Source organism: Alligator mississippiensis, chromosome 3 (assembly GCF_030867095.1).
Source record: "Alligator mississippiensis isolate rAllMis1 chromosome 3, rAllMis1, whole genome shotgun sequence".
NCBI lineage: Eukaryota > Metazoa > Chordata > Crocodylia > Alligatoridae > Alligator > Alligator mississippiensis.
In genome coordinates, this window is record NC_081826.1 from 181,485,922 (window position 1) to 181,607,817 (window position 121,896).

Genomic DNA, 121,896 nt, shown 5'->3' on the forward strand with positions numbered 1-121,896 from the left:
AGCAGGGAGGGGGGCTCTGTTCGGTGCTGGAGGGCAACTCTTCCCCCTCCTCCGCCTCCCCCCTCCCCAGGGTTGGGGAGGGGGCTCTGTGCAGTGCTGAAGGGGGACTTTTCCCCCTCCTCCCTCTCCCCTCTGTGGCAAGGAGGGGAGCTCTGTGCCAGGCTGCCCAGCCCCAGATGGGGACTGTTCCCACCCCTCCACCCACCCGCAAGGTGGGGAGGGGTGGTCTGTTCAATGCTGGAGGGGGACTCTTTCCCCTCCTCCTGACCCCATCGCCACAGGGCAGGGAGAGGGACTTTGTGCAGCACTGCCTCAGCTGCTGAGGGTGGCCCTGCCCCCATGGCCTGTGCTGTGGGGGTAGGGCCATCCCAGGCAGCTGCAGTTGTGTGATGGAGAGGCTAACCCCTGTCTGTGAGTGCAGCCTGGCCTGGCATCCACAGGCGGTTGCTGGCCGGGCAAGCTCAGATGCGCTGGCAGGCCCGAAAGCCCAGCAGCCACCTACCACAGAGGCTCGCTGCAGAACCATAAGCCCCCGTGGTGCCTCTGAGCCAGCCTGGATAGCCCACTGCCCGGCCAGCTGCCACCCGCCCATGCACACCGAGCCAGGCTGCACTCACTGACAGGGCTCAGCCTCCCCCCCTCCCCGGTCACTGAGCTGCAGGTGAACTGCAGCCGTTGGGGATGGCCCCGGCACCATGGCCCAGCTCTGCCGTGAGACTGCCTCAGCCATGGTTGAGCGGGGCCACCCCGGGCTGCAGGGGCAGGCCCACCCCCAGCAGCTGCAGCTCAGTGACAACTTCTCCCTGCGCCCAGGCTGGGCTGAGCCGGGCAGCGCTGCACAGATACCCCGCCCCCATCCTGCAAGGAGGGAAAGAGGGGCAAGAGTCCTAATAGGGAGCTGTAAATGAAACTAGAAAGGCAAGAGAGGGCCACAGCCTAGTTGTCTGCATTTACAACCCAAACCCCTATAAACATACCTTGCAATTGTTCAAGTCGTTTGCTTGCTTCATTTAACTTTTCTTCTGCAGAGTATCTTTCAAGACCAGCATCCTTTCTAGCAATAGCTAGTTCATACTCTAGACCTTGTCGAACAGCTTCTCCTTTCTCAACTTCACATCGTAACTTGGCAATCTGGCTTTCATAATTAGACAGCTAAGAGAAAAAGTTTTTGGTTTTTTGTTTTGTTTTTTAGAAACTATCAATGACACTATTTAAATAAAAGAAAACTTAGGTATTAAACATTTCAATTAAGTATGCTAACAGAGAGAAAGTTTACTTTTATCCCCAGGAAAGTCAGAGGTAAAAAAAAGCTGTCAATGCACATTTTGCTTCAGGGCAGAGGTGTCAAAGTTAGGGCTCACAGGCCAGATAAAGCCCATGGGCATGGGCATCCAGCCTGCTGTCTTGTCCCCAAGCTGCAGTGAAGGAGCAGGGGAAGGAGTCATCTATTTGCGGGGTTCATAACCTCTCATCAGGCTAAGGCTGCTGCAGGGAGGTAGTGATGCAGTACTTATTGCAGCTGCTGCCAAATTTACAGTTCCCCATTTCTTGTGTCCACTCAGCAGTGGGGGGATGAGCAACTGTAGCAAGGGCCATGCCAACATCAGACCCCATAGCAGCTCAAGCTTGAGGAGCGAATGCAAATCCACATTAATCCCTGGCTGCTGGCCATACTGACAGCTCCCCCCACAGCAGTATCTACTGACATGATGGTAGAGTTTCTCATCATGGCTGCCAGAGGCCCAGCAAGAGCTATACTCCTAGCAGCCCTGACAGTACCATGGTCAGAATCTACTGCTACCAGAGCAGGTGTGGCCCACAGACACCTGCAAAGCAGGAAATATGGCCTATGGACCAATTTTACTCTGCCACCCCTGCTCCAAGACAAGATAATGAAGTACAATGAATCTTAGTCTAGCCACTGCAATCAACCAATCAGTTTATTTCATGGTTTTTTTTAAATTAACTGACCTAAGTTCGCTGCAAATCAAACATAAAATAATATATTTTAAATTATTTGTTCATTTTTCAAAAATCATAGTGATTTCAGGAAAAGCTAATTTTCTAATATTGATCTCTCCCTCTCTCCTTTTAACAAAAGGCTGCTAATTACATTATAAATTGTGCCCATGTGACAATTTGCAGTTATATTTATTTAGATTTAACCCTTCAGGTTGAACATACATAAAAAACTAATTTCCAGCAACAGCATTAAACAGTCACATGGAGATCATTTAAATTTTGACAACAAATAAATACTAGAAAACTCAAGGTAACTTTTACCCTTAAACAACATGCAGCATTCTTTACCCTAAACCCCAGCAGACAAATGCTTTATCAGTGGGCCCAGAAAAATCATCAAATTCCGGCTCTCTCAGAAAGAAGAAGGCAACTACTGTCTTCTGTAAGCAAACGGGGTGTTTTTAGAATCTCATCTGTGACTGCAACAGTGTGACAACATGTCACAGGAAAGGAAAGGGAACACTCTTTCTGGTAGGCAAGTTAGGGCCTGCCTACTACCACGTAAGGCAGCATTTCTCAACCCGTGAGTAGCAAGCATGTATGAAAGGGTCATGAACAAACTTTAAAAATAGATTCCCCTTTAAAGGAGAAAAATGTGGGAAACCATGGCTTTTCCTTTGCAGGCTGGCAGAGTTCCAGCATGCAAAGGCTTACTTGCCCCCCACCCCACACACATCAGATGGGGGCTGGGGGGCAGCAGGTCAGGAGTGAGTTGTACCGGAAGGGCCAGGGGTCTGTTTTCTACTTAAACTGTTTACTAGGTCAGGACTGGCCATCAGTATTTACAAATGGATCCCAGTACCAAAAAGGTTGAGAACCACTGACCTAGGGATTTACAGGTTTCACCCATATCTTGCATTCACACTTGGGAATCCCCTCTTTTAGGCTATAAGTTAGTTGCTCATTGTTACACATACTCAAACTGACCTCAAGACCTTTCTTTCTAGACATCAATCTAAACCCAAAAATTAAGGACTGGAACATATCTAGATTTAGAATCATGATATAAAAGAGATCATTTAAATTGACTGCATCACACTTCTAGCAGAAAACTGTTTACTTATTCATATTGTAAATTGGCCTCTAAGATCACTATAACTCATGGGTGGCAAAGATACTGTTCTTCAGACCAGATCCAGCCTGTGAAGCCCTACCATTCAGCCCCGAGTGCTGCCTGTGGTATGTTCTAGATTGCCCTGTGTGTCATGAGGTGCCTGCTCCAGCTCCTCCGGGCCTACAACACAAGTGGTGCCTGTTCCAGGCTGTGCCCACCCCATGCCAGACCCACCGCACATCCCTAAGTGGCCAGAGCAGGTGCCACATGCAGCGCAGCCCCAGAGCAGCGGTAGAGGTTGCCACATGCAGCGCAATCCCGGACCATCTGCTCTGGGTCACATGCCACAGAAGACATCAACTCTGGGATACACATTGGATCTGACATGGTCTTGGGGGCTAGCATGACCCTTACATGTAGTGCGAAAAGCCCTGAAGCAGCCGGTCTGAGACCATACTGCACATGGCACCCACTCCAGCTGCTCTAGACCTAGGACATAGACTGGCCCCACATGCCAGATCCAGGATATGGGCCCTCCATCCATGGGCTGGATTGGGTCAACCCACAGAACCTAATGAGTTTGACACCCCTGCTGCGTGAGAGAGAGAGAGAGAGAGAGAGAACACCTTTGTACACATTATCCAAATGCTGAAGGAGAACATGATACACATATCGTGTAGGGCCAGTCTCCTTGGTTTCCCTACACTCACACAGAGGAAACCGTTCATCTTTTGCACTCAACTGGGGGGGGTGGGAAATGACAAACCCCCCCTAAAAAAAAACACACACACAAAGCCAGGAAAATGTGGTTGTCAAATGAGCTAATGGGCTTACAGGAAGACACTGTACTTGAAACTAACTAATTTTGGGGAAACAACTAGTTTTCAAGTTAGTGCTGCTTTAAGACCACAGTCTGACTTTATCTTTAAAAAACAAAACAACAAAAACAAAACACAAAACTAACTTACTAAACCAGTTTGAAATACACTTTTAGGTGTATGTCTACTCTGCAATGTAGTGTAGAAACACCCAGGACAGTTTGGGTGCCACAATACTAACACACAGCTCCATACAGACTATTCTTGATATGAAGCTTTGTGGTCATGGCTAGGCTGCTTGCAGTACCTAGCTAGTTCACATACCTCTACACAACATTGCAATATCAGCAACAAAAGACACCTAAGAGAGCATTTTAAAAACAGTGCCCAGCCAAGCTATATTGGAAATATATTTCAGCTTAGCGGAATACTGTACGTACTTCCAGAGTAGTTTTGAAATATTGTGCAAAGGATGGTGCAAAGGCCTTGAAATTCTTATACCATGTTTTGCAAAACCCTTCAAATCTTTTAGATTTTTAATCAAAAACTTTGTTTAGAGAACAGATGGCAAATTCATTTTTTAATTGGAAATGTTTGCAAGCGTTACCTACTACACCTTTTACCACTTCAGCTACAGTGATGCAAGCCTAGGGCTAGAAATGAACTGCTCACAAGGACCCCGCTCAGCTGGATCTTAAAAGAGGGAAAAATGTGAAGAATGTTTGATCATTTTTGCAAGGTCTCAAAGATCCTTTGCATGCCTCATTTTCCCCTCATTCCTGTATGCTGTGGGTAACTGCACTTAGCTGTTTGGAATGGGCCATCAGGAATACAATGGGAACATTAAGCCATGGAAGAAACATCCTGGTGAAGACAATACAAACTAACAACTGAAGATAAGCTTCTAAACAGCTCTCACTAAGGGACAAGAATCAAAACAAACCCTCTGGAGAAAAACTGCACCACGACACATTTTCTAGTTAAAACTGATTCAAAGCAAAACCAACATGCAAAGCCCAGAGCCCTTAAAGTAAGAAATGATTAATTAGGAAAACAGACTTAATTTGTGGCTTCTTATCATTTCTACCATTTGGCAATTTTGCATGTTGAATTATTATTGGAGGCAGTAATCCACATACCCCTCTCTCCCATTCTAGAAATTTACACTTCATTGGATGCCACCTGAAATCTCTGACCAGCCTGACTGTTAGCATCTAAAATTTAAACAGAACTAGTTTCACTCGTTTCTTCCGCTTGAAAAAAAAAAAAATGACTTTGCAGGAAAGTCCTTTTTTACACCAAACAACTTAAAGGTAAACAGATTATTCCAACATTTCTCTGAGCCTAATCTGCATATAAAATGAACTGTTCCAAACAGAAGATTTTACCACACCACCTTCAACTCTCCCATGACACATGAACTTTAATTTCTACCCAGGAGAACTTTTATAATTTTTTCTCCTATGCCTGAAGGATTTGTGCTCGAAAGCTTTCAATTAACGACTTCTTTTTTGTGCAAAAATCTAGTCAGCCTAATAAAAGATATCACCTCCACCATGAGTCCTGATGACTTTTGCAGGATCCATTTTCATGCAAGACAGCTCAGTTTTACGGTGAAGATTTTGCCAGATCTCACAGCTGTTTCTAATTTGACCAGATTTCAGGATCTGTCCCAATCTTTATCTAAATCAATAGCATCCTATCATTTCTACTACATTCATGTAGCTTGCTCTACCAGTGACATCTGTAAGACTACAGCCTATCCACACCAGCCATCCTGTTCCAAATAAACAAGCCCTTCAACTCTTTCCATTTCCAGTACAATTAGATACATTTCACAACTCATGCTACCCGAAATACCAAAGAATATGAACCCCACAACGGGGATTAAGAGAAGAAAATAGTGATCCCCCACAAGGTAAAAACGATTCTTCACTTAGACCTCAAAACTACAAAAAAGATCCACATAGCTAAACCAATGCACATGTACAGAAGTTATCCAATATCAAAGAATCTCTGCATAAGCAACGGATCCAGCCACACAGCACACTGCAGAATCATGGCCCTTACAAGTACTATGTAAATTTCTCTAGATGTTTATTTTCAATCAGTGTCAGTCACCTCAACCCTTCTTCCTTGCATTTCATGATATTTAATTAAAGAGATTTAAAAATTTCTTAAGGAGAGGTGGGGACTAGGAAAATAAAAACTTACATCTTGATTATGTTTGGTCGTTATGTCCAGTTTTTCTTTTTTGGCTTGGTAGAGTTTCCTCCTTAGATCTTCCACAGTGTCCAAATCCAATTCACTGGTATTCTGTAATAATCTCAATTCACTCTGGACGTATTGCAAGCTTAATTGCAAGGAAAAAAAAAGAAAACTTTTTCATTAAACAAGAAGATTTCCTTACTGTTCGATTATTGTATTATTTTAATTGTTAAAAAAACTGAAATAACTCTGCAAGGAAAAATTCATTAAACAAAGTAAGACGACAAGTGAAAAATGGCTTTCACCACAAATAAATTTATTAAAAAGTAGTTAAATGAAATTGCAAATCCTAGCCTACGCAATTTTGCAAGCATTTAAAGAAATCTATTGTGGTAGTGATTAGCATTACTACAGCTTCCAAAGAAAGGATGAGAACTATAAAGAAGTATAATAACTTTATTGTTTTGTTTCCAAAGCTGAGTAACAGGAAACAACACATGAAAAGCCCCTAAACATCTAACAGTTATGAAAAAAGAATAATAACTTGAATTTTTCAAAATATATCAAGTTTAATTATTTTAAGATGTTAATAAGAAATTGTTAAAACTACATCTAATTATCTTAATGGCATCACATGTACATTATGATATAATATATATGGTCTTTCTATGAAAGTAGGAACAATGGACATTGTAATCTGAAATCAGGTCAATTATTTTTAATCACATATCAGTGCACCACTACACCAACTTACTTAATAATATGGTGATAACAAGCATTAGTAGGACTCTACTTGGACCAGGAGCAACAGAACCATAATAGCTATATTACCACTTTCAGGGTTACTATGGAAGCCACTCTCACAGGAGTCAGAGGAGGAGGAGGTAAAAAATAACTCAAAGGGCAAAAGAAAAGCAACAAGAAATATGTAACATAAGATTAATAAGTTTACATTAAATGACCACTAGTTTAAAAAGAGATATTATAATAGCTATGACTTGTAAAGTAAGCCGGGGAAGACAGTAAATTAAGTATAAATATGGAATGTACAAATGGGTAGAAATAGTCTGAGCTCCCATAAGAAACTGGCCAAATGCTTGTTGGTTGTGGGCAGCACAAATGTTTTGGGCTTTGGAGTTATGTTTTTAAAAGAGATGAGCAAATTAGAAGCAGAGACAACCCACATTTGGATAACAAAGGAATAGCTAAAGCCAACAAGCTTTACAAAGGTGAACACTCACAAAATTACACAAAGGACTATTTATCAGAACAAAGATTTATAGTAATAAAAGATTTTGTAAACAGCAAGAACAGAAACTATTAAATTAATTTACTGTTAGGTCTAAAGTGCAAAATGCAAGAACTTAATTCATCATTTCATCAGAATTCAAAGATGACCATACAGTCTTGTTCAAAACTTCTAGGATTAAGTACTGGGATAATCACATTTTAAATAAGTGTATTTTTTTACCATGACTATCTACAAAATGTCACCCTTAGACAACTACTAAAATTCTTTACTGAAAACAACAGGGTGAAATAGCTATTGAACATATTGCTCTGTAACATGGATATATACGATACTAGTAACTCAGAAAGGAAAAAACGAAATCAATAAGCCAATACTAGTCAGTCCTGCAATCCTACTAGTTAGAATACTATAGGCATCGCTTAGGCTTTTTTCCTTCCCCTTGAAAAATAATTATACCATACAACTGTAACTGTTACAACCATTTAATATTCTTCTTTCACTTGTTAAATAGCTTTGGGATTTTTCTAGGCTTTCATAGTCTAAAGGGACTGTACCCTGCATGTACTTAACGAACTATCACATTTCATAGGAAAACAAAAAACAAAAAGAGTCCAACCCTAGGGATGTTGACAGATGTGGGGGAAAAAACCACCCCCCTCCCCCCCAATAAACAGTGCTTTACCAGATGAGTGTGTAGCTTGTAGCCGTGTTGGTCTAAGAACATAGACAGACGAGATTCACCCAAAGAACCTTGTTTACCAGATGAGGAATCACATCAGTCTGACCCAGTGTGATTCCTCACCATCAGCTCCCCAGCATTCGTATAGCCCATGCACTTCAGCAGGGCTTTTTAAATAAAAGCAGTTATTAGATAAAAGTGCTAGAACACCCTGCTGAAGTGCATGGGCTATACAAACACTGGGCAAGCTGGGTCAAACTGATGCAGTTTCTCTTCTAGACACGAGCTGCGCTCAGTGGGGGCTCGCCAAGCTGAAAGTAAAGCACTGTTTTTATCCCCCCCCAACATCTGTAAGCAGGCAAGATTCTTCTAGCTGCTGCCAAAACAATTAGAGGCACTGCAGATCAAGATGTAGAAGGAAGTCACTGTTTAAAAATCAATCTATTTAGAATAACAATAAAGGTATCTAACTTTTCAACTGTTTCAATACATCGAATACTCAGCGAGACAAAAAATACTGGTGTACATGATAAAAGCAATATTCTTGAACAGAAAATGACTTTACCTAAATTGAGTTAAAAAACAATAAAAGTTTAGGTAATTATGAAGTCTACTTGCTCAACAAGCCTATCAAGTACTGGGTATGCCAACTGCTTGGATAACAAACAGACATGTTAAAGTTTATTTCTGAAACCAAGCCACTAATTTGCCAACTCTAGCACCCAAGCCTTCAGTTGAAGTCACAGCAGCTGGGGGGGAAGCAAGTCTGCTGAAAAGTGGGTCTAAAGTCTGTCAGAGTACAGAAGTCAGAGGCTGTCAACTGGGGGTACGTGTAACCCCAGGGGTACTTGAGAAGGCCCTAGCGGGTCTGCACAGGCAGGCAGGGACAGAGGAACAAAACAAAAACTAATGGAGGAAAGAAACTGAAATAGTGGATTTTAAAATAAGGGATTGAAGCTCACCGTTTGATCTCAGGAACACTGTGATTGATTGGAGAGGAGGAACTCATGACTACCACTTTCCAGCCTTCTAATCTATGTTCTCGGGATAATGAATAGTCTTTGATAGTAAAATTATTTTACAGGAATCAAGAAATTTCAAAGAAGATTCTTCCCCACATCATATCAGTACATTAAAACCTATACAAAATATATAAAGGAAATATTCAGTTTATTTCTCACCACAATAGCCAGTTATTAAATGAAAGGGTCAATTACATTAAAACTTACTATAGTTCTACATCTGATGTGATCAAATTTAAGGACAACACCCTCTAGCAAGCATTTGTAAAACTTCTCTAAACCTAAAGCCCAGAGCCAAAATTTTTATAAAGACAACTCTGGGTTCTAAATTTGCCAACAAAAGTTATATAGGAAGAGAGTGTAAAACACAAAACACCCCGTTTCTGGAAGGGGCGGGCCGTCTGCCATTTCTCTGATGCAGCAATCAATTTTAGTTTTTTGAAAGAAGCCACACACAATACATCTAAATGGTCCTCAGGGTAGAACAGTTTCAAGTGGATCCACAATCAGCCTTCACTGTGCAGCACAGCAAATCTCCTGCTAGGAAATGCAATAATACTTCTACTGGTGGCAGTGTATAAGAAAACATTAAACATTGTCTTAGGTGACAGAAAAACGGCAAAATTGGAAGTTTAACTTCAGACACACCAGGCACAGAAATCCACTTTTATCCTCTAATACAGGATTGTTCAACTGCATGCAGCTTGCAAGGGGTTAACTTGTGAACCACAGGCTGAAGACTCCCCCCCACCCGGCCACTCCCTGGTACCACTGGGGAGCTGATCAGATCTCTGGGCTCCCCTCCCCTCCCCTCCTCCATCTTCCACTTCCTGCCTCCCTTGCTGGGGCCTGAGCAGAGCTGCTGTAGCACAGGCCACATTAGGATGATGAAATGAGACGGTAAATCCACATACCGTATTTACAGGATTAAGGGACCACACCACCAGTATGAAAAGGCTTATTTCAAGTGGAGGAATAACCTAATTAATGTGTCCCTATGGCAGATGGGCAAACCAGTGTGCAGGAAGATTATCAGCCAATGGTTACACTCAGCTGGAGCTTACCTTTGCTTTAAACACTGCTTTATGGATTTCATAACTAGGGACCTACTTACAGCGTGATCTGAGGCAGTTTCTGCCAAAAACTGACTGGAAATAAAATGCTGACTCCCCAGTGAGAGCAAGCAGCTCTCACAGCTGCTGCCACACAGAAAGGGAGCCAACATGGCACCTCCCCCTTCTTCCCTTCACTCCTGATTAAGCATTACACAGCCCCGCCCTTCTCAGCCAATCAGCAGTGTGGCAAAGCCTCACCATGAAAATGGTGGTGGACAGTGCAATTGGCTCCAGCATTGCCAGGTGTATGATAATTATCGTATTTATACTATAGATGATACTAAAAGTCCTCAAAATCTATTATTTTTTTTTGTGTCATTTAACCCAGTTCGCACTTGCATTGGATTGGAATTTGACAGGGACTCAAGTAAGGGTGAATAATATTTGCCATTTATCTTTAACTGGAGACTTACAATGAGCAATATAATGTAACTGCATAATGATCACATAACCAAATCTCAATGTGCAATAATACTAAGAGCTTTATTTTACATGCTATATATGGTCTTAAATCAACAGAAAGTCAAAGCGGTTTTGTACCTGCCTTGCTTGTAAATTCCAGGCACATACCAAATACAGCAAGTTGCAAAATAAAGTATAGAAGATTTATAATATGCAGACCTACACCACAAAACGAAGATAAAAGAATAATCATAGTAATAAATTCAGTTTAACCAGTCGGAGAAAGTGTTAAACAAAACTTCATAGTGAGCAGTGTCAAGTGGAGTGGCACAGCATGTGATGATAACAGTATAAGGCAACATGATGTTACTTAAAAAAAAAAAAAGACTACATTTGCATACTTTTTTCCCCCCAATGTATGATAGTTTTTCAGAAAATACGATAATTTGAGCTTCCAATATGATAATTTCATATTTGACCTGGCAACATTATCAGCTTGCCCACTGATTTCCAAGATGCAGCCCAGCAGCTTGAAGAGCAGTGTCTGGCTGGTAAGTCTGTTGTGGTGGAAGAGGAGGGGGGAGGGAAGGCGCATGGGGGATGGGAGGCAGATCAAGGCCCCTGTGGTGAAGGAGGGAGTAGGGCTGGGGCAGGCACTGTCCAGCTGGGGCAGGGCAGGGTGCAGAACAGAGCTGCAGCTTGTCTGGAGGGTGCAGAGCGGGTGGGCAGCTCCTGCCGCTGTGCACAGCCCAGGAGAGCATGGTGGGGGGTGCCCCCAGATCTGTGTACAGGGAAGGGCAGGGAGTGGCGAGCTGCTGCTGCAGGCTGAGACCGGGGCTCTAAGATTCATAGATTGTAAGGCCGGAAGGGACCTTGGAAGATCATCGGGTCCAGCGCCCCACACCAAGCAGGAAAGATAATTAGGAGTCAGGTCTCACCAGTGCTGTGGTCTCAGTAGTGCTGAGTAGAGCAGAAGACTTACCTCCTTGGTTTTGCTGGAGATGCATCAATTGATGCATGCCAGAGTATTATTTGCCCTACTGGCTACAGCATCGCACTGCTGGTTTATATTCATACTGTGGTCTATTATTACCCCCAGGTTCCTTTCATTCATGGCGCTAGTCAGTTTAGTGCCACCAAGCCTGTAGGTGTGTTGGGGGGTGCTCGTCCCGAGATGGAGCACTTTACATTTCTCGACACTGAACTTAATCAGATTCTGATCTATGCACCTTACTAGCCTGTGTAGGTCCACCTGTATCTGTAGCATATCTTCAAGCATGACCATGCTTCCCCGTAACTCGGTGTTGTCCGCGAACTTGGCCAGTGAGTTCTTTACCCCCACATCCAAATCGTTAATAAAGATGTTGAAAAGTACTAGACAAAGCACCAACCCTGTGGGACACCGCTGCCCGCTTCTTGCCAGGATAACACAGATCCGTTCAGTACAACTCTCTGGGTTCTATCCTCAGCCAGTTTCTCACTCACCTGACTGTCTCGGAGTTAGGCCCCACAATCCTCCAATTTTCTCACAAGGATATCGTGGGATACTAGATCAAAGGTCTTTTCAAAGTCTAGATATACAGTGTCAACCTGCTCTCTCGTGTTCAGGTGGGAAATTACCTGGTCATAGAAGATGAGGTTGGTAAGGCAAGACCCACCCTGAGCGCAGCCCAGTGCAACTCCAGCCCCAGCCCACAGTGGCAACCGGCCCTCCCCAGCTCTGCACACAGATCCAGGGGCACCCCCATTCCCTCCCAGGGTTCATGCAGCAACAGGAGCCACACACCCCGCTTCCCCACAAGCCACGGATCCATCCTGTGCCCTGCCCCAGCTAGGCACCCCGCTGGCAGGACACAATCGCCAACTTGGCATTGGGCATGTGAGCAAAGACCAAGGAAAGACAATGAGCAGGACAGAAGCTCATGCACTTGGCTTGGCACCCATCGCTGGGAGTCCCATGACTATGTCCAGCTCTCCCTCTGTGCTCACATCCTGAATGCATGCAGGCTACATGTCAGCACAATGTCCCTAGGCTAATGGGGGGGTAGGGTGGTGTTGTCAAACCACTGAGCAGGGCTAGGAACACTAGCAGAGAGTGGCTTGAGCAGACTCTCAGCTACCTGGGATGACAATCTGTGGCAGAAGAATTTTCATATGGCAAGAGGAAACTTCATGAAGATCTGCACTAACCTGCCCACCCATCTCTAAAAGCAAGCCACTAGAATAAGGACACCTTTTACTCATAGATTCATAGATGTTAGGGTCAGAAGGGACCTCAATAGATCATCGAGTCCGACCCCCTGCATAAGCAGGAAAGAGTGCTGGGTTTAGATGACCCCAGCTAGATGCCTATCTAACCTCCTCTTGAAGACCCGCAGGGTAGGGGAGAGCACCACCTCCCTTAGGAGCCCATTCCAGACTTTAGCCACTCTAACTGTGAAGAAGTTCTTCCTAATGTCTAGTCTAAATCTGCTCTCTGCTAGCTTGTGGCCATTATTTCTTGTAATCCCCAGGAGCACCTTGGTGAGTAAAGCCTCATCAATTTCCTTCTGTGCCCCCATGATGAACTTATAGGCAGCCACAAGGTCGTCTCTCAACCTTCTCTTGTGGAGGCTGAAGAGGTCCAGGTGCTCTAGTCTCTCCTCATAGGGCTTTTCCTGCAAGCCCCTAACCATACGAGTGGCCTTTCTCTGGACCCTCTCCAGGTTATCCACATCCCTCTTGAAGTGCGGAGGCCAAAATTGCACGCAATATTCCAACTGTGGTCTGACCAGCGCCCAACAGAGGGGAAGTATCACCTCCTTGGATCTGTTCGTCATGCATCTGTTGATGCACGATAAAGTGCCATTAGCTTTTCTGATGACTTTGTCACGCTGACGACTCATGTTCATCTTGGAGTCCACTAGGATTCCAAGATCCCTTCCCGCTTCCGTTCCACCAAGCAGGTCATTTCCTAAGCAGTAGGTATGCTGGACATTTTTCCTCCCTAGGTGCAGCACTTTGCATTTCTCCTTGTTGAATTGCATGCTGTTGTTTTCCGCCCATATGTCCAACCTGTCCAGGTCTGCTTGTAGTTGTTCCCTGCCCTCCGGCGTGTCCACTTCTCCCCACAGTTTTGTGTCATCCGCAAGCTTGGGCAGAGTACATTTCACTCCCTCGTCCAAGTCGCTGATGAATACATTGAAGAGTATCAGTCCAAGGACCGAGCCCTGCTGGACCCCACTGCCCACACCCTTCCATGTCAATACCGACCCATCCACTATGACTCTCTGGGTGCGACCCTCTAGCCAATTCGCCACCCACCGGACCGTGTAGTCATCCAAGTCACAGCCTCTTAACTTGTTCACCAGTATGGGGTGGGATACCACATCAAAGGCCCTCCTGAAGTCTAAGTAAACGACGTCAACCCCTACTCCTGCATCCAGGTGTTTTGTAACCTAGTCATAAAAAGAGACTAGATTAGTCAGGCATGATCTACCTGCTACGAATCCATGCTGGTTTCCCCTCAGCATAATTTGTCCTGCTGGGCTCTTGCAAATGTGAGCCTTGATAATTTTTTCAAAGACTTTGCCAAGGATGGAGGTGAGACTGACTGACCTATAGTTGCCTGGGTCCTCCTTCCTCCCCTTCTTGAAAATGGGGACCACACTGGCCCTTTTCCAGTCCTCCGGGACCTGGCCCGTGTGCCACGAGTGTTCAAATATTCCCGCCAGTGGCTGTGCAATGACATCAGCCAGTTCCTTCAGTGCCCTCGGATGGAGCTCATTTGGGCCTGCTGACTTAAACACATCCAGTTCCTCCAAGTGACTCTGCACCATCTCAGGGTCTACGCTTGGTAGTCTGGCGCCCTGCTGCTGCCTCTACAATCCCAGTGAGAGACTTGTCTTGCCCCTCACTTACTGTTGAGGAGTACATCACCACCACAATATGGAAGCTTTCTAAAGCACAGCCTCTGGTCTGTGGCAAATTAGTTTAGTGTTGACAAGTCCATGGTGGGAGAGGTAGCATGGCTAGCAATCCAATAGGTGACAGCATGATGGATCACAGGCCTTGCCAACCCACAAAGGCATGGGGTTAGCCAGCCTGAGGCTCCCCAACTGCATCAGGACTGTCAATTGTACATGCTGCTATCATTTACCCTGATTAGGTACCCTGAGTAGGTTCTGATGCTGGCAATCTTCAGGAGTTGATTTGGACCACCACAGCCATTTCACACATGTAAATACCAACTGGATATACCTGGATGTCAGAGACTGCCACAGCCCCACTTTATGGTCTTTGCCTGCATCCTGCACATCTGTAAAGTCAAGGAAGAGTCCCTGCCAGACCAATTTCTGATTCAAATGGAACAGTCTGCTACAGACCCCCACACCAAGGGGAAGAATCAGATTCGGAGCGCCTGAGGCAGTTCTCAGAGACCACAAAAACTAAGGAGGTGGTAGTCATGGGGGACCTAAACTACCCAGACATCTGCTGGGAGACACAGACAGCAAAGTCCCACCGTTCACTCATGTTCCTATCCTGCATACAGGACCTCCACCTGATGCAGGAGGTACATGGTCCCACTAGGGGGAATGCCTTACTGGACCTGGTATTGGCAATGGGGGAGGATATGGTAGGGGACCTACAGATTGGTAGCCACCTGGGGGACAGTGATCACCAAAAAATAGAATTCATCATAAGACGTCGAGTGGGTAAGGTAACTAGTAGGGTGAAAGTGCTAGACTTTAAGAAAGCTGATTTCAATGAGCTCAGGCGATTAGTCAAGGACGCACTGCAGAGTAGGAGTTTTGAAGAGATGGGAGCCCAGGAAGGGTGGCTGTACCTTAAGGAAATGATCCTTCAGGAACAGAGGGAGACGATCCCGATGCGAGGAAAAAGAGGGAAAGGGGCCAGGAGGCTTCCTTGGCTGACCAGAGAAATCCAGGGCAGCCTGCGGACTAAAAGGGAAGCATATAAAAAGTGGAAACGGGGATAGATTACCAAAGAGGAGTATACCTCCTCTGCTCACACATGTAGGGAGGCAGTTAGACGGGCCAAAGCTACCATGGAGCTGAGGATGGCATCTCAAGTAAAGGATAACAAAAAATTGTTTATTAGATATATAGGGAGCAAAAGGAAGGCCCAGGGTGGAATAGGACCCCTACTAAATGGGCAGAAGCAATTGGTGACGGACAGGGGGGACAAGGCTGAACTCCTCAATGAGTTCTTTGCCTCTGTGTTCCTAAGTGAGGGGCAGGACAAGGCTCTCACTGGGATTGTAGAGAGGCAGCAGCAGGACACCAGACTACCAAGCGTAGACCCTGAGATGGTGCAGGGTCACTTGGAGGAACTGGATGCCTTTAAGTCGGCAGGCCCAGATGAGCTCCATCTGAGGGTACTGAAGGCACTGGCTGACGTCATTGCGCAACCACTGGCAGTAATATTTGAGCAGTCGTGGTGCACGGGCCAGGTCCCAGAGGACTGGAAAAGGGCCAATGTGGTCCCCATTTTCAAGAAGGGGAGGAAGGAGGACCCAGGCAACTATAGGCCAGTCAGTCTCACCTCCATCCTTGGCAAAGTCTTCGAAAAAATTATCAAGGCTCACATTTGCAAGAGCCCAGCAGGACAAATTATGCTGAGGGGAAACCAGCACGGGGTCATAGCAGGTAGATCATGCCTGACTAATCGAGTCTCTTTTTATGACCGGGTTACAAAACGCCTGGTGCAGGAGTAGGGGTGGATGTCGTATATTTAGACTTCAGGAAGGCCTTTGATATGGTATCCCCACACCATACTGGTAAACAAGTTAAGAGGCCGTGACTTGGATGACTACACGGTCCGATGGGTGGTGAACTGGCTAGAGGGTCGCACCCAGAGAGTCCTAGTGGATGGGTCAGTATCGACCTGGAAGGGTGTGGGCAGTGGGGTCCCGCAGGGCTCAGTCCTTGGACTGATACTCTTCAATGTCTTCATCAGCGACTTGGACGAGGGAGTGAAGTGTACTCTGTCCAAGTTTGCACAAAACTGTGGGGAGAAGTGGACACGCCGGAGGGCAGGGAACAACTACAAGCAGAGCTCGATAGGTTGGACATATGGGCAGAAAACAACAGAATGCAATTCAACAAGGAGAAAGTCAAAGTGCTGCACCTAGGGAGGAAAAATGTCCAGCATACTTACTGCCTAGGAAATGACCTGTTTGGTGGAACGGAAGCGGAAAGGGAACTTGGAGTCCTAGTGGACTCCAAGATGAACATGAGTCGGCAGCATGATGAAGCCATCAGAAAAGCTAATGGCACTTTATCGTGCATCAGCAGATGCATGACGAACAGATCCAAGGAGGTGATACTTCCCCTCTATTGGGCGCTGGTCAGACCGCAGTTGAAATACTGCGTGCAATTTTGGCCGCCACACTTCAAGAGGGATGTGGATAACCTGGAGAGGGTCCAGAGAGGGGCCACTCGTATGATTAGGGGCTTGTAGGCCAAGCCCTATGAGGAGAGACTAGAGTACCTGGACCTTTTCAGCCTCCGCAAAAGAAGGTTGAGAGGCGACCTTGTGGCTGCCTATAAGTTCATCATGGGGGCACAGAAGGGAATTGGTGAGGTTTTATTCACCAAGGCACCCCTGGGGGTTACAAGAAATAATGGCCACAAGCTAGCAGAGAGCAGATTTAGACTAGACATTAGGAAGAACTTCTTCACAGTTAGAGTGGCCAAGGTCTGAAATGGGCTCCCAAGGGAGGTGGTGCTCTCCCCTACCTTGGGGGAGTCTTCAAGAGGAAGTTAGATAAGCATCTAGCCGGGGTCATCTGAACCCAGCACTCTTTCCTGCCTATGCAGGGGGTCGGACTGGATGATCTATTGAGGTCCCTTCCGACCCTAGCATCTATGAGACCCTCACACCCACAGGTTCCACACCCACAGACAGTCACAGGCAAGCTAATTGCCAGCAACACTCATGCAAGATGTGCTGACAAGCCATTTTGCTAGACTTCGGGACAAGGGTCAGCATGGTAGCTTATGGAAAGGTCTCTTATAGTACACAACTAAACTTTATCAACCGAACGCGTGCTCTTATGTGGTCATTTCCAGCGTTCGTGGGAGGGCAGTGGAAACTGACAGAGAGTCTCCAAAGCACAGACCCAACAACTTCCCAAAGGTCTTAGTGGCCACTACTACTAGCCCATGAACGTGAGCCTGGTGCAGGTCAAACACAGATGCAGAACACACATATGGCACGTTCCCAGCTGGCAGTCATGCCTATCATTGTGCAAAGCAATACTCAGCTACCAACCACCACTGCTGGACATCTGTTCTAGCCACAATGTCCACATGGACACTGCTGGAGGGGGGTTGCTTCTACCTCAGCTAGAGAGCAGCTGTATGGGAGCTTGAAGTTGTGTGGCAACATGTATCCCCAGAGGTTTGACATGAATCCAGCTGGACCATTACATTGCAAGTGACATGAAGAGTGCCAACAATACTCCTGGGTCTGCAAGGTCAGTCAGACACAAAGCAATCCATGGACTTCCTCATTACTGCCTCTGCTGTCCACTCAGTGATTGCAAGCCATGTGGTAGAGCACCAGGACTGCTTGATCCCATACCTGACCATTGCTATGCAGTGACAGCAGTATAGCTGCTTTTCCTCCCACCATTTCCTGGCCTCTTCAGACCAGGACCAGCTGGCCTCCAGAGAGCTCAGCAAGTCCATCTTTATGCACATGCAGCTTTCCCTCTGTGTAGCAGCTCTCTAGGCCCCCCATCTCTGGCCACATCCATGAACTGTTATATGCCACCAAAGTGCTGTCACTGCTATTGGCAGGGATCTGGCCTGAAAGGAAAGAATAGGAAACAGGAGTTTGTCATCCTGCTCACTGATACCCTGATAGCAAGAAGAGCTGTCCAAACAAAGCTGCAAGATCCAGCTAGCAGACAGGCCTCATTAGGCCCACTGACTCTCAACATGGTAAAATTCTCTCTTTCCCTCTGCTCCCCTGACACTCAGGAAAGTGATGAGACCCTCTGGCAGCCACAGGCCTGTATTGAAAGGGTATAGCAAGAGCCCCTGGGCACTCTAAGCGATTTCAGAGTGGACTTACACAACCAGAGGATTGCATTGACCAAGTGGCTGCAATGAAGATGTAAAAGCCACTTGCTTTCTTCTCTCCTCACTCTTATGCTTGCAGTGGCAAGCATTGCTTATTGCTTTACAATAAAGTACCTTTATCTCTTCCTAAAGAGGCACTTGAATGAAAGAGAAGCTCATTGCATCAACTTTCTCATGAGTGGTAGAGGCAGGGTAAAGGAGGGTCACAGGGTGGTGGGTTGTGCCAGCAGGATTCACTTGAAGCACTCATTAGCCCCAAGGGGCAGGGTAGGCCACTGGGTTTCTGTGGTAGTAGTGACAGAGCAATTGGAAGTGATCTAGCTATAAGGCAGAAGGGCTGGAGCGGGTGTTGGGCAAGCCATCATATTCCTCAGAGCCTAGTACCTTATGTCAAGGTCTGGGCCCAAAGCCAGGCAGAATTGGGGTGTACAGGAGGCTCTGAAGCTGTAGGTCGGCTATTGCTAAGGTTGAGGGAGGGGACTGCATGAAGTATGAAGTGAGCCAATAAAGTGGACCCCAAAACTTCTGTCTAATGAACAAACCCACAGTACAATGACCACTATGGATGGGCATCCACAAAGCAATGGGTGGGCCTGAATTGGCCCATTTGACTGAAGGGATGCCACCCTCAACACACAATGCAGTCACATGGGGACAAGGGGGAAGGGACCCACTGAAGCAATCAAGAGAGGCCATAGGGTTCCACAGGGAGCGTTTCACTTCCTCACCAACCCCCTAGTGTTCCTGGGCCCTTCACTGCTCCCAGCAGACTTGCCATTCACAGACACATGTCAGATCCTGTGGCGGGTTGGGTCTTCTCAGCCCCTGGTATACCAATGGGCAGCTCATGAGGTTACAGGCCGGTTGTGAGCCTGATGGCTCTGAAGAACTGGCATAAGGCAATAGGGCTGTCCAGGATGCTGCAAATAGGGGACAGCTGAAGCACTTTGGCCACTTGCTATCCAAGTCCAGGTGCATTCCTGAGTCTTCACCACTATCCAGGACGGCCTGGGAGTTCTCAACCTAGCTGATCTCCTGGGTGGTCACTGAAGTAATCTGCGAAGACTGTGTGCCTTTGATCACAGCGGCATCAGTGTCTTCATCACCATACTGGGCAATGCAGGCTGCATCAACATGTTGGAACATCACCACAGCACAAAGACACAGGATAGTTTCTCATAGGTGGCACACATGACCCTGCATGCATCCGAACCATGGTTAGCATGCCATGCCCTCCCAAACTACTACCGAAGTATTTGTCACTTGGGGCAGCATTGGGCCAAAGCATGGCCAGGTCTGCAAGCTGCCATTTCCACAGTGATCCATTCAAAGACTACCTGGTTTCAGTGGCCAGAATGGAGCGCTCACTGTTTCTCCACCTCTCCCCAAATGGTGATGAGATCCACTGTTTCTGGTTGGTGCTTCAGGTATCCCACACTGCAGTATTCCTGCTCCCCTTCCCCATCCCCCAAGCTACCCAAGGTTTCAAGCAGCTGCCCTGTGACTTGGGCCAAACTGTACAACCTGGGGTCGTAGGTCACATATGACCTTGATTACCTACTTATTGCCCAGTATAAAAGCAAGCTAGCCACTCCATGCTACGCTCCCAAGCATGATTGAGACTGGCAGCATTAGCAGCAGTTTTGATACCCTTTAAGACTCAGTGCAGTATGGGAGGCCAGCCAACCCACCTGCTCCCTGTGTAGCTTTCAAGCATGCCAATACCTGGAGTTGGGAGGAGATGATGGACCAGCTTCCCATCTGGGACAAAGAGGAAAGTCAGAGTGCTCAGGACAAAGACCAGAACTAGACTGTCTTTGAAGGCATCTCCACCAAAATGACAGCCTGGGGACAGAAGTGGGACTGGTAGTAGTGCCACGCAGAAGACAAAGGTACTGAAGCTCCATTACAAGAGGGCCAGAGATACCAACCTCTCTCCTACTGGAAGAAGCTCTCAGATTCTCAGGGGCGATGACTCCATCCACCTCCACTGTAGTCAACACTGCCAAACAAGCTCAACCCACAGAGTAGGACTCCACTCCTAGACCTGAGTGACAGAGGCCCACCCTCAGCCTGCCCCCATGATGTCCAGGAGCTGGCACAGGAAGATAAGGACTTTTCAGAGGACTTCCCGCTTTCCTCATCAGCAAAGAGAACAGAAATTAACCATTCTCTGCCACAGGGGAACAAGGAGCATGAGATGGACATTAAGCAATCTGAGCCATTTATGGACCCCATATGCAAGATGTCATGCCAGACTTTAGCCCCACCATCTCCTCACTCACCAAGTTGCAGCCTTGGAGTAACCTGACTTTTCCTGCACTGCCTGGATTGCTGCCTCAGGGACTGGAGGTAACCACACAGTTACGTAGCTAACTATTGGTGGGGAGCACCAGTTTGTATTTAGGGTCAGTGTAAAATGATTTATTAACTTTAGGAACAGCCTGCCTTGAGCTTTTTGCACATTATTAGGGCTGCTTAACCTGCTTCTCAGAAGTTTTATGCCTCCAATTTCAGCCTTAAAACTGACAAGCCCTAGTCAGTTGAAGGATGAGTTAGATACCCTGCAATTGCAGACTTGAAATGAAATTTCACCAAATATGCAGCCAAACACAATAAAATTACTTTAGAAAATAAACAGTGGGGCCAACAGTTCCTCAAGCACTTAATCAGTGTACGCACTGAAACAATACACAAATAGCTAGAGTTAGTTACCATGTAAGTAACAGGGAACAAGTTGGGACAGGCCTCGTGTTGTGCAAGTAGAGCAATTATGCACTTAGATGAATTTGGCTTCAATTCCCTTTAAAAGCCTCTCTAATCGACAGCGCCAACATAACAAGCGATGTGACATGCATTATTTATAATTTCCAAGTTGTGCCCACCCATACACACACACACACACACACACACACGTTTAAAACCAAGACATACATAAGAAGGGCAAATCACTACTCATCACAAAGACTCCTCCCTCCAGAGGAAAACCCTGTACCTTTGTTTCCAGCCCCTCTGAAAGAAATATGTCTGAAGTTAGAAGTGATAAAACAGGATGTTTCTACAATTACTAAACATATAGACACAGGAGAAAACCGGTTAAAAATCCATTTGGTTTTTAGGGCTGCTGGTTATAGACTCTTGATAGGCCTGAAGAAGGGTGTTTGCACCCAAAAGCCTGCAAACAATTTTTCCAACTATTTAGTTGGTCTAATAAATAATACTGCATCTGCTCAAAGACCCTTGTGTGCATTAGACTTTTAATGACTTCATGAAGTGGCAAGGGAGACAAAGTAACTGCTACATTTGTTTTTTGAGCCCTCTGTTATTTTTAAGGCATCAGGTGCTACTTGGGGACCACCTGCCAAACGCACTGCACTGCCAGGGAAGATACCTCCCTGCAAGGAGCTGCAGGAAACACCTAGGACCCGTGCCTGCACTTGCCCCGTACAACTATCATCCCACACTAAGGAGCTCCCCCTACGCCACCTCTCACCTCACCGGGGCCTCCCGGCCCCTGCTGAGGGGGCTGTGGGAGGGCATCAGAGCAGATCACCCGGAGCCTGGTGAAAGGCCGGCACTAGGACCGGGCGGCGGCCGGTGGGTCTTGGCGAGCCAAGCCGCTCCTCCGCAGCCAACCGGAGAGGTTGGCAACTGCCGTTTCCGGTAACAAGCGCGCAACAGGGCTCCGGCCCCGCCCCCAGCCCCGCGGCGGGGCTTCCGATTGGACAGAGGGAGCATTGTGACGTGTGACGATCCAAAGGGGCCGAGACCCTTCCGAACAGCCAGAGTGCGCCCTGGGTGAGTGGAAAGGTGCCTGCGCGGTGAGTGCCCGCGAAGAATGCGGCGGACTATTGGGCGCACGCGCGCTTGGGAGGCGTGGCAAAAGGAAAGGGTTCATTTCTCCTTCCGCCGCACGCCGCGCTGTTCTCACCGGGCGGCGTCACGTCCCTAGTGCTGGGGAACAGCCAAGGTAGTTATGGATCCAGTGCACTGGCCTCGGGCACCAAATGCTGGAGGAAAGTATGATTCTTCAAGTTAGAGCGGTAAATGCAGCGTGGGGCCACCAAAGGCAGGCTACGCTGTTCCCTGTCTTCCAGAGCTGCTAGTTTAGGCAGAAGTAGGGCAGGGGCTGGATTTGATGTTTCAGGACTTCAGCACGGTGCCACAAGGAGAGGTATTAGTTGAACTTTGGAATTGGGTGAAATAGGTCAAGGAGCCAGAAGAGTTCTGGATTATTTTTTTTCATCACTGCCTCCCGGGGATGGCAGCAAGTCACTTGTGCACCTGCTGCCATGTGCTAACGGTTTTGCAGACTCCCTGGGTAGCACTGAATGCTGATACCCATAGTTACCATGGGGGGGCACAGAAAGTTCCCTCAAAAGTTGCCAAGGCAGACATTCAGAGTCACCGCTGTGAAGTAGAAATGGCTATGATCTCTATGGACAGGGGAAGCCAGGATTTCCCCATCCTACTCAATAGTTTTTTGTGAAAGGACTGGGCACAAAAAGGAGGAATATGTAGGGTTACCGTGTTTCCTGTCCCAAAACAGAGGACACCTGGGGGACACACACACACACCTCACTACCAATCTGCAGCCCTCCAATCCCTGCTGCTACCCTTCACTCCTGACCTGCAGACCTCTAGCCCTACCAGTGCCCCTCACTCCTGCCTCTCAGTCCTTTGTCCCCCAGAGCTATGCTGGTGCCCCTCAGTCCCAATACACAGTGCCCCATTCCTGCTGCTGCCCTCTCACTCCTAGCCCTGCTGGTGCCCTGCTCTCCCAACCCACAGTCCCCTATCCCCTGATCCTTGCTGGTGTTTCTCACTCCTGACCTGCAACACCCTGGTGCTGCCAGTGCACTGCACTCAGCCCACAGCCCCTTGCCCCCTCCAATGCCCCGCACTCCCAACTCACAGCCCCTTGCTCCCCCCAGCCCTGCTGGAGGGGGCCTCCAGCTGCCCCATCCAACAAGGCTGGAGTGCAGCATCTCCAACTCATGTAGGTGGCAGTAGACTCAGTCCAGTCCTGGCGCGGCTGGAGGGAAGAGGAGAGGAGGCCTGTGGCACTCCTCACCCCAAGGTGGGGCTCCTAGGCTGCACCAGGCAGCCTGCCCTACCCCTGACCCTGCGGCAACATCTGGCCACCCCTCCCCCTGCCCCATGAGCATGGGCACTGGCCCCAGTGCTGCCTGGCCATGGAGCTCCCCACTGCCCTCAAATAGATTCATAGATGTTAGGGTCGGAAGGGACCTCAATAGATCATCGAGTCCGACCCCCTGCATAAGCAGGAAAGAGTGCTGGCCCTAGATGACCCCAGCTAAATACTCATCTAACCTCCTCTTGAAGACCCCCAGGGTAGGGGAGAGCACCACCTCCCTTGGGAGCCCGTTCCAGACCTTGACCACTCGAACTGTGAAGAAGTTCTTCATAATGTCCAATCTAAATCTGCTCTCTGCTAGCTTGTGGCCATTGTTTCTTGTAACCCCCGGGGGCGCCTTGGTGAATAAATACTCACCAATTCCCTTCTGTGCCCCCGTGATGAACTTAAAGGGTTACCATGTGTACAGGTTTTCCTGGACATGTCTTCTTTTTGAGCCCTCTGATCTCCATCCGAGTGGGTTTTTTAAATCTGACCAAATGCCAAATGTCATAGTTTCATAGTACTTGGGGTCAGGAGGGACCTGAACAGATCATCTGGCCTGACCCCCTGCCACAGGCAGGAATGAATGCTGGGTTCACAAGACCCCAGACAGGTGATCGTCCAACCTCCTCTTGAATTTGCCCAAGGTGGGGGTGAGGACCACTTCCCTGGGAAGTTGGTTCCAATTTTTGGCCACCCTAACTGTAAAATATTGCCTTCTGATCTCTAACCTAAACCTATTCTCCATCAGCTTATTACCATTGTTCCTTGTCACCCCAGGTGGTGCTGGGGAGAAAAGGGCTCTACCTATTTGCTGTTGATCTCCCCTGATGAGTTAGGCAGCCACCAGGTCCCCTGTCAGCCTCCTCTTGCTGAGGCTGAACAGGTTCAGGTCCCTCAGTCTCTCTTCATAGGGCCTGTCCTGCTGCCCTCTCACCAAGTGGGTGGCCCTCCTCTGAACCCTCTCCAGGCTGGCCACATCCCTTTTGAAGTGTGGTGCCCAGTACTGGACGCAGTTGCCTGACCAAAGTCGCATAGAGGGGGAGTATCACCTCTCTGGACCGGCTTGAGATGCATCTTTGGATGCATGACAAGGTGTGGCTGGCCTTGCTGGCTGCGGTCTGGCATTGGCGGCTCATGTTCATCTTGGAGTCAGTAATGACTCCAAGATCCCGTTCCGCCTCTGTGCTTTCAAGAAGGGAACTCCCCAGCCTGTATGTATGCTGTGGATTCCTTCTCCCAAGGTGCAGCACCCTGCATTTATCTACGTTGAACCCCATCCTATTCTCATCTGCCCACTTTAGTAGTCTGTCTAAATCTAGTTGCAGCCTCTCTCTCCCTTCAAGTGTGTCCACCTCACCCCACATCTTAGTGTCATCAGCAAACTTGGACAGCGTGCTTTCCACCCCTTCATCCAAGTCACTGATGAAGATGTTAAAAAGGGTGGGTCCGAGGACCGAGCTTTGGGGTACCCCACTGCTCACATCTTGCCAGGTTGAGTACAACCCATCCACCACTACTCTCTGGGTGTGCCCCATCAGCCAATTTTTTACCCATCCAACTGTGTAGGCATCAATGCCACAGTCGCTTAATTTATTGATGAGGATGGGGTGAGAGATAGTGTCAGAGGCCTTGTTAAAGTCTAGAAAGACTATGTCCACAGCGACACCATCATCCAAGGATTTAGTTACTTGGTCATAAAAGGCAATCAGGTTGGTCAGGCAGGACCTGCCTTTGGTGAACCCATCCTGATTGCCCCTGAGCATGATCTCCCCTGCAGGCCCCCCACAGATATGCTCCTTGATGATTCTCTCCAAGATCTTCCCGAGCACCAAGGTGAGGCTTACAGGCCTATAGTTACTTGGGTCCTCCTTCCTCCCTTTCTTGAAAATTGGGACCACATTAGCTAGTTTCCAATCCCCCGGCACCTGGTCAGATGACCACGAATGCTTATACAGCTGGGCCAAGGGCTTTGCGATGACCCCTGCCACCTCCCTCAACACCCTTGGGTGGAGGGCATCTGGACCTGCAGATTTAAAAATGTCTAGCCCTTCCAGAAGATCCCTAACTACATCTGCACTGACTGAAGGCCTGACAGAGCTATCCCCAAGATTGTCCCTACTTCTGGTCCAGGAATTTATTTTGCTTCTTTGGTGGGAGCAGAGGGGTGGGGTTGTTGGAGGCATCAGGGAGCACAGACATACCTGCCTGCAGCTGCGGAGACACGTGCAGACCCATGTGGTGTTCCCTGCTGCCTCTGATCACCCTCCCCCTGCTCCCACCAGCAGAGCAAAGCAAAATCCCGGACATTTGGTCGAGGGGGGGAGGAGGAGCGGGGGGGGCTTTAAGGGCAGTGTGGGGAACTCCATGGCTGGGCCGGCAGCACAGGGGCCGGTACCAGTGCTGGCAGGGGCAGGGCAGCCAGGAGACGCTGCATGGAGGGAGAGGAAGGCTATGGCCAGGCTGCTGGTAGGGTGCGGCAGGCCCATGTCAGGGCGGGGGCTGCCACAAGCCTCCCCTACTCTTCCCTCCAGCCCACGCTGGGGCCAGGCATGCTCCGCCACTTCCTGCCTGAATTAGAGCCACTGTGCTCTGGCCTGGTCAGAATGGGGACAGCTGGGGCCCCCTCCAGCAGGGCAGGAGGGGCAGGGAGTTGCGGGCCTGGAGTGAAGGGCACTGGCAGGGCTGGGCCGGCGGGCGGCTGTGGCTTGGAAATATAGCACACTGGTAGGGGGTGGTACTGTGGGTTGGGTTGGGAGTGTGGGTCACTGGCAGTGCCAGGGGGCTGTGGGTTGGGAGTGAGGAGCACCAGCAGGGACAAGGGCAGGGCTGTGGGTTGGGAGTGAGGGCCACCATCATGGCCTAGGGGGGCAGAATACTGCCGTTTGGGAATGAGGTGCACTGGCAGGGCTGGGGTCAATGGTTCGGGAGCGAGGGGCAGCAGCAGGGCTGGCGGGAGCTGTGGCTTGGCACTGAGGGGCAACAGAATGGGCAAGGGCAGGGCACTGGACTGTCACTGCCCTCCCCCCCCCCCAATCATATTCCCCTCATACCCCATTCCCCACATGACAGGTGTCTCTTTTTTGGACCTGGCAATATGGTAACCCTACTTCAAAGCTGTACCTTGTTCCCCCGCTGGATGGGCAGGCACCTCCACCCCACCCTGCCACAGCCACTGCACCTGGACAGCTTCTCCCAGTGCTGGCAGGCACCCACCCCACTTCACACACCCATCCCCTCCACACACCCCTGATGCACACACACCCCACTACCTGACAGTCCCCAAGCCCTGGCCCTCCAACCCCCGCCCCCGTAGACTTACCTACATCCAGCTGTCTGGGCTGCTCCTACCACCCTACCAAGCTATATACCGACCACGTGCATGTGTACATGCAGACGTACATGGTGTCCCCTGTCTCCAGTCACCCTTCTACTCCCACCAGTGAGCAAAGCAAAATCCCAGACATTTGTTCGGATTTAAAAAAAAACACCCAGACAGAGATTTCAGGACCCAAAAAGATGTGTCCAGGATAATGCAGACATATAGTAACCCTAGCAATGTGTTGAGAGGTACTGGCAATATGGAAGGAAAATAAAATGTCATACAGGAAATACTGGATCACCTTGAGGACTAGAAGAACAGAAACAAGGTGAAATGTAAGAGTAAATAGTACACAGTCCTGTACTTGTAGAGCAGTAAAATTTTCTGCTGTAAACAGTTTGAAACAACGAAAGGGAGAGGAGAAAGGTGTATTAATTCGCAGATGATTATGAGCCACCACCATCAATGTGATGCGGCCATAAAGAGGCAGTTGCTACCCGTACATGTCGGGCATATTATTTCCAGTAGAGATAGGGAATTAGTAATGCCACCATAAAAGGCACGGGGTGTGGGGGAACATCTGCAATACTACATACAATTCTGTTCATCCATGTTCAAAGTAGGTCCTAGCTAGGATTGCTAGGATGATCAAGAGGATGGAGAGCCTATCTTATGAGAAAAAACTAAAAGAGATTAGCTGGCTAGGAGACCAGGAGGTGACAGAAATTTTATTTTGCTTTCTATAGAAGAAGACGACTGGAGAAGGAAAAGAACTATTTAAGCAGAAGAAGAAATGGGTATAAACTAATAATGAATTAAAGTATTGGAAGACTTCTAATCACCAAAGGAGTGAGAGTGTGGAACAACTTTCTAAGTGGAATAATGAGGACAAGAAACCTAACTGGTTCAAGAGGGAGGTGAAAAACTGTATCAAAAAATCTTTATCTCTGTGGAGAAGGGCAAGGTCAATTTTATCTTTCCAATAGTCATGGGAATGCTGAGATCTAGCACAGCAAATACAGAAAGAGAACTACTAGCATAGTGCCGGGCCAAAACCAAAGAACTGCTGCAGAATTATAAAAATGCTGCAGATGAAAGCAAGGTCTCTTGTTTTTTATAAGTTGATCAGCTTGATAAAAGGGAATTTTAGGCCAACATAGCCTACTTGACCATGTACATTTCAAGTGTGCATTGCTTTCTCTGGATTGTCTTTGTACACACTGCATATGTGTGTACCATAAAGAGTTGGTGCAAATATCTCCCCAGTGTATATTGGATAGTTTAGCTGCATTACATGATAAGGCAGACGTGATTTCAGAAACCCCAAAGGCTATCAGGACCACAGCCAGGAGGAGATTTCTCTGCCACAGCTGGAGAGAATAGATATGAGTGGTCTACATTGCACAGTGCCAAGTTAACTTCAACATAGCTAGTTTGGATATACTGGTGCTATGATAGCCATGGCAGTGCAGAGTTCAGCAAGGGATAACCCAAGGACCCTACTTCTCAAATGGGTTTTACACTTCATGTTAAACTCTGTCGTGCCACAACTATAATAGCATTGATGTTGCTAGTTTAAAGCTGTCTTATGACAATGACTTGACACATCCCTAGTCAGAGAACCAAGGTGACCATGTTGCAGAGGGGACCTCATTCAAAAGTATTTTAAAGTGCCTGTTAAGGTAGATTTGAAAAACAGTTCTGGTGTTACTGGCTGCATGCAGCCATGTCTAGTTATTATTGTTATGAAAGAGGGCAGACTTTTCTGTCCCTGCACCCTTGGCCCTTGCCTTTCTGCCTGCTGGAATACACTCATAGTGGTTTCAAGCCAGAAAAAATTGTCAAAAGCAGCTTTCCTTCTACCCAACCCCCACAAAAACTATGCCCATAAACAAAAATGTGCTCCCCAGTAATGCCCTCTGCTATCCCTCTCCCTGTTCATCTGGTGTCATATATGATGGCAGCTAGCAGCAGAAAAGCACATTTAAAAAGACAAACAGATCACACCTGAGGCAATTTTATTGTAACAGGAGAAAAAGCAAGAACTATATCAACAGTAAATGCATTTAAGTCTACAGCTTGTTCATTTTTATGAGCTTTTTTAGACTGTACAATCTTCATCCTTAAATTAAATAAACTAGCTCCTGAGGTTACAGAAGTATATTTACATTTTTTTGCTGGATAAACTAAGGCATTCATGATCACAAGGATTTTAAAAGGCAGTTAGCTTTTTTCAAGCTCTTCCACACAGGCAGTTAAACTAATTTTAGGATGTGCATCATACCTGCAAATTTCTATTTATCTTATAGCATATTTCATGCTGAAATACAATTATGAAAGAGAATTGAAGGTAAATGTAGATGTAGCCATTTTCTTTGGCACAAACGTTACAAGAACTGTGTCCTTGGGGTTGCCAGTTGTGTTTCTCTTACATATCAATTACTTTGGGGCACCATGAAATGCTAAGCAGTAACGTCTCATATATTCCCAATTATTCCCTTGCCTTTCTGACCCCTCTTGGGGATACCTCTCAGGTTCAATGTAAAGGTTGTAGCTGCAATTGTCTGGGAAATATGTGAGGCAAGGTGTTTTGTGGCAATACCTTTCACTGGATGAACTGTATAGTTGGAAGAAACATTAGACTAGCTTTGGGATACAAAGTGCCCTCCAGAAAAGAAACAAGTGCAGCCTAAGCTAAATACCAGAACAGACAATTTTAATGCAGTTTCATGTTCCCCAAGGCATGGAGGACAGCTACAATACCATATCCACATAGGAACATATTGTTCTTGCTCAGTGTGCACAAATGAGTTCTGTCTAGTCTTTGCGTATAGCTGCATAACTAGCTGCTGTTATGTTTGTACTGTTTTATATGTCAGGTTATTTTATTATTTGCAATTGCACTAATAGATAAATTCCATGATGGCATAGCTTTCCCTAACAACACAAGCACCGTGTTTGTATAAATGATCAGGATCACAGTCCTCCATGTTTCCTGGCAGCAGTTTGAAAATTTGTTTGAAACTAAAACAGTTTGAAAATGCCACTGGCTGTGCAATACCAGATATATTATGAGATACTATGAAAGGAATCATGGAATTTTACCTCAAGTCTCAGAATTCCCATATGTTCTGGTTTGTTTCCCACAACTCACCATAAAAAAACAGCCTTTAAAAGGACTGTTTACTGGCACTATGTTTGAACATTGTGCCCAGAGATACCTGCCTCAAATATTATGCACATAATTTGAAAAACTAATAGTGCTGTGTGGTTCACAGAGGAGGTAGCTTAAGCTGTTTTAGGCAAAACAGGGCTGACATGCTCATGGTTTAGTACACCTATAGATAAGCGGGGAAGGGGGAGGGAAAGCTAGTTGTGTATTAACCCCTCCTCCCCCCCCACCTTTCCCATACATACAAGGCCATAGACCAAAATTGCTGCATGAGTTTAAGTCAGAATAGAAATCTTTTTGGAGAGAAAAGCAAATGAAAATGTGTTTCTAAAATATGTTGAACTGCAACATGAGCTTCCTTTTATTTTTATGGTGTGCATAGAAACAAATTACATAATTGCCTTATGGGGTTTATATTGTTGCTTTTGTTTGCTGTGTGAGACTGTTAAGTCTGGCTACTTTTGAACAACGTTTTGATGTGTCTGGATCTGTTTGGTTTTATTTTTACATAAAGAACACATAAATATGATTCTCTAGACATAATATTTGGATTCAGATTGAACTGCTTACCGATTTTAATTCATAACAAAGTTGTGATGCTGAGCTCAATTACAAATAAAAATAATCTCTTTAATCCTTTAAGATACTGTGAAATCTTTGGGGTTTTCATTTCCTTTATATAATACATTGTTTTAATGCACTCTATTTCATTTGTATATCACTTTTTCATTACACTCTCTCTTGGATTTTAATGGTATCTTCTTCAAAAGCCATTTTGACAGGAACTGAAATGTATCTATTTAATTACAGATTTCAGTAGACTACTTCAAAGATGTAGAAGGTCACAGTGTTCTCTGGAGAGTCCAGAAACATTCTTTAAAAAAGTTAATGTTTTGAACTTGATACGGAAGACAAATGTAGTTACACAATTAAACGAAAGATTGTGTAGCCAAGGAAATCCATATACGCATTGATCCTTCATGTAGCATGGGACAGGACAGTTCTCTATATGTGAAAGAAAATTCTAATAACTGGGAGTATTTTTAAAGTACCCAACACTCTCTTTTAAAAGAAACCTATAAAGCCAGTTTGTACAGTGTAGAATGAAATCTTGATTCACATTTTAATGGAAATGGTCCAAAGTGAAGGAGTATTTGTCATGGATTTTGAACTTAATAAATGTAGTAAAACAACATTGTAGATGATGGTGAAAGCATCTCCTGTTGTTCCTCTTAAAAAATCCTTTTAGCAGTTGCTTATATATCTTTGCCAAATGTTAACTAGCCTGCAATTTTCAATACCGGGTATCTTGGCTTTGGCTGATTTGTTTGGTTATGTTGTGGTTTTAATTTTCAGCCGTATAGTTTAGCCATTGTTGAAAATGAGTTGAATGGAAAACATAATGCTTTCCTCATGTTAAAAAAAAGTTTGTGACCCTTTGTTAGGATAAACCTTTGTCCCTCCCATATTTTGGAGTGGGGCCTTGATTTCGATAAGGAAGTGACTTTTGTGTCACGGATGTGCCTTTTGCGGTCTCCACAAAAATTTGGCCAAAATTGAGAGTTATAAAAGACTGCCTTTTGTACATATTCAGTAGACAATTGCTAGAATTTAACAGCTAAAACTGCTTAGACTCCTACTAAACTGAGCACGCCGCATCTTGCTGCTGAGCAGGACTTTCCTTGCATTTCTAGCGGCCTAGGTTGAGTTTGGAAACTGTGAGCTTCTGCATCTCAAAGCCTGCATTGTAGGCTCGGGCAGTATGGAGGAAGCTCCCCAACTTGACTGTGGAGTGGACAAGAGTGGGACTGGTCGGGCTGTGTTGGGGAGTAGATTTGGAGAAGCAACAGTGGTGTAGGGAATTGCAAACTACTGAGTTTAGCAATGGCTGGGAGGGCCATGTGGAAGGTGGTGCTGGGGAGAAAACTAAAGCCAGCTGAGGAAAGGATCTGGGGCTGACAGCCAGTTAAGTGATAGAGAGCAGGTTGTGAGGGGGGACAAGAGGCAGATTTGAGGACAGTTGGGCAAGGCTAGACCTGCACTGGGTGAGCACAAGAGTGGGGGGGAAGAAACTGAGGCCGAAATAAAAGCCTGGAGAGGGAGAGCAGGAGCCAGGGGGAGTAGAAGGCATCAGTGGCTGGGCCTTTGAGGGGAGAGGGGTGAGAGAGAGATGGAAAGGGGGAACATCTTACAGAGACAGGGAGACCAGGAAGAACAGCAAAGTAGGATGGGCTCGCTGCAGACAAAGAACAGTGCTGGAGGGAAGTCACAGGACCGGGCTGTGGCAGGACTGCCCATGAGCCAGACATGAACTGGTGCACAGCCCTTGTGCCCAGACATGCCCTTTGTGCAAAGCCCCTGGTGCAGGCCAGCCCTTCTGCCCCAGCACTGGCCACCAGAGCAGCAGCACCCCCCTGGTACCATGCTTCGGTGCAGGGAAATGGTGCAGCCCAGACTGAACCATGTCTTCCTCTCAGGGATTGTGTGCTGGTCAAGGAGCAGGTTCTTTGGGTAGATGTAATATCCTTTATTAGACCAACCCAATTGGAAAAATTGTTCCTTGCAAGCTTCTAGGCACAAACGCCCTTCTTCAGGCAGAGGGGCAGTCTGATGGTGCCTCTACTTTGGGAGGGTAGTCTCAGCTCATGGCCTCCGCGTCTACCCTGGGGGGCAGGGAGGGAAGGAGGGAGTCTCGGCTACTCTAGCGCCCTCTGCAGCGGCATCTCCGGCGACAGCGCCGTGACCCCAGTTGCCAGCAAGAGCCGTGAGACTTTTTTTCACGTGGGGCCGCTGGCTCCCCAGAGGGGGCGGCGGGCTCCGTCGGCCACGGGAGTACGAGGACGCGTGTGAGGGCGCAGCCCCCGCTGCAGCTCCCGCCGCCAGTACTAGGCCAACTGCAGCAACCGCGCGCCGCGCAGCCTCAGCCCAGCCCAGCCCCGCCCCCGCAACAGCAGCTGCAAGAGCCGCGGGAGGAGGAGGAGGAGCGAACCACCTGGCTGGGGGAAGGGGCGGGAGTGCTAGTCGCGCGGGGCTTCCCCTAGGCGCCCCGGGGAGGGTGGTCTGCCTCACTTGCCTCCGCCAAGTTCGCGCGCGCGTGCGCGCGCAGACGGGGAGGGAGAGGGCGACGCATTCCGCCGAGCCGCAAGGCCGTTTTCTGCCCCCTGTGTTCTCGCGGCACTTGGTACGGGCCGGGCTGGCGGGAGGGCTGCAGCTCAGCGGCGGCGGGCTGAGGCGGGCGGTGGGGCTGGGACAGGTAACGGGCGCGGGCGGGCGAGCGGGTCTCCCGCCTCCTGAGCGGCGGTGGCGCGAACGCGGGGGGAGGGGGCGCGTGGCGGGAGTCCTCTCGGGTGGGCAAAACGGCGGTTACGAGTGCGGGGGGCGGGGCCGTTGCCAGGGGAACGGGGCTGCGCGCGGGGCGCCTCCTTTCCCCTGCTAACGCGTGCTCTGCGGCCTTCCCCCCCCCCCCCCCCCCCCCCCCCCCCCCCCGACACAGCGGCATCTCCGGCGGCGGCGCCGTGACCCCCGTTGGCGGCAACAGCCATGAGCCGAGACTTCAAGCCCGGAGACCTGATCTTCGCCAAGATGAAGGGCTACCCGCACTGGCCCGCGCGGGTAAGGCGCCCCCGGCCCCGGGAAGCGACCGTGGGGGGCGGGGACCGGCCCTGCTGCACCCGAGCTCCCCTGCGAGCGCGCCCGGATGGGGGGATCCTCCCTCCTGCCCCAGCCCGCTGCTCTGGGGGCGCTCACAAGCTTCTTCCAGCTACCTGGGTCCTGTTCAGCTGCTACTGGGTTACTACAAGGGCATTTTTTTTTCCTTCACACTGCGTTTCTGGAGCAACGTGTGTTATGTGTGGGTGAGAGAAGATCAGCTATTTCTTTTCCTTATATAACTGTTATCCTTAGTTACTAGAATAAGCAATGGAGAGCTCCTGCAATGAGGCTGATTGGGCCTGTTTTGGCTTCCCCACCCCCTCCTCCCTTTCTCCTTCTGACCTGGTCAGCAGGTGTGGGCTTTCCAAACATTGCTGTATCCGGTTGTGGTAGTTGGCAACCCGGGGCCAAGGGGTCTTGATCAGACCCTTGCTTGAGTAGGCGTGGGACCAGATGTTGACCCATAGAAGTAGCTTTAAAGCAGCAGTGCCCTCAGCATCCTTTTTTGCATCCATCCATTTGGGAACCAAAGCAGATTGTGGATCAGATATCCTGCTCCCCTGCCCCCAACAGCAGTTTTCAGTTTATCTCTTGTCTTGTTTTCCTAGTGGATTTTATTTTTGTGCCACTGGTGTCTTAAAGCCTTTTCCACCCACTTTTTTCAGGAAGAGAGTGGTCAGTTGCTAGCCTGGTACCCTAGCTCTCGGCAGCTACTCTAGTTGGTTTGGTAGTGGTGAGGGTGCAGAGGCAAGGCTGGTGGTCTATACCCTTTGTACCACGGGGTTAGGAATGGTAGAAGCCTGGGGTTTCCTTTCTGTTTTTGTGTTGTGTTTTTTGTTTTTTTTTTCTTCCTTTTTTAATACCCTCTTTCCTTAGATATGTAAGGCATTGTGCCAGTCATTGGTTCAGCACGGGATAGGAAGTGTTGCTATGGATTGTGGTAAGAAGGAGGTATTTGCATCGGATCAAATACTGCTTACGCTCATCCTCCCCCTCCCCCCCGGTTTTTTTGTTTGTTTGTTTGTTTGTTGTTTTTTTTAAGAAAGCATTAGTCTTGGAGCCTGTAGGTGCCCTTTTTGCTTTAAGGGCTGCTAAGAGCAATTTGAACGTCATCCTTGATACCTGGGTTTTGTTATGTTACTGTGCTACAGTTGACAGAACAGTTCTGCTGTCAAAAGTTCTTTCTTTACTATTTTGTTCCTCATTTGATATTTCTTAAATGTTCTGCAACACGTTCTGCATAATTACTAAATGTTTTGATTCTTGTTATCTGTCCCTAGGTAGATGAAATTCCTGATGGAGCAGTAAAACCTCCTACAAATAAGATGCCCATTTTCTTTTTTGGCACCCATGAGACGTAAGTCCTGTAGATTAAAAGCAAAAAGGAAATGAAAACAATCTGATGGTCGTTTGCCTGCCTGCATTTGTAGCATTCACAAGTTATACCATTCAGCAGTAGACAACTAAACTACAACTAAACTATCAACAGTTAACAAGTTAGGCACCTAAAGATGCATGCTAGTTATTTATATTACTTTGGTCGTGAAATACAGAGGTGGACACTGGTCTATAATCATTCCATGAAACTTTATGAATTTTTATTCAACTTTGTTAAATTAGAGTGGGTACGATTGTCCTATGTACTGTGTTTCCTTGTATATTATCTGCACCTTTCTCCCTAAACCACCTGGTGGAAATTGGAATGTGCACTATATGCAAAAAATACAAATCCCCATGGGTCTGGAAATTTGGTGATGGGGGAGTAGTGGCAGCTTTAATTGCTGCAGCTCTGGGCCTAGCAGACAGGGTCCACACATGGAGCTTGGCTCCCTTCCTGCTGTTACTCGGTCACTACAAGGCAATTTTGTTCTTTAGCTTCATGCTGCCTTTTTAGAACAACATACAAGTTATATATAGATATATATAAATGTGGGAGAAGATATAGTATTTCCTTTCCTCCTTATGTATATAACTTTTATCCTTAGATATCATTATTCTTTATTTTGTCCTTAAGGAAAAAGATATTTGCAATAAAGCTTGAAATTACAGTATATACAATTTTTGTGTATTACTGAGCATTATTCTTTTAAAAAGAGACAAAGTAGTCAATTATGTCTCTTCTGTAAGTTCTTGATCCCTTTAGTTTCATGACTGTTGCTCTGTGAAATATCCAGGTAAAATGTTAGCAACACAAGCGTTTTGAAATACTTTAGAAGAACTGGAATTATGATGTTGTTTTAAAAGCACACGCTATTTCTAATCTCCTATCTTGAAAACTGTTAACTGGTAATTACACAGCAACTTAAACGTTCTATATATTTGTGAGTAGTCTCATTTCTTGGGCCTTAGTTTTCATTTGTTTCTTGACTACAAAAGAGTAGTTTTTTGTCACAAAAAACTCAGAAAGAGCACAACAGGGAAACATGTTTTTAGCACAGTGGATTCCTATTCAAAATCTCTGGGTTTATTTTGTGAATCATGCTTGCACACCTAGCACGTTAATGTTGTGTGGCACCCTTGAAATGATCTCAAAGTACCCCAAGGTGCCTTAGTGAAGAATCGCTAACCTACAATAACAGAGTTAGCATTTTCCAAGGAGTGCCTCAAGTTTAAAAATGTTGAAAACTACTGGTGTAGGATGTGTAGATAGCCAGTTGAAAGCTAGTTTTGGTATATAAGACTTGAAAACAATTGTTGAATATTTTTATTCTTTTGTAAGGGGTACTTCTTATTGCTGTTAAATTTCTTCAGAGGAAGAAAAGCACAAATTTGAAAACCTTTTCAAAATATTATGAGGCTTATACATGTGTAAAAATAAATAAATAAGAATATTATAAGGTAAAGAAAACATGCATTAGCAATCTACACTGACTTGGTCTCTCTTTTGTACTTAAATAACTTGGGCCTGACAAGTTGTATACATGTTTAGTTCAGGTAAGTGTCATTGTTGTCACTTTTCGCCTATATAGATCTTTTTACTGGCTCAGAGCCTTTTTGTTCTGTTTTGCTGTGCTCTTGTATATTTTTAAAATTTGATTCAAACCTCTTTGGAGCAAGAACTATTTCTTTCTGTGTGCGCGCGCTAGGTACTGTGCAGTAGAACCACAGTCCTTGTTGGGATAGCTGTGCATTTATAATACCATCATTCTATTTCTTTCCTGTCTTGTGAAATATCATTCATTTGTTCATTTGCTCTTTTGTGGTTTTTTTGTTCCTCTTTTTTAAAGGATACAGCTCTCCATTTAAGTTAATAGCTTTGGGCCTGAAGAAATATCTATGCGCTTACCTAAACTTAATGTAAACCAGCATTTCCCAACCAGTGTGCCATGGCACGTCCAGGTGTGCTGCAGCATTTTGGGCTGGAGCCATGCCCCCTGCCTGCTGCTGCTGCAGGCGCAGACAGACGTGGAGTTTGGCTCCAGCCCAAAATACCGTCCAGCTGGCCGTGTCTTGTCCCTCCCCCACCCCCTGTGTCCAGTGTGCCACGGTGCTTTTTTATTTAGGTAAGTGTGCTGTGGGGCGAGAAAGGTTGGAAAATGGTGATGTAAACTTTGCTCGTTAAATATATAGTACTGCAGTAGAAGCGGCCGCAATACTGACCTGTTCCTGTCATTTTCAAGGCTTCTAATAATTAGTTTTGGAACTGCTCTTAGAAGTTTTGAAAATGACAGGAACAAGTCAGTTTGGGGACTGTTTATATTACAATACTTGACAGTACTGTGTACTTAATGAGCCTGCATAGTATTTCACTTAGGAAGGAGCAATTGATTGTACAAATATGAATTAGGGTATTGCTGGCAATGCTTCAAATCTGCAGAAAAAGACAAGCTGACTATGAGTCAACAGTGTACCATTGCTTCCAAAAAGCCAGTGGCAAACAGGGATGTATTACCAGGAATCTCATATGCAAGTCATGGGAAATGAGTGTTTCATACAATTCAGCTGTGGTGAAGCCTCAGCTGGAGTGCTGTCTGGCTTAGGATTCTAAGCTTCAAAAAAGACGTGAACAAATTTGAAGAGAGTCTAGCAGAGAGCAACACAAGTTATTTGACTCCTAAGAAATTCAATGCACAGGAAAGCTTTGGAAGAACTGAGATGGGTAGCCTGGAGAAGAGAACTGAGGGAGGGATGGGCTATTGAGTTTTAAATATCAAAAAGATGATGTCGGACTTCTCTGTCCACAGGAGACAGGACAAAAAGCAATGGTCTTAGACGGGAAATTTAAGTTGGATATTTGGAAGAACTTTCTAATTCTGAGAGCGGTGAAGGATTGGCTTTAGATTACTGAAAGATATTGTGGGATAGCCATCATTGGAAGTTTTGGGGTTTTTTTAAGTACAGGATAGGCCAGTGGTTATCAATCTCTTTATAGTCATGGCAGCCCTCCATAACCTTTCTGAATTTAGTGGCACCCCATTTCAAAAACATTTATACCAGCAACCTATTGAGTCCATTCTTCTTGTTAGACGGTCCTAATGGATGGGGTGACTGTATAAACACATAATATAAAATGTTTGTAATTAATACTACTGTACCTTGGTTCACACTGATATTTTGATGAATCAAAATGGTCTTAAATCACCTTTTCTTGCTTGCCAAATTGCTGTTGCCCCACTGCCTCCTTAGTATCCAGCAGTGCAGTATCTATTCTTAGGGACTTACCTAAATTGTGGCAGAAGTTTGTGGCATAGCGATTCCTTTAATCTCAGTTGTTTGCTGCACACCCCTTCCTGCTGCTGAGTGGCCAAGAAAGCCACTGCTGTGGGGGTTTTTTGCCACGCTGGGAGCGTGGGGGGTATGCAGTGAAAAGAACGAGATTTAAAATGCAGCTATACTACAAACTTCCACCATGATTTAGGTAAGTCCCTATCAGTTCTTCATGTAGACTTTCAGTCTGTGATTCAAGTACTTTTTTGTTGCATCAGATACCACTGAGATGGAGTGACACTAACTCTTTGGTTGTATGCTTTAAACTGAGCAAGAATGAAAGTTATGTGATGTTGTCTAGTTCTGTTTATTGGGTGTCTAGATAGAGTAGTTTTATATTCCCCCCTGCCTTTTTATTGTTCTGGTCACCAGTTTTCCTTTTAAGCTAATCCAGTTTATGTACTAAGTTTAGGTTATTCTCTTTCAAGGTAACTGATATTATTTTGTTTTCTTCTTTTTTTTTTTTTAAATCTGATAAACCTCATGCAGGCAGGACTGCCCCTTCCTGCCATAGCAGTTTGCCTCTCTGGCTCCATATGCCCCTGGAAATAGTGGTCCTCAACTGCCCGAGACCCCTAAGTTTCCCAAACACGTGGTTGGGACAGTTTGTGGAGAAGCTTCTGACTTGAGCAGGTGGTTGATTAGATGATCTCTTGAGGTTCCTCCCAGCCCTATCATCCCAATGATTCTGTTAGTGCTTACTTGCACTGTTAGTGCTGCAATATAAGTTTCTTTAAACTGTTAAAAGCCTCAAGAATGACAGCAATTAATAGTTTCAGGGCTGATAATAGAACAGTGGTTTTCACCATTTCAGGGACAGGGCACCCCTCTACCACTCTTTGAATGTGGTAACATTTCTAGATGAGAACTGTTGCCAGTCCTGCTTCAGCCTAACTCAGTGCTTCTCAACTGGGTTCTGCTGCCTCCTTGTGCATCTGCTTCACAGCTAGTCTGAAGGAGCTGTGGCACACGCACACACTCCTGCTGCAGTCAGACTATGATAAACCTAAAACCTGCTGCTGCAGCCTGTCCAGTGCCCTGTATGTTCCTCCCAAAAGCAGAAATGCATGGGTATAACTGTCCTGTGCGCCTCTTTCTGGGAGGAGCTTTAGATGGGCCTGTCCAGGCTGCAGCAGCCCAATTCCTGCCTGCTTCAGGCTAATCACAGCCCAAATGCAAGGAGAAGTGGGTGGGGGGCAGTTTTGCCTGGATGTTGCCGTGGCAGCAGCACCTGCATCACAGCACCCTGGTTTGAAACCGCTTTAAAAATTATGGGATGTAGCTGGTTTTAGTGCAGCACTCTTATTTTCAAGGCCTTTAATGATGGCCCTAAAACTGACTGACTGATTCTAAAAACGACACTTTAACAGGTACTTCTCCTTCATCACTTTCTATACATTTAACCAGAGTACATGTATACAAAGTAAACGATGACAGTAGGTGATAGTACTTAAGTATCTGAATTACTTACCAATTATTAGCAATAGGTGACAAATGGGGATTGGCAGTAAGTACCTTCCTGAATAGAAACTTTGTTTATTTTCAATATGACTAGGGGCCTAAGTGCCAAATCACTTGAAAGTTAGACTTAAGCTAAAAGATACTTCAATATTTCTGAAAACTTGCTCTTAGACACTGTCACAAAAAATAAATATGGCTGAAGTCTAGTTGGTTGCATGGTAAATTCCATGTTACAATAATAGCATCTTTGGAGGTTTCTTTAAACAATCTCTTAGAATTTTTTTTCTCTAGAACTTTAAATCTCTCTCTCATTGTGCAGTGTAATTTAGTGCATTGTAGTTTTGCAATTTACCAAAAAGTAGCAAGAGTCTGCTTGCTAAATTTCATACATTTGTAGATTTCTTTGCATGCTACAGTGAAATTTAAAGTATAATTGCCTGCTTTGCAAAGAACAGGACATGCCTCTTGCATTACAGCAGGTTTTTAAATAGTTTTGTCTTCTATTGATGCCTTTCCATCTAAAAACCAATGAGGCATGAAATGGTACCTGTTAATTAGTAATGTATTGCTATCTGTTATTCATATTTTAACCAAATGTTAGTCACATCTGCTTGTAGAGATTTGCCATTATCTTTCTGCTGGTTCACTACAGTAAGTGAATTATGTATTTAAAGTAATTAATAAATCAGGGTGTCAAACATCTGGCCTGCAGTTTCACCCAGCCTGCAGGACTGCTAAAATAGCTAAGAATTTGGGGGTAGGGACATGGGTGGGACCTTGCCATCAAGAGACCCACTGGCCACACGTGGTGGGAGACGAGCAATGGCTGTGGTCACTGACAGACATCTAAATTCAAGGCAGGGTGGGATCTGATGCCTTCTGCTGTGTTACATGTGCATGCAGGAGGCAACACTGTGGGATTAGGGATCAGTTCCTGGCGCTACCATATTGCTGGTACAGGGGGAGCCCTGAATCATGATCCCAGGCTTCCTCCACCAGCAAGTAGCAAACTCGGTTTCCATGTGCTCCCATGTCTAGGAATACCAGCTGATTGACACTTTACCAACAGACTCATTCCCTCTTAAGAAATGTAACCCTCAAGAATATGAATGCAAGAGAAGTCTTGATTTGTTTTAATATTTTGCAGTGTAAAGCACAACATTGAAATGGACTTTTTTTACTTTGTTCTCCCAAGTCTAACTTAGAAAAAGTAGTATTGCTTATTATTTGACTCTGACCCTATAGAAAAAGGTCCTGAATGGACTGCTGTAGTTCTTCAACTCAAACTAATGTCTGTAACTTACCTAGCATCTCAAATCCCATTTTTAAGATTTAAGGACTCTTAGTTGTCTCATTTCTTGATTTCTTACACCTTTTATTACTTTAGATACCTTGGTAGTGATTTTTTTTCCCTTTATACTATATCTGCACATGTTTTGGGCAATATTAAAGATTGTGATACTGGAGTAGAAAAATATTTCTCTTAACATTTTTTTCACCTCTTCTAGGGCATTTTTGGGACCAAAGGACATATTTCCTTATTCTGAAAACAAAGATAAATATGGCAAACCAAATAAAAGAAAAGGCTTTAATGAAGGGTTATGGGAAATTGACAACAACCCCAAAGTGAAATTCTCTCATCAGCAGGTAACTGATTTTTATATGTATAGCTTACTAATGTCTACAAGATATTCTGGTCTGATTTGGTCAAGTAGTATGCATTGTCTGGCCATTGTGAAATGTAATGCAATAGCTCAGACGATGGGATAAATGTTATGGCTGTGTTCAATTACAGGTCAGACTGTGATAGTGGTTAGTATAGGTTAGAATTGGTTGGTATAAAAGTAGGAGAGTTAAGGGTGCTACTGATGCCTTGGTTGCTGCACTGGGGAAGACAAGGTAGGGCAGGGTGACACCTCTAGAGACTAACTGGTTCAAAGAAGCATGTGCTTTCATGTGCTTCACCGGATGAGTCATTCCTGGTATCTGACAAAGAAAACTGCCTACAAAAGCTTCATGCCTCCTTGAACCAGTTAATCTCTGAAGTGCCTCCTTGCCTTGTCTTTGGTCTGACCTCAGAATAACATGGCTAACCACCTATGTGCAGCGGCAAGGAATTTGTTAAAACATACTCATATCTTAGGAAGAATACTGTGTGCTCTATGTTACAGATGAAGACAGCCTCCTGATATCATGGCATAAACACAGTACCTATACAGACCATGCAAACCGAACTTAATGTACCTTGATGAAGAGGGACTGCTCCTTCCTTGCTAGGATAAATCCTGCTCAAACTCCCCTGTTTGTTTGCTCTACCAGTTGCAAACCCACAAACCTAGGATACCATTTCCCTTGTGCTGTCTTCATGCTTTAGTAGTTGGGAGCAGTGTTGTATTCTAGTCTTTTATCCCTGCATCTAACCTATGAAAGCTGTTATACACAGCCATTGATCAAGTCCCTCATGTTTGCCAATGATTCTCTTCTCTTGATCTCCTTTGCAAACTGAGGGGAAAGATTCATAGATTGTTAGGGGCTGGAAGGGACCTTGCAGATCATCAGGTCCAGCCCCCCCGCTCTAGGCAGGAAGACAACTGGGGTCAAGTGACCCCAGCGAGGTGACTGTCCAGTCTCCTCTTGAAAAACTTGAAAAGATGTATCCATTCAAAGATTGAAAGCTCATATATTTAATCGAAACCCAGGAAAATTGGCCACTTGTTCTGTATGTGGATTCCAATCTGGTTAGGGCAGATACCATTTCATGTCTACTGTACCTAGTAAAATGAAACTCTTCACAAGTGATTGGAAGAAGTGCTAGTTTGTTTCGATAAGCTCCACATGTGGGAGCGGGCTCTGCCCTACAAGACATGCCTAGAGAAGATGGAGGACAGCCAGTGTCTGCACAGGCCTTTGCCATCTGAATCATATGGCGTTGATGCATGCTATTCTACCTACCTCCCACAAAGAAAGAAATTAAACCCTCTCCCCCGCTCTTATAAATTCAGTCAAATGAAAGTTCATTTTGAACTGCTGTTTCTGTGAGCTTGAAGGTTCATTCTTACAGAGAAGATAACTTTCCTGGTAGTGGTGACTTCAGCTATTAAAGCAGATAGACTTAAGCCCCTAATATCCTGTCTCCGCCTGCAAGCCAGTTTTTACAGAATCAAGTAATGCTGTTAAATTGGGCAATTATTCTTTACACGGTGGTGTTGATTTTCCACATTAAATATCTTCATACCCTCTTGACCATCTTGATGATTTCTTCCTCTGCTCTCTGCTGAAAGATCTGTGTATAGGAGGCTAAGCCCTTGGAAAATTTAACTTGTAACAGTTTCCTGAAGAATGCTGAAGAGGATCAGGTCTAAATAACTAGCTGACTGCATTTCATATGGACAAAACCTGAAAAATATACCATAAACTCACTTGATCTAAAGCAAAGCTTTTCTGCCAGCTAGCCCTATTGATCTTTTTTCAGGATTCATTATTGCTCAGATTCAGCCCACAGGAAGAGATCTATACAATCCTGTGCAAATAGGGGCAGAGTCTTTTTCCCAAAAATGTAGTCTAACAACACAAGACAGCACGTGGATACAGACTGGGAGCACATAAGGAATAAAAGACAATTCTTATTATCCTGATAGGCAGTAGTCTTGATAGAGCAGCTGCTCACTTTTTGTCAAAGTATTCTTTTTGTAGGCATATTTATGGTGAGCGTTTTAGGAATGGATCTCAAATACAAGCACTTGCTAGCTTTATGGGGGTATTCAAGCACATTAGTGCTTGTTTGAATGTTGATAACATTGAATGAGGGACGTAAGTGGGGATAGGATGAAAGTTGTTGGTGAAAGGCTATGAAAATTAAGATTTAAGTAGTTTTATGTGGAGAATGGGGAGTCATTAGGGAGATAATATGGTCTGAGTGACAATCTAGGAAATGATTTTTAGCAGTGGTTTGATGTGGGCAAGAACTGCATCTGTCAAAGCTAGGCAGGATCTTTATCTGTGTTTAGAAAGGAAAGGCTGTATCTTAAGGATGATAAAAAGGAAGAGGCAAGACTGAGATGCAGGCAGCCTGTGAAGATCTAGACAGCAGTTAAGATGACTACCAGGTCATTGGCTTGCAATAGGGAAGATAATAGTAACTAAGAAAGCTGTGGGGGGCAGGGCAGAGCAAAGCTTGAGGAGAATTTTTTTTGGTCATGTTGAGCTTCAGAGGCAGTGGGACATCCTGGTGGAGCTGTCAGGCAGATTTTAGGTGGGAGGAGATAGGTTAGGAGTGACAAGGGTGATTTGCAAACTGTTTGCATAGAGCTGATAGTCTATGTTTTTCGCAGAATTCTCTTGCACTCTTTTTTTTCCCTAGATTTGATATTCAGGGGGCAGCATGTATACTGTGCAGGTGTCTTGCAGCTGCTAGTAGTGGGAACTTCAGCTCTGCTCTAAAATCACTCTCCGGGGAGAAGGAATCATAAATTTGGGGAGTTGTACCAATTTTGTTCAGAGGACGTGAGACGAGTGAGATTCATCTGTAAAGTTAGCCTAAGAAAAATGGAGTTAAAGGCAAAGACTGTTCCTTCTTCCTGTTATCTAAATCCATGCTTCTAGTGCTAGCCTTTGACCTTTATGGGAAATATCAAAGATGTTTCTTTTTGTCCCTACACATTTCCTGAAAGTGACAACTTGTTTGTTTGCTGAGCACTGACAGCTAATTTTAGTTGATTGCTTTTTAGTTGTTTTATAACAGTGCAGATTTATAAAGTTTATTATTCCAGTCAGGTTTGAAAACTTCTGGTAATTTTTTTTGTCTTAGTCCCATCCAGCTGTTAACAGTGGTGTTAAAGAAACAGTTCAAGAAAGCTCTCAAGAGCCTATGGAGAATAATGAAGAAAAAGGGTCGAAAAGGAGAAAGACTGCAGTTCCTAAAGTAGGCAACTAAATTAAGCTGCTTGTATTCTCTCTAGGAAATCTTTTGAGTTGTGAATTTGGCAGTTGTACATGCTTACTTTAAATGAGCAGTGCCTTGTTGTAACTTTCTTTTTCAGGCATGAACATTGACCTTGTCTCTTAGGCTGCTGTATCTAAATTTAAAACCCAACTCCTTACAAATATGTTTATTCTTTCAAATAAAAATGTATTTGTAAAGACCTACATTCAGGCTTGGTGCTGCTTCTTCAAGGGTCATTTAATATTGTAAACAAATAGGTGTCCCCTCCCTTCCCCCCTTAATTTGTGCTTTTCTTTACAGGAGAATACATTTGCAACAAATGTTAGGCCTTGTCTAGACTAGAAAAAAGATTTAACTAGATCTTTTTTAATCTATTTAAACCAGCATAGTCTCTTAGTTTAGATACAGGTAAATGGATTTGATGCTTGTTTATATTGATTTAGCCTTGTGTCAGAATTACCATCAACATCCTGTACGCTATTGTTTTCACATAGGGTTTCACTTTTTTTGCTGTGCAGGTGCAAGGTTATAAACAATGGTAAAATATTAAATCTTAAAAATGAGTTAATTTAAAGAGGACACAATAGATTTTGGAAACTATTTCTTTCTGAAATTTCTAATCTATTGATATTACAAATAATGCCTTTTAAAGGGTAGGAGGATTTTTTTTTCCCCGTTTTCATCACCCTGTGCATTTAACATCACTGTGCAGTTGGTTTCACTATCCCCTTTGTAGTCAAGTTCTGTGTGTTGTGTTCAACTTTTTTGACATTACAGCATGAGAGTTCTATATATTTTGAATTATGTGTGCTTTTTTTTAATAAATGCCATTATAAAACAGCAAAATATACACAGGAATAGTTGGTGTGATAACTGAATTATCTTTTTCTCACTTCTGGAAAATGACTAGATTCCAAGTTGATGATATTCCATTAACTTAAAAATCACCTGTTCATTAAATTATTTAAACTAAGGCTGGGAAGCAGCCTGATACAGGTATCTAGAGGCTGTTCTGTTTCTGCCTTTTCCACATTTATAGATTGAGTAATATAAATTGGGATGTTAAGCTGCATTCTCTTCCTTTTACAGATACCCGCTAAACAGGATAATTTACCCTTGGAAGGTGAAACAGAAGAAAAAGAAACTGGTGCTACCAAGGAAGATGATGTCCCTTCAGAAAAACCTAGTAATGAAGTATGTGGTATATCTTTCTCTTTCTTTTCAAAGAAACTTCGTTTAAACTTAAATGTTTTTTGTAGTATTAAGGTGTACATATTAGAAAGTGCAACAGATGTCTAACAGAGGTTTTGTACCTGTCTTCAGACACACATTCAGCTCTCTGAGAGTTAAATCTCATTAACATTAAACGAGTGAGACTTTGGTGCTTAATCCATAATTATCTAGTCTATTTTGGCAGGCAAAATGTATATTCTTCACTTACACCATATTGAAAAATTAATATACTTTTGCAAATCATACTAGTTGGGAATTACTTAGGAGGCTTCAGAGATGGTGTCACTGAATGGGCTTTGGAAACCTTGCCCTTGATACGCATTTTAACTACAGCAGTCTACATGCAACAGATGGTATTCATCTCACAAGCAGAGGAAAGAAGCTCATCGCTACGAGAGTTGCCGACTTGTTGAGGAGGGCTTTAAACTAGGCATGTTGGGGAGAAGGTTCCACTGTTATGCATGAATCCTCTAGCCACAATAACTCATGGGAAGGCGCTCAAGCAATGAACGTCCAGATAAGTACTAACATCTTGAGACACAGGCGGTATAACAGAAAACCTGAGATGACCAGAAGTAACTCGGGTGCTTTTATGGGAATGCCAGAAGTATGGGAACCAAACGGGAGGAACTGGTGCTCCTTCTTGCTTACGAGGATTTCTGTCTGATTGGGTTGACAGAGACCTGATGGGATGATGCACACGATTGGCTAGTCAATATTGAGGGCTACAGGCTATACAGGAAGGATCGGGTTGGGAAGAAGGGAGGCAGTGTGGCTGTCTATGTGAAAGAGCGGTATTCCTCCCTGTAGGTAATTCCTGACAACAGGGAAGGTCCTTTGAGACCCTCTGGGGCAGCATACAAGGGGGACCAGGAGAGGGAGACCTGATGGTGGGTGTCTATTACAGGCTTCCCTCCAAGGAGGAGGAGTGTGATCAGGCATTCTCTGGAGAGCTGACTGAGGGAGCTCACACTAGAGACATGATTGTCATGGGTGACTTCAATGGCTCAGACATCTGTTGGGAGGACCACTCGGCCACCTCCAGCAGGTCAGCCAATTTTTAGCAACAATAGACAACCTGTTTCTGATGCGGGTTGTGGAAGGGCCTACTAAAGGTAAAGCCACCCTGGATTTGGTGCTGGCCAAGGGGGAGGACATCATAAGTGACCTGAAAGTTGGTGGTGGTCTGGGCAACAGCAATCACAACCTGATATGGTTCACCATCCACCGTAAGATTGGGAAACCAGTCAGCAAAACAGAAGTTCTAGATTTCAGGAAGGCAGATTTTGGCAGGCTCAAGAGGCTAGTAGAAGAGGACCTCTGTGTACAGCAACTGGAGGATTTGGGAGTCCAAGAATGGTGGTGCTTCCTTAAAGAGGCAATTCTCACAGCTCAAAAACAGGCCATCCTCACACGGACGACAAGCGGGAAAAGAACCAAGTGACCCGCTTGGCTCAACAAGGGTGTTAGGGAACTATTGAAAAAGAAAGAAGTAGCATATAAGCAGTGGAAGAATGGATAAGCTGCCAGAGAGGACTGTATCTGTATTGCATGGGCCTGCAGATACGAGACAAGGAAAGCTAAGGCAGGCATAGAAATCAAGCTGGCAACTGATGTAAAAGACAACAAAGTTGTTTTACAAATACATAGGAAGCAAGAAAAAATCAAGATCCACTGTGGGACCCCTACTGAATTGGGGGGCAGGCAGCCTACAGTCAATGCCCGGGAAAAGGTAGAACTCCTAACTAAATACTTCATGTCAGTATTTGTGAAACCAAACAGGAGCTGTTAGCCTGACCAGAAGCCCAAGAAACGTGGGGAAGACAACAGATTACATAAAATCAGCCTGAACAGGTGAGGGATCTCCTACAACACCTGGACACTTTCAAGTCTACCCAAGAGTCCTGAAAGAACTGGCTGAGCTTATAGCAGCACCACTGGCCAAGCTGTTTGAAGAATCGTGGAACTTGGGAGTGGTCCTGGACAACTGGAAGAGGGCTAATGTGGTGTCTGTCTTTTAAGAAAGGGAAGAGGGATGGACCCAGCAGACTACAGGCTGGTCAGCCTGACTTCAGTCCTGGCTAAAATCTTTGAAAAATTTGTTAAGGAGGCCATCAATCATAAGCTGGCAACTGAAGGGGTGTTGTGAAGCAACCAGCATGGCTTTGTCAAAGGTTAGTCAGGCATGATCTACCCAATGTCCTTTTATGACCAAGTAACTGGCCATCCAGATGGGGGACACAAGGTTGACATCATTTACTTAGATTTCAGTAAAGCCTTTGACTGTTTCCCATGAGATTCTCTCAGTCAAACTGGAGGGTACTGGGCTGGACCAGACTACAGTGAGGTGGGTGGACTCCCAGAAAGTTGTAATTGATGGGATGACCCCATCCTGGAAGGCCTGTCTCCAGTGGTATCCGGTGCTTGGACCCATGCTGTTTAATATACTTGGATGAGGGGGTGAAAAGCTCAATGATCTGATGATACCAAGCTGTGGGGAAATGCAGGCACACCAGAGGATGGGGCAAAGATTCAGGACTACCTCAACAGACTGGATTCATGGGCAGAACAAAATCAGATGAGGTTTAACAACAAGAAGTAGAAAAGTCCTTCACCTGGGTAGGAAGAACCCTCACCATAAATACAGGATGGGTGGTAGTCCACTGGCTGGAACAGCATCTGAGCAAGATCTGGGGGTCACAATCAACCAGAAGATGAATACGAGACAACAGTGTGATGAGGTTGCCGAAAGGGTAAATAGAACTCTGGCATGCATCATCCAATGTGTGGCCAACAGATCCAGGGAGGTGCTCTTCCCTCTCTATTCGGCATTGGTGAGGGAGGCCTCAACTGGAGTCCAGTTCTGGGCACCGCACTTCTACAAGTATGTTAAGGGTGAGCACCTAGAACTTGGAGCTGTGGAAGAATGGGATCCCACCCCTGTCCCATTAGTCGGCTGATTGGCAGGAGCGGAGCATTTCCACATGGTTGGAATAGCTCTGTTTTTGGCACTCCTCTGCACTGACCCAGAGGGAGAAGAGGACTCAGGTGCTGGGGAAAGGTTCTGGGAGCCTTGCAGCAGGGGAAGACCAGTGACCCAGTCTCAGGAAGGCACAGGAGCCTTTCCCTTGGCTCCCTTCCTTAAGATAGGGAAAGATATTCAAACATTCAGTCTCCTGGGAGAAACTTTCCCAAGAGTGTTTTAACTCTGGCTGTTTTAGGGTTTTTCTACCTTACTGGATATTTTTGCTCTGGGAGAAAAAGCTTGAATGGCTGCATACTTTTTTGTTTTTTATCAGGTAAATGGTGATTCTCCTGGTGGAAACTGAATGTCTGTTTTGGTCTCTATCTGTTCTTTGATGGAAGCAGTTGCTGATTACAAACCTTTTTGATACAGGTTTTAGGGAGAAATGTTAATCATGACATAGTGATACTTGGAAGCTTGAAATACCTTTTAGGTATGCAGCGTAATCTTTTCCTGAAATATATACCAAAGGCTATGTTATAATGTCATCCCCCCCCGCCCCCGCCCTCAACTCCTCCCACCAACTTCAGAATGAATTAAATTGGCTCTTCCTGGATGGAATGAAAAGCCATCCAGGAAGAGCACACACCAACTGCTGAAACGTCCTTAGCCTGACAAAGGGTTTTTGAACCCGAAAGCTTGCTTAATAATTTTTTCCAACTATTTAAGTTGGTCTAATAAAAGATATCAGATTCACCCAAAGAACTTTGTCTGCCTCAAATTGGTTCTTACACTTTTGCTAACATCACAAATTTTATATTTTTAGGATATTGTGAAGGGAAATGATGTACCTATTCCTAAAGCTGCTAGAAGAGGGAGAAAAAGAAAGGTAATAGTATGCATAATTTATCTTCCTCGTATTGTAGGTGTGTGGGGTTTTTTTATTGATCTTTGACTTTTATTGCTTTACTGGAATCAAGTAAATCTTAATTTGCATAGCAATGTATATGCAAGTCAATTTGCTGTTTGGAAAACAATACAAGTATTGGTGAATTCCATAATCTAGAAATGTTGCTTTCACTGAAAGTTTACTTTAAAATCTTACGCCCAAATTTAAGTGATTGTGATTAGATTGAGGAAGTGTTTTCAGGATGATTAGTATGCAGGAAATGTAGAGCAGAGGAGGTAAATGATGGCTGACTTGTTTCTTTTATCTGTGCTTTGTTTTCTTGTATTGGTGAGCACCTGTAAGTAGACCGGGTGAGTTGAGTATTTGCTAATTTGCTAAGGATTGCAAATGGGAGTCCAAAATACAAGATTCTCAGTTTTTGTTTGTAAATGTTGACATGTCTCTCCCTTTCCTCTGAAGCTTTTTTCCTTCCATTCTGTTATTTTATTGATCTGCAAGCAGCTGCTGTTTCTTCAACCCGTTTCCTAAATCAGTCAGTCTTGCTTTTAACATTCTGTTGAAAATGTTCTTTTAAATATTTATTTTGGATTTATCGTTATTCTTTGGAAAAGGCATGTTTGTCATTTTGTTTCGGGAAGTACAAGGATGAAAGTGGTTATCTTCAGTATTATACATTAGTTAATTGAAATAAATATTATAAAAAATTGTCATTGTTAAAATTTGAAAGAGATGACAACTGACAAGGGAAACCAAATAAATGGATATAAGCAATCATAATTATTTATGAGACTTGCAAGGAGATGCTCCCAAATTATGTCACCAGAGGTTCTTTTTTTATGAGCTGTAGAGTGACATCGGCTAAATAACACGCAATTAAACTGTAAAATTAAAATGGTGAAAAGTTATTAAGTAACTTATAACATCAACTAAATTGAAAATGATGTAAATGTATATAATGATAAAAGCATAACACCTTAAATTTGTAAGCAAATACTAAGAACATTCAACGTTCAGGTAAAGTAGTCATAAAATCTGGAAAGACTAACAGCTCTTTAAAAAAAAAAAGCTATTCTAAAGCTAAACATAACACTGAAGCTTGATAACAGTACAGAAAAAAGTCTCTTCAATGCATATGAACACAGTTTTAAATACTCATTTTAATTTGTGTGGTACACAAACTTATTCTGTTTGGCAAGATATGAAAATCCTATACTACAGCTCGGTATCAAGAATTAAATAAAGCAGGGTTGACAACCTATAGCCAGCAGGCACAATCTGGCCTGTGGAGCCATTGGATCCAGCCATGAAGCTGGGGCCTCATAGCAGGGAGCTTTACCCATGCTGTACCACAGCCAAGCAAGATCTGGGTCTTAACACCAGCCCACTTTTGACCTCAGCTGAACCATTCTTCCTTCCTTCTGAAAACATGGCTGATCATTGAAATAATGTTGGGTTTTTTTGTTTTGTTTTTTTCCTCTCCAAAGCAACTAGCAGCACAGGTCTGGGGGGAGAATAGCTCAGAAACGGAAAGTATGTCCTGCACACAGAGGCATACAGTAGAACTGCAGGATACTTGCAGACAGGTAAATGTTAGACAGCTGTTAGGATGGTAGTGACTGAATTATAAGGGTTATTTCAGCATCTTTAAGTACCTGTGCACTTTTGTTGGCAAGGGTGGTGCATGTTATCCAGTTATAAGCAAACCAAGGGCATAAAGGAGTATAACTGTCCCAACTCCTACTCACGGTCCCTGGCTGAACTTTGGAAGTATCCACATTGTTTGACACTGTAATTTCCAAGTGTTAGTTTCTATAAATAGTTAAGTCTGGTGTAAAGAGACAATGACACTTTATTCGCTGACGGAACTTGTTTCTCTTGAAGCCCTGAGGTGTTTCTCTGACAGTTTTGTGACAATAAAGGAATCCTGTCTTCAAACACTATCCTTCTTGTGGGGCTGTTACGCCTGTAAGCAGTAGGCATGCTGAATGCCTTGTGAGAGAAAAAAGTGAATGAAAGTGACACGTTTAGAAAATTTTCATGAATAGCGCTCGTATCTTGAGAGGCACAACTTAAGGAATATTTCAGAAAAAGGTTAGCAGGAACTTTTTTCCAACTACTCAGTTGGTCTAATAAAAGATACCGCACCTACCCAAAGAACTTTGCCTACCTCAGAAAAATCTATCAAACTACACTCAGCTGAAAGATCAGATTTAACCTTGCTTAGAAATACTCGTTGCTTAGAAATACTCGTTTATTCCTTTTACCCCAATAAAGGGGACAAAGGCTCAAGTATCACCAAAAGGATCACTTTTTCCCTTCAAGTAGGACTTCTCCAAAAGTACTCAAGCCTTCTGTATTTTTGGTACCTAAAGTTGTTCGGACTTCAGGCCACAAAAAAAAAATCCTCAGAACGCATAAAGATGAACCCCTTGGAATAAAAGTATGAGCTATATTCAGCATTCCCTACTACTTGGCTGGGCTGTGAGCTTTTTGAAATACTGTCAAGACCAGTCGATTATGGTAATGACAATTCTGATGAAGTTGGAACCAACAACCCTAAAGCCTCACGTCACGGGTGTGCAACCTATAGCTTGTATAGAGCCACTGAATGTGACCTACTGAGCTGGGGGACTCATGGCAGGGGCTTTGCCCACACCATAGCTGGCTGGCAGAAACTTTTCTTTTGCTGTGCCTCAGCCAGGCAGCAGGGAGAGGCAGCAGCAGCTGGCTCTTAGTATTGGCCCACAACCAGAAAATGTTGCCAACTGCTGTCCTATGTAATAGCCAAGGATTTTCTGTATCATGTAGTACTAGACGCTTTAAGTTTTACATGACCTGGTACACACCTTCCTATCCTCAGTACTAACTAAATCATAAACTTTGGTGCCAGTTTGGTGCCAATAGTAGTAGTCTTTGGTACCAGCCTCTTCACACTTAACAGTACCGAGCCTCCAATGAACATTAATGTCAGCCTAGTATTGGCTTTGGTGTAAAGGCTTCTGATCATTTAGGCCCAGCTTCCCCATGATCTTGAGCTATCGCACCTGAACCTGATCCCTGGTGAATGTGACTGCCCCAGTTCTCTGCAACCAGACTGAGTGCTGAGAATGCCACTCAACCCTTTTAAGCACATCTGATGCCTCACGCTTGCAAGCATTCCTTGACATAGCCTCAGTCTGTTCCAGCAAGCCTCACATTTGCTGCTCTCTCTCATTCTTCTGGCTCCTGACTCAGTTTTGGCTCTTCCTGATCCTGACTTCAGATCTCTGAAACTTGGCACTAGCTTCTTGACGCCTGGTTTCTGATGTTGGCTTTCTTCTCAGGTTCTCTCTCTCAGGTTCTCCCTTTTAGTTTTTCTGGAACTTGGCCCCTGTATTCTCAGCCCCTCCAACCCAAACCTTGACCTGATGCTCCAGTAATCTGTGCCACCCCCACTTTGCTGACCCCATGGCTAGTCCTAGTGGCATACCTCAGGCCATGCCTCCTATGTCCTGGCTTGAAGCCCACATCCAGGTTTATTCACTTCTGTGACTCATATCAGGTACCTAGATTGTCTTAGACTACACATGCACTTCTTCAGAGTCTAGAAGTAAAGTTTCAGTTGGATTGTGTTCTGACCTTTTTGCTGTCCAGGTATTTCGGGACATCAACTCTGATGATTTAATGGATCATAGATTTAATCAGGGGCTTTTTGTTTAGGTTCTTGGGTTTTTTGTTCCCACAGTGCCTTGGCCCCAGCTGCATTACTGATTCTTACTATGGCAGAGCCACATGACAGGCAGCCCTCACACAGCCACTATGGGGTAGGGGCAGCAACCATCTTGCCTACAGCCCTTTGAGTGGGCAGTGTTGTCGTGCTCACCCCCCCCCCCCCCCCCCGTGCCAGGCTGCCACAGCATGCTGAAGAGTCCTGGCTCCCTCTGAGGAACGAGTGTTTTCTTTTCTGTAAGTTCCCGTTCTCCTCCTCCCTCCCCCCCCCCCAGTGGATTTTATGGACATTGCCTGGATTTTGCGGAATCTGCAAATTTGGTAGGTCTTCAACGATAGCAATACAAAATGATGTTATTACAAATCCTAAGAAAAAGGAAATAAGTACTTTAAATTGACCAATTTGTAAAATTTAAACATCTTTATGTACTGAACTGTAGACAAAAAGAATATCTGTCTACTTGATTCTAACACAATCACTACAATCTGTCTCTAGCTCTAACTTTTACGCCTCATAGAATGAAAAGAGAGACACTTAAGTCTTGTTACCTAATTCAAAACCTTAAAGAATTTACAACAAGTCCTTACTGATTTCCTTTTTACTGGGTGTCTTTTTAAATGATGATTATGGTACCTGGCTATATTAAGAGTTCGGCTCCCCTGGAAACTAGTAAATATTTTCACACACAGAATATCTCAACAATTGCCATTTTGTTTCTTTAGCATCTTCTTAACAGGTTTATTTATTTATTTATTTAATTAAGATAACTTCCCATAAGTGTGACTTCAACAAACCTAGCAGAAATAATCACTTCTCTCTCTGACAGAGAAGCTTAGCTTATAGTAGTTTTAATATCTCCATAAAGTTCTACAACATATATGAATTTCATGTTATTACATTTCATAGTGTGCTAATTCACTGACATACTTTATGATTTTTTTGATGATGATGATTCTTTAGATTCTGATGTTTAGAATCTGTAAAGGTTCTAAAAGGTTTTTTTTTAAATAAGGTGAAAACAGAAGTTGAAACATGACTCAGTCTTAGTTTCAGGATTTCAGCTGAAGTTTCAAAGTTAAGGGAAGGCCGATGGCCTGTCTTCCTTTCATACAAGGCATTTATTGTCGCAAAAAAAAAGAAATACAGGTTCCAGATTAGTATAATCCTGAGAGCTAATTACAAGAAAGACACTAAATTAAAACCTTTGTAGCATCATTGGGTTCAATATTAACCTCCCCACCAGCTTTTTCTTACCAATATAACACCACCACTATTTTCATAATCAACTCTTTCTCCACCCCCCATCCTCCTTGTCCCTTGCCTCCTAAAAAGTATTTTTAAGGCATTACTATGTCTTTTTAAAGGGACAGGTCCATAGATTGTGGAAACAGAAATGTCTTTATCTGAGGCTGAAAAGCCTGGTGTTTGAGGGCATAGTAAGATGCTGTTATGTATTGTGACCAAAACAGCACCCCAAGACCCTAAGTGGATAAGAAGTGAAGTTAAGCGGTGGGGAGTCAGAAGAGGATTTTCTTACAAGCTTAGATTTCCACCCCCTGCCCCCATCCCTATTTTCTTTCACTTGTTTTTGAACCAATAAAAAACATTGAATGGATAGCACTACCAACTTATTTTCAGTAGGATTAATGGAAACAACTTTTTTGATGCTCATTCAGGAGTGTTTCTGATAGGAAAGGGAACTAGTTTTCACCAGTGGTGGTTCTAAGAAGGATGACTTAAACATATGCAAAGCTTCTAGGCTGGGGTGAACAAAATACAGCCTGTGGAGGGACTTTGTCCCTTGGACCCACCTGGCCCAGGTGCCATCTGGCCCGTGGCACATCCTGCCACTGCCAGGCGTACAACAGAGCTGGGACAGCTCCGCAGCTGGACTCTATTTCTAGGCAGCCCAGGTGATGGAAGCTCCTTGCTGCTGATGGCCCCAGCCCCATGGAAACTGGCAGGGACCCACACTCACAGCCCTGGCCCCGGCCTTAATCTCTTCTGCACCCACTCCCGATTCACCCTGGCCAGACTGGACCAGCTCTAGACCAGTTGGGACCCATGAGCACAACCCTGGCCCTGAACTGCCCCGCGCCTGCTCTGGATTTGCCTGCCCATGATAAGCAACAGTGTTGGCTGGGCAGAAGCTGCTGCTGGGTGCAGAGGAAAAGCGGTCATCTCTCCTCTTGCTGCTGCCAGGCACTTCTTGTTGCAGCCACCTGGAGCCCATGCCTGGGCAGCCCTGCAGCTCCTCTTCACTGCTGTCATCATCACCACCAGGGCTGCCTCTGGGCTGCTCAGTGGGGTGGCAGTGGCAGCAGAGAGGAGCTGCAGCCTCTGGGAGGCTGCAGCAAGAAGGGCCTGGCAGGACAAGTGGGGAGGCAACCGATTTTCCCCTCATGCACAGCAGCACCTTCTGTCTAGCTGCCATCGTTGCCACTGCTGCTTATCATGGGTGGGTGGGTCTCGAGCAGGTGCAGGGCAGCCTGGGGCCAGGGTCAGGCTTGCATATGCAGGTCCCAGCTGGTCTGGACCTGGTTCACTCTGGCCAGTGCCAGGGCTCTGCTCTCGGCTGCTTTTGGGTGCTGATGACGATGGCAGGGAGAAGCTGCAGTGGCAGTGGGTGGGGGGTTCTGACCAGGCCACAGAAACTGACCAGAACTGCCTATGTGGCCCACTGCGCCCAAATAATTGCCCACCCCTGATCTAGGCGTATGGAGAGCAGAAAGATCTCAGATTTCTTTTTCAGCAAGTGAAAATCTTGTCCCTATGTAAGTTTTCCCCAGATACCAGCTGTTCCTGCATTTTGTATCATTGTGCGTCTATTATTAATTCTCCCCAATGTCTTTTAGCCTCCCTTGCATGCTGTATTTTCTTACTAGTCTGATACTAATAGGTGTCGTATCTATGACTTTCCAGTTTGTAGAGGACTTGGACAGGAAACAATGTACAGTATGTAAATATACTTTTAACTACTCAAATCTCTCAGCTGCTTCATGTAGTTTTAGGAGTAGTTTTTTGAAGATCTGAATCGCCCCCAGATATTCTGAGACCTTGATTTCTAGTCTGGTTGTCCGAAGAAAGGTTTCACAATCTGTAGTTCTTTCGAAACTCTTGGTATTTGGCCTCCAAGAACTCCAGTTACTTGTATAAGACAGTGACTGAATGAGGAAATTTTGTCTTTGTAAGACTGCACCTCTCTGTAGACACAATTTACTTCTTGGTACAGTAGTAGAATTTCTAGAAATTGGGAATCGGCTTATATTCTGAACTGCTAAGGGTGCAAATCTCATTCAGGACAAGGCAGATAGCTATTGTATGAATCTTGTTGGAACTTCTCCTTTGAATTTATAAGCAGTTAAGAGGTTTGCTTCTGCATTTGACATTCCCAATGGATTTGATAGCTGTGAGTTGAAACAAGGGAAATTCTGTTTTCTTTGGAGCAGGATTCTTTGTCTGGTTTTTATCCCATGGACTTCTTACAATAGGGATTGGTGTATGGTGCTTTCAAAGACCTTGTTCCTTGTTAAAAGACAGTATCTTTTGCAAGGAGTTTGTGTTTTATATCAAATCTTTGACAAAACAACCTGTAAAAAATAGCGTCCTTCAGGTCAACTAATTAAACATATGATGTGAATAGGATGCATAAGAATAAAGACTGTATCATTAAGTCTTCAAGAATTTAAGAGAATTGTTATAGTTTAGCCACTAAAGCCACCTCCTACATGTGCAGGTAAAGGTAAGGCGAGGTCTAATGTGTGATCCATATAATTGCACCTCCTGCCATGCTGCACGTGCATGGCAGAAGGTGTTATTGTGGGATCATGCATTAGGTCCAGTCGCTCTGTATTACCAGTATAGGGGGAGCCTGATCTTGGGCCCCCCTGCCTCGGCAAGGAACAGGCTCCCATGGCCGGGAGCCCACTTGGCTGAGGGGTCTTCCAAGCGTGGGGGCCACATGCAGCTGGGACCCAGAGTTCTGCACACGAAGGGGCTCTCATTCCCAGCAGCCCATGTGAACCCTGAGGTTTCGTTGGATCTCCGAGCCTTGGGCTTCATAGCAGCAATGATCCTTCGGGTCCAAGGGCTTCAGGTACCCCCGAACCTTGGGGATCGTGGCTGCTGTGATCCTCTGGGCCTGAGTGCGTTATGCTGGGCGTGGTGCACCCTTGTGACTGGGAGGTCTGTCAGCTGATGGGTCTCCCAGCCATAAGGGAGAACCTGTTCCAACTGCCAATTAAAGGTCAATAGCAAATTTCTATCATGTTTACACAATTTTGAGGTCTAACTTCATAGCTGGTTGGAGCTTTTTATGGTATGATAGCTACTTTGCATGTGTAGCTGGTTTAAATGTAAGTAATTAATGATGTAATTAACCAGTTGATTGTGTGGTACCTATAACATGTCTCTGCTAAAGATAAATATTAATTAGGCGTCTTTGGAAGTTCTCTTTCTGGGAATTTTTTTCCCCTGGTATCTTTTCAAACTCCTGTTCTTGGTTTGGAACCTAAGATGCTTTGTCTCCTTTTAATGAGTATCCATACCCTAGAATTTGTGGACTTCCTGAGCAAATCTTGAAACTATCCTCAAATATATTCTGAAAACTTGATCTTTAATGGTGTCCTTGAAAATACAAGGAACAGTGTCTCTATCAAGAATATAGTGGAGTTCTGTGTAGATGAGTGCTAATTGGAAGTTTCAAGTGTTTTGGTTGAAATTCAGTTCTAGCCTTTTTTTCTTCTATTCTCAGTTTTTCCAGTTTTTTAAAGCAGCTTTTTTAAGAGGGCCATCTGAAGACTAGTTAAATAGTGTGATATCAGGTAATATCTGAACCCTCTATAAATATATGTTGAGTAATGTTTCCTGTGCTTCCTGATAAAATGTTTTCCTGTTAGTGGTTACACTGGCAAAAAGAGTTAGAAGTTTGGGAGACTATCCATCTAGGGTTCTTTTATGCAATTTCTTCTAGTGAGGCACTTTTCAGGACTTTACCAGAAGGTTCTAGAGACATAATTGGTTCTTAAAACAGTTTCCCCTACAGATGTTATATTGTTAAGTTGGAGAGATTTATATTTCTTTAAAGAAGCATGTCTGTTCAGAAGATAAACAGTAGTAACCCAGTTGTAATAGATCATAGGGCACTAGGTACCCAGTTCAGATAGTAACTAAATTTTATTTTTTTACGTAAGTGCTGAAAGAATTGCAAGAATAATGCAAGAATTAATATTGTGAATCATCCTTCTGATTTCTCTTGGGGTAATTTATTGCTTTTAATGTAACTTGGGTTGGGCATGTATGTTATGGCGTATTTGTGTGTTTTTAAAAGAATAAAATATAAAAATGGTTTGTGTGGTATGTTAGTGCCAAAAGGGTAAAGTAATTGTATTTAAATGTAGCCTAAGTTACTAAAACTTCCATTTTTTGGAAAAGATTGAAGAAAAAGATTTTTATCCTAACTCATGCAATTTGTATGCTGTATAATAGGCTGAAAAACAAGCAGAAACTGAAGAGACTACAACAATGGTAACACCTGCAGCAGTGGCAGCAACATCCACAGTGACTGTGGCTCCAAAAGTAAGCCCTAAAAGAGGAAGACCAGCAGGTAACTTTTTTTCATACATCTGACTTAAAATATGGGGGGAGAGGGGCAAATAGAAATTGAGAGGATTTATGCACAGTCAGAAGTATTATACAACATTTGATACAGTGCTTAAGGCAAACTTGAAGTCCAAAACAATGTAGTGTTGGGCTGAGATACTCAACACACAAAAGGACTTAAACTTATTTTGTGCTGTAATATCTGAAGTATAGATCCCTTGTATCCTGATAAGTCACCTGCAGTATGCTGGTGATATTAAAGCTGAAGGCAAGGTAGATAATGCACCTTGATAAACTAACTAACCCAAGTTCACTTCATCAGGTGCTGTGAGGCAGATATTAAAGCTACCACAGAACTTCCTGGTCTGTTAAGCATCCAATAAGAGTCAAGTATTTCTATGGAGCATGGCTTAACAAAGGTTTATATTTTTCACAAGGGCTTTAAAACTGATACTGAAATCAAAGGGCATTTCTACAGGTAACAAAGGAAAGAGCAGGGGAAGAAAAGAGCATTCTATAACCTGGTTATTTAAAGCCCTCCTGCATGAAGGAGATGCCTATGGAGGTGCCATTTAGAGCATCTGTGACACCAGAAAAGGTTGCGCAGTAAACCCAAGAGTTAACTGTGACTGAAGTTACATCAGCTGACTAATACCCACATGTGTCATTATATAGGGCAGCAAGAAAAATACTGCTGTGGGCATAAAAGATTCTGAAACATGTATTTTAATAATACTTGCTAATAGTATCTGAGATTTATTTTATTTTGCATTAAAACTAACAAGGCTGTATTATGCTGGAAACTAGGAACATTTTTTATTCTTAATTTATACCATTTAAGATAATTAAGTAAAAAAAATGAATGAGCATTCTTGAGTCACCAGTTGCGTTGACACAAGATAAAATAAATCTATGATTAAAGGTTTCTAGAGACAAAACCAAATCATAGGTGTGTGGAGTCAAAAGAAATATAAATAAGATTAAAAAAAGGTGATCTATAAAAAAACATAGCCATATAGAGGCTTTCACATATTAATCCAGTTATATTTTACATAACATTTGAACACCTTCCAGGAGCACATTTGTCAGCATGACTAATATCAGTCATGTTTGTTCTCATCTCTCTTTCTTCCCTGGCTACCTGGTGTTCATTGAAGTATTTCTTGGGGTTTGTTTGTTTTGGACTGTCATGCGTGCATTTTTTATATCTTTAGTAGATAAGGCAAGATCAAAAAATGTACCTTGAACCTGGAGAGAGATGCAATAATCCTGGGTTCCTGTGGGAGTTTATATTGCAGTCTTTTGGCCACCTTTTGTTTCCCACACAAATGAGCTTTATCTTTTTATAGAGGCCATAGTTTCTACTCTGAGACAGTTCCATTCTCCCTGCTGTTTATCAAAATAGACATATTTACCATTTTTAATTTTCTTTAAAGAAATTCTCCAACCCCATATTGTTCCCCATAGCTCCTATACCCCCTACAGTATCTTACATCTTAGGTATTCCAAAGCAAATGTGTTCTTCTAGGAACAATCTGCAAATTTGGATAATTTGAAAAATATTGCTGCTAATTGTGCATTATTTGAGGGTGGGAGTTAGTATAGCAGGGCTTAATTTATAGCTACTTTATTTTACTTGCTTTTTAGGGTGGACCATAATTATTATGCAAATATTCTTGTTGAGCAAAATCTCGTTAAAAATCACAGGTTAAAATTATGTTGAAAAATGATTCTTGCAGCAGTTATATATGACTGCACTAGCCTGTGATCTGAGAAATGGATAGTTCATTACTCTGATTCACTTCTATCCATCCAGCAGGCATGATAAAAACAAAACTATTTTTCAAAGCGCAACTATAGCTTAACTAATCTTATACCAGGTTGTTTTTGTTTTTGACATGACAGCTAGGAAGAAATGGAAGTTGTACCGAACTTCAACCTAAGTCATTCACAGTTCCTTCTAGTAAAACATAACTTCCTATTTTATTACTTTAAAGAGATGGGCAAAATATTTTGAACAGCTGGAAGGCATTATATTTGAAGTGCATTATTTATACAGAGTAGTAGCAGGAGGTACCTAAGCAACATGCTTCTAACACTCCCTGGAGAATCTATTGCTAGGTAACGTGCAGAATCCCCTAGTGGTACTGTAGCATGTGCATCTGTTGCTTAGCAGTTCTTCTTGCTGACATTATCAGTACTTCAAACATTGGGTAGCATGTTTCCTAACAACATGTCCACCGGGAACAGCAGGCCAGTATCTCCTGCCAATGGAGACATGTTTTGCCATTTTAGAGAGGAGTATCTCATGTAAAATGTGCCTATGGTACAGTATTTTAAGGGTATGAATACTAGAAAAGTAGTGAAATTATTTAGCATATCATAATGGAAGTAAGACAATGTTATGTTGTCTGTATTTCTCAAAGTACTTGCTCCTGACAGTGATATCCAATAATATTGTGAAAGATCACTTTCTTTGGGATTTTGGATTCTGTAATACAGGACATATAAAACTCATACTAGCAAGTATACTATTCAGAACAGTTGTGTTCTTCCTGGGAATGACCTGGATAATTTAAGTAATTTTCACTAAATTTCTGGTTCTGTTATTCTCTAGCTGTTCCATAATTAAAATAATAGACCGACAGCAACAGGAGATGGGTCACTCTTAAAGCGCACAGAGAAAAAGCAATGGGAATCACTGCATTTAAGCCTTTACAAACCTGTTAAAATGTTACTGAGATGTTAATTTTTTTTAAAGGAATTCTGTTCATAATTTAATACAGGAGACCCTCCCCATTTGCAGATTTGCAATTCGCAGTTTCAGATATTCGCGGTGCGTTACACCAACCCACACTCTCTCCCCGCACAGCATTATGACACTTTGTTACTGCACTCTGGTGATACTTTTTACATTCAGTATATTGCAGTATTTCAGCATTAATCTGTTCCCTTAATCGTGGTACCTGAAAGAAAAGTGATTGATAGTGCAGCAAGGATCCCACCTGTTTATCCTAGCCTGTTATCCATACAGCACAGTATTTGCGGATTTCCCCATTCACAGAGATCTCTAGAATGTATTCCCCGCAAATGGCAAGGGTCTCTTGTACCGTCTTCATGTGTAAGTTATAGTTTGAATTTTTATGATAATGAAGGCAGGCAGGCATTTTGACTAGCTTTCAGCACTGGCTGTAGACTAACCTGGTCTTTCTATACATTAGCTACAGAAACAAAGGTTCCAAAACCAAGAGGCAGACCCAAACTGGTGAAAACACTGTGTCCTCCAGAGAGTGACATGTGAGTTGGCTTATATAAAATCTCTTTGCATATTTTTAAAGCAAATGATTGTTTTTCATGAGTTAATGTAAATGTTGTTGAGTTCCTACCCAAAGTTTGTTATGCATGTTACCTTGCTTCAGGAGATGAAGCAAAGGACTGTAAGGATGATGTGACAGCTTAAACTCCTGGATAATAAAAACATTAAGACCTTTTCTTCTGTCCCTAATTTGCAGAAGTTATGCAGACATTTTTCTTATTTGTCCCTGTATATATTCATAACAGATGCCTACATTTATGATGAAAGAGAGAGAAGGACTACCCAACAAAAAAAACTATTAGCTTACTGAAGAGCCTTTTATATCTGCTTTACGAAAGGTCTGCCATTCCCCCCACCACAAAAAAGAAATCTAACAAGCTGACATCAGGAGAACTCTAACACTTTGAAAAGGCTAGGGACAGACATTCAAAAAGCCTGAGCCTGAACTGATTCAATCTTTGCAGGTTATTCTAACCTGGCTAGATTGAATCACTTTGCAACTGCATAGATGTTCTCTCTGGACTGAGGAAATTCAGGCACATGCCTGCAGTGGCTTAGGCTAGAAGCAGGGGGGTGCTAGAGCGATCCTTTCTTCCTTTGCACAGGGCTGAGCTGAGGTGGGGAGAGGGTGTGGCCAGGCCCCAGCAGAACACTCTGAGGGAGGCCTACGTGCACCATCCCAGACTTTTCCCTGCTCAAGGGGCAGGAGTGTTGCCAGACCCTAGCCCCATCTTAGCACTCTGAGGCAAGGGGGGAGGGTGTGCAGTGTATGCATGTGTTGATGATATGGAGCTTTTCAATCTCCCCCCTGCTTCATCATACTGTCTGCAGCAAACTGACAGGGGAGCAAGCCAGCAGGGGGCTGAAAACAGTATTTATTACCTCATCAGCAAAACAATAGCCTCTCTCCATTACATCAAACTCTTCTTAAACAGCTTACCCGTTGACTAGCTCCAAAATGCCCTAAGTGGTCACTGTTCTGTCTGCCTGCCCCTGTGAAATCGAAGACATTCACGCACACAGACACGTCGGTATTAACTAGCTAGCATACCACATGCTTAGGAGCTGGGGTCCCTGCTGTAGGAGATGGGAGGGAGTGGGGGGTTTCCTGCTTGACTAGTGAGGGGGCGGTTAGGGCAGGGGGAAGCCAGCAGACCCTGATGTGCCTGCAAGTCTCTGCCAGAGCTTTGGCCAGGGAGCAGAAGGGAGGGGCCAGCCCTGCTGTGGAGCAGGGAGCCCTGCCCAGTCCAAAGAGCATGCTGGGATGCTGGCGGTGTCTGCTTTATCTTAAACCAGCAAGGGATCTGGGACCGACATTGCAAAAACCGGTTTGAGCCAAATCAGTTAAGTGTAATACTATATTCAACTAAGTTTATCTCATACTGGTTTCAACCATTTTCAAACTGGCTTATGTGCACTGAACATCAGTTCTGTTACAGGTTTAAACCAGTTTCTGATCACTTAAACTGGTTTGTGTGTAATGTCTGTCCCTAGCCTTCATGTTTGTAAAGCTTACTTTTCCCTGTCTTGTGGTTTCTGTAATCTTCTCAAACATCCTGGTGTTTGAAAGAATGAATCAATTGTTCATATATTTGAAACTTGATCTTTGTAACATGCAGCTGTATAAGAAATGAGCCTTAAATCTTTCTAGTGTAACTAATTTAATATTAGTAGTGGTGACCCAAACCCTGGTCCTGTAAACACCTTTGCATGTGAGCAGTTCCATTGAAGCTGCTTATTGGAATGTTTAAAATTAGGGGGGGGGGTGTGTGTGTGTGTGTGTGTGTGTGTGTGTGTGTGTGTTTGGAGACCAGGTTCTTAAAAATAAGAAGCCTGTATTTCTGAGGCCTCAATCCTCCAAATACTAGAGCGTATGATTAAACCCTTTTAGACTAGCTTAAAATGAGGATTATGAAGTTTAGGTATGGCCTATATATAATTGACTAAAATTTTCTTAAACTTTTTAGAGTTCATGAGGAAGATAAGGCCAAGAAAAAAGGACCAGAAGAAAAACCAAAAAAGCATGTGAAAAAAGATGAGGAGAGTCAAAAGGAAGAAGACAAACCAAGGAAGGACCTTGATAAAAAGGAAGGAAAAAAGGAGGCTGAGCCAAAAAGGAAGAATGCTGCCAAAGTGGGCTCTGCGTCAGCTTCCGATTCTGAGGAGGAAGGAGAAGAGCAGGAAGGTGATAAGGTGTGTGTTCTCATTAATGTATATCTGGACTTTTATTTTCTGTTAGCTTTTGTTATAAAAGCTTCTTCAGAAAACATTAAGACTTTTGTGATTATTTGGAGAGGACAGAAGTAGTGTGTGGCTATCTAATCACGTTCTAATCTAATCACATAGATTCTGTTGCTTCAGCTTTGGGAGTTTGTGGCCCATTCTTACTTCTGGAGAAAGGAAAGTGAAGGAAAATACTAGTCAGATTTCACAATTCTAACACGTGCACAAGAATCTCGTAGCCCACAGTGGTTGGTTAGGGTTAATTCTGTGGGAATTCCGGGTTCAAATATTTCTGCTGAATGGAACAATGCTGTAGGTCTAAAATTTATGGCAGGTAGGTTTAACTATTAATATTCTTGATTTGCAGTAGTCTAAAGACCCCTTCTCTCTCCCCACTCCATTCCTAAACTCTGTTAAATGAAACAGAAGAAAAAAGGAGGAAGAAATTTTCAGGGAGCTCATAGAAGAAATGTGTTAAAAAGCCAACATGAGCGAGAAGTAGGAGAAAGAAAGCGCAAGCAAGAAGAGCAGATGGAAACTGAACCGTGAGTATAATTCTTTGTTGGCTGTGCAAACTTGTAGCAGTAATTGTAAGATTAATAAAATGAGACACAAAATCCGAGAGAGAATTCCTTTTCAAATAGTTTGCAATTATATCTGCTAGTGGTTTCCCCCTCCCCCCCCCCCTTCTTCCTAGTGGTATTGTTTTTTCTAATATTTACATGAACAGAGGGTCAATTTTCGTAATTCAGTAGATGAGATAACAAGTGTGATTTGGGGGAGGATGGGAGAAAATACAATGATGCTTGTTATATTTTTTGGATTCCCTTTCCCAGTGACTTAGGCTTCCTAACATAAGCACAAAGTTGACAGATTCTGTTTAAAAATGTAGATATTAAGGATTCTTCCCATATTCAAGCCTGCTCTTGTGAAGAAAGAACTAATTCTGTCCAATAAAACTGTTCCGGACTTTCATCTGGAATATATATGAGGCTGAGAGGGCTGGGTCCCATTAACTCCGTGACTGGAATTCTCGTCAGGTTGTGGAATGCATAGGGTCCCCTGGAAAACATTTCCTTCTCTGTCTGGCAGCTGGAGTCCACACCGTCAGACAGAACAAGGAAAAGGTTCTGCCTTATGCTACTCTGGCTCTGCAAAGCCAGTTGAGTGATTTCAAGAGCACTCTACACTCAGAAGAGAATTATCACAAACAAGCCAAGCATCCGCACGGAGAGAAGATACTGCCAGAAACTTGGGGGGGGTGGGGACAGTAGAAAGAAATCTGCCCTATTCTGGAGAGCAATTCCAGGAATGGGTGAAGAAGGAGCCACCAGGAGATCATGATGTACCCAGCCCCACAATTAGTGGGAGGGAGAAAGAAGGGGAGAACAAGGTAACAACTCTGGGAGAACAGCTAAGAAAACGGTCCCTCCCTCAACATGTAATGACAACATTTTAACGCACGCCCTCTCTCTGCTAACTTTTCCACACCCATTAACAGAAACCCGGCCTTTTTGTTGTTCTCCTCAGACCTTTCCTCTTTTCTTCTACCCCTCCTTCCCTAGAGCCCTAAACTAATTTCTCTTCCTGGCTAGCTGCCAAATGGTAAGCATCTCCTGCCTTACCGTTTCTTCGCAACTGCTTTAATGTATTATGTAAATTCTGTAGTATATCTTTTATTTCTGCAACAAATTTGTAGTGTATTGCTTTGGTTATACTAATGTCTATATAAAAAAAAAGCCTCTTCCTTTTGAAACAGGTGTCTAATTTGCTTCATATCTCTGAGGAACTAATCCCAGGTGCACTTGAGTAATTATAGAGAGAAGCTGTTGGTTGCAGTATTGGGATACAGCATATCATGGACTGTAGTGACCAGTGTTGATGCTAAAGCTAATATAAGATATATATTTATATGTTTTCTGTCTACATTGTCTTTCTGTAAGGTTCTCAGCCAGTTGAATGAAAATAAGATGACTTGTTCTTCGTCAGTTTATCTTCATCTCTAATAAGATGCCCCTTTTATATCATTAATATTAGCCATTTTTATCTGAGCCAAACAGACATTGTTGCTATTTCTCCTTAGGGGGTCTGTATAATTGATAAGAAGAAGAAATCCTAAGGACTAAGAAATCCATGACTCCATAGTTTTATAGATTATGAAAGGAAAGTGTAGGATGTGATGAGCATGAAAGGGGAAGGACTGACTTATTTTCTGTATGTCTTCTAACATCTATTGTATTGAAAGCTTCAAAAGCAGTCAGTATATGAATTACAAAACATGCCCCTAAAGCCTGCTGGGGCTTGCCAAGCAAAGTGAGAACTGAATGTGACATACTGGAGATTTTTGATAAGCAGTGGTTTGTCATAGTTACTGAACATGTAGTGGAGTATCAAACTTTACTTTTGCTTCAGTCAAAGATTTCATAACTTTAGTGATTTTTTTTTTTTCTTTCCCCCCTCCCCCCACCCAAAGAGGGAGAGCCAGGAGATTTAAAAAATAATAAATAAATAGGCTAAAACCCTTACTCTTCTTTACCCTTCTGTCCTTAAAATTAAAATGCAGTTTGATTTTGATATACAATTGATTTTACAATTTTGGTTTTTAATATACAATATAACTAGTAGGATACTTAAGAATTTACTTTGTTTTGTAGATATCTTTACTTCATTACTGTTGTATTGCACTGTTTTGTGGTGTGTGGGTTTTGGGAGGTTTTGTTTCGGGTTTTTTGGCTACATGATCACTTTTTCCCAAATTCCTATGCATAACTGAGGTGGAATCATTTACCACTTTCAAAGTGTACTAGTCATTAAAATGGTCTTACAGTTAAAGATTTTGCATGCACAAATGTTTCATAGGTTACAACTCTTTTTTTCTGTAGAATAAATAAAGAATAAAATTTAGAAATATATATTTATTTCCTTGACTTTTGTTTGTTTCCATTTGCTCTGAAAACACTAACTTCTGTTGATAGCAAACCTGTTGTCTGGCCAGATACCCTTTTCCATTTGCCAGTAGCATATCCAGCATATTATTTTCCAGAATATAATTCAGCACATGTGAATTAAAGAACTGACTGCTTCATTTGCCTTTACCTTCTGTTATGGGAAAGCAAGTTCATCGTTTTTATCAGGCGTTGTATTTGACAAAAATAGACTACAATTAAGTGACTACAATCCTCTGAAGTTTTATATTTGACAAAAATGGACTACAATCTTCTGCCTACAGGATCTTCTTTAAATAAAATGTAACCATTAGTTATACAAGATCAGGGATTGCCTTTTCCCTTTTGCTAATGTTTCACTAAAGCATCTCTAAAACACATCTCATTAAAAGATGTTTTACATACAGCTTTTAAAAGATGTCAATTGTTGTAAAATCTTTAACATTTTTGATAGGCAGAGTAAAGAGGAAGGCAAGAAACCAGAAGTTAAGAAGATGGAGAAGAAGCGAGGTTAGTTTGAAGAAGCTGTTCAGACTTTTTTTTTTTTTTTAAACCTAATTTTAAAACACAAATTGTGTCTTTTATATCATTAGTGAGGAGTCTTTGGATCATAAGTCAAGGATACCCGTGCTGTGACTGCTTCCTGCAATTGCAGATGCAGAGCCAGCATGTATGGTTTGAAGTAACTTCCTTCAGCAGTGCAAACAGCACTTCTAATGCACTTCTTTCTTGGCTGTTGTCATTCCAGCTTTTGATTAGTATTTCAGCTGGACAGCAGTGAACAGAATCTTTCTCCTAAAGGAACCAAAGTTTCTAGTTCTCTGCACTCCGAATAGGACTGCTATAGGTGTTACTTGGTCCCCCTTGTTGTCTCATAATAGCAGAAAAGGTCAAGAGGTGCTTAGCTTTTAAAGTAATCCTCTACTGAAAACACTTAACTCTGCCAGAAGAAGGGCCTCCTATTCCAGACAGTTGATAATAGCCTCTGCATCTTCATACACCAGCCCAGACTCTTAATGAAACTTTTGCAGGGCAGGTCACTCCCTTTTACCTCTCTGTGCTATTTAATACTATTGTCTTTGGAACTGGGTTGGCCCTGGGAACAATCCAGATCACTTTTTTTTTTAATGCCATCCTCCTTTACTCTTTTTCCCCTTAGTAGCTTTTCTTTCTTTGTCTCCATTATTTTTAGTGGAAGGCTCAGGATCCACAGTGAAGAAGCAGCTGCCCTAGTTCTTTTGGAACTGAGTCTTTCAGTTAGTCACTCCCTTGAGCAGCCTTTTGAGTGCTTCTATATAGTAGCCTGCTCAGGATGCATTAATAGGAATGAGTGAAGCGTTGCTGTTTTGGAGACCTTTTTTCAGTCTGAACCAGGAGAAGATTGACAGGTTGTGACAAATCTGAGCATCAGTGTTTGCAGGGTGGGAGCTTTTGCCTAAATGCATCTGGCCAGATACTTTTTTTTTCAGTTCCCAGTATGCTATTTTCCAAAATAAAATAATTCAGCATGTGAATTTAAAGAACTGACTACTTCCATTTGCCTTTACTTTCTGTTATGGGAAAACAAGTGCATTGTATTTTACCAGATGTTATATTTGACAAAACTGGACTACAGTTAAGTGAGAAGTGACTGCTAAGTTTCTAGGAACCCAGCTAACAACACTTAGAAAAGCCTTCAGATAGGGATCTAAATGTTTATCTTTTGCTTCTAATCCTGGGGTTAATGATCATATTCCAAATCCAGAGTAACAGTTGGCTATAGCTATGAAAAACTGAAAGCTTATTTCTGTCTCCTACCATAACGTATGCTGAAAAGAGATGGCTTCATAGCTTGTCAACTACTGTCTAATTTTTTAACAATAACAACAGTGTTGGTGAACCAGTTCCTTTTTAAATGCTCCATAATGCTTATGATCAAAATAGTATGTTTTCTATGGGTAGCTACTATAGACTGCTTAGCCACAACTCTTTTTAAAAAACCTTTTCTATGCCAGGAAATCAAGTTTGTAGAATTTTTTGGGGGTAGCATTCTGGTTCAATGGATCAAACAGTCAAAATATTATTTTTAATCTTACAGAAACATCAATGGATTCTCGGCTTCAAAGGATACATGCAGAAATTAAAAATTCACTCAAAATTGATAATCTTGTGAGTATGCTGTGTTAGTTGGTGTACATGCATAGTGCCTTTAGCTAATATGTTTTGGAATGTATAGTTGAGATCTGATCCTGTGGGTGTTTTGAAAGGGGAAAGAATTCCTGCTGTTTACAGAGTGACCATTCTACTTGAATGAGAGCACTATAGACATACAAAGAGCCCTTGGGTTAGCATCTGTTTAAAAAAAAAAAATCCAAAACAACAAGACTTTTCAAACTGGGTTCTAAAACGTTATTTTACTTTTCACCATTTTATCAGTTGTTTAAAATTGTTTGCTCATCTTGGACAAAGAAAATAGACATTTTGAACATGCACGTTTCTTATGTACACGATTTCTAGAAGTGGTGCGTTTGCATACAACTAAAACCTCACAACATCAAGCTATGTAGGGGACTGCTTAAATTCTATTATTTTCCTAACATTGCCAGTCTTCAAGTTTAATGATGAACATACAAGTATGTTCTGTTTTTGTTTTAAAAATAACCGAACTTGTTTTCTGATTAATCATGAGCACCTGGATGGACTTTGAGTGTGCTTGTTTGGAGAAACTTCCTGAAATGTACAGAAATGAGACAGAAATTGTGGATTTTCTCTCTTGGTTACAGTTTAGGATTGAGGGAAGGATACTTTTCCATCTGCTTCCTTATTGGATGTGTTGTTCTCGGTCTGCCTCTCTCCTGCCATTGTGTGATATCCTAACACAGGGGTGGGTGAAAAGGTGGATCTGGCCAGCAGCTGGACTCCATTTCCCAGGAGCCCCTGGCTGCTTGGCTTGGGATGGTCTCCATGGAGACCCCAGCTGCTATGCTGTGATAGCATAAGGCTGAGGTTGTCATGGAGACGAGCTTCAGCTGCACTGGCAGGGTGCAAGGCGGAGAGCTGCTGGTATCTTGTGGCAGGGGCAACTTGGTCAAATTGTGGCTCTACCCTGGCCCCAGACCAAGCTGCTCCACTGCAAGATCCCAGTGGCTCTGGAGCAGCCCCCTCCCCTCCCCTGCCCTGCCCTGCCCTGCCCTGCCCGTGCAACTGGGGCCGGCCTCCATGGCAACCCTGGCCTTGTGCTACCACAGTGTCTCCATTGAGACTGGCCCCAAGCCATGCAGGCAGAGGCTCCTGGGAAATGGAGTCTGGCTGCTGGCCAGATCCAGCCCATGGGCTGGACTTTGCCCACCCCTGTTCTAACAGCAGTGAAGAAGCGAATTGTTAGGGTGCTGGTGGGTGGGGGGAAGGAAGGAATGGAACACTGTTTTTAGGTCACTGCTTGCCTAATTGCTTGTGTTGCCATTTCTCCACCCATCATATGGGAAATGATGTAAGGAAACTTGACCGCCTGCTCCTCATGCCTCTGTCCCTTGTGCTGTTTCTAGAACCAAAAAGCAGCAGACATTTCAGCAGCCCCTGATGGTGGCAGCCTGAACTGTAGCTCAGTACTTGGGAGTTCATTCTGGCATCTACTGGCTGAAGCTAGACCTACAGCACCATCCTTCAAAAATTAGGAATCCTGAGCTGTCAAATGTTATCAGGCATCAGTCCCAGAACTCATGCACAGAAAATGTCCAAAAGCTGGTAACACTGAAATCCAAAAATGAGGTTTAATTGTCATTAAGATTTAAAAAAAAAACAAAAAAAACCCCTTACTATTTTTTTAAATTTTATTTATTTTTAAATTTTTAATTTTTTAAAATTTATTTTTATTTATATGATCCTCAGTTTTATCTAAATACAGTATTGCTCTACTGGCCTGGCCTTATTGCTCTACATCAATTAAACAAAATTTAAAATTGAGTGAATTTGTATTAGTGGCTTAAAACTTAAAGATATTAGCAGTAGTGGGGAGTCTTTCTTACGGGTTTGTAGTGGTTACACAGTATACCAAGTATGTCAAACTTCCCCCTCCCTCCTTCCTAACCTGCCCCCTGCCAGATCCAGATATGGTAGCAAAGCAAATGGAGGCAGTGGGAGTTAATGCAGCCATTGCTTACCCCCCACCTCCAGCACATGTTGCCACATGACACACCATAATTTTGACATCTCTGCAGTATGCAGTCATAACAAGAAAAAAATTGGTTGCAGGGTAGAAGCACACCATTCATCCAGGATGTCCCAACTGATCATGCTTTATCATTAAGCAAACATAAAGTGTTAGTCCCAAATCTTTCCTTGCTGCCTTCCTTAAGTTAAATCTTGGCAATTAATAACATCCATGTATATGTGATTGAGATCCAGTTTGGTTGGAGATACCTAGGAAGCAGCTTGTTGAAGGAGAAGAATAGTGAGGGCAAGAGGAGGACTGTAGTAGGATTTTTTTCACCTGGAAAGTTGGTGTTAGAACTTGGCATACATGGATATGTGGATCTTACTGATTTTAACCATGATATTAAATGATATCCAAAAGTATCTGAGGAAGAGGGAAGAAAGGGCTGAGGAAGAGGGCTTCTCTGGTGAAGTCTTGGGGATAGCTGAACTTGTGGAGTAACCTTAAGCCCTGTATTTTCACCTTGGGTATTAAAAATGTGAACTCACAGAAGTACCAGAAAGTGCAAAGTGAGTTTTATTTTTAGTATTTTCTTTGTACCAAGCCATGTGTAACTTTAGCATGGGTTACAGAAGAGAACTTAGGTTTGACACTTTGAACCAACTGCTGTGTGTTGAAACCAAATGCTGAAGTGTTTGAGTTAAACTTAATTACTGTATGTCTCTTCTATGAAAATATGAAGAAGTACTGTTTCTTTGGTATATGGTAAGAATGAGTTGAAGTTGTCCAGTGTTCTCATCAATAGATCTGGGTGTGTTAATCATTTCCATGTGCTACTAAGGTTTTCTAGCTGCCAGTATTTTTTTTTTAGTCTGAATGCATATTTTTACACTGATGATCAACCCTTTCCTTTCCTTCCCCTCCCCCCCCAAATATTTATTCGATCCTGGACCAAAAGTTAAAAGTTGAAACCGACTGCTTCATTTTTGTATAGGATGTGAACAGATGCATTGAGGCCCTAGATGAGCTTGCTTCACTTCAAGTCACAATGCAACAAGCTCAGAAGCACACAGAGATGATTCTGACACTCAAGAAAGTAAGATGTTGCTTTACCCTAAAAACTTTCAAAAGTTCAGTGGATTATGTTTTTTAGCCATTGTTTTTAAGCTGAATGAATTTTACTGGATTAAGCAATTTATGTATCCTTTAATAAAGGAAGATGAGCATAACTTAAAAAAATTAAAAAGTAGATATGCATATAGGTCTGGTTACGTTTCATTTGTGAATCTTCAGATACGAAAGTTCAAGGTTAGCCAAGTTATTATGGAGAAATCTACCATGCTGTACAACAAGTTTAAGACCATGTTTCTGGTTGGGGAAGGAGATTCTGTCCTCTCTCAAGTGCTGAATAAATCACTTGCTGAGCAGAAACAGCATGAAGAAGCAAACAAAACCAAAGAACAGTGGAAGAAAGGCACGAATAAGAAAACGGAAAAAGAGAAAGAGCAAACAGGTATGTAGTGGCTTCCTCATATGCACTCCCCGCCATCTCCATCTTAAGCAACTTGATTCCAGATTGCAGTAGTCCAAATGTTATGTAATATAATAGGTTTCTTTTTTATTATTATTTTGAAACAAGTCCTAGACTTCATTAGGTAGGTTATAAGGATGTCTTGCTGCAAAATCTGCCCATAGGCTAACAACGTAGAACCAAGCTACAAACATTCATCTAGCACAGGGGCAGGAAATTATTTTGGGCAGAGGGCCGCTTACTGAATTTCGGCAAGCCATCGAGGACCGCATGACAGACAGACCAGGGCAGATTAATATAAATTTTCTAAACTTTTTAGGGGCCCCGCAGGCCAGATAGAATGGCCTGGCGAGCCACATCTGGCCCCCGGGCTGCATTTTGCCCACCCCTGATCTAGCATCTCTTGAAACATTTATGCTGTTGGTTCCATATGTACGGGTGGTTGTGTCTTTACCCCATACATTCAATATTGCTGAGTTATATTTTTTGAACAGCAAGGTAAGTGTTAAGAGAAATTCAGTTACCTGTTACTGTTCATGTCTTCAAACACTGAAAGCAATTATCTGTATTGTCTTTAGGAGTTCTGTCCTAGCAAAATGTCAGTAATAGGGTGGACATATTTCACATGCTATTGCCTGCAGCTGGCTAGAGACCTTAGACTGCAATTAACATCCAGAAGATTAAATATCAGGGGAATTGAACACTTAACAACTTCTGGAAAGGTGGAGATAGAATTAAGTATTAAATACAACCCTGAAAATGGTCAGGGTGAACTTGGAAGGAATTTCAGTAGGAATGGATTTAGAGGCCAAAATACTATAAAAAGTAACCAAAAGAAGTTGTATTCAGCTCCTTTGGGATGGCCCAAAGACTGTCAGGAAGATGGGTACCTACCAAATCAGGGGTTAGCAACCTACAGCCTGCAGAGCCAAGGGGCTTCTATGGTGTTTTAGCATCTGGGGGCTTCACCTAGGCAGGGGGGAGAAGCAGTGGTACTGCCAGGGGTACTGATGGCTCCAGCTCTGGCAACACAACCCAGGTTGGAAGCAGTCTGCACCCAGAGCCAGGTAGATTCCTGCTGCAAAATGTTACTGACCACTTGTTTTTTGGGGGTGTAAAAGGGAGGTAATTTCTGAGTCTCCTAACCACTTTAATGCATCATGATGGAATATGACCAGAAGTGGATTAAGTAGCTACTAAAGAGTGTGCAGGAAAGGTGTGTGTAAGCACTCTTAAGTAGCCTCCTACTATATTAGCACTTCCACATGGCCTTCATGGGAAAGCTTCCCCCTCCCCCTGCACAGCCTATAGTAAAGAAAACTAAAACAAATTAATACAAAGAAGAAGAGCTGTAGATCATAAGTAAAGAGCAGGTGAGAGTGCTCCTGACCAACTGGAAGGAATTAAAAAAAGCAGACTGATGAAGTTCATCCTAGGGTGCAGATGGAACTGGCTGAAGGAATATCACAGTTTCATAGTAGAGTCAGAAGGGATCTGAGCAGATCATCAAGTCTGACCTCCTGCCACAGGCAGGAAAGAGTACCGGGGTCAGATGACCCCGGCAAGATATCTGTCTAGCCTCCTCTTAAAGACCTGCAGGGTAGGAGTGAGGACCACTTCCCTTGGAAGTTGGTTCCAGACCCTAGCCTTCCTGACTGTAAAGTAGCGCCTCCTGATGTCTAGTCTGAATCTACTCTCTGCCAGCTTGTGACCGTTATTTCTAGTCACTCCTGGTAGTGCTCGGGGCCTTTATTTTGCAGAAAATGAGAGAACAACTTTTGGGACATTACAATAAAAAATTATTCAATGAATTAAAGGTTGGCATGGAATAATAAGGGTTCTTGCTATTTGGTAACTGGAAGAGAGTGTTATTTCTCCCACCCTTGAGCAGCTTTTGGTACCAATACCCACACATTTTCTTTGAAAGTAACTGAATGTGTTAGATTTTTCTTGGCTGCTGGATTTAAATGGAAAGAGGTTATCGAAGAACAAATTAATCTGTATGCATTCTAGTAGTAAAATATACATATGGGTTTCCCTCGCTTTATGCAGGTTCTGTATGTGCGAATTTGCTCTTATGCGATGACACTTTTTATACCCAAAATTCATTATATGCCAGGTAAATTCACTCTTATGCAATCAGCGTGGTGGAAGCCCGCAAGTTAGCTGCTTTGTGGGAGTGACGCATGCCTGTGTGGATCTGTGCTCCTTATTCGCTGTCTGCGACACGTGTTTCTGTAGTTACCATCCCCATTATGATAGTGCCCTGTGCTTGTGTGTACTGTCTGTTATTGATGAATACCAATATTGTTTTGTAAAAGTGGTAGAAATGGGTCTGGGAATCAGTAAAGTTGAGGTCTTGGAATGTATCCCTATTTGTTACATTGCATATGGGGAACCCATTTTACAAATTCAGGTTATGTGCCGTTTTCCAGGAGCACATGTACAGTAGGGCTGAGAGAAGCTTCGGTTACCAATTCAATTCAGAGGAGATTTGGCCCAATTCAGCGACCAAACCTCCAAATCCAAATTGAATTGGGAGATCGCTAAAAAGGTTCAAATCGATTCAGAAAAGCTTTGGAGATTTGGTGATTCAGGCAGCCACAACTCTGCTGGTAAGTTGGCCGGGGCGGGGAAGAGTTGGAGGAGGGAACCATAGGGGGACCCCTACCAGGCCCTGCCCCCTGACCCCCTCCCACTCTCCCAGCCCTGTCAATGGCTGCCCTGCCTGGCCCCAGCATCCCAGCACTTTAAGAAAAACAAAAAAAACCCTTGCACTCACCAGCTGCTGCAGCAGTCGGCGGGGCTTGTGGCAGAGCCCCCCCATGCAGTAGGAGTCGCTCCCCTGCCTGGCAGGAGCCAGTGAGTGCAGGGCTTTTGTTTGTTTATTTTTAAGTTCTGGGATACTGGGGCTGGGCGGGGCAGCCATTGACGGGGCTGGGAGAGCAGGCAGGAAATGGGGCCTGTTTCGATTCGGCCAAATCTCTGAATCATTCGGGACAGTAATTCGAATCACCACATCAAATCACTGTCCCTTGTATCGGCCAAATTTAAAGTGAATACTAGCCACTTCACACAGGCCTAATGTACAGCATAAAGGAAGGGAAACCTGTATATTTGTTGCCTCTATCAAGAAAATGAGGCTGCTGCTCAAGTGTTTTCCTGAAATCTGACCTTGCATGTGCTCTGAATCAGGATTGGGCTCCTTTTTTTATGAAGAATATTGTTTTAAGATGGGTCTTATGCTTCTTAATTAGAACATAGAATTGAGGGGGGAAGTAGAAAAGTTTGTGTCTGTGAAAATGGGATATATTTTTAGTGACTTCAGTTAAGCAACCCGTAGCATCTTTGATTAGAAACTCTACTTGTAACATGAGACTTTTTTTCCTGTAGTGACAGGAGGAAAAACTTGTCCCTGTTCAGTTGTTTGTTTTGTTTTTTACCTGAAGTATAAACTAAAGCCTATAACATCTAAATGTCAAAGTGCTTGTTAATTTAATCTATTTTACCATTCACTCTTTTTTTTTTTTTTTTTATAATGCATATACATATAGTTAGTTTTGTGGTAAAACTCATGGAGCAATTTAACTTTCTTGGATCACTGTTCAGTCCATTACTCCCAGTAACTGACACAAATGGAGTACTAGACTACTTAATCATACTTTTTAGTTTTGTTTTCTTAAAACTTCCAGTAAAATACTGCCACATCATATTATATAGAAGATAATGGGTCTTCAGATGTGGAAAATTGAGATTTTTAAATCATTGTACCACAATATGCACAGTCCTCTTTCCTACTGTAGTCTCTTAGTACATCCCTGAAGTGGCCTTTGTTTCAGCAGGGGAGGAAGAGCTGCTACAGTTGCATGAGAGTCCCCTTCATGTCTCCAGCCTCGCCATACCCCAGAAGAACTGAAAATCTCTTGAAGCTGACCACATTGTATTTCCTGTCTGTTTTGTTTTTTGGGGGTTTTTTAATAAGCCATGTGCTTTTTTGACTTAAACAGACTTGACTTAACTTATCCAGTACTTTCATTTGTATGGCATGTGTTGCAAATAGTTAGAACACCGATTAACTTGCAAGCGATGGATTTCAACAGCATTTTATACCATTGTTGGTTTTGGCTTCTTAAGTATTCTTTGTAAAAAGGAGAATGCCTGCTTGTTTTACTTAAATACTCAAGGAAATTGTGAGGCTGAGCTAGGTAGATAGACAGAATCTGGTACAGTGTTTTTGCTTTCCGATTATATTCTCTCTGCTGTTAAATGTTAGGATTAGGGGTAGCAAACTTTCATAGTGCAGATGTTGATATTAAAGGCAAAAAAGATTCTGCATCTCTTTTGTTAAGTTTGGTTTCTGCTTACCTATTGCAGCACCAACTTTTTGTCTTTGTAACATTAAAAGGTTCAAAGATGCTGAATGGAGGGCCTGATTCTCAAGACACCAACCAGTTGCAACACAATGGAGACAGCACTGAGGAAAAGAGAGACAAGCATGAAGTCAGCACCAAGAAAAAGTGAGCATAGTTCTAATCTTAGAACGAAAGGGCTAAATCTTTTATGGTATATGCACTCATTCACTATCTCTCTTCCCCCAAGATAACATTAAGCCAGCATCTCCATAAACTTTGAACAGCCTGAAGGACAGGTGAAAGTTCAGGCCACTTCTAGACCTTACATATTGGATCTCTGCTTTCACTGAACTCTGCATTAGCCAATGTAGGACCACCATTATTGGACCACTGGGTTTTATTTATTTTTTCTCAAACATAAGCCAATCTCTTGCGCTTTTAATTAAAAAAAATCCCATGCTTTTAAGTATTGGACAGCTAATTGGTGCTTTATTGTGTCAGAGTGGGCAATCTGCAGTATGTGTGCTGCAAGTAACACATCATAGAATCATAGGAAGTTAGGGTTGGAAGGGACCTCAGGAGGTCATCTAGTCCAAGCCCTTGCTCAAAGCAGAACCATTCCCAGCTAGATCATCCCAGCCAAAGCTCTGTGGCCAGAGAACCTCCAAGGATAGAGCTTACACAACCTCTCTGGGTAACCTGTCCCCAGTGTTTTACTACCCTCCTAGTGAGAATATTATTCCTAATGTCTAACCTAAACCTCCCTTGCTGCAACTTGAGATCGTTGCTCCTTGTTTTGTCATAAGCAGCCACTGTGTGGCACACAGCAGACTTGGGAGGAAACGAGGCAGCAAGAGACAGGGCAGAAAGCAGAGCAGCAACAGATCAGGCAAGGGAAGGGGTTTGGAGTGGTACTTGGGGAAGGTGTGGGGCTAGTTTGTGGCACACCTGCACCCATTGCATTATGTCATTGTGAAAAAACACCAACCTCTTAATCTATTTTACAATTTTCAATGTCTAGAGTATAGTTATTGGAAGATCATTCAGCCCTCTCCCCACCACTGCTGCAGGGAAAGTGGTGGCTGGGGAGGGAGGGAGGATGTAGTCTGACCCTCTGCTGCTTGACCCATCATCCCCCATTCCCTACTTGTGTCTCATTGCCCTTTTAAAACCCCAGCATGTGTGGTCAGCATGTTTCTGAAAATGAGCAAGTTTTGTTGCTAGATTTTTCTCTATTGTAGATTCTTAGCTTTTGGTATCTGTCTCACCTGGTATAGTCCTGCTTTATGAATCTCTAGCTGAATATGTGGAGGGATTCCCTTCAGCCTACAGAGGAATGAAACTGGTCATTCTAGCAGCATGGGCCTGAACTTTAAACAGTCTGGTTAGGAGATGCTAGTGTTTGCTGTGTCAGCGAACTAACACAATGTGGTTTAATAACCCAGATTTAAATAAACCAGATTTATTTGAACAAATATAGGCTCTTAAGGGGAGCTTTATTGTATTTAGCTTAAATCTCTTCTCAATTTGATCAATCCTGATTTAGTTTGGTTAAACCTAAATAAGTGTTTATGCAGCCCCAGTATTGAAGGCTAAACCAATTTCAATTTAAAGTTTTTACTGTCTTTATTAAAAATGGTGAAACTCTCCTGTGGAGAAGGCCTTTGACCAAGGTGTCAAACTTGCTATATACTCCAGGCCAGATCTCAACCCAGGGCATGAGGAAGCGATGGCTTCATCTCCAATCCCAAGCTGGAGCATGCGGTGGTGCAGCAGTTCTTGCTCTGGTTGTGATGCAGAGCACGTGGCAGTGATTGCCTTTACCACATGCACTGTTCTAGAGCTGTTGCTAGTGTTGCATGTTCCATGGCATGCCAGTGGCTCCAGCTCAGGCACGAGGGTGAGGGCTGGCAACATGTGGCCACAAAGTGCAGATGAGAGAAGCAACTGGAGAGCAATTAGGCTTTGTCAGCCCTCATTTGCCCTCCTGCTGCCAGTTGGCAAGTCCACGAAGGCCCAAGGGCCCCCAGTTCTGTAGCAGGCAGTTTATCCCCAGCCATACTGGTTGTCTAGTGGGCCCAATACAGCCTGCAGAGCTGCTCTGTTTGACAACCCCTGTTTTCACACTACATATTTGAGTCCTATTCAAACAATTAAGTCAAATTTCTTGTTTAAAAAAACACTGCTCCCCAGATTTAATACCCCAAAATCAGCCTTGAATTGGCAGCAATAAAATCTTTGCATCCAACAGACTATGTATCGCCAGCATTTTTTACATTAACAAAGAAAATAATTACATACATAATACCTAATAAAAGACATTCATCAACTACTAATTTCTTTTCACCTTGTTTATTACCTAAACATTCTTTTGTAAACAGCTCAAGGAATGGGGCATGTCTGTCTGAGCATAAGAATGCATAAATTTTCTTTCTGAATTTACATTGAAATATAATGGATAGTGATACCAGTTTAAACAGTTAATTCCTTTAGAATGGAGCACTGACATATCAACCTATTTGGTGACTGGAAATTGTGGTAGCATCTATTTTCATTCCCTTTGAAGCTGTGCTGTGTTAACAGCTTTAGAAAAGACAGTTGTTTTGTATAATTTTATATGCATGGATGCTTTGGAAAGATTATGAAGAATCCTTTAATTGGTTGATTATTTAGTTAGATTGCAAACATGTATATCTTGGAAAAGTTCTGGGTGCAATGAGTAATTCAATGGCAGTAGAGCAGTATTAAGTTACAACTATTAGAACTTGTTTACTAAATAAGCATGTGCTCCCTACTGAAGTTGTCCGTTTTAAAAATAGGATCTAACATACTTTACTTATTTCTACAGGGAGAAATTTAAGTGTTCTTTGTGTAGGTAGTAGCATTAACCCTCACTGCTTTTATTCTTCTAGAACATCTGGTGAAGAAAGAGAGTCTGAGAAAACAGCAAAAGAATCTGCCTCTGAAAATAAATGATGCTACTGGAATTTTTTTAAAGTACAAATTACAGAGGATTGTTATGTTTTGCATTTAAAATCTATAGACTGCTGAAAGTTTTAAATAATTTTATAAGCATAGTATTTTAATGTTAAAAATTTTGTGGAATAAAGCCCCCTTTTATCTTGGTTTTAAAAGTATTTAAACATCCTTGCTGATAGTTTCGTCCAGTATTAACAGGCAATACACAGTTCAAGTGTGAAAAAATCCGTTTAGGAAATGAATGCTTGTGTTACAGGAGTTAGAGCTGTAGTATATTTTTATCTGACTACTGTATGTTTGTCTTGTTGAAAAGAGTGACACTTCTTAAACTGCCCAAATGCTTTATTTGTATAAACTTAGTCTCTTCCTAAAATACTGACCTATTTGTGCATAGTTTTCAAAACGGATATTTGTCAGGGTGTCTTTTCACTGTGTTTTGTAGAATTGAAAGCAACACTTTTATAGCAGTTGAAATGTTAATGTCTGAGTATACTTAATCACTCATTTTTTAATACAGAGGTTTAGTTTTGTTCTTGCAAACTCATTGTGCCAATTTATGCTATGTGACTTTCCATAATATGCTTTTGGTATGATAGATGTTATACTAGGGGAAAAAAAACTGAACCAGTGTTTCCACAGAACCTATTGATGCACACTGATCAGAAAACACTGTCTTGAACATTTCTAAAAATTAAAGAATTTCAACTGATACAGAAACACATGGTTCTGCATATTTTGTGAGTTGTGTAAATGGACACCCATTCTTTTGGACTAATTATATGAATAGTTTTGGTTTTTCAGTGTATTTTGTGAAACATGTTCTTTGATTCTGATGCTAGATTTAGGTTATCTATGGTTGTCTATGGATTCATACCTAAGTATTGTTGCTAAGCATTGCATCAGATTTATAGTTATTTGTAGTTGGCCAAAAACTCAGGTGTACAGGGACTTCCTGTCTACAAAGTCCAGTTACTTGAATTGCTTTACATCATGTGCAATTGTGTTGGTTTTTTTTTCTACATTAAATGCTAATACAGAAATAAATGTAGAATTTGAAGGCAGCAGGTGGTGCCATTCCACCAAGAAGGCTAAAAGGAAGTAAGTTTGGATTTTCCATCACTATCTTACAGAAAGTGGTTTCTAGTACTGGGAAATTTAATTGTTTTACCATCTTGTAAGATTTCCCTGAAAACTTCAAAGACAATCTGCTCTCCCTCTTCTAGAGTTTAGAACAGGGTTGCCCAGCTTCGAAGCTCCCATGGGCCACACAAAGCATGGGCAGCACCAAAAGAGCCAAGGGCCACTACGCTGAACATGCTCTCCCCTGCTGCGTTAGCCCCTCTTCCCTCTCCAACCCCACATGTGACCCACTTACCCTCAGCTCCCTGGACTATACCACACTACATTCCCCCCACTACCCCCAACTAGGGTAGGGTGTAGCAGACAGAGGCTGGAGAGACTGGCTGAGTGGAACAGTGGCTGGGGTGAGAGCCTGGGGGCCATAATTTTAACTTCTTGGGGGCCTTCAGTTAGACAGCCATGGTTTATAACAGTGGTTTTCAACCTCTACTCATTTTGTGGACCCCCAAAAAAATGTTAAATGGGATTGTGGGCCTCTGGAAATTCCAAATGGAAGTGCATTTTGAATTGTAAATGTGGATATGCACATACTTTTGATTGATCATGGTCATCTTTCATGGACCCCTTAGACATAGTCTGCAGACCCACAGGGGTCCACGCACCACAGATTGAAAACTACTTGTTTAGAAAAAGATAAATTAGAACTTGGGTTCTAATTAGGACATGGGTGACCTGAACTTTCCAGATATCTGCTGGGAAGAGCAGTCAGCCAGGTCTGACCCACTCACGTAAGTTCCTAGCCAAAATACAGGACCTCCATCTAACCTAGGAGGTACATAGCCCCACCAGGGGAGACACCTTGTTGGACCTGGTGTTGGCCACAGGCGACAACCTCATGAGGGGGCTGCGGGTGCTCAACCACCTGGGTGACAGCGATCATCGCCTGCTAGAATTCACCATCCAGTGCGGGGTGTCAACAGCCTGCAGCAAGACAGCAGCCCTGGACTTCAGGAGAGCGGACTTCAATGAAGTAAGGAGAATAGTTGGGGAGGTACTGAGGTCCCGGAGGGGAGGGGAGGTGGGTGTCCAAGAGGAATGGTCGTTCCTTAAGGAAACTATCCTCCAAGCCCAAAGGGAGGTAATCCCAACACGGATCAAAGGGGGCAAGAGGGCGCAAAAGCCCCCATGGCTCACCAAAAGCATACGGGAATGTCTCCTAGCTAAAAGGGAGCCATACACCCAATGGAAGGGAGGGGCCATCACCAGGGAGGACTGTACCTCAGTTGCTCGGGGCAGTCAGGAAGGCCAAGGCAGAGATGGAACTGGGACTAGCTACCTGGATCAAGGACAACAAGAAGTCCTTTTTTAAATACATACGGGGCAAAAAGAGGGTACCGGGTAACATGGGGCCTCTGCAAGACATGCTAGGAAATCTGGTTGTCACACAAGATGACAAGGCTAACCTATTTAACAACTTTGCCTCCATTTTCCTGAGCAGGGATCAGACCAGCGCGCCCCCTGCCCTGCCCCCCCCCCCCCCCCAGGACCTCCTCAGGCCCCAGGGAAGGCATACCCAGGCCTAGGGTCAGTGAGGATCTAGTCAGGGAACTTCTGGAGGGACTGGACATATTTAAATCAGCTGGTCGTGATTATCTCCACCCCAGAGTGCTGAGGGAATTGGCAGAGGTCATTGCGCGACCCCTGGCACAGCTTTACGAGCACTCGTGGTGCTCTGGTGTGGTGCCGGAGGACTGGAAAAGGGCCAGTGTGGTCCCCATTATCAAAAAAGGAAGGAGGACCCAGGAAACCATAGGCCAGTCAGTCTTACCTGGATCCTGGGTAAGCTTTTTGAAAGAATTATCCTGGCGCATGTCCACAGGGGGCCAGCAGGGGAGGTTATGCTTAGGGGCAATCAACACACCTATTAGAGGGAGGTCCTGTCAGACCAACCTGGTGGCCTTCTATGACCAGGTCACAAAATCCTTAGATGCAGGGGTAGCAGTGGACATAGTCTTTCTGGACTTTAGGAAGGCCTTCAACACTGTCTCTCACCCCATTCTCATTAAAAAATTAGGGGACTGATGTCGACACCTACACAGTCAAATGGGTCACTAACTGGCTGGAGGGCTGCACCCAGAGAGTGGTGGTGGATGGGTTGTTTTCAACCTGGAGGGATGTGGGCAGTAGGGTCCCCCAGGGCTCGGTCCTTGGACCCGCGCTGTTCATCTTCAGTGATGAGGGGGGTAAAAAACACCCTGTTCAGATTTGCTGATGACACTTAAGATGTGGGGGGATGTGGGCACGCTAGAAGGGAGGAATAGGCTGCAATTGGACCTAAACAGGTTACAGGGGTGGGTGGATGAGAACAGGATGGGTTTCAGCACTGACAAGTGCAAGGTGCTGCACTTGGGGAGGAAGAACCAGCAGCATGCCTACAGGCTGGGGAACTCCCTTCTTGTCAGTGCAGAGGCAGAAAAGGATCTTGGAGTCATTATTGATGCCAACATGAACATGGGCCAACAGGGTGGGGACGCGGTTAGGAAGGCCAACCACACCTTGTCATGCATCCACAGATGTACCTCGAGCAGGTCCAAGGAGGTGATCCTCCCCCTCTGTGTGGCACTGGTCAGGCCGCAGTTGGAGTACTGCGTCCAGTTCTGGGCGCTGCACGTCAGGAGGGATGTGGACAGCATGGAGAGGGGCCAGAGGAGGCCACCCGCATGATCAGGGGTCAGCAGGGCAGGCCCTACGAGGAGAGGCTAAGGGACCTGAACCTGTTCAGCCTCCACAAGAGAAGGCTGAGGGGGGATCTAGTGGCCTGTTACAAACTAGTCAGGGGGGACCAGCAGGCACTGGGGGAGTCCCTGTTCCCCTGAACACTACCAGGAGTGACTAGAAATAACGGTCACAAGCTGGCAGAGGGTAGATTCAGAGTAGACACCAGGAGGCGCTACTTCACAGTCAGTGCAGCTAGGATCTAGAAGCAACTTCCAAGAGAAGTGGTGCTGCCTCCTACCCTGGGGGTCTTTAAGAGGAGGTTAGATGAACACTTTGCTGGGGTCGTTTGGCCCCAGTACTCTTTCCTGCCATGGCAGGGGGTCGGACTTGATGATCTGCTCCAGTCCCTTCCAACCCTACCAACTATGAAACTTCACTGCAAACACGTGGTCTTAGGCAAATAGAGTTTTGAGAAGGCTATTTATTGTGCAATGTCATGTTCTCTTTATATTTTTGGTAGCATGGAAGTTGCATTATTGATGCTAACTTCTAACTTCACATTTGCTAACTTAATATGAATGTATATCTGGTATAAACATAATTAGTTGCCAAAACAAACAATGCTCTAACTAGCGGCATTACTTACGTTGATAGGTACCAATACTATGGATACATCAGGAATATGGAATAACTGTATTCTTTAGTATTGGTCTTTGTCAGTGACAGATGAGGCAACCCCATGGGGGGTTTTTTGTACTAACCCTGAATCTCTTGCTGTGTCCTCAGACTAGTCTGTGATAGGATTCGTACATTATTGCATGCCTTTTTTGTCTTAACACGGCAATAGACTTAAAATTTACAATCAAGAGATTGAGGTCAGACAGTAGGATGTTTGCTATCTCCATCACTGAAAGTTTTTAAGAACACACAAGACCATAATTAGGAATGGTCTAGGCATTGGGTGATCCTGTCTTTCAGCACTGATCCACTGAAGTGTATTGCCTTGAGATAAACTTGTGTTGGCTATTATCCAACTCCCATTCACACAACACTGGAGGGGCAAGGAGGGAGACTGCTCATGGGTGGGGGGCAGGTGGGTGCTCAGTTGTTGCCAACACAAGCTAGAAAAGTAGTGGGCAGATGTATCTAGTTTGAGCTGTAGCTGTAACTCCTGAATTGCTAAACCAATCATTCCCTGTAGCTTAATACAAGCTTCAGGGTTTTGCAGTGTGGATTCCTTCATCGGATCCAGTCCTCCCTAGGGACAAGGCTGTGGAGCTAACCCAAATTGATGTTTCAGTAGATGAGTGTGTAGAGGAAACTGATGGACCAAGTAGCAAATCACCAGGGTCTAATGGCATTCACCCTAGAGTCCTGAAAGAGCTTAGATTGGAAACTGCCAAACTCCCTAACTGTAGTATGTAACCTATCGCTATAAAGAGCCTCAGTACCAGAGGACTGGAGGGTTGCCAAGGTGGCTCAACTATTTTTAAAAGGCTCTAAAGGAGACCCAACAAACTAATATGCTGGTAAGTCTAACTTCTGTTCCTGGTAGAAACAATAAAAGAATTGTTGAGCACATGAATGAACATGACTTCCTGAGGAGGAATCAGCATGGTTCTGTCCAAGGGAAATCATGCTTCACCAACCTATTAAGCAGGTGGATCAGGGTGATGCAGTTGACAGTATATCTGAGCTTCTAAAAAGCTTTTAACAACATCCCCCATAAAGGCCCTTAATGAAGTTGGGAAGTCATGGTATTACAGCAATGATGCCCAACCATGTTGCCCCATAGGCAAGTACCTAGTCAGATCTGGCGCATAGGGCCGGCATAGTAGGGGCCCAATCCACATAGGACTCGGGAATTTGGCAGTGGGTGAGGGGTGGCAGTATTAACTGCTACTGTTTTTCGCCACCAGGTTTCCCAGCCTGTAGAGGCCCACAGGCCAGGAGGTTGACCACTCCTGGATTACAGGGAAGATCTACTTCTGGATTAGAAATTGATTTAATGATAGAAAACTGAGTCAGTGGTAAAGACCAAGGCAGACTGAGGAACTACAGAAGGATCTTAAACTACTGAGTTAATGGGCAACTAATTGGCAGATGAAATATAATGTAGGTAAGTGTAAGAAGTGATGCACATGGGCAAAAATTACTCAAACTATACGTACATTATGGTGGGCTCTACTTTGACTGTTACCACACAGAAAAGAGAGAGAGCTGGGAGTCATTGTGGACAGTTCGCTAAAAATATCAGCTCAATGTTCAGCAGCCATCAAAAAGGCAAACAATGTTAGGAATTATTAAGGGAATTGTGAACAAAACAGGAAGTTTCATTCATTGTGCCCCTTTATAAATCCATGATGTGTTCATACCCTGAAAATTGCCCCAGTTTTGGTCCCCACATCTTAAAAAGGACATAGAGGAATGGAGAAGGTACAGAGAAGGGCAACAAGAATTATTAGCAGTATGGAGAGGCTTCCATATGAGGAGAGACTAAAGAGGCTAGGCCTATTCAGCTTGCAGAAGAGGAGCCTGAGGAGGGACATAAGGGTTTACAAAATACTAAATGGTGAAGAAAGTAAATAAGGATTTTTTTTCCTGACTCAGCAGGTTGTGGTGAAAAGGGTTCTCACAAAAGTGGTGATCACTTCAGTATCCACACCATTGATCTCTGCAATTTGTTATGGTTTCTGAAATTAGAATGCTGTTTTTGCCCACCTTATTAAGGCTATAATGTCTTGCATAGGAGAAGTGATAAATCCAACTGGAAGAGGTGCAAGCAGAGGAAATGAAAGAGGCCTTTGGGTAAATCAGGACTTCACTGATTGCACTCTCATTACCATTATGGTCTGAACAGAAAAAGTGTCCTCTGAGTGAAAGTCAGTGTTGCTGACTGAAATGGTCTGTGCCATTCCACTAGCTTACTCTGGCTATTAGTTTACCTAACTACAAGGTTTATTTTTCCTGTTACGTACATTTTTCATCCGTATCCAGCTGCATCCATATCCTCAGCCAAGACTTTGTTCAGCACTAGGATGCTGATGATGCAGACATACCAGTGGAGGCCAATCCTTTTTGGCAGGCGCACCACAACTTAAGACCTGCCTCTTCCTCAGTTCCTTTCCCCTGCCTGGTGTGCCAGAGCTCTCTCTGCTCCCTGCTAGGTCTCCACACACAGCAGCTGCACACACCACTTTGTGGCACGTGCCACTGGTTAGCCACCCTTGAGATACACTCATGTTACATAAATATTCTTAAACCTTCTGTCACTTATTTTAATTTGGCATTTGTGGAGCAGAGTGCTATGCTTTGGGCAACACGGTAGCCATGAACTCACATGGTGTTCTGCCAAGAACTAGACACGGTTCTCAACAATACATCTAATTGAATCTGGTCATTTGTTACCCAACACTGAACTGCCTCTGCTCTGAGAACGGCTTAACACAAGGGTGGCCAACCTGTGGCACAAGCAGCCTCTATGTACAGCATGTGACAGACTGGAGAGGAGGCTGGCAGCAGCAGATCAGGCAGGGAGCAGAAAGCCAAGTGCTGCATCAGGTAAGGGATGGAACTGGAGCAGTATTTGCAGAGGGGGCAGGGTTTAAACTTGTGCCACGTCTGCCAAAAAGCTCCCACTGGTTTAACCAACAGGATAGGTGGTGGAGCATGGAAAATCCAGTGAAAAAACAATTTTCAATATTTCAACCAGATGTAGCACGATCCAAACCACTGATATACATGAAATATTAAATTAGCTTTTTACAAACTTTGTGTCACTTTTAACATTTTAAATGCCTTAATCACAAGACTGTGTGGTGTTGTAGCTTTTCCTGGGGTATAGGCAGAAAGTTTCAAAATCATTACTGCAATTCTAGTGCATTTTGTAAAGAAGGCACTTCTTTACACTGAAGTACTGATTAAATTTTAACTCTTAATGTTTGCTGACTGCACTTACACTTCTTACTTTGCTTACATCTAAACATTAAGTTTCTACATTATTTGATTGTCCTGCAAATCAAAGGCCTGAAAATTAGGTTCCAATTCACACCCAAGATTAGTCCCATGAGAGCTTACTGATTCTTTCAGATACCAGTAAACGATACAGATATCTCTGCTTGTACTCTTACATAGCTATTTTGCTCAGAATTTTAGTTTTGTTAGTAGCGTTTACTTTTTTTTTTCTTTATGCCTTAACTTTCTTACCTAGTCTCAATGTTATCTGAATGCTGGAAAACATGTAGTGTGCTTTCTCTCTGAAGCCCTTTTCTTCCCCACTTTAATAGAAAACATCTTGAACATAGTATCCAGGGGAAGCCTCTATTTTTCACTAATCAGAAGCTTGGACTTAACTCATTCAGCAGATCTTTCTAGTTTAACTCAAGATCTAGAAGACAAATCCAAAGACACTAACTGGAAAGTGTTCTTTACCTGAAGGAAACTACAATCAATTGCTGGCCTCCATCCCACAAACTATTCCACACAATTGTAACCATATGTAAGCCAAGTATAACTGGCCAAGCAACGATAATGCTAAACCATTCACTGCATTGCAGTATCATGTCAGATGGAGAAAGTTTCCTGAAAGGCAGCCCAGAACCCAAGCACAGAATTTAGGAATAGTGTCAACACCCACTCACTATCATATAGCTATATACTAAAATCCATTTAAAGTAACCACTTAAAAGATAAAACCATTATAGGAAGAAGTTCTAGTACACATCAAAATATCCACAAAGGGAATTCTTTCCTTTAGACAAACAGTAAAATATACACAAACCATTTGCATTCATGGTGTTGATACAAGCAATTAAAAAACTTAATGGTAGAACAAATGCAAAGATAGACACTTACCTTTGCATACTTCATTTAAAAAAAAAAAGTGTAGTTGCATATGAAAATAAAATTAAATTAAGTGAATCTTATTCACAACTATTAAAACCACCACTCTGCCAAGTAGATTTAATGCTGAGTGCTGGTAGAATTCAAATTCAGTACATTCAGCATTCCGGTTATCTCCAGAGGTAGCCTTGTGCGAAAGTATTACAACAGTTAAATATAAAGGGGACATAAAAAAGGTTGTGGTGCTATTTCTGCAACAAAGAAAATGTTCACATTCACCTTAGCAACCACAAAAAGTAGCCCTGACCAAGGATTTGCATAATACCCACAATGTTTCATTGCCTAGGACAGCAGTGGGGTTTTCTATTTGGCTGTTTGGGGATTTTTGAATAAATAGAAATTTTTATAATAAACTTATTTTTGTCTGAATTGTTTCTGCAAATACCTTTTTGACCAATAAGAGATGCATTATATTCTTCAAGTACCCAAGATGGGGCTCGTTTTCAGTCTTGGTAAGAAAAACCACCACCCAGGTAACTTATGTTCATGTCACTGTCCACCAGCCACCAGGTCATTCCAAGGTTTTAGGAAAACTTAAACTAACTCCATATCCATTATCTGCTCTCCAGTTCAACTTGCTGCCACACAGTATACAATCTATTTCTACTTAACTGTTTGAACACTTCTATCCCGATGTACTGTTAGCTTTACAAATATGGAGAGATTCTATTCCACTCCACCAGTTAACCATTCCTGGACCTTTTTAAAACCAGGGTGGCTCAGTAGCCATAAAGGGACCAAGACAACCTTGAAAATTAATACTTCTTGATAATAATGATAAATTAATACTCCTTGATAATTAATTAATCATGCAGTGCAGCATGCATGACTCTTTTTTCCCCCCCTCATATCCCAAGTTTTTATACCATACATTACATGCATATATGTCCTTTCCCTTGAATCTCTGGCTGCCATTTACACTAGCAAACTAAATCTTCATTCAAATGGACAAGAACCAGTAAAAGCTGAGCAATGCACTGTAGAAACACTACATATGTATATCTGCTATATATCCATATACTTCGGATATGGATGTACCCCCTGGGTACTGATCCTATGGTTTTAAGTGCAAACTCCTTTCAGCAGAGTCCAGGAAAATTGTGGAGCAAAACGTTCAACCTTCTATCTGTCCTCCAACAAATGGCATCAATTCCTAAATCCTTAGTACAAAATGGAAGGCAGGAATCAAAGCATGGTTAATGCAAGAGATTCCCACTGCAATTGAATCCAAGATTAGCTTCATTACAGGCTACACCTTACTTTCAAAATCAAGTTTACTAGAATTCAAGCAGCTGAACAATACCAAAAGGTATTTTGCAATGCAAGGAATGCTCCTGTGGTGTGATCTCAGGCATGCCCAGGCAGTGTGAGAAAGCAACGTTTCCTGCTCATGTTACTTGTTACTTTGGCTGTGTACATGGCACTAAAATAAAGGAGAAACTTGGAAATTAGTTAGGTTTCCTTAGAGCATGAAATAACATTCTGTTTCACCATAGCACTAACCAAAGGCAAACAATTATTAATGAGGGGATGCTAAGCCTACTGTAATGCTGCTGGATTTTGCTTCACTGTCTTGGATTCCTATTCTGCACTTCTCCAAGTGGTATCATTTATGCGGCATGATGGGGATGAAGACTTAGTTAATCAAATGCTTTGAAGTGAAGCGCTTTCGAAGTCTCAGGTTAGGAGTTACGTTAAGCACCAAATCTGCTTTCCCTTAAAGGAAAATTGTTGTAATAGATGAAAGGTAAGCTCACTCTATATACTTTCTAGTGATCCCTATGAGTATAGCTACCCTCACCTACTATTTTAAATACCAACTACACTTCCTAGCAGGAACTGAAGGGCTGAAACAAGGTAAGCTTCTGTGCGTCCAAAAGCAGGTGCCTTAAATTCAATTTTTTCTAGACCTCCACACTTGCATTTTTCATTCTAGTTTTTCTTATAAATGCCTAATTAAATAGTTACTGGCTACAAACACTAAGTAAGCTTCATTTCATTCCAGCATTACTCCGCTGTTCTCAATGAAAAATCAGGCAGGGAGTATAAGGTGATCTTTGCTCATTGATCATTGTGGGGCATTAAAAAGACTCTGAAGCTGTGATCATTTAAATGCCAAGAGCATTTAACAAGTAGCCAAAACACAAGTACACAGCTGGTGTCATAGACACTTAATTATGAGTGGACAGCTGGATCTAATACTGATTTGACTCCAAGGACTCATTCAAAAGAAAACACTAAACCAAAACTAGACCCAGACACACAGTGACAGCTCTTGGGACTTAAAAAGTTCAACTGTAGCTTTTAAAACTCCTTTATTACATCTTTTTTTTTGTGATGTGTAGCATCTGAGTCTCATTATTTGGTATGCAATGGAGCCAGAGAACACCAACTCTTCATCTCTCCAACAGAAATTTGCATGGATAGATTCAATTCTCTCACATAAGAGTTCTAGGTTTTACCTTTTGGCATCATCAAATACATGTGAGTATGGCCCTAACAAGGCTGTTTTAAGCTATACAAGTTTGACGGTGTCTTTTTCCACATTTCAGAGCTCTTCTGTTCCTTCTAGTAGACAACCATACTGATTATCCTTTTAGTATTCAGCATTATAAGCTATCACACAACCAAGCAGTAGGCTCAAAAGTGATACCAGCTGTCTTGATCACAGCTGCAATACTGAAGAGGACTGTAAAGCCAGTATGTCAGGAGAAAGCAGCCAAGTAAAAGGGGGTTGGGGGAAGGTAACGAAGAGTATTCTAACAAATAATGAGGGAAACATTTGGCACTGCAGTAAGAATCATTCTAAGGGGGATTTTTGGAAATGCTTTCATAGAGTACATGAGCTGTAGATCTACCTGCTGTTCTCTAGGGCACAAATACTTTTAAAAAGTGTTCTACTTATACCTTGATGAACCATATGAGCCTGATGAAGGGCACGTGAGCCTGAAAGCTTGCAGAAAAAGATATTTTTTTTACAATTTCTCGGTCTAATAAAAGGTATCATTTTGGAACTAAGAGTGGTAGATTTTTGCACTTCTTTTTGTCTCAGACCTCTTGGGTACCACATACATCCCTACCTGTACCTTTTGCCTTCTAGATTTAATTTCTAGATACCAGCCATACCTATACTCCTACAACTGAAAAGCTTTAAAAGGGTGGCTGTGCTGGAACACTGAATCAATTCCCCATTGGCAACTGGGGCCTCTTTTCTTCAGGCTTGCTGTCCATGACTGGCATTTACCTAATACCTAAACTATAATCTAAGCTAAGACCTGTTTGTATTAGGCAGATCACTGCTTGAATGCTCCAAAAAATTCCTGAGGGGTGTAAAAAAATATCATACCAAGAAACTCACCACCTTCCCATCTAAGTGCCAAAAGCATTTCCTCTGACCCAGTCTTCAAAGGGAGGACATACAATAGAGGTGACAAGATTTTGAAAAAGCAAAACAAAACCTCACAGATCTTTCTTCCTGGGACAAAGAACCACCTACTCATTTACTACACCCTGCAAGGCAAATACCACAGCAGTGTGCGCCACAGGGCCCCTAACAAACTTTTTGAAAGACAATGGGTTTTCTTTTAAATTTACATGAGAAAAGCAGTTCATGGTATCACTACAACTACCCAGCCAAGATCTGCTTTGGTGAATTCCCCAGAATTCTAGATCAGTTAAGAAACAAGTCACGAGATCTAAGCTACTGGGAGGATGCAAAACATCTCAGCAAGCAGAGGTACTCTCACTCAGAATCATAGAAAATAAAGGTTGGAAGGGACCTCAGGAGGTCATCTAGTCCAACCCCCTGCTCAAAGCAGGGCCATCCCCAACTAGCTCATCCCAGCCAAAGCTTTGTCTAGCCAGGTTCTGAAAACCTCCAAGGATGGAGATTCTACCACCTGTCTGGGTGACCTGTTCCAGTGCTTCACCACCTTCCTAGTGAGAAAATTCTTCCTAATATCTAACTTCCCTTGCTGCAACTTGAGATGGTTGCTCCTTGTTCTGCCATCTGCCACCACTGAGAACAGTCTAGCTCCATCCTCTTTAAAACTTCCCTTCAGTTCCCTCAGTCTTTACTCATAAGTCATGTCCCCCAGCACCATTTTTATCGTTCTCTGCTGGACTCTCTCCAATTGGTCCACATCCTTTCTGTAGTGGGGGGCCCAAAACTGAACACAATACTCCAGATGCAGCCTCACTAACACTGAATAGAGGGGGAAGAATCACTTTTCTGGACCTACTGGCAACACTCCTACCAATGCAGCCCAGTATGCTATTAGTCTTCTTGACAACAAGGGCACGCTGCTGGCTCATATTCAGCTTATTGTCCCCTGTAACTCCCAGGTCCTTTTCTGCAGAGCTGTTGCCCGGCCAGTCTGCCCCCAGCCTGTATTGGTGCATGGGATCAACTTCTGTTAATATTGGTACATAGGATTAACTTCTATTAATTATTAAACAGAATAAATACTAAAGAGGTAACTTTTAATAATTCCACAGTGCTTTATAAAGAGAATTCAAGCACCATTTAAAAATACTTGCAACGCATAATGCCCATTTTTAAATCATTTATGCCCCACACATACCATTTTTGAAACACAGACCACAGATCAGTAACTGTACAGTTCACGAACACCTCTTCCCTCACAGAGGGAAAACTGAAAGGACAATGTATGGCAAATGACAAGTAACCCCTGCTTGAAGAAAACACCTAAAAATGAATAACTGTTCTCTCTAGTTTCTTAACACATACTCTCCTTCAACTGATCTGGGTACCTACCGTCAGCTCTTGGGCAAAAAACACTATGGCCAGAATTTTCAAATCAAGATGGTTTCAAAAAAATGTATTTGCATTTGCAAATCAAACTGTCCTTTTCAAAATTACCCCCCAAGACACAAGCCAAGCAGCATTGGAAGGATTGCTGATTGTAACAACCAAACAGCCATAGCAGTAGATCCACTGATCCAGGTCACTGAATTCGTCCTGGTGAAGGCCAGCCTTAGTTGAAAGTCCCAGGATCAACGTAAGGGTAAGCAAGGAACTCTCCCAGTTTGTTGCCTTCTGCATCATAATGGAGCATTCGGAAACAAACATCACAGAAGAAGCAGGGGTCCTCTGGAGCAAAACTGTCCTCATTGGTCACCCATCTGTAGGTTTCAAAGTACAGGTGTTTCATATTACTGGTTTCATATCTAGCAGGTATAGGAAACACACCCAAGAAAAACCTATTCTTAGACAGATTGCATTTAATACCTATAAATACAGGGATGTATAAAACACACAGTAATCAACTAGCTAATTTAATTATCACTGCCATCATCTTCATGCCACTCCTAGAGGCAAAGCTCTTCTCCAAAGACAGGTTTCCCCAAACACCCACTCACCAGCCACATTCTGCAGCAACATGTAGTAGGGATTTCTTGGGTCTATCCTGCTATTAGCACAACTCTGGTTATTCAGATTATAATATGAAACTCCCGTTTCCTGCCAAACAACTTAAGGAACACCAGTTAAAGCTCCATTTTCCCCTATTCCCCAGGCTATGCCTTAGACAAGTGGTCCTCAAACTTTTTAGATTTAGGGCACCCCTCCATAACTTTTTTTAATTTACTGTCACCCCAGTTGAAAACCACTGTTATACTGCTTCAGTTTAGCTTAATAATTCTCAACTGGGGCCATGCCACCACTGCTGCCAGGTAAAAGTGCCCCATGTGCCTCATGCATAGTCAGACTGAGACAGGAACACCCAATAGTCACCCCCCCCACCCAATTGAGAACCACTGCTTTAGACAAAAAATAGATTCCTGAGTGATCTGAACAGCCTGAGCAACCACCAAATTAATTCAGAAAACTGACAAATTACTGAGCAGGGAGATACAATTACATGAAAAACGGCCTGATCACAGGCACTGGTATTTAATGTTGCTCTTAAAGAGTTGAAGGCTTTCCCCCAGTGTTATTAGCATGAAGATTTAGTAGGTTCTAAGCTGTCTTACTATTACACAGAGGCATTAGTAAGTTTTCATTATTGTTTGTTAATTAAAAAGCAGAGTTTGCAACAATTTTAATTACTGTCTGATCACTTCTGAATTTGTTCCAACTCAGGAGCACGCGCACGCACGCACGCACGCACACACACACACACACACACACACACACACACACACCCTTTCTTTTAAATCATAGGCTGAAATGAGTCAGGCAAAACAGAAGATTACCAAGGGAGGGTATTAGCTGCAGGAGAAGTTGACACCACTGGCACTGTCAGAGTAAAGTGGGGGAAGCTGACTAATAATTTTCTTTATGATCGTCTTTAAATGCCCCAACAAATCAAGTCCCCTGCTATTTCAGCATAGAACAGAACATGCACAATATGCACTCAGAGCAGCTCTGGTCAACCATGATTCGACATCTCCCACCTAAGTGCTAGTCCTGGATTTAAACTTAATGTCACTGGAGACTATCACCTTTGACACTGCCTTCCCCATCCTTCCATCCTGAATGGAAGGGATGGAGACATGCAGCTGAGGGTAGAGGGGAAGGGACAGGGTGCCAAGTGTGCAGGGGATGGTGGATGGGCTTCTTAACTGATTTGGGGCTTAAAAATAAATAAATACATAAATAAATAAAAGAGATGCTGCTGCTCATGTGATATGGTCTGCCTGTCTGGGAGGGGGGACCTGGGAGCTGCACTGCAGTCCCCCCTGCGGTGCACCCTATCTTCACAAAATCCTGGATCACCCATGGGCATCTCACATGATTATAAGCCCTATTTTCAAAATGGCATCTAGGGAGCTCAACTAAAAATGCTGGGATGGACTGTCCCAACAAGATGGATGCTGGCATTCCATCCTAAGTTAGCTTAAATCAAATTCCTAAAGATATAAGAGCACAGTTCTTGTGCCAGAGTGGGAAAAGAGGCATGAACTTGTTTTTGAGAACAACCAAGCCAAATCTTCTTGAAACATAGGAATTTATACCTTGCTCTTGGGACTAGTTTATTTTCCTGCTACAAAGATTTATACAATGACAATAGATGAGTTTTTCCTACCACCAAATGATACCACCAAATACCTCTCAGCTCTTTAACTTGACTATTCAACCAGTAAAGCCTGTTTGTGGTATTTCAAGAGATCAATTCATGCACAGTGTAGAAAACAAAAGACGTACATTTGTGCATGTGGAACCAAAAAGGAATCCTACTGGGGTGCATGACAAAAACATTAGACTCCCAGGAGAAGCTATATTTTGGTATTTTAACATTTACCAACAACTACTATTCTAGGCTCTCTCAACCTTCCTATATTACTCTAAATGCATGCTTCACTCCCTTCCTCTGTAACCATACTCTACCACCACCCCTTAATATATTGGATTTAAGAAATATTGCATATTTCTCCTGAAAAGAGGGGGGAATACCATGTTACATTTTTGTAATAATAACAAATTTAATCCAGCATTCTCTGTCAAACTCAGGAAAACAAACTGCTCTAAGTCCTATATTGATTCTACACACTGAGCAGAACACTCTCCAAAGATTTGGCACCACTACGATTTCAACTCTTTTGGCTGTCCTGGCATCAGTTAGTTTATGAGATGGGTATATTATAAGGACTGTAGAGCACATTTTTCACAAAGAACAAGATCAAAAAGCACACGAAGTTATGCACTGAGAATCATGCTGGATTGTACTATTAATAGCTTGAACTAATTATAATCATAGACGATTAAAAAAAAAGCCATGTGTGCACACACGCACGCACACACAGAGTATATAAAAAGCAACGAGACTTCCACAAGTAGAAACTTTAGTGGGGTGAAGCAACCTGGATAACCAAATAAGTTTGATCACTTACCTGGCTATATACATTTTGCACACAAAGCATTTTCTGGTATATAGCCAAGGCTTCTTGATTAGCAGAGGATAACGAGTTCTGTCCAGACAATCATCACGATGAATAAGCCTCACAGAAAGAAGGAGAGAATAAGACTTAACTATATTGCAAAATATCACCCCAGATAACGATGTAAAATGATGGCACTTACCATGATTTAAAGGCCAGTTTAAGTCAGGACAAATCATATTCAATGTGGCTTAACACAAATGTAATCTGTAAAACAACACTAACTGCAACACACTGGAGATTCATTCACTATGTTTACTAGTACTTTATATTAGTCATGTAATCCCTTATCCTAGAACGTGCAGAGTGCCATGAAAGCCCTAAATGCAGCAAGCTCAAAAAAGACAAGTTGTTTTTTGGTTCCAGCTACAGAAGTAGAAGTGAAAGAGTGTTTCTACCTTCTATCCACTGAGGAGACCTATGATGGATGACCACAAGTAGCTGAGTACTCAAGGTGCCCAACTTTTCCCAGGATCAGGCTGTTTAAACGAATGCTAGTGAGATACATGGAGGAGAGAAAGAAGTGGAGAATATGGAGCAATACAATATCAGAGGGAAGGGAAGTGGGAGAAGAGGCATTTCCTTTCTGCTGCAGAGGATTAGGCACAGAACCTTTTCCTAAGTGTATTCTCCATGACACAATAAACTGTATGAGGTGTTCTACTAGTGAGGAAGTTAGGAAAGGCAAAGCACTTACATAACTACATGAACTCCCAAATTGTAGTAACTTACCTTATGTCTGTGATGGTAACAATGTGTTCACAATCACCTTGGTGACAGTACAGATATGGAAAACCAATTTTGAGGGACAAGTCATTGAAGGTATAACCTTCCATATTAACAGCCTGAAGATTCCCATAGCCTCTGTCATGAGATTTTGACCACTCAATTACTGTTCTAAAATGAGGAAAAGAGTGTCAGCATTGTTATACAAGAACCTGGGTTTAGTAAATCTTTTCCCTCACATGTTCAAGAAATTAATGGTATAACAAAACAGTAAGCCAGCCACAAAAATATTCCACAGAAGACGTATAGTACTACTGTGGCTGGTTTCCATCACATCTTAAACTGAATATGGGGTAGGGTAGCAACAAGCTGGAGCAGTTCTAGACCATGTGTGGTCCTGGGACTGGGAGTAACAATCAGCTGATTGTTGGTCCCAGCCCTGGGACCACTCCAGTTCACATAGGCAACCCGGCTTTCAATTTGCCAGTCCAGAAGGGGCCTGAGAAAGTAGTAATAGCACCACTGGATCTGAACATGTGGCAAGGCAGGAGGTGCGATTGTTGGGATCAGAGATCAGATCCCATTGTGCTATTAAATAAATGTGGGCCATGGCCCACATGTATTAGATATAGTTTAGTTTATGATAGATGCATTTGTATTAGGTTCCTTAGATGTAAAAACAAAGCAGCCTTATCAATGAAAACCATAAAGAAGGTAACAAGAAAAAACAGAATGGTGAAAAATAACTTTTCACGATAGTGAAAGATAGATACAGAATCCTCCCTTTCAGAAGTGTAACTTGCACAAAAACATAATTCCCAACTAATTGACACCTTCCACATCCACAAGAGAACTGGTTCAGTCCCGTTTCAAAAGTTTCAGTGAAGCAAAGAAATCTGAACACAGCCAATCAACACACTTAATGAACAATTCATATCTGTGGTCGTAAACCTGAGGAGAATGAAGGATCTGAGGAACTGTACAACCCTCAAGAGTTGAGAGATCCTGGGCCTACATCCATCCATTCTTCTTCCTCAGATAAGACACCTTTTAGCAGATGCTATTAATGGGCCATTTTTAAATCTATTCCAGGCCAAACTGTAACTACCCAGCCTTTCCCTTTCACAGCTGTCAACTGCCAAGAAGTAAATCAACCCCAACTGCTACCATGTTAGAGGTGCAAGAGAAGTTCCACCCCAGTGTTGGAAAAGGGTACAGACAAGGAGAGAAATTAGGGACCTTCCCTTTTTTCAGAAAACTTGAATGTAAGGAGCAGGCTGAGGAAAATAAGTCAGTCAATGCTGAATGGAACAAGTCTGATTTACCTTCACCCAGCTATTAAAAGTTCCTGCTTCAGAAACACACCAGATCATCAGGAGACCTGGTCAAATTTTCCTTCTCCCCAAAAAGAGTTCCCTCCAAAACAAGATCTATAAATACTATACCTGCTGAGATCTCTGCACTCTGGATGCCTTTTATCATTGTAAAAAACTCCTTCAAAATAAAAGAAGGCAGCTTTGTACAGATCCTTGGATAGAGAGAGAAAAATAAGGATTTATTAATACAAAACAATACATGAAAACACCAGAAACCTTGCAAAAAGAAGCCTATGAGGAAAACATGCAGTTTGTGTACATAGTTTTATTGAGTCATATACTGTCAGTTTTTGACCTGATCAACCTTACTGGTTTCAGCTTACATGGAGATGAAATAATGTGGCTTCTTTTACTGTCCGTGGCTATGCAGTATTACTCTCCTAAGGACATGCTGATCTTACATACATATTCTCTCTTTTTTCTTCCCTCCCTTCTGCCATTGATCCCTATTTTCTAAGGATCAGGAGCATCATTCCATGGCATTTAGGCAAAATTTTGCTGCAAAGTACTGAAAAAATCAGCAAGGTCAGAGAATACTAGGCAGCAAGGTGCACTGTTCCTCAGGATGACAAACCCTGCGCTGCCATGGGCTATGCAGAAGGAGCCATGGCCTCTCCACCCAGCTTTGGGGGACCACAGTTTGGCTGTCTGCAGCCACTTCTGGTCCAGCAGTCAATCTGCTGCAGCCCGGCACCAGGCCACAGCCCAGGGATTGAGAACCCCTGCCCTATACAACCTGTTGAAGAAGAAAACTGTACCCTGTAAGAGACTTAGGATTCCAGACAGCAAGTTCTTCTTTGACCAGGGAAACTGGCCAACTGCCTTACGGGTAGACAGGGGTGTAGGCTGATACATTATAATCTGCCTGGTAACTGACTCCCTAGCCCAGCCCCTGGCTTCTTTACTTTTCATTCCAACCAGGAAGAGCACACACCAACTGCTGAAACTTCCTTAGCCTGACGAAGGGTTTTTGAACTCGAAAGCTTGCTTAATAACTATTTTCCAACTATTTGGGTTGGTCTAATAAAAGATATCAAATTCACCCAAGCGAAAGGATGCTTTAGAACATTAGCTGAACTCCATATGGAAGCATCTTAGAATTTAACACTTCTGTAAAGAACCTTTCTGCTTAGGAACACATCTTACATACGTTGTGCATCATGATACTATACACACACACGGTGTATACACAGTTTTACTGTAATAAAAGGAAATCGCAAATCCAGAGCATGAGCCTCTCCTTATTTTTAACTGCAATGTAAAATAAGAGAGTTGATCTTTCCCTCTGGAATCTGCTGACTTTGGGCAATTAACTTGAGCTGAAATTATTCTGTACTTAGAAGCATGAGGTGCTTCACACTACCTAATACCATGAAAACCTGATTGTCTTTAAAGCATCCATACATCTCAAGGTATTTGACAAAAAAAAATCAGTGAACATGATGTGCAAGTATATCCTAGTATCCCTACCACAACATCCAAAGATTAACAAAACTGTATAATTCTAATTCAGTAAGAACAATCTGAAATCTCTCCATCCTTCCCTCTAATTACCCTACATGTTTTACACTTTGCTGGCTGTCAGCCATTAACATAAATAAATGACCAAGGCTACCATTGTGAAAATGCAAAGACCAAATTTTTGAAGCCGAGCAATCAGGGTGGTGACGGCTGGCCTGTTAGGGATTCTGTACAATTCTGTCATTCTATTTTGTCACCAAAATCCTGCTGCAGAAAGAGCCTTGCCCACAGATTCTCTAGGGGGCTAACTGTACATTCAACCACAGCATTTTACTGCAGGAGCTGCCATGGAGTCATACCTCCAGAGACAATCCAGATCCACAAGAGAGCTTACAATCTTAATACAGAAGTCAGAGAAAGGGTGGAAGAAGGCTGGGGGGAGTACTGTTAAAAGCATTTTAAAGGTTAGGATCAAAAGGGTGAAGGGACTGCACAATCATTATTTAAGCAGAGCCAGGAACTGAACTCAGGTATCCAGAGTCCCAGTCCAGTAGCTTAAATACATGACCACTTTTCTTCATTACACACATTAAGTTTTTGTTATATTTTTGACAGCTTAAAGTATAACAAACCAGGGGTCACCCTACCAAAAGACAGGGAATTTAGAAAAGAAAATGTTTCCTTGTTCAGCATGAGGTCAGAGAGGAGAGGGCTCTAGAGGGCATTACATAAGGTAGATAGAAGAAAGTGAACTTCTAGCTAAAACTAGCAGGCTGTTGTAATTCCAATGTCAGTGTAAATAGAACATTACCACATCATCCAACTCTGTTCAAACCAGGTCATTTTGGCAAAGGGATGAACACAACTGAGCCTTACTCACATTATGGAACAGCGATTCTCAACCAGGTTGCCTTGAGATCCTTTTGAGAGTGATTCAAGGTACCACTTTTAGATATGCAAACATGATTTGCAAGATAAACTCAGAGATTTCAAGTAGAAGTCCACTGTTGTGGTCTTTCTGAGTTCTTTGCAACAGAAAAAAAAGCTCTATTATTTTTCTATAGGCAAAAAAAGAGTGAAAACTAAGAACCGGCATTTTCCAAGGGGTGCCTCAAATCTAAAAGGTTGAGAATCATTGTTACAGAACTTGACCACTGTCAGACAGTACAGTCACACCTTCTCCTGGGGTATGTGGGTAGAGGGAAGGACTACACACATATTCCCATGCCTTGGTGCCTTTAAATCAGATGACTGTACCTTGCTGATGTGGTCCGGAGCCTGGTCAGGCTGGCTGCTGAACTCACCACCAATCTGGAGGTCACTGACACAGGAAATGGAGTCTCTTAGTTCAGTGAGTTTTTGACTCCCTAACACAAGGACCGTCTGATATGGTTTGTTTTCTTTATGCTAGAAAGCAAAAAGGGAGATGGCTTCAGTTAAACCAAGTACCAGAACATCTTTAGTACAAATGCTGCTCCAGTATGAGGCCAATACAAACAGCATAAGGCCCAATGTCCCTCCAAACAAAGCTGCCAAAAGCTTGCCCTCTACAGCTACTCTTTAGAGCAAGAGAGTCATTTGGAAGCACAAATGCTAAACTCCCTGTAGTAGCAAGTAGCTTGGGCCTGACCTAACAGCTATGTACAAACATAGTACTTTAACTTCAGATACTACATATTCTGATTCTTCTGTAAAGCAGAGTTCCTACCAAACTGCTGTAAATGTTTATGTCTCTTCAACTGCAACCTAGAATCATCAAAAGCTACCCTGGCCACTTGTCATCCACTATTCTTACACGGTGCCCAACATAACAGGGCTCCAGCTAGATAACTGTAGATGCTAACACAATTGTAGTGTTCAGTAGCTCATTTTTTATAGCATCACACTGCTTGAGTGATTTCAGCAGAGCTACTGGTGGAGCATGGCACTCTTCAAGCTGGATAAAGGTATCAAAACCTAACCTGGAGAATTTAACACTAACCTTTTCAAATATGACAGGACAGTAGATGTTCAAAGTTAAAAGCAGGTCTCCCTCTTCAACTAGATCTTCTGGATTGTTAGGCCTCTTTCCAACAGGTTGAGACTCCTAGAAGATATAAAGTGATATAACTGTGTCAGAGTATATTTTATTGCTGCTTGTGAAGAAACCAGACAAGGCAAGGAGAAAGTGTGCGAAAATACATTCTTTCACAATACTGCCTCTTGTTAATAATGTATGGGTCCTGAAGCTTCTTTCCCCTTTACAACTGCCAAAATCTCCAAACCAAAAATCCAGCAGAGCCAGGCCTTTTGTGGCACTGACTGCTACATTCTGGCGATGAACTGAAAGCATCTGTCATGCTCTTCCCTTCAGATGAAGCCCCAGCTGCCAGAGACTGAGGAAGTAATGTCTCCCTTTTGTTGCAATCAGTCTGCCCCAACTCTGCCCACACAAACGCACACAAACCAAGACAGACTGCTGCAAAAATGCTGTTTTGGCACTCTGGGCAGCACAAACTGCTCTTTTAGCCTTAGTAATAAAGATGCTTATTGCTGTTGGATCTCAGTGGAAGGATGAGGGCAATTCTTTGGAGTTCAAGCTAAATGGACTCTAACACTACTCTCTTTTCCTAGTGACAATAAAACAAAAGCTTTCTAATGTGTTTTAAGTTTTACTTTAAGTTCCATTACAACTACAGACAAAGCAGAATTCCAGAGCATCTGTTATGATACACAAGCTCTCTTCTTAAACAGGTTGACCCCAAGACTGCTGAGCAGCTATTAGCCTCTGTTCCAAAGGACAGTTGTGTGTGTACTGTGCAGCTCTAACTTTCACAGTATTTGGTCTTTCTTTTGTAAGCATTTGTCCCAAGGAGCTGGAGATTTACAAATTAAATCCTTCAATTAAAAAAAAATTACCTCTGATGAACAGAGAAATGCTTAAAAGCAAACTTTAATGCAGTGATTCTCAACTAGGGTGTTGGGGCACCCTGTGGTGCCACTAGATGCTATGACAGGTACCATGAGGTGTGAGGAACTAAGTGAGATGTGAGAAAAAAAGCAGATAAGCTAAAGAAATAAGGGCAGGCTCAGGCTTGTCCATGCGTAGATGATTCTTCACCCCTACTGCACAGCCCCAGGAGATACGCACTGTAATATATAATTTATTTATTTTTAATTGGGTACCACTCAATGCACAAAAGATATGGAGGGGTGCCTCAAGTCCTAAAAGGTGAGAACCAATGTTTCAGTGGGTCAACCAGACAAATTAAAAATACTAAGTTTGGGGCAGGGGGGGGTTGATGATAAATTTATTATTTTAAAGCCAATCTGATGGCTCTTGAAAACCTGGGGTGGCAATACTGGTAACTTGGCTCAGGAGATCTGACTGATGAAGCCAGAGCCATGTCTCTACACTCCCTGATATGCATGTTTTTAAACAGAAGCTGAGATTTTGGCAATATCACAGGTTTCTAGGAGTGAACTTTCAGTATTTCCTTTGTCTAATCTTACCATATGTTTGAACAGCACCCAACATATTGGGACCATATAGGAACTGCTGTACTGTGGTGGTGTGAAGGAGATTCAGACAATATTGGAGTATATTAGATACTGCTCCAACACAATGAGAGAAAAAGTTATTGACCTAGAAATACTTTCAGAACAAACTACCACCTCACCTAAGGAAGTGTCAATGGAATCATTGTTTACAAACTCTTAGTTTAGTTGGAATGGTATACCTGGCTTCACAGCATAGAAATAGAAACCCTTTCATTGTCTTGCAACTCTAGAAAAAGGGTGTCACAAACCCTGTTATGTTTTGGAGTTTGTGGCATGTCATCATTGTTTCCTTGTGCTTTACTGTATTGATATTGCATGTGTGGTTTCATCATAAAGCCCATGTTATGGTCTATGTATATCTTTATGATTTGGGATATGGTCTAGTCAGGGAACTACTCAGGAACTAGACAGAACTGCTAATTATTCCTTGCCCTTGTGGTCTAGAGTCAAGACAATGACTATTTACAACTGCAGACAGAAGGGGCCACTGGTAGGATGGGCACCCCTGCATCCTGTCCGTTTATGATGTAATCAACTCTACAATAGCAAAGGGATCTGGAAGTGATGGCCCACCAAGCCAGCAGAACTCCAGGTATTTCAAACACACCAGAACTTCCTGAAGGATCCTGGTGACTCATGAGCATTTGAATAGCATTAATGGCAGGGGGGGAGGACAGAGGGGGGGCAGCTGGCTTCCAGTCTTTTAGAGCCTAGATAGGCTAGAATATTCATCTTTGAATCTCAGGCTTTGACGTTCACTGGCTCTACCAGGACTGGTAGAGTTGGCATGAAAGCCAATCTCCAGAACTCTGGCAATGACTCTTACGGAAGCTAGTGGTGGCCATGAGGGTAAGACTCTGTACTTGTTTTCTTTTTATCTCCAAACCTATGGTCTGTTTTGTTTGCATATCTCTTTCAGCCTATGCAATAAATCCTTTTTGCTGTTTGTCTCCTTATAATTGCCAGCTGAAGCAATACATTTCTAGGCGAGTTAAATTCCAAGCTGACTCTCTCAACAGAGAGGGGGACCCATCATTTCTTCCATAACCTATAAGTGGATGCCATTAGTGGCTAGCAGAGATGCCTCATTGCAGCTGAAGAATCCAGTGTAGCTACAAAGGAACTAAGGAGCTACTTCAGGGCAACCTCAGTCTGTTCCTTGGAGCAAGTGCAGCACAGAGCCTCTTGGGCTCCTGGGGTTCCCAGTGGCTATATTCGTAACAAATGGAAAGGAATCTTACCATTTCATAAATAAATGTTTCTGTTCTGCAAGGACGATCTATAATTATGCTTTCCTCTCGCTTATCCAGTGCCTTCTTTCTAATTCTAGAGGGGAAAGGATAATATAAAGCAAAGTGTTAAACTGACTGGCATTGAGATAATCAATCATAACTTCCCTAAACGTGACTGGCAAATGCATAGGCTTAGCACCATCTAGTATTTGGCCTATAGAAAGAAAAATTAAAGAAAAAGAACTCTCCCCAAGACCTTTTCCTATGCCTCTTAACTAAAGAACTTACATATGCTTTTTTCCCTTGTCCACTGTATCTATAAGCAATGGCCACCTTGGAGCTAATATGAGCCTGCTATTTTGTTTGCACCTGAACACCTCCTCCTTCACAAGGCCAGTAAGTGATCAGTGTATGCAGAAAGAAGACAGCTTCAAATGAATTCCCTTATCCCTCAAATTGCACAAATGCAGAGTAGCCAAAAGTATGAGTTTTGAGACAGCTATGAAACCGAAAGTGGAACCATTATTTTCTACCTATTTGGGAACTGCTACTCTAATATTGTTTTAAGCATGAATTACAAGTTAAATTCAACAAAATCACAGACCTGAGGATTTAAGAGTTTTCTTTACCTTCCCTCGTATTCCATGAGTCTAGGTATGTATCATTATATTGATTGTCAGAAATTTGCTGAGCAGCATAACCCCACCGTTTTTGCAATCAACCTGATCAACTAGAACAAACCATGACATTCAAACTATTCAACTTTCCTTAATACAAGTCACCCAGTTAGATGCTATATTCAAGTCAGGTAATTACACTGGACAGTCTCACCATTAAAAAAGGAAGAGTTAAAAAGGATTCTGGAAGAACATCATAAGCTTCTTTCTTCCCAGGCACCTCAGTCTTGCTGTTGGTTGAGTACTATCCAAGAACATCTAGGTACAGAAACCTTATGTGGCTTTAAGTTACACTGACTGATGACGGTGGCCTCTCTTACCAAACTACTTTCTTTCATGATTGTTTTAACGGCTTGCTGTGTATACATCAGACCAAATCAGAAATCCAAGCTATTTATTTTCAGTCTCACTTAAGCCAAAAGAAAAAGGAGGGAGATGTAGATGTTAAACCCCCCCCAAACCAAGGAACCTACAAGGAAAAGCATACTGCTTCTCAATCATACCATATTTCTACATCTCTACCACACTTTTCAAGACATAGGCATGTCTATTTTCCTGCAGACTCTAGGGTTGTGTACTCAGTCCACTGATTGGCCAAGTAACGGTCAAATATTTTAATCATTAACTTATTAGAACAGTGAAGAGAGATATTTTAATCTTCAATAGGTTAGATACTTATGCTAATTACAACAAAAAGTTAACTGTCATTGTGAAACAATGCAATTAAACTCTGAAAAACTGTAATGATTTATCAGAACCAGCAATGTTAGGTAAGCGTAAATACAAATGATATTCAACACTGAAACAGGTTTTTTTCTTTTCCTTGGGTTTATCCTGCAACCCCAGGACCAGCCCAAACAGTTACAAAATTAAAAAAAAGAAAAGAAACTGAAATAAAACACACACCGTGCTGGCTATGAAAGCTTGGAACACTGCCTCTTGCACAAAAATGCAAAACAGCAGCTGGGGCAAGACTGGGTTGTAATAACAAGTCTGCCACAAAGAAAATCAAACTCCGCTAATGGCTTGCAACCCATTAGGCATAAGAGGGAGAGGCCCTTGTGGTACGCAATACCTGACCCATGCCATAAAATAACAAGTGATGATTCCTCCAAGACAAAAATTGTTGGCAGACACCTGACACACTCATCACATGGGGGATTTGTACACATGCTTGCACCACCGCACTGGGTGCTTTTAAAGGCACCTAGCACTGCGGTGCATGCAGTTGTATAAGTGGCGAAATGCACGTCAGCGCTGAGATAATGGCAGCAGTGTGCTTTTGAACTAAAACACGTTGGATGTGTTTTAGTTCAAAAGCGCACCACTGCCATTTTCTGCATGCTGACATGCATTTTGCCACTTATAGAAGTGCAAGCAATACAGCACAGTGCGCCTCAGCTAGCATGCAGAGCAGACTCAATTAACTGAGTCTGCTCTGGCATGTCCCAGCATGAAAATGTATATGTATAAATGCCCATGAGCACCTACAAGCAAAGAAAGCCAAAGAAAAAGGCTGAGCCAGTGTAAATAAAGAAGGCAAGGAAACAACATATAGATTTCAACTGAACTAGCAATTAAAGAAGACAAAAGACTAAATACACATTTCAAACAAAACCTGCAAAAGATGCAGAAAAGAGGTCCTGTACGTGACATCCTCACATTTCTCAAAACAGGCATCCAATGTCTAAGGTGTTACAAATACCTTAATCATTCAATGTATGTCTGGAGTTTTGTAAACAGACCATCACTGGTACAAGCTATTGCAAATTTGCCCCATTGATAAATAAATACCCAAAGACAGGTCCGGTAACCAATGCCTCTAACTATCCTGTTTGACCACTCAAGGCCTGCCACATTTAATTGCCAAGCTAGTCAATGGCTACAAAAAAAACCACAAATCTTCACACCTAGACAAATTCAAAAACAGGAGCCAGGCAATTTAACAATTGTAACATGATGGTCACCCTTTTCCTCCCTGTTTTGTGTTATGTCTCAGCTGTGTGTTCTTGGGCAACCCTGGCACAGGATACAGTCTATCTGACTCACAAAGGACTCACCCCCCTCCCTCCCCTCCTCTACCTAAACGAAACTAATTAAGATGCAGTGAGAGACACACCTAAGACCCTCAAGATAAGGGTGACAAGAGTGAACCAACTGCCCTAGGTCTCATTTGCATCCGAGATGGAACCAGATGACCATTCATTTACATGAGAGATGGAGAACAGAAAGCCTGAAGCAGAGACTGCAGTGAATTCTGGGACCAGAGAAGCAGGGGAGCACTGCATGATGGGGAATCTGTGCTCCAAATGCTAATCAACCCATGTTCACACACACCCAGCTCAGCATTTATCAGACCAGTTCTAATCTGGATTTACTAAGGACTCTTCCCCCCCAAGTTTAATAGGCATCTCGGGCCGTACATTCCCCAGTCCCACTATGGGAGGCCTATTTAAACTCGATTGACTAAAACTTGGTTGCTGGGTTAGGGACTGCTGAGGCAAGAGACCGAGTCAGAGGGGATATGGGCAACATTTGAACAATGGTTAAGGGTTCATCACAGCGTCCAGCCCGCTGGAGCCCTAATCACAGGTGTTGTCATACTTTTCCCGAGACGACTGGTGGGAGTCCTCTCCACAAAAGGTTATGAGCACCCCAATAATTGCTTTAAGTCTGTTAAAAGACTATAGTAAGATCTGGAAAAGTCATGCTAAGCTGAGGCTTGTGCACAACAAGTAAAAATCCAAAATCCTGATGCTGCAAGCTATCTATTGTTTCTGAAGAAACCATGAGATATCCCATCAGTATATCTGCCATCCATAGGAATTTCAAGCTGGCTCCCAAGTATTTGGTTACTCCCTAATCTTATGTGTTTCCTGACTATCAATCAGTTTCTTGAGATGTTCCAAACCAGATAACCCCTTGTCAATAGAAAAGACAATGATTTACACAATTAAGGATGCTTCGAAGCAGCTGAACTGAGGGTATAAAAATCTGTAAAAAGTGTGTGTGCTTAAAAGAAGAAGAGAGAGGTGCTTCAGAAAGAAGAAAACTCCTGTGCTGACACCATCCCCTGTCGTTCTTGGGACGCTGGAAGAACACATCATCTCCCTTCAAGGACTGTGCCTGTCAGCTCTGCAGCCTGAGTACCTTGGACTGGTGAGATCCCAGCTCTCTCTCTCTCTTTTCTTTCTAGGCATAAACTTCTGAACCTGAATTGTATTAGTTAAGCTTGAGCTAAGTTTCCCCAAATACTTAGTGAAACCAGGGTAGTACTGTAATTGTTTGTGTTTGTTTTTCTTTTGCATATCTATTACTACTAGTACCATTATATATTTCATATGCTTAGCAATAAATAACTTTTATAGTCAAACTGGTAGTAATTGGGTATATTTTTCCTTCTCTGCTTCTCTTTCCTCCCGCGATCTGCAGCAACGCTTCTTTTACCTAAGCTAAAGATCCCTGTGAAGCCCAAAAATATTGTGGGGTCTGCTCACCAAGAGGCCAAAGATTGGGACGTGCTGAGTTTGAAACACATAAGGGGATCAGCTTGTACAGGCTGATTGACCCAGTTTGACTCAGACGTGCCCTTATGAACTGAATGCTGGCCCATGAGGGTGTCAGCTGGACACCCAGCCGGATTCAGAGGGATTCTGTTTACCTGTGTGCTTGTGTCTGACTGCAGTTTATTGTTGCTCTGATGAACTGATTCTTGGCATATGAGGGTGTCAGCCTGTCCATGATGATCAGCCCGGCTGGGTCAGGCATGTCACGTTAATTTGTGTGTGTTTGTGTGTATGACTGATTTGGGGACTGGAGGAACCCAGCCCCATTGAGATTGAGTCCTGCAAGATAGCTCCACTGGGGGTGAGGGCTTGCAGAAGGGAGAGATACAGCTCCGTATAGTAACACAAGCAGCACATTGACAGAATTACCAAGACCCTAGAAACATATCCCTAATAAATGGACACACCCCAAAGTAATGGGCAAATCTGGTAACATTTGTTTGGATTTTAAATCAGCCAAACATCAAGGAAAAATGCTTTGAAGCTATACAACTAAACAGTGTGAAGCAAGACAGAACTGCCAGCAAAGTGTGCAGTCCTAGAAAGATCAAGAAGCCATACTGCACCCAGCCCGCAAGTAAAGGCTACAAGACTGGGCCAGCTTCCCTGCCTGCATTGGTGAGAAAAATATGCAAATATGGTGCAGCCAAATATGTACTGGGACTTTATGTAATAGCTCATTTTATATTGAGAAAGAGTCTTTTTCTGTCATTTAGTTTTGTAGCTTGTTGGTAGTTATTAAAGCAAACCTTTCTGCTATTAATCAACCAAGCGCGTCAATTCTTAAAGCACTAGGTTTAAAAACCCATTTTTAAGTGCAACACATAGCAACTATAAAAGACAAAAGTCAGTTTTTAAATGCAGTTATACTAAATAGTCAGCACGCCAACTCTTCAAGCGTTTTGCTTTGAATTATCTCCATCAGCTAACTGCTTTATCTATTTCATCATCATCACTGGTATTTCCTTCTTTCTCTTATTCTGAATATTAAATCTGAACTCTTACATTTAATTCTCTTTTCTAATCTTAAAATTGTTATACATGGTCACCAGATTCCTAGCAGTGGAGGTCTTCGGTCTAATTCTGTTTTTTGAATGGATGATTCCCCAAACTTTCATTCCACACATGCAATAGTGAATGGCAGTATTAAAAGAATTTCTGTCACTCTAGCTGGACTGCAAAGAGAACAACTCTTTCTACCATGATGAAGCAACAAGTTGTTTAGATTCAACTACTGGGACTGTACTGCACATTGTTTTAGAACTGAATGGGCACTTCTTGCTTTATAATTTGCTATATTCTGCCGAAGTGTTTGTTTTTATATCCTTTAAAATTTGCAAGTCATAATAAGGCTGAAAGCTGAATCAAGTTCAGCATCAGAGAGGTCACATCCCTGGAAAAGTGTATCAAGAAGGTAGGCAGCATTATGTGCAGAAGTAATTGTTCTTGGCTTCATGGAATATCTGACAATATTTGACCATGGTCAAATAGTTCAACTGACATTACATGACCAATCAATCAACTGTGACCAGCTTGCCAACCCCACTGCAGACTTTCAAATATTTTTCATTAAAATCAGTGGCAAAAAAGCACTCATTGCAAGAGCAAGCTATGTATTACTGCACTTTGTTTACTCAATGCAAAGCAAACAGCACATAGTATACCAAGTACAATAACAGCCTATGCTGGCCAAGCATAGGGCAATTTAACTAATATATAAAAAGGCCTCAGATATGTTGGGCTTGTCACTGCCAAATATTAGCATTTTAAAAGGTAGGATTCAAACTGTCCAAGGGCACTGATAACACAAGTGCGACCTTTTATCTATAACCAGAGGACCACTAGTGTAGACTTCACAACAATATCAGGGGCCGGATTGCCTAAGATACCCTCACAGCTCTCTGGAGAAATTGCTTCCCAACTTGTGCCACGTTCATTTTTTGCCTCAAATTTACATGTCAGTCCAAAAAAGCTGGATCCAGAGCTCAGCAACTGAATCAGGAACCTGGTGCTTTATACTCAGTTTTAATCAAATTGCTAAATGCAGATGGCACAATTCTAAATTTCTTGCTCCTAATATTCTTCAGTGCCCTATAAGAGCGGGTCAGCACAACCAATGTTCCTTGAAGACAGCTTTCATATATTTAATGTTTTTTCTAGAAATTGTTCTAGCAGCTACACCACTGTCTGAAAGACACACGCACATTTACACTTCATCAGTTAAAGAGTTTCTCACCAAGGTTATTACTAGGAAAGAACAACAACATACCGAAGAGTTTCTAGCGTGGTGTCTTCAGGAATAACCTCTGGATCTTCTTCTCCATCAGGGCTCTTTAACATGTCAATGCTAAAGATAAGAACAGTTGTTAAAGGAATTTCACATCACATGCCTTTCATACGCATTGCAATCAGTGACTCTATTCTCAAAAAGAAAAAATCAACTAACCACTGGTCAACAAAATATGATTTTTAAATCTCAATAAACAGCTACAGCAGGGCTCTCAAACTGGTAGCCATGGACAGCATGGAGTTATGAGAGCTTAAATCCAGTCACCACTGCTCTTTCCATTGCTCCAACATCAGCAGCAGCTGGGGATTCCATGGACATCACTCCTGTCCCTGTCCCAGGCAGGGAGATGCAGCATGGTGCAGCCTTCAGCACTGGAAGAGGGCCTAAGTTGCTCTGAGTGTCTGAGTGGTGCGGTGCAGTGGGGGAGCTCATGACCAAGAAGCTAAGGGTGAGTCAGGACTCCTGGGTATGCAGTGCAGCAGAGGGAGTAGCAGCATCACAGGCAGGCATCCAGAAGCAGAGTCCAGCAGGGAGATCCAGTGAGCAGCAGGGGGGCACATGTGCAATGAAGAGCAGCAGAGACAGGACACCACAATGCAACAAGAGAGGGCATGCAGTGCAGCAGGGGGTGAGGGGAGCAGCAGGGGGACTGGCACAATGCAGGGGGGAAACATGGGGAGCACAGAACACAGTGGGAGGGGCTCCAGGAAGCAAGGTTCAGTGAGGGGAAAGGGGGGCAGCAGCAGGGGTACCTGGCACAGGACACAGCAAAGGAGCACCCTGCACGAAGGTACAGCAGTGGAGGTGCCAGGCTACAGAGCGCAGTAGCAGGGGGTGGTATCCAATGCAGCAGGAGGCATGCATACAGACTCCAGTGTGGTCCCTCATGGCATGACCCCTGCTAGTGTGGCCCAATAAGCACATGACCCCAGGCCACTTAAAATTTGGACAGCCCTGAGCTGCAGCATATACTGGAACATACACAACATACACTGGATTGCTGCGATACTCCTGCAAAGTAAATGCAGTAAATAATCTCACCTCCTGGTTAGAGCTTTCAGTTTCTTAGATGATCAGTCCAATTCCTTCTGACTACAATTTATGAGTTTTGTTAGCATCCAGTGTGACAAGGTGTGCCTTTCTAGAATCGACACAATATTTACTCATGTAATAAATGCACTTTTTTTTAAAAATGTTGCCACCACAAACTAGGGTGAGACCATTTCATAAACCCTAGAGTACAACTGAGGAAGTATCCATAAAAAAAAAAAAACTAGCTGTGATCTCATTTGAGCATCAGCCCCTACTTTCCCAGCTTGCAGAATCTTAGACAAGACTCAACTCAGAACAAAACTAATGTACAGTACTGTGCGGACTTCCTGTGTGGGTGCATTTCATCCTTCAACAAACTATCTTTTAAGAGAAATACTCCTACAATCTGTTTCTTTAGAAATCTAGATGCAACCAATATACAGATAAAACTTTGAAAAATTACAATTTAACTGAAGTCAGTGGCATCACTGCCACCATGATTTGGTCCATAATACCAAAGGAGCCAGACCTTACAAACAGGAAACACACTACTTAGAGTGCACCCTCAGCAAGTTTGCAAATGACACCAAGCTGGGGGCTGTAGTAGATATGATGGAGGGTAGGGCCAGGATTCAGAGTGACCTAGACAAATTGGAGGACTGGGCCAAAAGGAATCTCATGAAGTTCAACAAGGACAAGTGCAAAGTCCTGCACTTAGGATGGAACAATTCCATGCACCAGTACAGGCTGACTGGCTGGGCAGCAGCTCTGCAGAAAAGGACCTGGGGTTACAGTAGACAATACACTGAATGAGCCAGCAGTGTGTCCTTGTTGCGAAGGCTAATGGCATAGCAGGCTGCATTAGCAGAAGTTTTGCAAGCAGAGCAAGGTTAGTAATTATTCCCCTCTACTCAGCACTAGTGGGACCACATCTGGTGTACTGCGTCCAGTTTTGGGCCCCACGCTACAAAAAGGATGTGGACAAATTGGAGAAAGTCTAGCGGAGAGTGACAAAAATGGTGGGTGGGCTGGGGGACATGACTTACGAAGAAAGACTGGGGGATCTAGGCTTATTTAGTCTAGAGAAGAAGAGATTGAGGGGGGACTTAATAGCAGCCTTCAACTACCTGAAGCAGGGTTCGAAAAAAGATGGAGCTAGACTGGTCTCAGTGGTGGCAGGTGACCGAAAAAGGAGCAAAGGTCTCAAGCTGCAGCAAGGGAAGTTTAGGTTAGATATTAGGAAGAATTTTCTCACTAGGAGAGCAGTAAAACACTGGAACAGGTTACCCAGAGGTGGTGGACTCTCTGTCCTTGGGGGGTTTCAAAACCTGGCTAGACAAAGCTTTGGCTGGGATGATCTAGTTGGGGCTGGTTCTGCTCTGAGCAGGAGGTTGAACTAGATGACCTCCTGAGGTCCCTTCCAACACTACTTTTGTATGATTCTGTTTTTGTTTATAAAATTATAAAAGAATCAATCATTCTTTAAAACAGCTTCTTTTGTTTATCTTGTGCCGTGTATACAATGCATGATGCAGTGTATGGAACTACATACACTTATTTAGCATGAATGGCTGAATTAACTCAGGATTACGCCATTCATGAAAAACATGGGTGTTCTATACTGATACTGAGTAAAACACACCTTCTTGCAAAGCAGTCATGCCAGAACCTCAAAAATGGGAGGACGAGGGCCAAATTCAAAACGTACTGATGGTGAGGGAAGAGAAAATTCTGGCCAAGGAAACAAGCCAAACTGTTTTATGAAGAACGCTATGAGCCTTGCAACATCAATGAAGAACAAAACAGTGAAAAGGTCTTGCTTGAAAGATACGTGCCGTGAGGTACGTGGTATTTAATTAGTCTCCCCTGGAAAGGTAGTACGGCACCAAGTTGTACAAACAGAGATAAAAAGTTGACTCAAACTTCAACAGATTCGGACCTGTGGTTCTGGGAAAAAGAGAAGCAGAAAGGCATCTAGCCACTTTGTCCTTCAATGGCCTTCCATAACTATGGTGGCCCACGTTGCTTTTTAAGTTTTGAAGTTATGTTTTAGTATTTTTATCTGGATTTATTCCTTATAATTAAAAATAGTACACTGCCCACTGTCATCATCTCCTCCACCCTCAAAGGTTTAGTTGCAGTATTTCATCACCTTTGATGCATGCATATGCTACACTACTATATCAAGACCCTTGACACTTATTTAACAAAATCTTGCAGACATTTACAAACCAACTGGCAGCCCTGCAAGTGATTTAGTTGCAGCCCCTGGGCTCCTGCTCTGCCACCACTCCCCCAATCACCCTGCAATAGCAGCCAGAGTTTCTGGGCTCCCCCTTCCTCCTCCAACTGTTGTCCCTGCCCCAGGGGGCAAGGCAAACAAGCACACAGCATGGAGAGTGGACAGCGAGTCTGGGGCCATGAAACCATGCGGTGCAGTGGTGCAGGGGAGAGGGGGAACATGAGTGGTACAGCAGTGAGTGGGGGAGGGCGCAGCACGGGACTGAGCTGCCAGCTCCAGGCAGGACCCACAGGAGGGGCTGCAGCCACTCTGCCTGGCTCCATGGGGCCTAGGGCAGTCGCCCCAATTCACCGTATGCTAGGGATGGCTCTGAGTCTACAAAACTATTTTGAATACTACCTGATCAATATGCTTGGTAAATGAAAGAGGTGGTCCTCACATTCAAACAAGGTGAGTGCAAACTGAATACAGAAAAATTTGCTACATCTTACAGATTTGATAGACATAGAAGCCTAAAACATAACCAGGTTTTTAAATGATTGCTCTACTTTCTTCCACCCACCCCCAACACACACACAGAGCATGTCCAGATAAGCACACATGTGGTTTGTGGTGCTTCAGACCCATCCGTGGCACTGCAAACTGCACACACCGCACATGTAGACATTTGGCACACTGCTAATTTGCAACACAGCTAATTTTTTCGACGCCAGGAGATCCCTGTGTCAAAAAAAAAATCCATGCCAGAAAAAAGCGGGGCGGCACATGTGGCAGTAACATGCGCCACCCAAAACCGGAGCCTGTCTGGCCAGAGCCATGCTGCCAGCCAGACTCCACACACTTGGATCACTGCCACTAGAGTCCTGGGAGGCCCCCAGGATCCCAAGTAGGGATCGCTCATGGGGACGTCCCCATACAGGACATACTGAATTCATACAAATCCAAGACAAATTTAAATTTAGGAGCAACCCCCCACAACAATTAGATTCCACACAAGGAAAGTTGTAAATTTATTATAAATTTCCATGTACAGAATCTAATTTTTCACCCCCCTCCCACTGCTGCAGCATGAAACACAGCAGCAGTGGGGTAAGCAGTGGGGAAGACAAACAGCTTGACCCCTGCCTTCCCTTCCAGTACCTGTTCCCTGCCACCTGCCCCCTCTCCCACTTGCCTCTGCTGCTACTACTTACCCTATAGAGGGGCCCTGGTTCTGGGTCTGACCTGGGACACGGAGTGTACAGTAGCTCTACCCCTGACCCAGTCAGGCAGTGGCAGGAGCTCCAGCCCTGACCCCCGCTAGGCAGCAGCAGTAGCAACAGCTCCAGCCTCAGGCAGACAGTGGTCAGGAAGCAGTGACAGCTCCAGCCTCAGTCCCAGGCAGGTGGCAGGGGCAGTGGCCTGGCCTTGGCCTGGGGCAAGAAGTCCAGGGCTGGAGCTAGAGCCACAGCAGCTGCCTGCCCCAGCCTGGTGCTCAAATCCAAGAAAACTCTCTCCCCGCCAAAGCTTGATGGATGGGGGTGAACCTCATGTTGGATTTGAGTAAATATGGCAGTTTCACATATCACTTCACATGCACAGATGCACGTGCACAGAGCACACACGTATGTACATGTGAACACACAGGTGCGCACACACATGCACATGTGCATGCACATAGACATACGCACATGCGCACACGCACGCAGATGCATGCATACGTACGTATGCGCGCATGCGCACACTCAAGCACGCACCCACACATATGCCGCTATTCATACACTCGTGCACGCGCCCCTCCTCCCCACCCCAGCGCAGTCCCGGCTGCTGGCGGCCCCCGCCCGGGTACCTGCACACTGCGCGAAGCTCGGCCGCCGTGTCCAGCGGGCAGCCCAGCTCGGCGGCCACCGCCGCCTCTGCCTCCACCACGTTCCGCTGTGCCAGGGACAGGTCCGCCGCGGGCAGCCGCTCCCGCCACAGCGCCCCCACGGCGCCCACAGGGAACACGCGCGTGCACAACTCCGGCGTCTCGTACTCCGGCCCGGGCCCTGCCATGGCGCCGCGCGGGGCGCACTGGGACCCGCGTCCCTGAGCCCGCCCCGAGGCGGCGCTGCCGGCCCCCCGCGCTCCGTTTATCCCTAACTGGGCTCTGCCCAAGAGCAGGAGCAGGGGAGGCTGGTGGGGCCTGGTGACGTCTCCGCCTGTGCTCCCGCCCTGAGCTCACCGGCGTGCGGTTCTGTGGGGAAGGGCCGGCCTCGGCCCTGCGGCGGGCTGACCCCTACACATTCGTTTATGCGCCTTACAGCCTGACTGCGTCTTTGGTTGAGTAGGTGCTTAATAAAGTACGTGCACTAACTAAATGCAGGGTGCTTAGAGTTACTGCACATGAGCACACGTTATTTAGTGACACTACGTGTTGGCCTCATCACATGGTGCAGGAGGCTATCAGCTTGGTTTGTGCCGTGCTACGGCACTGTGCGGTGTGATTAGGTTAATGTGCAGTATGTGGTGGGAGAAACCTCCCTAAGGTCCGTTGTCTAGCTGTAATTTGATTGACAGACAACGCGGGTAAAGAAAGACAGCTGTTTATTTGCTCGAGCAAAGACCATAAAGCCAGCAAAAGGCAAAATGGCCCCCCCTCAAGGGTGAGGCGATCTTTTATACTTATTACAACAAGGCAAGACTATATGGTTAACAAAAAGCAATACTTGGGCAGTGCTTTATAAATCTTTATAACAGCATATTTCTATTAAGCTGAACTAGCACTTTTAAAAGCTAAAAGTTAAGTAACAGTAACATTATAATATGTTAGCAAAACCTTACACAGTAGTAGATACTTCTCAAGGACACAACCACTGCACCCAGAACAATGGCTTCCCTGTCTTATCTTATTTCTTGCTGTAGCTGATTTTTCAACACACAGACACAGATCCACTTTTTAACTCAGAAAATGCTTAATACAGTTAAAATGATTACTTGACACAAGCAAAGGCTTAGCTATCATTCTGCCTTGTGGTCAGCTGCATTGCTAGGCCACAGATCATGCCTTGTATTCAGCTGCAAAGCTAATACTTCTTAATAATCCAAATTATTGTTAACCTAACAATATGCTATCAGAAAACTATTCTATTTCAGGGTAATAACAAACATGCTCACCACAGTAAGCGTCTCATGTAGACGCGCCCAGTGTCTCTAAATGCCTCCAGGTGCCAGGATTGCGGCCATGCAGTTCATGGTGCCAGAGGACTGCTCGCAGGCTTTCTTTCCCTCTAGTTCATTCCTGCAGCCTTTTGGCTAGGGCAGAGCTTCCCAAGCTGTTTCTCAGCATGATCCTATTTAGGGCCCCATTTCCTCAGCATGGCCCCTCACTCCCAACCCACAGCACCCACCCCCATGATCCCATCCACTGATGTTGTGACTCCATTTAGGATGGTGACCCACAGCAGAGGTGGATTAACAGGGCCCCCTGGCAATTGGGGGAAGGCAGGCAGGAAAAGTCTCTAACAATACAGGAGGTGAGCAGGGTGCTTGTCCCCGGAGCTGATGCTGGGTGGGACAGTGGAGCGGGACCAGCCTCTGCTGGATGGGCAGCACCATGTTGCTCCAGGGGTTTTTGCAGCGGGTCTGTCATCCGGCCGGAGCACACAGGAGCTTCTAGGCCTTGGGGAAGTACCTTCCACAACTGGTGCCTTCCTTTTGTGGCCCTATTGGGAGGCTTGTTTGGTGTAGATCCAGGCTCCTGCAGCCCCAGCGCAGGCCTCTGCTGAACCCTCTTCACAGACCCACCCTGTGGGCCAGGTGAGTGGCTGGGTGGGTCAGTGGGTCAGATCTTGTGCGGGGTTTAGCTGCAGGCGTGATCCCGAGCAGCCAGGATGCAGGGGCATAATTTCATTATCTGGTCTGCAGGGTTCCCCATGGGTATCTGCTGCCAGCTTTTTGGACCTGTAGGAGCCTGTGCAGTACTGTGTAAAATCCTTATACTGCTCTCTAAGCTACATGGGCAGACCCTCTGTCCCTGCAGAACCCCAGCTGGCTGCGCGAGGGTACAGGTCCTGTGGTAAAGCTCAAATCGCAGGTTTGGGCCCTTCGGACTGTATTGTGCTGATTCACAGGTGACTTCAGAGGAGATCATTCTCAGACAAAAATTTTCTGACAATTGCAAAAGTTTAACCGTCATGAAAATACTTCTAAGAAAGGTTCATGAAAAAACCCAATTTATTCAGAATTTTTTGTATTTTTATTCGTAGAATAATACTTTTGCATAGCTGAAAAAAGCAACCAATTTCACTATTTTTGATCTGCCTAGTATTACAAAGTATGACATTGTGTAAACAAAAAGGAATTGATGAGGTCATAGGATGCACTAACAAGTTACTGAGCAATTAATCTATCCACTAACAATCTAATTCCTATTCTTCTTACCCTACAATCCTAGTGACACAAATCTTACAGAGGAAGGACAACTAGAGAATAACCTGCCTTGGAGTAGGTTTCCTCCAGGGCCCCACTAGAATGGTTTACAGCACCACTATTAGCACTTCCATGACAAAAGTAGGAATGACAGGCCTTTAGAAAGGTCCAGGTCTGGCTGCTATGTGAAAGGAGTGGGGTGTGAATAAGATTACCTAGTGAAAGGTTTCCTGCAGCTTTGGCAGGATGAAGTGGCTAATGGGTAGGAAAAGAATAAAGCATCTCATAAAATGTATTTTAGGGCTGTATTCCTTCGCAGTCTTCTATTCTCCTATTCTCAAATTAAAAGCTGTTCATCCTCACTACTGAAGTATTCCATTCCTGCCTGTGTCTATTCTTCCTTTCCCTTGTACTCCTGGCTGTGATTATGGCTCATTATGTGTTTTTTTTCAGCCACTCCCATTGTTCCCATTGCCCATCCTTGCATTTGTGCTTTATGGAGTAGTTCAGGTTTGGAAGAGGTTCCTGATTACAGGTTGTCTCTCTCACCTGCTGTTAAAACCTTCCAGCTGTTCCAAGAAGCATGCATTCCAGTTTCAAAATCCAGACCCAACCCTTTGTTTGTCACAACCTCACTTTGAGGTAAGTCCTTTTTCTGTTGTGATCTCTCATTTTCTATTGTGTAATAGTGCCATTGCATAAATCATTATAAAGATACTGGAAACACTTCACTTTTGAAATTTAGCTGCCTCTGGCATAAAAAACTCTAGTATAGTAAACAAACAACATTTGGCATAAAAAGCAGGAAAGAAGAATTTTGGCCAATGGTGCAGGGGCTATATCCCAAATCTTGCAAAAAGTTCCTTTGGGATCATTAATGTCCATGTGGAGCAAAAAGAGTTTGGTTTTGAAGTTCATTTCTAAAAGATCCAACACAAAGGCTAAGTACAGACAGTCAAAAAGCCTAAGGCTGAATCAGTCCAGTCTTTGCAGGTTAGCCTAAGCTGCAAAGATTAAACTGAGAAACAACTGGACACACATTTTACCTTTGATTCAGGAAATGCAGCCACATGTCTGCAGTGGGGCCAGAAGCCAAGGAGCTATAGAGCAGGGGCAGGCAATTATTTCGGGTGGAGGGCCGCTTACCCAGTTTTGGAAAGCTGTTGAGGGTGCAGCACGAGCTCCAGGTGGGCAGCAAACAGTGCCCAGCATGGCAAACAGGGGGGTCGCTTTCCTCCACGCCAAGCAGGCTGCTGCTGCTGTGGCACAGCCTCAATGGGCGAGCACAGAGTCAGTGTGGGGCCAAGGCTGGCAGCGACAGCAGGTTACAAGCTGGTGCTGAGTGCAGGGAAAAACGGTCCCACCAGCGTCCCATGCTGCAGCCACTCGCAGCCCACGTGAGGCTGTCTGTGTCTGCTCAGGACAGCCCCATGCGGGCTGCCAGTGGCTGCAGCATGGGGCACTGGCCATGGGGTGGGGAAGGGGCTGCTTTTCCCCCATGCTCAGCACCAGCTCGTTTCCTGCCAATGAGCCAATGGTGCTGGCAGCACCTATGGGTGGTCGGCGTTTGCCCCTCTCCCCCCCTGCTGCTGACACTGCCATGGCCACCTGCAGGAGCTCCCCACTCAGACTGCCAACACTGCTATGGCTGCCTGCGGGAGCTCTCCGATCGCCACCACCACACCCCCGTCGCCAATACTGCCAGCGCCACCTGCGGGCAGTTGTCGTGTCCCCTCAGCCTCCAGGGGCATGTGGCATTCATGCTGGAAAGCATGCTGGGATGTTGTGGGACTCTGATTTAACTTGAGCC

General features: G+C 43.7%; 3 protein-coding genes across 13 annotated transcripts in view; 1 reads left to right on the forward strand and 2 right to left on the reverse strand.

The window, feature by feature from the left end:
• Nucleotides 1-22,342, reverse strand: part of CCDC171 (coiled-coil domain containing 171) — a 356,091-nt gene extending 333,749 nt beyond the window's left edge. For 2 of the 5 annotated variants that reach the window (XM_059724702.1, XM_059724701.1), the window contains exons 1-4: nt 22,156-22,338; nt 8,996-9,172; nt 6,109-6,247; nt 978-1,152 (exon numbers count right to left, since the gene is read on the reverse strand). In XM_059724702.1, coding sequence (XP_059580685.1) covers nt 978-1,152; nt 6,109-6,247; nt 8,996-9,042 — 361 coding nt within the window. In that variant the 5' untranslated portion in view covers nt 9,043-9,172; nt 22,156-22,338. Of the gene's footprint in view, nt 1-977; nt 1,153-6,108; nt 6,248-8,995; nt 9,173-22,155 lie in introns of those variants that run through there. The other 3 variants (XM_059724699.1, XM_059724700.1, XM_059724703.1) reach the window with 3 other exon arrangements.
• An 11,007-nt stretch (nt 22,343-33,349) lies between these two features.
• PSIP1 (PC4 and SRSF1 interacting protein 1) lies at nt 33,350-81,670 on the forward strand. Of its 6 annotated transcripts, none has more exons than XM_014604844.3 (17): nt 33,351-33,477; nt 33,790-33,908; nt 35,228-35,304; nt 41,624-41,762; nt 44,923-45,036; nt 46,147-46,251; nt 50,082-50,144; nt 59,362-59,479; nt 62,697-62,772; nt 64,759-64,984; nt 65,441-65,559; nt 68,414-68,469; nt 70,037-70,107; nt 73,086-73,187; nt 73,385-73,604; nt 78,028-78,139; nt 80,887-81,670. In XM_014604844.3, the coding sequence occupies exons 2-17, from the start codon at nt 33,837-33,839 to the stop codon at nt 80,948-80,950; spliced, it is 1,734 nt and encodes a 577-aa protein (XP_014460330.1). In that variant the 5' UTR covers nt 33,351-33,477; nt 33,790-33,836; the 3' UTR covers nt 80,951-81,670. The 6 variants fall into 6 exon arrangements, with proteins under 6 accessions (XP_019339394.1, XP_059580687.1, XP_019339395.1 ...); XM_006270843.3 differs by lacking the exon at nt 33,351-33,477 and adding an exon at nt 33,483-33,549; XM_019483849.2 differs by lacking the exon at nt 44,923-45,036 and having other exon boundaries at nt 33,350-33,477.
• A 12,448-nt stretch (nt 81,671-94,118) lies between these two features.
• Nucleotides 94,119-118,864, reverse strand: SNAPC3 (small nuclear RNA activating complex polypeptide 3). Of its 2 annotated transcripts, none has more exons than XM_059724705.1 (9): nt 118,833-118,864; nt 112,403-112,480; nt 105,900-105,984; nt 103,100-103,204; nt 102,376-102,525; nt 99,727-99,809; nt 98,288-98,452; nt 97,508-97,615; nt 94,119-94,798 (listed from the first exon to the last, which is right to left on the reverse strand). In XM_059724705.1, the coding sequence occupies exons 1-9, from the start codon at nt 118,847-118,849 to the stop codon at nt 94,651-94,653; spliced, it is 939 nt and encodes a 312-aa protein (XP_059580688.1). In that variant the 5' UTR covers nt 118,850-118,864; the 3' UTR covers nt 94,119-94,650. The 2 variants fall into 2 exon arrangements, with proteins under 2 accessions (XP_059580688.1, XP_006270910.3); XM_006270848.4 differs by lacking the exon at nt 118,833-118,864 and adding an exon at nt 117,526-117,781.
• Between the last annotated feature and the right edge of the window lie 3,032 nt (nt 118,865-121,896).

Bases quoted from the DNA above. Each gene is read 5' to 3' on its own strand.
- SNAPC3 (XM_006270848.4), bottom strand. From the start codon at position 117,731: ATGGCAGGGCCCGGGCCGGAGTACGAGACGCCGGAGTTGTGCACGCGC. The intron at 102,526-103,099 runs GTTAGTGTTAAA...TTTGCTTTCTAG, and splicing joins GTCCTGTCATATTTGAAAAG to CATAAAGAAAACAAACCATA. The intron at 94,799-97,507 runs GTAAGTGATCAA...TGAAACCTACAG, and splicing joins TGCAAAATGTATATAGCCAG to ATGGGTGACCAATGAGGACA.
- PSIP1 (XM_014604844.3), top strand. From the start codon at position 33,837: ATGAGCCGAGACTTCAAGCCCGGAGACCTGATCTTCGCCAAGATGAAG. The intron at 41,763-44,922 runs GTAACTGATTTT...TTTTTGTCTTAG, and splicing joins TGAAATTCTCTCATCAGCAG to TCCCATCCAGCTGTTAACAG. The intron at 64,985-65,440 runs GTGTGTGTTCTC...TAAATGAAACAG, and splicing joins AAGAGCAGGAAGGTGATAAG to AAGAAAAAAGGAGGAAGAAA.